The sequence below is a fragment of the Lontra canadensis genome, unplaced genomic scaffold, assembly GCF_010015895.1.
Source record: "Lontra canadensis isolate GAN:19392208 unplaced genomic scaffold, GSC_riverotter_1.0 scaffold24, whole genome shotgun sequence".
In the NCBI taxonomy this organism is placed as follows: Eukaryota; Metazoa; Chordata; class Mammalia; order Carnivora; family Mustelidae; genus Lontra; species Lontra canadensis.
This window is the reverse complement of record NW_022631018.1, coordinates 19,222,300-19,366,478: the sequence shown is the minus strand read 5'-3', so window position 1 is coordinate 19,366,478 and position 144,179 is coordinate 19,222,300. Positions and strand designations below refer to the sequence as shown.

Genomic DNA, 144,179 nt, shown 5'->3' with positions numbered 1-144,179 from the left:
TAGTGGACCCTTGAACAACAAAGATTTGAACAACACGGGTCCATTTACACATGGATTTTTTACAGTATCATACTGTGAATGTATTTTCTCTTTCTTATGCTTTTCTTAATAACATTTTCTTTTCCCTTGCTTCCATTATTGTAAAGTTACAACCTATAATACATATAACTATAATACATATAACCCACACATCATGTGATAATTGTTTATGTTATTGGTAAGGCTTCTGTTAACAGTGGGCTTAATAGTTAAGTTTGGAGAGTTATGCATGGATTTTCAATAGAGTGTGGGGGGGTCAGCAACCCTAACCCTTGCATTGTTCAAGGGTCAGCTATATTTTTTATTGTGAAGAAGTGTGAGGTATAGAGGTTAAGTCATTTGACCAGGATTAGAGAACCGATAAACAGAGGCCAAGATTCAAACCTAGGCATCCTGACTTCCTAATGGCAGCACTCTCCACCCAGCCCTTCTGCTCTGCAGAAGAATGAAGGAATGAAAAGGGCACCATGACTTTGGGTTGCTAGAGAGAAGCCAGATAATCCCTTTGGTTTCGATAAACTAGTGGGTCCTGGATCAGCATCCTTGACATTTCCCAGGAACCTATAGGAAAGGCATATTCTCAGGCCCCATTCCGGTTCTCCGGAAGCTGAAACACTGGGATGAGACCCAGCATACTGCTTCCAGGAGCCCTCTAGTTGGTTCCAAAGTGCACTAAAATCCCAGGAGCGCAGGCCTAGGCTCTCAGCTTTCTTTGTTTCTAAGCTCCACGTGCTTGGGCTCCACAGGTAAATATGGTTTGCAAGTTGTTTCTGACACATGATAAGGCTCTTCAACCCCTCTCTCGCCCAACTTGGGGAGGGAGGTTTAGAAAAGGCCTAGGGAAGGGCCTCATGCCAGGCCCTCAATCTTTTTCTCTGGTAGAAGAGGACAGTGGGACTCTCTGGGGTCTCACCTTCTTCAGTATTCCCTCCAGTAGTTAAAGAAACAAGATGTCTGAAGAAGCAGACATCTAAAAATGGAACTGGTTCTCCTACAGCTACCTCCTGCGGAGGCCTCAGTGTTTGAAAACACTAGGTCACAGGCAGAGGAAAGAGCTTCGGTACTTGGGCATTGGTGGTGGTTATTGGCTTAACCCAACCCTCCTACCCCCCAAAACCCACTGAAAGCAGAGTTGAAGGACCAGGAAAGCTGAAAAGAAATCCAATGAATTCTGTCCCTTGGAGTGTGTGTCTGTGAGGAGTGCGGTGGGCAGAGCTACATCTCAGGCCACCGTAGCCTTAAAAGCTGGGTGGCAAAGGAGATCGATAGTGTCAGAGGACAATTCTGAGGTTTCATAAAGACAGTTACATAAGTAACACAATTTCCCCAAGGATCAGGAGAGGGGAAAGGATGGCCCCTGGTTGGGGATGGGGAACGGGGCTCTAGGATGGACTTTAGCAATGTTCCTTCGTCCCTTCTCCCTGGGCCGGCCCATGATGAACAGCTCCCCGGGGGCCGGAACCGGGGCGAGAGCCCCGGCTTGGCTGGGATGGAGCAGGCTTCATGATTCCGTTCTGCTCTCCGTCGGGGGCAGGTCCACGGCATGAGAGAGAGGAGGGAGAGCGGGGAGAATGTTTTCAGAAACACAAGACTCTCCGCTGATTCTGGAGCCAGATTCACTCAGCCACACTCTGCCCTATCAGTCTCCTGGGCTGGAGGGTCACACCCACAGCCCGTTTATCAGGGCCCAGCAGCGATGACACAGGAGTCCTTGGCCAGGGAGCATCCTGATGGAGGTATCGAAGCCCAGCCCTCCGGCGCGGTGGAGAACAGACCCGCGGAGACCGGAGCTCCAGAAGCACCGGCAGAACTTCCCCGGCCACGGGGAGTTGGGCTCCGGCCCTGCCTGCCTCTCTGCTCAGCAGGGAATGAACTCTGAGCGCAGGCATCCCGGCCTGAGGAAGGAGCGCCTTGTTCCAAGTGCTTATTCTGGCTGAGGAAGCCGAGTTGACAGGTGTAACCGGGCTGTCCCCCAGCGCCCACCCTTTCCCAGCATCCAAGCAGAGGTTTCTCAGTCTGAGTCTTCCCTCCTGGGCATTCTCGTAGGGAGAGAAGACCGCCTTCCAGATTTCTCTGGGGCAAGGAAAGGAAAAGCCAACAGGTCTCTCTCCCTGGGAGATGGGGAGCATGTGCCAGGGTTCCCTGGAAACTGCCAGCTCACCCTGCCTGACAAATTACCTTTCCTGACAAGGGGCCGATTGACTTTCTGAACAGCAGTGCCACCGTCTAAAAGTAAATTGACTCTTTTTGTTGTTTGTTTGTATTTTTCGAACACATCTGTTTATTTTTAAAATTTTTTATTTAAATTCAATTAGCCAACATCCAGTACATCATTCATTTCAGATGTAGAGCTTAATAACTTGCCAGTTGCTATAACATCCAGGGTATCTCATCACCTGCCTCCTTCGCGCCCATCACCCGGTTACCCCATGCTGCACCCACCTCCCCTCCAGCAAGCCTCAGTCTGTGTCCGAGAGCTGGGAGTCTCTGGTGGTTGGTCTCCCTCTCTGATGACTGCCCCGTCACTTTTCCCTCCCTTCCCCGATGATCCTCTGCGCTGCCCCCCATGTTCCCGTGTGATGAAACCCTGTGATAACTTAGGTCTTTCTCTGATTGAGTTATTTTACTCATCGTAATCCCGTCGGGCTCCATCCACGGGAGACGTGAACGGTAGGGATCCTCCCTTCTGAGGCGAAACTGCGTCTTTTTAAGGAGCACAAGGTCCTTCCGAGGTGGGGCCAGATCTCCTCCCCTCTGCAGAAGCAGGAACGTGGAGAGGAAGTGAGGGCTCTGACTCCCTGGACAGGAGCGTAGGTCACCCGCGGCCGTGGGGCTGCCTCGCGTCTACCGGTGCTAAGACCCAGGGGCAAGGGCGGCTTGCTTCTGGGTGAAAAGGAAAACTTAGCCCGTGATATCAAACTATATGATATCAAAACTATCATCACTCTTGGGGTGCCTGGGTGACTCAGTTGGTTAAACACCTGCCTTTGGCTCAGGTCATGATCTCAGTGTACTGAGATCAAGCCCCACATCGGGCTCTCTGGTCAGTGGGAAGCCTGCTTCTCCTTCTGCCCCTCTCCCCTGCTCATACTCTGTCTCTCCCCTTCCCTAAAATAAATAAATAAGTAAAAATCTTTAAAAACAAAAACAATGATCAATCTTAACTGTAGGGAGGACAACTGACCGAACACCCCAGCTGCTGACCCTCCTGATTCCCCACCATGTTCATACTGAGGCCTACAGCTGCTGGTAGCCACTGAAGAAGCACATGAGTGTTGAGATGGGCCGTTCCTGCAACATTTGAATCTCTTGTAATAGGTGGTTCTGGCACAAGGACACCCCATCAGCTTAGCAAAACCTTTCATGGAACTATGTTGCAGTCCAGTTGTCAGATCTGTATCATGGCCTGAGAGCTCTCCTGCACCTCCCCCTTTATCCATCAGAGGCATCGCCACCAATAAATTTCTTATACCTACAATTTGTTCTTGGATCTGCTTCTAAGAGGACCTGAGCTAGCACAATCATTAACAACAGTAATATACTCTCCTCATTAACAAGAATAGATCTATTGCATTCCCTGTGGGGGGTCCTGTACCAAGGTTGAGAGAGAGTGGAGGCAAACAAAGAGGTACACAGTCCACAGACCCTACTGGAATAGGTAACGTGAGTCTTTGTGAACAACAAGAAGTATATGCTTCTAACACAACACCATCATCATTTATATATATGACTGTTTTCCTGTCTGTTTCTCAATGGGACCAGTGTTCCTTAAACTGTGAGTTGAGACATTAGGAAGCTGTAAAACCGTAGCAGTGGGTCACAACCAGCATCATTTAAAATAGAATATATGAGAGGGCAGCATGCATAGATACTGTATTGTGAAATGTGTGTGTGTGTGTGTGTGTGTGTGTGTATACAGACACAAATACACAATTGTGTGGTGGATTTTGATGTAAAATATATTTCTTACATCAAGAAATTTTGAAAGTGGCTAAAGGAAACCATGAGATTCCTGAGAAGAGTGACAGTGTCCTTTTTTAAGATGATATCCCTAGTGCCTAGAGCATTACCTAACTATATGTAGGGACTCAATAAATATTTGTTGACTGTGTGTGCTTTTAATGGCTAATTTTATATGTCAGCTTGACTGGACTAAGGGATGCCAGATGGTGGGTAAAAACATTTCCAGGTACATCTGTGAGGGTGTTTCCAAAAGTTTTTAGCATTTGAATCAGTGGACTGAGTAAAGATCTCCATTGCTAGAGTGGGTGGGCATCATCCAATCCATTAAGAGTTTGAATAAAACTAAAAGGATGGGGGTGGGTTGTGAATTTGGTCTCTGCTTGAGCTGGACATCCATTTTCTCTTGCCCTCAGACACTGGGACTTCTGGTTCTTAGGCCTTCATTCTCAGACCTGGACCTGACCTGGACCTGAACCATCAGCTCCTTTGGTTCACAGGTCTTTGGGTTTGGACTAGGGCTCCCCCAAGGACTTTCCAACTTGTAGATGGCAGACTGTGGGCTTTCTTGGCCTCTGTAATCACATGAACCAGTCCCTCATAATAAATCTCTTATATATTTATTTATATCATGTATATGCTACTGGTGCAGTTGCTCTAGAAAAGCAGAATAAGAAAAAAGAGTCTTTTAACAGAGGAGAGGAAACCCAAGTTCAACCTTGAGGGAAAAAAATTAGAAAAATGGAAAGGAACAGAAAGAAAATTCAAGAGGCATGAGATGAGCAGAGAATCAAAGGTCAGGATGCTCATCATATGTTAGGGAAGTTGAGTAGACCAGTTATGTTGGCTTAATGTCCATTGGCATGGAAAGAAATTCAGGGAGGAAGATGAACTTGGCCATAAGTTGATGTCAAATGGCCAACACACTTCTCTAAGCATGATTTTCTGCAGTGATAAGATAATAATGATAATGAAAAAATCATACGAAGCACTTTCAAAGGCATATTTCAAAGGTCTCAAATCATGTTAATAAGCTGCATTATTCATCTTCTTGATAATTTTATGAGGCAGGTAGGGGAAGCTATCATCTCCATTATATAGGTAGGGAAACCAAAATAGAAGGAGTGAAAGAGTCTTAATTCTACAACCCCGTGGTGAACCAGCTGGAGTTCTTGGTCTGAAATGCAGTATCCATCTCAGCTATCTCTTCTAGAGCCAATATTTGTGTGTCCCAATTCCCATTCTGTGTAAGTTTGTTGATGTTTATCACTTCCAGGAAACTAACTGGATTTCAAACTTTACCTTTTTTCTTGGTAAGATGGACCAGTTATATCTTCTCTTTAAGTGTTAACACAAATGTTCCTCACAATGCCTGAGATGAAATCTTTGTGTCTAAAGGTAACAGAGCCAATGACACATAGGTCTTAAAGTAAATTTCTGGTTTAATGTAGGTTCATTCTGTTTTTCTACTGGAAACTTCTGCCTTCAGGTTCCGTCAGTTCTTCCTCTTTGTGTTATTCTTCCCTCCACCACACACACCAATAAGACATGATATATAATCCCAGATACTGATTACCAAATCTAGTGGAGGCAACCGATGGGTCCCAAACCTCTTCAACTTCTGGTTATTGCCTTTGTTCTTCATGGCCCACTGTAACACACTCATCTCCTGCTCAAGACCTCCCTTGAGACCATTTTACTTGCCCTGAGGGCAGATGCAAAGGCCAGTTATGGTTTCTCCTGATTTGCCCAGACCTCAGTTGATTAGCAGCCTGTGCTTTGACTACTTCAAGGTCACCTGAGCTTGCCAAGAGCCCTGGTCATATTGTACCTCTTCCTGCTTTGCAAGGCCAGTCAATGTTCCTCCCATTGATTGGCTGTAGACCTCTATAGTGTCAGGCTCATTCAGGTTCAAATGTGCAATATCATGATTGGCCATGGCTTGGACTTCATTTCCTAGCTCTCCCTGAGCTAGACTGGCTGTGCTTAATGCCCAAAGCCAGCATAATGTATCAGAAACAAGATAGACTGTGGAATACTACAGACCTGGGCTGCCAGTACTGCTATGCCTACTTTTTGTGACTATGGACTTGGTCTTTCAGTAACCCCTGTGAGTCTCAGTACACTGCTTTAATCTTTGCCTACTGTGCCTAGCAGAGTCCTAGTCACAAAGTACATGCTCAATGAATGCCTGTTGACTTGACTTGACTGAACCTGCCCCTACAACATTTTAGTAAGATTAAACCTTATCCTCCCAAGTGGTATCTAGGTCAGAGGCATCAGTAAGAAAAAGACACTGGCCGTAGGAATTCTTCTTCCAGCTCTCCCAGATGTAAGGAATTCCTCCTACCTCTGGAGTTGAATGAACTTACAGGCTGCTCTGGTATCAGAAAGTGGGTCATACCTCTTAGGGAAACCTCTGAAGATTATATCAGAGCCCTGCTCCTCCCTTACAACACCTACATTGACTGGCATAGGACGAAATGGAAAACTGAAAGAGACACTCATATCTTTAAAGCCTAAGCCCAAATCAGATGGTCCTTAGAGCCATGGGAACATCTGGTATTTAGATGGGGAACAGTGGTTCAATACCAGCAGTGCGAGGCCCTCTGACAACTGTGAGGCTGACAGCACTGACCTTCCCTTCCTTCCTGTTCTCCCACCACTTCACGTATATTCCAAGGTCCAGACATCAGAACAACTTGCAATTTCCTAAAGTGGCTGCCTTTTCTTTCCCTCTAGGTTTTTGTGCATGCTCATGTTCTATCTTCCCAGAATGCCTTCCCTTGCCTGACCTCCTACTACTTAACCTCTGGGCTCAGCGAGGTATCAGTTCCTCTTTTCCTGTGAGTCTTTTTCCTCATCTCCATCCCAGATGATGCTTTCATAGTACCTTTTCCCTATCCTCATATGTCACATGGGATATTGTAATTGTTAATGTTCTTGGCAGTCCCCAGGACGATGGTGACAGTGATAATATAGATGCCATCTATTGAATGCTTACTGTGTTCCATAGTCATACTTTATGTCATTAATTGTCACATCAACCTTGTGAAGTCATATTATTCCCATTTTATAGATGTGGAAATGAAACTCAGAAAGGCTTTATCCAGATTTACGTGGTTAATAAGGGTCAGGGTCAGGATTAGAACACAGGTCCATGGATTCTAAGTCTGATTTTTCATCACTACACCATGATTTTCACCACTACATCATACAGCTCCCAACGGGGCTGTGCACAATTTGTAGGCACGGGTCACACCTTTCTTCTTCGTATCCTGTGTCTAGTACAGTGCCTGGAATGAAGTTAATTCCTTGTAGATGCTGTTAAACAACAAATATTCAACTGAGTTATTTTATTTTGTTTTGTTTTATTTTTCAACAGAGTAATTTTAAAGATCAAATTGGCTTTTTCCAACGATTCATGAATCAGGAAGCATCCCTGGAAATAGGAAGAAGTTCTACAAAGATGTAGAAAAGAAAAGGTTTTTCAAGGCAGAAAGTGGGTGGGAAAAGGAAATTATTAGCAAACGATGCATTGTTTCAGGCAAAGTTGCCTTCCTATGGGAACAGAGTAGTCCATTGGGAGGATTATCTCACTAGTGCTGACCAGGTCATTCCATGTTGACAGATTAAAGGTTACATTTGGGGATAGGGTGGGCGGGGAGGTGGGCTGAAACTGCAATTAGGGTAGGTACTGAGTATCGGTTAGAATACATGAGATTTAGCGCAAGTGACTCCATTTTGGACGTGTTGTTTTCTTTGTAACAGTGCTCAGTGATAGGTTTGATAAATCAGTGAATGAATTGTCACTTTAGTCAGCCTTAACTCAGTCCTGATAATCTCAGTATATATTTCCTGGCCTTGGATAATCATTTGGGAAGATCGGTTAAGTCTGAAGTAAAAAGATACCTCAAGGACAGCAGCAAGAGAATGTTTCGTAATGTGGCTATGACTGTGTTAGCATGATCGGACTGGGCTGAGTTACTGGGATAGATAGTTCTATAAAGGAGGTCAAGCATGCTGTGATGAAATGGATACAGATAAATACTATTTACCCCCCAAAACTCCCACAAAGGGCTTAACAGAATTTAACATTCTGCTGAGGCAGGACCTTGGGCTAATTTCTTGGCCTTATTTGCACAATAAACTGGTGGTCCCCAGCACAAGCTAACAGCAGTGAGGCAGCCTGCTTGGAAAGCAGTTTGGGGCTCAGAACAAGTTTAAATCGGTTTCTCTGTTGGAGAAGGAGGAAAGAGTAAGTCACTTTCTTCAAAGAACCTGAAAAGAGGCCTAGAAAGGCTTTGTCCACATTTATACAGTTATTAAGAGTCAGTGTCAGGATCAGAAGACAGGTCTGATTTTCTCCACTACGTCATGCAGTCATCCGGGTTAAACCATCTCTGGCCACCAGAAGGTTAGTAGCAGGGTCCAGACTAGAATCTACCAGCTCCTCCAAGTTCTCTTTACCTTATACACAATGGGTCTCCTCTGTAGAGAGCAGAACTCAAGGAACATGACCTTTGAGCTTTGTTGAACAGTCAAATAAGAGATTTTTTTTTTCTTTTTTTCCTCGGGGAAATTCCTCCTATATGAGAGAAATACACTTTTGTTTATTCTTCACAGAATTTGAATTTCCCATCCTGGCTGGGTCCCAAACCTCCTTTTAGCACCGTGTTCCATCAAAATTAATTACAACTAGGTCCTTAACAAAACTCACAAAAATGCAGTTTTTCCCACGTGGGCAAAATAAAAGATTATGTACTAAATAAAACTGTCCAATTCTTCTTGAGCAGAAAATACATACTAGTCTCAGAGCGTACCAGTTACTGTGGTGCCTGTCCTCTCTTTCCAATCTTCTCTACAGGCAGGCTGCTTCCCTTGGTGCTTTCTGGCTTTAGATAAATTACGTGTTTCTAGTCATAGCTGAGGCTGTGTGTATTTGTGGCCATGGTCTTTGTTCGAGATGAAATCTTTCTTGGTGTTCTAATCTATTGCCCCCTAAATTTGTCATTATATCTTTCTTAGATTTTCCTTAGTGAATTATACCAATCTTATGTATGGGCTCCAGGATTACAGGCAATTATAAAACTCAAGCTTGGAAATTACTTAGGTAGTTAACTGGCGAATCTGAGAGTGAACTTCTGTAGAAGATAACCAGAATTATTCATCCATTCATTCAACATTTATTGAATATATAGTATTGCTGGGCAGAATGTCAGGAGGCTGAAGATAGAGATAAATAAAACTTAAACTTTTCTCTGCCCTGAAGGGGTTATAGCCTACTGGAGACCTTAGTGAAATTTTCACTTTAAACGTTATTTGGTGGTGACCAGGGGCTGGGGAGTGGGGGAATTGAGGAGATGTTGTTTAAAGGTACAAACCGCTTTGAAGCTGATAGATAAGTCCTGCAGAGCTATTGCCCAGCATAGTGATTACAGACAACAGTGCTGTCTTTTAAACTTCAAAGTTGCTAAGAGTCTAGATCTTAACTGTTATCACCACAAAAAAGAAATAATAATGTGACATGATAGAGGTGTTAACTAATCTAAGGTTGCAATGATATTGCAATATACAAATGCAGCAAATCAATACATTGTATATTTCAAAGTTACACAATGTTATGTATCAATTATATTTCAATTTTTAAAAAGTCATTTGAGTTTCCCAACTCTCAAAGAAAATTGCAGAGGGAAACTGACCCCTGGCAGAGGCTTCAAGGAGAAATAGTTCACAAGACAGACAATGGAGGAAAGGAGATCTTTATTAGTTTGTTGTGTCAGGATGAAGATTAATTCAGAAACCGTAGAAGACATGTTTAAACAAGGCTGAATAATTATTCCCATCACTTGACAAGATGAACGAGGCCAAATTTCCTATAGAGTGAAACAACAAATTACCCAGAATAACCCAGAATAATGGAGATCCTTGCCTACTTAGGAGATGCCTTGGATTTCATTCCCAAACTTTCTCAGATGAGAGGTTATGAGAATAATCAAGGTTGCAGGAAGACATAGAAAGGAAATTAAAAATATAGAGAGAACACTGGAAAATAACAAGAATGGATGGGTGACTTCAGGAGGGGTTGTAAAGGAGGACAGATGGCAGAACAACGAATGAGGGATGGACTCAATGTAAGGTAGGTCTTCGTTTTGCAGCAATTATGTTACCCACCAGGGTGACAGTGATGTAAATAAAAGACTTAAAAAGCTAACTTCTAGATGGATGTCAAGTTTTTGATCAGTGAGTTATTAAGTTTGTTTAAATCTTCTTTTATAGGGTCTAGTTATAATTTGGCCAAGACTAAGCCTGGTGATACCGAATATTGACAGGGTGAAGGTTTGATCGTCACCTTCTTCTACAGCCCCTTTCAAACCTTTGCTCCACTATATCTTTGGGCAAAAAACAAAACCTGCCACCTTGGTGAAAAACCTGGGTCCAAAAAGCTCTCCCTGCCTCCACACCTTCAGCTCTCGGGTTCTGGATCCGACTTCAACACGGCCCTGCTCTTCACAGAGGAAGAGAACCCATGAATCAACCACGGTAAAGCTTCCACTGAAGAAGAAAAAGGAGCAGGTCAAGAGACAGAGAAGTATTTAAGAACTAAGAAGAGAGCCAAAGAAGCCTAAGGAGATGTGGAATTCAAACCACAGATGGTGAACCGGGAGGCTAGGCGCTGGACAGAGGTCTGGGACAGCTGAGAGGAGCCAGGTTCAGGGATTAGAACTGATAGGCGGAGCAGACTGAGAGGAGAAAAGACAGAGGGCAGCGTGTTAAGGGAAGAAGGCAGAGTGGGAAGATTTGGGAGATCAAGTTGTAACAATAATGTTGATAGTCAATGTTTATTGGGGCACGTAGCTGTGCATTTCGAATTCCACTAAACAGTTGGCATGTCTCACCTCCTTGCACAGACTCTATGAGGTGGGTACTGTTATTATCCCCATTTTACCCATGGGCAAACTGTGACACAGACTGGACAGTAGTTTACGCACATTAATGTACTACATCACATTATGGTAATCTGAAGTGGATGAAGCTCAGATTCAAACTTAGATCTCTTTGGTTAGTGTGCCTCTTACTCTAGGTTTGTTTGAGTCAGAGGAAAGTTTTATCTGAATCTCATGTGGAGAGTGTGGTTGAGGGGACTTTTACGAAATCAGGGAAGATATAAAGATACATGTGAGCTGATGGGCAAGGGAGAGCGGAGGGTGAGCAAGGGATGATGCAGATGGTGAGGCTGGTGGATGGAAACTTGCAGCTGATGGGATCACATTTCCCATGGAACAGAAAGGACTTTGCAGACACAGCTGGACAAGTTAACCTGAAACAAGAGAAATTTAAAAAGAGTCACTGGGTTCGATGATTAGGAAATAATTTGGTCTGAAATAGCTGAAAACTTGGATTTCACAGAGGAAGTCAGTTGTTAACTAACAGTCAGTTATTTCTTTTCCGAGTCGTGCACCCTGTCAAGTAGAGTCAGCAACAGCATTGCTTATCATTTCTAATTATTTTCAAGAAATGGGTTATAGTGCTGAAAAAAATTATCAGCACTTTCTCATGTCAAATGTTTACATTGCTCCTTTCATCTGAGGAATTATATTCTTCAGGTAGGGCATGTAAATGGGAATTCTTTTGATTTCAAGGGTCAGAAACCCAACTCGAACTACTATAAATACTATTTACCCCCCCACCAAACTCCCACAAAGGGCTTAACAGAATTTAACATTCTGCTGAGGCAGGACCTTGGGCTAATTTCTTGGCCTTATTTGCACAGTGGTCCCCTTCTCCTACTCAGGTAGGAGAAGATGGCCTTGTCTCACACAGCCTGGCCTCAGGAGACAGACGGATATAACCACATTGGGAAAACTGGAACCCCAAGGGGGACTCTCAGCAGGATTTTCCATCCCTTATCTCTGTCCCTGTCTGCTGCTGACCTCATTCACTCCTACTGCAGGCTACAGGCAGCCCCTGTGTCAATCTCCATCCCTTCTCTACCGGAAAAAAACAAACCAAGAAAAGCCACTTCTCCCAAACTCCCAGGGAAAGGTTCAGAAAGTTCCAACCAGGTCATGTGCCCACACATGGGAGTAACCACTCACCAGGAGGGTAAGGTCAGCTCCCCACGTGGGGCAAGGTGCCAAGGGGGGATTTCAGGCTCCTGAGAAGAAGAAAGGAATGCTATTTCAGAAGAAAGAAGGCCTGATGTTCAGAAACAAAACATAAAAAATCTACGTAAGTGGAGTCAGTTCTTTTACCAACGGGGAAAACCAAGCACAGAGACAGTCGGAAAGAGACTGTGTGAGTGAATCCGAACTAACAGATACAGTTCTGTTACCGATCTTGGTACTAAATTATTCCAGTTACTGTGTTAAAAGTTGGATTTGGGTTTTGTTGTAATCCTTGCTGTTCTCCAATTTTATTTTTTGTTGACAAATAGCAGTATCTGACTGGAAGTGTTGTAGGTGTATCCGTGAGGGGCAGCTTCCTTTCCCCACATTAAATGGTGGGGAAATACTCATAACAAATTTACCTTGGAGCAGCAAGACTGTGCTTGCTTCAGGCCTGTGCTCACCTGGATTATTCACGGTGATCTCAGAGGCCCCGCCTGCACAGTCAGGGTGAGTGAGCTCAGGAATGGGAAGCCTGCACCTTGCACTCTGAGTGAACACTTCATCCTCCATGGTTCACTGAAAGTGTGGACTTGCTTCCTCCCTGGCCCGGAGAGCATGGACACGTAGACACCCTAGACTATCAACATCGTATGTCCAATTTGTATGTCTTGACTTTAACTATTTTAAAGGAATTCGTGTATTTCACACAGCTTAAGGAAATGTTTCTCATTAATGAAAGGAATTTGCCAAAGTAGTTCTTGAATGCTTAAAAGTAAAGCAGAGCATAAGGAAGACCACACAGGCAGAGTTCTCGGAAGGGCACACACACGCAAGAAGGAACAGGGACTTAAAGAATAATGCTCATGTCTGATGACGGTGGACAGGTCTTATCCTGGAATGCCAAAAAGAGCCATTGGGAAAAAAAACTCAACAATTCGGGGCGCCTGGGTGGCTCAGTGGGTTAAAGCCTCTGCCTTCGGCTTAGGTCATGATCCCAGGGTCCTGGGATCGAGTCCTGCATCGGGCTCTCTGCTCAGAAGGGAGCCTGCTTCCTCCTCTCTCTCTGCCTGCCTCTCTGCCTACTTGTGATCTCTGTCTGTCAAATGGATAAATAAAATCTTAAAAAAAAAAACAAACACCTCAACAATTCATTGGTTTATTGTTGAGAAAATTGAAGGGGCTTTACTAGTAACCTCTGGATTAGTAAGAACCACACAAAAAACCATGTTCCTCAATCAACAGAACTGCTTTGAGGACTAAAAATAGTCCTAATGGATGTTTTTCAAGTATTTTGTGTTCTCTTCCACCCAGTGGCTCAGAATCAGAGTCAACTCATGTTCATGAGTGACTGCCCCGTGTCCGGACCCTTTGCCGGAAGCTCCTATTACTTTGGTTCCTGCTTCTCCTCCAGAAAAGTCTAAATGTTCTCATCTCACAGACACTTGGAGAAAAGAAGAGCCTGACTTAAGGCCTCATAAGTGTTGAGTGAGGGGCCGGGCTTTGGTGTTGTACTCTGGGGCTTTTTCTGTCACGATGACATGTGTTCCTTCTGTTGACACTTGTTTCCATTTTATCAGGGTCAATGAGTATTATCAACACTTAGATGTTAAATAGCAATGAAGCGGGGGCCCGGGTGGCTCAGTGGGTTAAGCTTCTGCCTTCGGCTCAGGTCAAGATTCCAGGGTCCTGGGATGGAGCTCCTCATTGGGCTCTCTGCTCCCGGGGAGACTGCCTCTCCCTCTCCTCCTTGGTCATGTTCTCTCTCGCTAACTCTCTCTCTCTCAAATAAATAAATAAAATCTTTTTAGAAAAATAAATACATAGCAATGAGGGTGAGAAGAAAAATATTCTTCTTTGCTGATTTTAATCTTATAAACAAATAATAAGCAGCTGCATGAACATCATAGAGATTAGAGCAACCCATAATTTGGGTGGTCATGAGTCATGACATGATATAAAACCCGTGTCTCTTATGTGTATGTGTTCACTTTTTACAGTGTAAACAAGCTAGCGTGTGACAGAAAGTGTGAAAGGCGAACACGGCAGATTGGAATTACACAGAACATAGGTGTGGGCTGTCCCCAGCTCATGGAGTTTCATCAAAAGCCCTACGGAGCAAGTGTTCAGAGACAACTGTGTCTTGGCAGAAGCAGCCTCACACTGGCCCTATCAGCGAGTCCCGCACCCGTGTGGGACCTGAAGATAAGAAGTTCCCCTGCACAGTCTGTCCCAATCAGTACACTATTTGCTAACTTCACGTGAAATATCCTTTTGGCAAATACAAAGTTTCTCTTGGGAAAACACAGGGTGGATTCATGCTGTTATTTTTACCTAAAATTAAAATAATCAAGTGGATTATTAGAGAACAAAAATCAACCATCCCTAAATACAGCACCCTATTGATAAGGCTAATTTCAGTTCTGTCTAGACTTTTCCCGAGGACCTCCAATTTTTAGAATGCATCATTTTGGTTCCATTGGTCTCTCAGTAAACGACAATTTGCAGAAGTTGGAGTACCTGAGCTCGCATCTCATTTTCTAAGACTATAGCCCTGGGGAGCAGGATTGCACGGTGTCTGTCCCCTTATACACTCCCTGGTGGTGTCTTGGTGTTCAAACAAACACAGTGAGAACAAAGATAGTGCGCTAACAAAGACATTTCTCTGCAGGCCTGGCTCCTCCAGTCGTTTCTGGTACAAAAGGAAGAACCCAGGGACTGCTTCCTGATTACACATTTTCGTTTTCTTAAGCAACTGCAACAGGAAGGCTGGGACGAAGCCTATTTCCTATGACGTGTTATGTTTGTCACTGCCCCCATTACTACTCAGCCACTAGCTTTTACATTTTTAATAAATCCCTCTTTTCTGTAAAAAAAGAAAAGTCATTCCAAAACCTGCACATTCATTGATGCCATTAAAATCCACGAGAAAGGAGGAAGGTATAGGATCTCTCCTACTGTTCTTTGGGCTTTCTTCACTACCGGTCAACCCTTCGAATATTGATTTTCTTGGAACATGAGGGAGGACAGACAGGTGGCTTCATGGGGGTCAGCATGAAGGCCTAAGCAGCAGGACTTGTCATGCTCCTGATCACGTTCTCCTCTCCTCCCCCTCCTCCTTCTCTCCTCTTCCTCTTGTCTTGCCCCTTGCTCATATTGTCCAACCATACCTCCCTCCCTCCATCCTTTCATCTGGACAGGTTTACAATGTCGTGAGGATATTACGATTAAAGAAATAATGTCTGAGTGTTCTGATGACCTCAGAGGTAGGTTCTTTGGATTTTCTAGTTCTCTGATGACTAATTTCCTCTCTGGGAGGGAACCATTCATCAGTCAGGCAAACAAGCTCTCCTCCAGCACGGTAACCATCTGCTGGTAAGAAACTCATGAGGTGCTTTTTCTCAATATTTCAGCAGAGAATCTCTGTTGGCTCCTCCCTGGAAGGAAATAGAAGCAGCTCTTCTCAGGACACCGTCCCTGAGCAAGGAGAGAGCTGGACGAGTGTGAGGAGCTGACCCGGCAGTCAAGGCCTTCTGTAATCTGCCCCAAACTGCCTTTTAGCTTTGTCTTACGACCCCCACAACCCCCTCACATGGGCGTAGCCCTCTCCCGAGGTAAACGGAACTTCCTCTTTTCTTGTAAGTGGGGCCTGGCTCCACACCTTAGCCTGTCCGCCCTTCCACGGTCTGGAACGCATCATCCCGCACCTGAACCATGACGGGAACCCACACAGCGGCTCAGCTGCCTCCTGTGAGGAGAAAACACGTCCGTCCTTCAGAGGTCCAGGCCTAGGCCCAGCCTTCCTCTGCTTCCCTGGAGGAGCTCAGCTTGCCCCGTCCCTCCCTTTCTCCTCTCAACATCTACGAGAGTTGGGCAAGTGTTCGCCTCCACCGCGAAAACACAGCAGCACGGAAGAGGAATGGGATGCTTTTGATCAAACTGAGCAGGCTTCGAAAAAATGGAGTGTGTGTATGTCAGGAAGAAGCTAAAGGCAGACCGCATGACGGAGAGGGTGGGAGCAGAGATGCTGCATATGGAGATAAAGTGAGGGGAGGAAAATAAAATACCGCCTTCTGGTCCTGATCATGTGTCCTACAGAACCCGGTCCCACTGGGCCTCTCACCAGGCTGTGTTAATCTTCCATTCTTTCCATTTTGGCCTTCATCCTGCAACTGTCAGTCTTATAGAGGCTAGAAACTCACCAAGACTCCCCAAATTCCGGTTCAATATTGACAAAACATCTTTTCAATTTGGAGAGACCACCAAACACACACACACAGCCAGACATAAATACACACACACTCTCTACACCCCAAATTCCAAAATGTCCCCCAAGTTGCACTTAAACTCCTAAGTGCTGCTTTGGGCTCCTTCTGTATGTCCTTGACCAAAGGGGGGAAAAAAAAAAAGCTGAATTTGTTTATATTCTTCTCCCTTCCCTTCTCCAGCTTTTTCCTGGAAGTTCTAACTTGGTATGAGAACAGTTTCAGACAGTCTCCATTTCATCCTGCAGTGTGTGTGTACACTGAAGCCTTTCATACAGCAAACAAAATCTCCAAGAGCCTTTATGTTCTCATCAAGTACATACGACCCTTAGAATGTTGTAATAAATGCTCATAAATAAAATGTGAGCATTAAAAAGCAATTATGGATATCTGAGCTTGCTTCTACAATATATAACAAATATGTATTTCTGAAAGATAATGGAAAAATTACAACCTTGTAATACCTTTTCCAGATAAAATCTGAAAGATATTCATTATATATCCATAGCCATACACATGCCAAATTTATGATAATTAACGACTGTTGTTTTGAGATGAAAGAATTTTGAAATAAATAAGGAAAGTATTAGAAGTAAAACATCCTTCTTCCCTTCTCTTCTTTTCTTTCAACAAATAGTATCTGCTACGTATATATTTAATGGTGTAGGGACTAGAAAGATTAAAAAACTGATCTCTGCCTGAAGTTGCTTTTAATCTAGTTGGGGAGATAATGTGTAATGGCAAAGATTATATGAATGATACAGACATTAAAAGATAAATGCATAAAATGACATGAGGCAATATGTGATAATATAGCAAGGAGGGTTGGCAATTAGTGTTATGATTTTGAGGTAGTTTTCTCTGTGGGTTGGGTGTTCCCTGGAGCTGGGTGGTCCTGGAAGGCTTCCCAGAGGAGGAGGAGCTTCAGCTGGGCAGGAAAGAGAAGCATAGGACCCTTCTGATGGAGGAAACTAAGCTAAGCAGAGGGTGAAAAGACTGCATGTTTGATTAAAATATTGTATCATAATGGTATCTTGATAATGTCTAAAACCAGATGCTTAAAGAGAGTAAAGAAATACAGAAAAATATTCACTGTGGTTGGCTTTGAAGAGTGGAATTATTGTTTTCCTGGTGTTTGTGTTTTCCAAATTAAGCATCACTAGTATTTAAAGAATAATATCTAGGGGCGTCTGGGTGGCTCAGTCCTTAAACGGCTGCCTTCGGCTCAGGTCATGATCCCAGGGTCCTGGGATCGAGCCCCGCATCAGGCTCCCTGCTCTGTGGGGAACCTGCTTCTCCCTCCTGACTCCGCAGCTTGTGTTTCCTCTCTTGCTCTCTGTCAAATAAATAAAAATCTTTTAAAAAATAATAAAAAATAAAATAATAAATAATAAAAATCAATAATAATAATTATATAATAAATATAGTATGTTATACATTATATATTATAAAGTATAATAAATATATTATATAAAATATATTTCAAATTAATAAAAATAAAATAATAAATAAAGATAATATCTAATAACACTTTAAAAATTATATCTAATAATATAACAACACTTTAAAAACTAATGAATTGATTTCTTATTGGCATTCTCCTCACAAACCTTGGTGGGAAGACAGGATTATCTCTCCTAGTTTATGTTTACAACAGACCAATAGATTATTGTTTTTGTCTTTCTCCCAGAAATGTGGGGGCAAATTTCCATGATTAACACCTTGTTCAGTATGTGAGGCAGCCTTTGTATTCTGTTCCTTTTATCAAATTAGGCATTATTCCAGTTATCTTCTGTATGATAAAATTATCCCAAAACTTTGCAGGGGAAAAACAATACTTTATTATGCGTACGGATTCTGTGGATCACGTATAAAGACGGGCATATGGGGATGATTTGTCTTTACTCCGTAATGTCGGAGCCCTCGGCTGGAAGAGTAAACTGTATGGGGTAACTTGACGGCCAGACGCTGGAATTATCCGAAGGTTCATTCATCCAGGAGGCAGGAGATGCTGGCTGTTGATGGGAAAATAAACTGAGGCTATCGGTCAGAGTACCTACCTGTGACCTCTCCGTGTCACCTGGGCTTCCTCATAACTTGGAGGCTGTGTTCAAAGGGTGAGTGTCCCAAGAAAGAGAGAGATCCAAGCAGAGTCTGTATCTTTCTGACTAAGCCTTGGAATTCACACGGCCTTACTTCTGACACATTCTGTTTGTCAAGGGAGTCATCAAAAAGTCCACGCTGCCCGCCTCTAGTTTCCAGGGGAGGCGAGACTGACTCTGTCTCTTGATGAGGGGGTGGTGGTGGTGACAAGGTTCCAGAAGAGGATATGGGCCTGGATAAATTTTGGTGAGAATTTTTGGAAAACACAATCTATTACAGCCATTGTCACATTTTCTCCTGCAACAAGTCAGCTGCTCCCCGTTCTTGCTGAAAACGCCAGCTGAGTCACAGATTTTCAGGCCCAGAGCTATTTCAGATGGCAAGAGACTCCTCGGTTGAGTGAAGAAGAGCTTGCCACGAGTTGCTTTCCCACTAGAGAAAGGAAGGTCCCACCTTCATCACTGAAATGGTTCGGTTTATAGCCTGGGAACCATTGTATGTGCTGCATGAGCAAGAAAGCTCTGCCGGGAGAGTCTCACTGAAGCCGACATTCTGTATTTGTAAATAAAGCTCGAAAGTCTTTACTTGAGTGGGAGAGGACAAAACGGACGCAACAGTGGGAACTTGGGAGGAAAAAAAAACAACAGGAGAGAAGGAATACCAGTACATGAGGGAGAAAGGACTGGTGGCAGGAGCTTTTCTAGTATCTTCCATTCACCTTTGCCAAGTGGGAAATCTTGGACGATAGTGGTTGGGTCCTGGTGGACAGAAGAAGAACGACCTCCAAGCGACAACAAAATGAATTAAGCCAACATACTTATCATCAGCTTCCTGCTTTGTCACTAATACACAATGTGATTTATTTCAATTCAAGAAATATGTATTTTACACTTATTATGTGCCTACTTTTGGTCTGTGAAAAGCATAGGTGAAATGAAAAAATAATACCCTGCTCTCACAAAGTTTCCTTATCGGGGTGAGGGAGTCAAAGGAGAACCACATATATACAATACATTTCATTTTTTCACCCTAAAATGTGAATGTGAGTTGTCAGTCAGAGGTGGTGCAGCTTGAACACTGCATGAGATCAGAATAAATAATGCTTACCAAGTTTTCCTGCAGCCACATCTCTAGTACGGATGGAGATGTTTTATCTAGTCTTGTGAAAAAAATGTCTCAAGGAGTCCAGACGAATGTTGTATTTTTTGTTTTATTGATTTTATTTCTTTATTTGAGAAAGACTGAGAGTGAGCACAAGCACCAGGAAGAGAGGGGCAGAGGCACAGGGAGAGGGAGAAGCAGACTCCCCACTGAGCAGGCAACCCCTCACAGGGCTTGAACTCAGGATGCCAGGATCACGACCTGAGCCAAAGGCAGACACTTAACCAGCGAAGACACCCAGGCACCCCAAGAGGAACGTTTTAGAGCAGCGTTTCCTCATTTATCTGACAATAAAAGTCATCCATTAAGTACCTATTTCCCAGTCCTTCTCCTAAACATTCTGATTCTGTCTATCTAGGGTAGGCTTAGGAAACTATATTTTCACAGAGGATTCTTTAAAAGGAAAATTTGGAAAATTGAGATTAAGGAGAAATTGCAATTCACCAAAGAGGAGTGAAAATCCAAAGAACTGTTCCTGCAGGTAAGAGAAAAACAGAAACACAGCTAACGAGGTGATTTGTGCACCTTTCACAAGTTGAATCTGCACTTGATAACACTGCACCATAAAAAAGAAATTAATAAAATAAAATTAATACCAAAGAAATTATTTCAAAATATTCTGTCCACCTACTAAGGTTTTTTTTCAGCAAATGTGAGCCTCTGACTGAAAAGTAGATATAACTTATTATAATTGTGCAAATGAATGCATCTCACTAGCTTTTTGGCCAATAACTATGTTCTGAAAAAAAGGTAAGATTAAAAATATGTAATGCTTTGGTGTACTTTGCTGGCTCAGTCAGTGGGACATCTGACTCTTGATCTTGAGGCAGTGAGGCAAGCCACACATTGGGTACAGGGACCACTTAAAAAAATGAAAGCATGTCATATTTAAAATTAATGAAAATTATCTCAAAGGACGTAAAATTTAAGTTCTACGGATAGTGACCACAAATCACTTTCTTCTCCATTCCTGTTCTTCAAAATAAGCAATTTTCCCTTCAGACACCTTAATTTTCCTTTCCCATTATACCTTGGGAAATGGGACTGTAAATACTGACAATCCTACTGAAGTCCAGTTAAGGCCAAATGTTTATCAACATCCCAAACAAGTCCGACTTTCATATCCCATCTCACACGTTATATAAAGAGGCTTGTATTCCTCACCCCTGGACTTGGGGTTCTTTGGTCTGTTTCAGTGTGAAATGAAAGAATGCACATAAAAGCTCTACCTCTGCGTAGAAGACGCTCGAGACATTTAAATATCCCATTTCATGAATCATCGCCATCACCGTCACGATCATCCTCTCAGTTACACTTGATTGAACGGCTCCTTTGTGCCAAGAATAATGCCAAATGCCCTGGAGGATACAGAGATGAAATAAAATACACTTCCCGTCCCCCCAGGGACGGACACACTAGCTGCGGTGCAAGTAAGAAGGGAATCATCCAGGCTCAGGGAAATTGCAAAGCCGAGGGTTTGCAGAGAGGGCTGGACGACAGGGAGAGACTTCATGGACACGGTGGCTTCGAGAGCTCGCCTACAAAGCCTTTCTATATCCCGTATTCTCAACGGTTTCTCAGCCTCCCCTGGAAGCATCACTCTTCCCCTTCCTTAATGATCTGGTGATGTGAAATGATTCATGTTTAATGCTTTCCTAGGGAACGGACTTTCCCGGGGAGCTCAGTTAGGTCCTGGGAGTGAATCCCGTGGCAGGCACTGAGAAGTGCATGGTGGAGGGACACGCAAAGGCCCTTGGATACCGGGATAACTGGATGTCGGTTCATGCGGATCCTTCAGTGATTTCCAGACGGAAACACTTTAATATCATGTGATTTCCCTGTGCAATACAAAGAGGGAAAATGACTTGATCCATATAATGATTTTCACAATTCAGGCCTCAAAACATGATAATGACAATAACTGACAAAAAGTCTTTTGTTCGTATAGTTCATATAGACATAAAGTCTATATTCAGTATAGAGGAACGGAAAGGAAAAAATATTAAAACATTTAAAATATGAACTTATTTTGCCACAAGTGACCAACATTTTGATAAAACATCCGATTTTTATTTTTTGAATGTTCAGTTATATATGCCCAGGAGAGTTGGAGAGTCCGACAAAGGAAAAACAACGAATCCCCACTGCTCTCCTCCTGCTTCTCCCTGTTCAGAAAATCCCCCTGCTTTCCCCTCTTACAGTCAGTTGTTACACTGTTTACCTCCAGGTCCTAACTTAATGTGTTGTTATTCTTTGTTATGGCTTTTCTGAGTTTTAGGCAATACTGACTAATACGGCCTTTTGCCGTGAAAGCTGAGGATTTTGCACTTTCTCCCTTTCCCCGACAGATAACAACTACCAGCGACCTGGTAATCCTTCCCATCCTCCCAACCTTCCGACGTAGTTCTATCCTAAGTTCGGTTACATTAATTTTTACTGTTATTGAGATCACGCAAACACTAGTCACAGATGAATCTGTCCAGCGTAGCTCTCTTTTCTAAATTGTTTGGTTTTGTTTTAGTTTTCTAATTGATTTTTGCTAACCAGCGGTCTTTTCACGATTGTCTAAGTTTCCCCACACGTCTCTCAGATGTAGCAGATGTCCTGTTGATGGCATCTTCCTGAAAAGGTCTCTCCGAGTGCCTTCTGATCTGCTCCAGTACGCAGTGGCTGTTCGTGCTCGGGGTACTTAGCTGCGGTGCCGGGTTCTGCCTTCACCGTCACAGTGGGGAGCCCCCTCACCTTTTTGTTCTGGGTTGGATTTCGTGTCTCCTGTATCATGTGTCTTCTTTTTTGGTTTCTTATCTTGTTTCAGTAGAGCAAAATCTCCTGTCATGAGAAATGGTGCATAGAAGGTAAACTTCTTGAGATCCTTCCTGTCTCCAAATGGCTTGATTCCCGGGACACTGATTGACAGCTTCGTTGAACATAGAATTCTTGGTTGGAAAAGGCCTTTGTTCAGTATTTTGAAGACATCGCTCCCCTGCTTTTCAACTTCCTGTCTAAATGCAGAGAAGTCCTAAACTGTACTCATTGCTGATTCTTTGGGCGTAGTCCGTGTTTCTCCCCTATCTTTAAATCTTCCATGGTCTCCTCTTTGCCTCCAATATTCTCAAATTTCACAAAGATGTGCCTCATTGTTGACCATTTTTTTAAAGGATTTTATTTACTTAATGAGAGAGTAAGAGAGTGAGAGAGAGAGAGAGCACACTGAGTGGGGGAAGGGGCAGAGGGAAAAAGGACAGGAACGAAGCAGACTCCCAGCCGAGGAGGGAGCTCAAGGTGGGGCTCCATTCCAGTATCTTGAGATCATGACCTGAGCCATGAGGGCAGACACTTAACTGGCTGAGCCACCCAGGTGCCCCAGTGTTGATCATTTTTGCCCAGCACGCTGCATACTTAGACGAGGGCACTTTCAATGTAGAAACTCTAGTATAATGTCTCATAGTTCTTTACATCTTCGCTCTTCTATGATAGCTATCTTGGACCTCCTTCATTATTAGTTCTTTGACTTTTTGCCTACTTTCTGGATAATTTCTTCAATTTTATCTTCTAATTTTTTCTCTTGAGGTTTTTTTTTTTTTATTACTGTTTTCACATCTTTATAAAAGATATTTGTTGTTGTTTTCGACTGGTTCCTTTTTTATAGTCTCCTGTTCCTGTCTTACGGTGGCCATGCCTGGCAGTGTTAGAATTTCTTGTTTTAAGGTTTCTTCTCATTGCATAGTCTTTTCCTTCTACTCCAAGTTTCTATTTCCCTGTTTGTTTTAGATGTTAGAGCATTTTCTTCTTGGCTGGTAATCATTAGTTGTCCATTCTTTTTAAGAGTGGGGCACTAAAAAGATTGTTGGATACTCTGAGCACATGGCTGGGCTTGACTATGACCTTTTCATGGCATGAATTGGTTGAGAAAACTCAGGCATCGGTAACTTCTAGGTCTTTCCTCTTAGAATAATCACATTCTCCAGAGAAAACTCTTCCCGTCTTCTGCCTGGAGAGGGAGAGACTGGCTGCGGGTACCAGAAAAGGGCTGGGGTCTCAGAATCATGTGTGTGTTCATTCTACCTTCAAATTACTATTATACAATTTTTAAAAATATATAGAAAAGTTGAAGGGATGGTGCAATGGCCACCCGTATTCCCTCCACCCAGATGTGACAATGGCAGACGGTCGCATTTCTTTCTGCTCTGCCCCTCTCCGAACCTTTGAAGGTAAGATGCCCTTATCATGACATTGCACTCTTAATTTATTATTCCAGCATAAATTTCCTCAAAATAAGGACCTTTTCTATATAACCACAACAGCATTGTTATAGCTAATAAAATGTAACTTGTCACTTAGTGATCTATCAGTCCTTATTCAAATTTCCCCAACCACATATTTTTTTTTTTTAAAGATTTTATTTATTTATTCGACAGACAGAGATCACAAGTAGGCAGAGAGGCAGGCAGAGAGAGGAAGGGAAGCAGGCTCCCTGCTGAGCAGAGAGCCCGATGCGGGACTCGATCCCAGGACCCCGAGATCATGACCTGAGCCGAAGGCAGAGGCTTAACCCACTGAGCCACCCAGGCGTCCCCCAACCACATATTTTTATTTTTTGCAGACATTCCTGCCTTAAATTACACTAGGTGTTCCCCAGCCCAGGGACTGATCCCCAATCAATCCTCTCCTGATAATAATCCAGTCTTTTTTTTTTTTTTTTTAAAGATTTTTGTTAGAGAGAGAGCACAAGTAGGCAGAGTGGGAGGCAGAGGCAGAGGGAGAAGCAGGCTCCCTGCTGAGCAAGAAGCCCAATGTGGGACTCGATCCCAGGACTCTGGGATCATGACCTGAGCCAAAGGCAGCTGCTCAAGTGACTGAGCCACCCACGAGTCCCTAAATCCAGTCTTGCTAGAGGTATGGGAGGAGTCATCTAGACACATAGAGAGGAGGATGGTCTCTTATTTCTTAATCTGCAACCCCTTCCCCTCTATCGCCACTCGGTGTCATTTCCTGAATGAGCATTTGGGGATTCCATATCACAAACTGGGTCATTTTTTGCCATTTCCTATTGCTAAATTAGGATTTAGTTTTCTCACGTCTGTTGTGTTGAGAATGGTTATATTATTTATTTTTCAACCACAACACATTTGAAAGTAAAATTCTCTCTCTTGCCCACTGGTGCTCTCTCTCTCTCTCAAATAAATCAATACATCTTTTAAAAAAAGGGAAAGTAAAAGTTGATACTATTACTAATTATGCCCGGACTGTTAACAGGGGCAAACTAGGACTGTCCTTGGAAGACGGGCAAATGGTTGCTTTAGGAAGACATTTCCTACCTATCAGCTTTCCAGCTTCAAACCCGTGTTCTTCCCGTCCCTTCATCTGCTCACCCCATTCTTGTGGCTTTATCTGCAAACAAACACCCGCTTTCCTGTTTTTTGTTTTACTTACTTTGTAAGTAAAAGCAATGGTATATGTTTGCTGGCATTATCTCTATCCAAGTTAATTATCTTGAGCTCACTTTGATCACTTTCTACTGGCACCACCTTTTGTTATGTTAATGTTCTTCAATTCCGTGACTGCTCTTTAAAATCCTCACAGGACCTAAAGTGAGGTGTTTTAGATGAGTTTAAGAAACATCTACTTATCTGATTAGAGCTCACCATCACTGTTTATTTCATACATACAATATCAGTAAGTGTCAAGCAGACCAAAAATAGAAGGCATGTGATTATTAAGGTAGTTTTTTATTGGATTCTAAGATTAAGATTTATTGTTCTCTCTACCTGAAATAGCTTCTCCTCACGTCTCTGTGAAAATCCTAGTCATCTGTTATGGTCCACCTCAAATCTTTTTTTTTTTTTTTTTTAAAGATTTTATTTATTTATTTGACAGAGAGACACACAACGAGAGAGGGAACACAAACAGGGGGAGTGGGAGAGGGAGAAGCAGGCTTCCTGCCAAGCAGGGAGCCCCATGCAGGGCTCAATCCCAGGACCCCCAGGGGAGAGGGGAGTCTGCTTTAGGATTTTCTCTCTCTCCCTCTCTCTCTCTGCTCTACTCCTTCAACCCCCAACTCTCTCTTTCAAGAAAGTAAATAAATCTTTTAAAAAACATTGCCCTAGTGCAATGCTTCTTAACCTGTGATCCATGTATACAACTCACTGGTCTGTGAACTTGGGTGGAAAAATATAATTACATCTCTATCTTCACCAACTTTGTACTAAAATTCAAAATACCCTCTTATGAATATAAGGTAAATAATCTTAACAGTAGTAACTATATCTATAACTTTATCACTAATAAAAACTCAGATATTTTCATATCACATTATACATATTCTAAGACTCTTGAAATATTTTTTATACTCATCACTGCTTTGGAATTACTGAAGTTACTAGACCTGCTGCTAAGTATTGTTATTCAATGCATTAAAAAACACATACATTACTATAACACAAATTTTCTTTGTAATATTTTGATGATTATATTTCACTGTAGTTAGTTTCCTTTGTAATATTTTATTTTATTTTATTTTATTTTATTTTATTTTATACCTTCACACATTGTGAGAAGGGATCAATGGGCAACATCAGATCACTGAAGGGCTGCAGTCTGGAAGAAGGTAAGAAGATTGCTAAGTTGTTCTGAGTTTCCTGGAGGCAAACAGCTGTTGCAGAGCCTGTCATATAAGAAAGGCCCAACAGATATTTGTTGAACACATTATTTCTCCACGTTATTCAGGAGTAATTTAAATCTGAAAAATTCTAGCCACCTATAAGTCAAACAGCGTTATGCTAAAAAAATAATTTGGCTCTTTGTAGTGGAAGCGACAGTTGGCAGGGGTGAGTTAATTGCATAAAACCTTCCTGTCCTAGGGTCTCGCTACTCCCAGAAATTTAAATTATAGGGAAGATTGTAATTCGGTATGAGTAGACATGAAGTAATATTTAAGTTAAAACATATTTCTTGGGCCCCTATTTTAAAAAAAAATTGGGTTTTATATATACAACATGTGACCTCTTACGTAAGGAATTTATACACTGAGCGGAGAGGCAGAACGTCATGAGGACAGAGATTGTAGGTGTTTCCGGAGGAGGAGGCTGAGTCATGAAAGGAAACTGTGGGGACTAAGTCTTGAACCTTCAACTGGGTTAGATTATGGAAAGCTTCAAATGCTGGCCCAAGGAGGCAAGACTTTATTCAACAAGGATTTAAGGCCTTTTGGAGATTTTCCCATCAAAACAAGGATATGATGTTGGTAATGTTTTAGGAAGCTTCTTTTGAGACTAGGATTCAGCAGGCCGTGAAGGACACAGCAGTTAGAATTCCCAACATGCTGTCTTCAGTTGCTGATATCCTCTTCCTGAGTGGACTCTTGCCTTTGTAAACACTTGCTAGGTACTTGTACCGGAATCTCAAATTCAATACTATACCTCCAAACAAAACTTGCCTTCGAACCTGCAACTCCTGATTTTCCTATTCATGTAATGACCAACGACAGACCATCTTTAATTTCTTCCTATCACCTACTTCCTGAGTTATCCTTCCTCTGGCTAATTCTATGAACAGCCTATTAAAGTCATGTATTTGCAACATAAACACATAAGATAGAAGATTAAATTTGGGATCATAAAGTAGAACATTATTTAAAGGAAAATATTATATTTTTGTTGCTTGCAGTATAAAAAGAAGTGAACAAGCCAAGACTGCAGGTTTTATTATCAGTGTTCTGTTCAGGTAGATTTGACAAAATGGTTTAAGCTCCCTTTAGATGATAATAAAACAGGTATAAGCAGTTTCGTGCACATAGCTACACACACAGAAGCAGCAACAAACAGAGTGGGGACAAACAGGAAGAAATGTATGCACATGTATTAATATATATTAATATTATATGTACATGTATTAATATCTTAAGTGCTGATTGCCTCATTCATCCTCCTTTTCATCGGCTTTCAGTCCCTTTTACTGTCTATTTGTCTTTCTCAATTCCCTGACCTTTCTTTCACTGATTTCAAGGAACTTTTGTCCTAACTGGCCCTTACCTTGGAATCATCTGATACCCTCGAGCCTCAGGGGTTCCTCTTAAAGATACATAGTATCTCAGCATTGAAAGAGGCAGATAACATTTTGATTAATTCAAGATATGTAAAGGCTTGCTTGTCTAATACCACCAGCTTAACCTCTGGGGCTTCTTGAATATGATTTACATGGGAAAAATGACAAAGGAGATGAGAAGGCCAGAGGGGTTGCCTCCTTTTCTGAGATCTGCAGGTTCTTTCTCTCTCTCTCTCTCTTTTTACGATTTTATTTATCTGTCAGAGAGAGACTGACTACGAGAGAGAGAGAACACAAGTATGGGGAGTGGCAGGCAGAGGGAGAAGCGGGCTCCCTGCTGAGCAAGGAGCCCAAGGCGGCTCTGGATCCCAGGACCATGAGATTGTGACCTGAGCCTAAGGCAGATGCTTAACTGATTGAGCCACCCAGGAGTCGCAGAGAATCTGATCTTTATCAGGGCAGAGACTTGAGCTGTCTGGAGTTTCTGGACAACATATAGGAATGAAGAACTAAAGGAAACTGTTCGTCAGGCAGTTTAGTCCTTGGTGACTTCCAGAATAACGCTAGGACCTGCAGTGCACATGAGCTGTTCTGTGTGATCAGTGATATCCGGGTTTTATTGAGTTGGGAGATTCTGTTACAGTAGAGTTTCCTTGAGCTTAGTACTCTGACTTTTCAGGCCAAATAACTTTGTCCTGTGCATTAACAGAATGTATCATTCCTGGTTTCTACTCACTAGGTGTGAGTTTCTCAGCTGTAACGACCAGAAATGTCTCCAAATACTGCCTTTTTTCCCCCCTCAAAGGGAAAAATTGCCCCCGGCTGAGAACCACTGTGGAATATTGAAGAGGTGGTGGATGATAGTTACTTAACCTGTGTCTTAAAAGATTTTCTATATTCTTTCTTGCCATTCTTTGGCATATGTTACACCTTAAATATGGTTGCATTTATCTATACTAAATTTATTTTGTAATTCAAACTAATTTTCTTGTTAACATTTACCTATTGAGTTATAACAAACTTTCCCCCCTTCTATTTAACAACCACATAGAAAAACATCCAGTTTTTCAAAGGTCAATTGCATAGAACTTCTCTTATTCTATATGAAGTCTTAAAACAAGGAAGAACTAGCACAAATAGAAAGTCAGGTGAAGAAGATAGTTTATGGGGAAGGTGAGTTCTATTTTATCCAGGGAAAATTTGAAGCGATGGTAGACTATCTAAACGTTGTGTCCAGCAACTGCTTGAAGAGAGGCTGGGCTACAGACCTGGGAGTCAACAGTATAGTTATGAATGGAAATTATGAAGTACCCAATTGAAAAATGAAAAAGCACAGAGGACTGAAGACTAAACCTTAACATGAAACTATGGAAATGAAGCTAGCGGGAAGAAAAAAAAGTATATGTATTGATTGAAATAGTGAAAGCTAATGACTGAATAGGTGAATGACAACCCTGCCATGGGGTAGCATAAAGCCCAAAGGTAGGAAAAAGGAAGGAAGGAAGGAAGAAACAAAAGAAAGGGAGAAAGAAAGAAACAGAAAGAGGAGAAGAAAAAGAGGAGGTAAAAGAGAAAGAAAGAAAAATTCTGCCTACAAGTTGTGTATTTCAGAAGATCATTACAGGCACCTCTGGAAAAGTAGTGGGTGGGCTTGTGGTTTGGAGTGAGGAAGCTTGGGAATTAAAAAAGGTGCCCGATAACTTGCCAGCCTCGAGATTAGCATGTATTTTAATCAGACTTCCTTGTCGGTAATCTTCTCAGGATCACTGGGGGCGCACCTTTCTCTATGCTGAATAGAGGAGTTCCTAGAATTAAAGGAAAAGGGTGCTCAGCAAGGTCAAGAATGTCAAACAACCCCCGTCTTTCTATCGTCCCTACCTTCTTTTTAACTTTCTTATCAATCATTTGCTAGTGCTCTTGAGTGAGACAAATGCTGCCTCTTGCAAGGATAGAGATGAAAGAATTTTATTGTTACATACTAAGAGTGGTATCAGCAGATCATTGGAACTGGAAACCTAATTACTGCCAGAAAAATTAGCTTCCGCATCATTTATAGAATTAAAAAAAAATCCAGTTGACTTATATCAAGACTTTTAGAATAGATCAAATCCTTCAGGTCCCTGGGGATACAATTACCAACCAATTCAACTCAAAAGACTCACAAGGAAATTTCATCTCAATTTTAAGCATTCTACTAAAGTGTTTTATTCACCCCCCGCCCCCGCAGCCACACAGGCAATACGTGACCCATGCTCTAATGATATTTGCTTCAAACATTTTTCCCCTCTAAGCATCATGCCTCTATGCCCCCATTTATCAGGCTGCTTTCTGGGGAAGAGTTCTCAATCCCCCGACAGTCAACACAGGAAGCGGAGACCACGGAGACACACTTTCGTACTTCTCTAAGAAGAGCAGCATCCCTCGGTAGAGGTTCACTCGGCGCAGGGTCTGAAACGAGCGCGTCACCGGAGACAGACGAAGGACACGCTAGGCTGGAGGCCAACCTGTTCTCCGAGCAGAAACGGACGCCTCGGGGCGCCCGGGTGGCTCAGTGGGTTAAGCCTCTGCCTTCAGCTCAGGTCATAATCTCAGGGTCCTGGGATCAAGCCCCGCATCGGGCTCTCTGCTCAGCAGGGAGCCTGCCTCCCCCCTGCTCTCTCTCTGCCTGTCTCTCTGCCTACTTGTAATTTCTGTCTGTCAAATAAAATTTTAAAAAAAGAAAGAAAGAAAGAAACGGACGCCTCTTCTCCACGCTCTCTGCCGTCTAAGCGAGTTTGGACACGGGAGGGGCTTGGGAAGAAGCGCGGTCGAGCATGTGGGAATTTCACGCGGAAGCCGCTTCCAGAAGACCTTCCCGGACCCCAGGGGCCCGGGACCCCGGAGTGGGCGCGCGGCCTTTTACCACAGATTACTCCGCGCCGCACGGTAGCAGAGGCGCGTGTACCGGAACGCCTTCCCCGCCTTCGGCGACCTCCAGAGCCTGGGGCTTCTTCCACGAGAGCCCTTCCCGCCCCGCAGCGGGGCACCCCGAGCACGAACCCAGCACGGGTGGACCAAAGCAGGCGACCCCACGCAGCAATCAGGGCGCGGGAGTCGCCCCGCAGCGCCGAGACCGCGGGGGACTCTCCGCTGCAACCAATCAGGGAGAGGACATCGTGGCACACCTCCTTCCGCTGGCCAATCAGCACCTAACCCGACGGCGGGCCCGTCCGCACCGGGAAAAAACACCTCTTCAAATTTTATTAGTTACAGTTTTTCTTCCCGCCGTCCTTCTAGGCCGGCCGTCTCACTAACTGTGCTCAAAAGAGGAGAACTGAATATAACAATCCCAAAGCTAGTCATTCTTGCGGTGAGAAGCGAAATTATAGACCTCTCCATCAAAACTGGGATTCTAGGAGGAGTAGGGGAAAGGGAAAGGAGCATTCCGGAAGACAAACTACAACTCCCAAGGGCCCTTGCGCGGACTCGCCACGCCCTGGACGAGGGGGCGGGCCATCGCAAAGAAGAACGCGGAGGGTCATGGGGCTCCTCCCCGACTTCCTGAACACGAGCCACTGATCCCCCGGACTTTGAGGTGGGCGGGGCGGCCGCAACTCCGGCTCTCGCGCGTTGTGTCCTCCCACCTCTCGCTCCTCCGCCCGAGACGTCGGAGGGGGCGTGGCCCGCGCGGAGGCTGGTGGGGGCGCGGGCGCGGCGGGACGTGGGTGACGCGTCCTCTTCCAGCTCAGCGGTGTGTGAGGTGGCGCGGCCCCGCCGGCGATTGGCTGTTGGGAGACGAGTGCGCCGCGGCCGTTGGTCGCCGGCAGCACGGAGGGAGAGCCGGGGCGGGCGGGGGGGATATGGGTCCGCAGTGGCGGCGGCGGCGGCTGGAGGAGGCGGGCGCGGGCGAGCCGGCGGCTGCGGGAGCAGCGGCAGTCCCCGGAGTCCTCCCGTGAAGCGCCGCGCTCGGCGCCGCCGTGGGCCCCTCGGAGGGGGCGGCCGGTTCGCGGGCCGCTGAGGAGCCGCTCCCGCAGCGCCGCGGCCCTTCGCACTCTCGGTCCCATCCTCTCGCTCCTGCTCCGGCTCCTCCATCTTGGCCTCGGCAGTGGCGGCTGCCGGGAGGATGTGCCGCCTTCTGGCAGGGGGAAGAAGGAGGAGAAGATGAAGAAGTACCGCCGGGCCTTGGCCCTGGTCTCCTGCCTCTCTCTGTGCTCCCTGGTCTGGTGAGTCGCCGCCGCCATCCGGGAGTTTCCCGAGCGGGGAGCAGTGAGCAGCCCGGGTCACACCCCCAGGTCGCCTTGGTCTCGGGGTGCGGGTCTCCCAGGCCCTTACGACACACGGGTTGCCTCGCGGCTCCCGCGCCCACTGCCCCGGCCGCGCACTGTGCGGTTTCCGTGCGGTGTGTCGGCGTTTACGGAGAGTAGCGGGAGGGAAGGGTGCCCGAGTGGGGGGACCACCTGGGTGCCTTTGTGCTCAGCTCCTCTGCCCTTGGAGACGGTGGGGCGTCCGGGCCGGTCTCGGAAGGGCTCGCGGGGTTGCTCGGGTCCACTGCCGGCTGCTCTCTCTCCGCTTGCGGTGGGACCAGGGGAGAGAGGGTCGGGTGCGTGCGGCCCCCGGTGCGATCCTAAAAACGTGATTGTCACGAGGGCCAGAGGACCGCACGCGCCGCGGTGCAGGCCAGGTCCTGCCGTCTCGGGCCTCGAGTGCACCTGGGGCTGCTGCTCTTGGAAACTTGTGGGGGGGCGTTCCGGAGCCCCTTTTCAAGGGGCAGATGATGCGGAGCCGCTGGTGCAGTCGCGCGTCTCAGGTGTGGTGTGTGCGCCAGGTTGTGGTGTGGCGTGCGGGATGTCCCTGAGTGGTGGCAGGGCGAGTCCTGTCTTTCGAAGGCGGGAAGAGTGCTTTGTTCCTGAAGTTTATGGAGTTTCTGCTGATCCCAGGCACGCCTGGGTGGCTTCGAGGCGCAAAGACACCGTGTCAGGAAAAGGATTGCTGTCACTTCACTGGGAAAAGCCGTTTTTCCCCTCCTGGAGGTGTGAGCCCAGCTGACTGGGAAGATGCTTCTTTAGTCAAAGCGATCTGCTGTTTATAAAGTCTACATAAACTTTATTCATTAATGAATAAATGAATTCATTAATGAATAAATTTATTCATTAAGTCCCTTGTTTATTTCCGGAAAACACCAACGACGTGTCCATTTTTTCTGTGCTTAATAGATTCCAAAGGTCCTGAAGTGGCAGAGTTGTTGCTCACATGAAATACTAAGTGACAGGAGAAGGAAAACTCTTGCAGGCTGAGGAATTTCGATCTGAAGACTGATAGACGCTTTCGGGAACAAGACATCTGGCCTTTTGACTTTAATTCCAAACACTTTTAACAGGACAGCTGTCATCCCCCCCCCCCCCCCCCCTTTGTTAGTGTCATGTTGGGTACCAACAAGTGCATGCAGGAGATGAGTCCACTCACTCCATTTTAAATTTAAATTTGTAGGTGAGATACCAAAACCTTGTGTTCATTTCCATCTTTTTCTGGGGGCTGCTTGGTAATTTACAGGCTAATGTATCGTTCTTTTCTTCTTTCTCCTTGATCTTGCCCAACTTTAGACTATGTTATTCTTCACCAGCACTTTCTGAAGTGGCTCATAGGGTGCAGAGGTTACACTTTTCATTCAAGTTTAAAACGCACCGGTACCTCTGCCTTTTTTTTTTTTTTTAATTGAAATATATTTGACATTGTCTAAATGTCATTATGGTATTGTGCGAATTCAAGATGTATAACATGTTGACATGATACATTTATGTACTGTAATGTGATTGCCATTGTAGTGATAGTTACCACTTTTATCATATCACATAATTACTTCTTTTTTTGTGGTCAGAATAATTAAAACCTAGTCTCATAGTAAGTTTAGTCACTGTCATACAATATCATTATCTATATATATAAATGTATATTCCTTAGCAGATCTCCAGGACTTAGTTATCTATAGTGGAAAATCTGTACCTCTAAACATTTTTTTTTTTTTTTTAATTTTAAGTAGATAGTGGAGATGAAATCAAACTACAGTGTGTTTCTTAAACTCACTTGTGAATTTAAAGTAACCATGCTTCTATTACTTTGTGTACTTTCTGGCTGTCTTTTGCTTAAGTTAACTTCAATATGGTTTCTCAGCTTTATTCATTAGCAATAGAAGGTTATGACCTATTAGAAAAAAAAAATCAGTCTGCCTAATATTGAAAGTAGTAGTCCTAAAGTTCTGTAAAGTTTGTTGACTCTCACAGTGAAAAGTGGATGTTGAGAGTTTAAGGAGTAAAAAGTTTAAGAAACTTTAGCTTAAGAAACAGTTGGACTAGTGTATTTTGAGATTGGTTTGTACTGCCAAATTAGGGACTTTTAAATTATTCTTTATTGAAGCCATTAAAGGGCATTGAAAAGAGGGTATTTAGGCTTGAGATTTTCTTGAAAGGGTGATGATGAGATTGGAGAAGAGGAGTGGTACGGGGTAATGATGGTAGAGGTTATGTTATGTCTTTGAGACGCTCTGCACTGATTCATCTGGAGGTCTGATCCTTGTTACAGTCTGGTCTGTATGTCATTTCCCAATATCTCCATTTTCCCTTAGGGTTAGAGTTAACAGATGAGTAGTTAAGCTTCTTTTAGTAGCCATTTTTGTCTTTGACGTTTATAAATTGTCTCTAAATTTTGTGATCCATTTCTTTTTTAAGCTGTATCGTTTTGTAATTTATGAATGCTGTGTGTTCATACCACAGTTCTCTAGTTTCTAAGGTTCACCTCCCTCCCACCAATATTACTGAAATTTTTTATCCCCTTTTTATACTCTCACACTTCTATAGATATTGATTATGTCTCCCCTCTCCTTTTTTCTTTTCAGTCTAGAGTCCTAACCTTAGATTGCTGTCACACAAAAGCAACCCTTCCGTCTTATTAGTCATTTTAGTTGCTATTTTTTACTTTTGCATATATTGTGTGATTTTTTATCAAGTAGTACAGAGTATTTTAAGCATAAACGTACGGTAGCTGCAGCACAGAGTAATAATGATTGTCATATCTATGTGTAGCTTGTGGGTACTTTACACACTTTAATATGTTCAGTCTTCACAGCCCTGTGAGGTAAGTATTATTGTTAACCTTATTCTGCATTTTATAGTTCAGGAAGTAGGTAAATTAACTGATTTGGCAAGGTGAAGCGGCTGTTAAGTTTAGCAGCTTGGATTTGAATCTGTGCAGCCTGATTTGTGGTAGAGCGTCCTGACTGGTATCAAAGACCAGAGGGCCTTTGTTTTAGATACCGCTCCGTCGCTTACTCGATGTGTGTCCTAGGACATAGTATGTAATTTCTTTGAACCTTAGTTCTTGTATCCTAAAAGTAGGAAAACTAATTCATTTATACTTCACAGGGTTGTTAGGAGGATGAAATGAGATAATACATACGACAGGTCTTTATTAAATAGTGAGGGTGTATTATCTACATATTTCATAAAATATATATAGGGTATGTAATCTATTTATTTCATTATAAAATTATTCAACAAGGATTTTTCTCATGCTGATTATGTACCATATGTTGTTGTGGGCATTGAAAACCTAAAAATAGGGTGACCAGCTTATCCTGGTTTTGTCAGTGAAAGTCCCATGTCCCAGGAATCTCCTGTGTTATTTCTTACTGATGCTGTTAACAAGTTGCCAAAAATTTAGTGGCAGCATACATCTGTTACCTTACAGTTCTGGGATCATAAGTCCAAAATAAGCCTTAACAGGGCTAAAGTCAGGATGTCAACAGAGATGGCTCCTTCCTGAGTCTCTTAGGTAAAGAATCTGTTTCTTGACCTTTTCAGCTTCTAGGGCCACCTGCAGTCTGTGACTCCTCTCTCACATCATTCTCACCTCTAGCTCCAGGCTTCACATGTGCTAAATCACTGATCCCCTTGCCTCTTTTTCCACAAGCACTTGTGATTACATTGGGCCCGCCAAGACAGTCCAGGATTATATACCCATCTCAAAATTGCTAATTTATAGGAACGCAAGCTGGTGCAACCACTCTGGAAAACAGCATGGAGGTTCCTCAAAAAGTTGAAAATAGAACTACCCTATGACCCAGCAGTCGCACTACTGGGTATTTACCCTAAAGACATAAACGTAGTGATCCAAAGGGGCACGTGCACCTGAATGTTTATAGCAGCAATGTCCACAATAGCCAAACTATGGAAAGAACCTAGATATCCATCAACAGATGAATGGAGAAAGAAGATGTGGTATATATACACAATGGAATACTATGCAGCCATCAAAAGAAATGAAATCTTGCCATTTGTGACGACGTGGATGGAATAGAGGGTATCATGCTTAGTGAAATAAGTCAGTCGGAGAAAGACAGCTATCATATGATCTCCCTGATATGAGGAAGTGGAGATGCAACATGGAGGGTTTGGGGGGTAGGAAAAAAATAAATGAAACAGGATGGGATCGGGAGGGAGACAAACCATAAGTGACTCTTAATCTCACAAAACAAACTGAGGGTTGCTGGGGGGAGGGGGGTCGGGAGAGGGTTGTGGGGTTATGGACATTGGGGAGGGTATGTGCTATGGTGAGTGCTGTGAAGTGTGTAAACCTGGCGATTCACAGACCTGTACCCCTGGGGATAAAAATACATTGTATGTTTATAAAAAAAAATAAATAAAAAAATTGCTAATTTAATCACAAGATTGGTTTAACATGTAACATATTCAGGGATTAGGACTTGGACATCTCTGGGAGGCATCATGCAGCCTAATATACTACTCTCAGTCCTGGCAAACTGGGAAGAATGACCATCATCTTAAAGAGGAAAAAGATTTGGTCTATGCTTTAAGCAGTGGATATTCAAATTCTTTAGAGTGTGTCCCCCTCAGTAATATGATATGCATGCAACCTTTAATATGTGCCTCATTGTTTATAAGTTGTGCGCATGTGCCAATATGATATTAGTATGATAGTATACTAATAAGTTACATAAATTAGGTGTTTAAAAAGATGAGAGAAATGAACAGTTTAATACTTTCTATTAGTAGAATTTTTTTTGCTCAAATAATAATTTCTGGTGAGAGTTTTGTGATTGACCGATTAGAGTATTTTACATCATGATGTGATTGATGAATAGCTTGTTCTAGTTGGGAGTCTTAGCCTTGCGATTTTCTTGTTGACTTGTGCTTGTGTAGTTATTTTCTTTGCGGTCTTTGCAGGAATTTTTTCAAAGCTACTTCTCCATGTTGTGAGAGTCAGTTTAGTTAAAACTAAATAATATAATCCCTAAGGCTACTTAGTTGGGACACATAAACGCCAGTGCCTCACAATGCCTGGAGGTAAACCCCAGTTTGTGGAACTTCCACATTTTCCCACAGGTTTCTGATTACGTAGTCCCTGGGGTTATTCATGTTTGACCAGCTGACCTTCAGAACAAGTATAAATTCTTATATTAAACTTAGTAAAGCTTAATTAATTTAAAAAAGACTATTTTATAGAGCCATTTTATGTTCACAGTAAAATTGAAATTGAGTGGAAGTTACAGAGATTTCCTATACACTCTGTCCCTACCCTTGTATGGCCCCTTCATTAGTCTACATCCCTTATCAGACTGGTTTATTTCTTTAAGACTAAAAAAAACTATTGTAACCAATAGGATCATCTTGGGGAAGCTCCTATTTAGAGCTAATGAGAAAAATCTGACATTTAAGCAATTCTCATACATTTGACAAATAATTACAAAAAATAATTACAAAGATTTTGAGGAACACCAAGGGTAGAATTCATATTCTAGATACGATTCTATCACTATCTGTATGTCCCTGGACGAGTTATTTCTATGAATCTCAGTACTCATCTGCATAAATGGTTTGCAGGATAGATAGTACAAAATGGAAGAATTTTGTTTCAGGTAGAGGCAAGATTCCTAGAGTATTTGTGGGGAGAGATGGGAAGGGAGGCTAGAGCCAGATTTTGAAGGGACTTGATAATTATGCAGATGAACTCTTTTTAGCCTGGCTGAGAGTTATGAGTCAGGGTAATAGTTTGAGCAAGAGCATGAGATCAGATTGATTTTTTATTTTTTTTATTTAGATCACTATGACCATAGAGTGGATTGGAAGGGACAGACTTCAGGGAGGCTGGAAGCCCTAAAGTGGCAGTCACAGTGGAGAGATTTGATAGATACCTAAATCAAAGTGGTCTGTTTTGTATGCTTTTTTGTCCTTGGTAATTTTTCTTTTTCTTTCTTCCTTTTCTTTTTTTTTTTTTTCTTTTAAAGATTTTATTTATTTGATGAACAGAGATCACAAGTAGGCAGAGAGGCAGACAGAGAGGAGGAAGCAGGCTCCCTGGGACCATGCATGACCTGAGCCGAAGGCAGAGGCTTTAACCCACTGAGCCACGCAGGTGCCCCAGTCCTTAGTAATTTTTCTGAATATGTTAGCTAGTTTTCTTTGACTTCAGAGGTAATATTTCTTGGTTTGTGACTTTATTTCTGTAGCCCTTCTGTTGCTTTTTCTTTGATAATTTTGCTGGTTTCTTGCTCATTTGTCAATATGCATAAGTGAGCAGAAATAAACAAGAAAAATAAGCAGTTTTGTCATTTTTAAGGTAATGATTGGAAATATCCTTGAAAATCCTGTTTTTTGTCTGGAGAAGTTACTTTCTTGGTTGTGTTTCTGTAACTTTTTTTAAGACCATAAGTCTCTTTTCTGAATAAAATAATAAATATTCAAAATAAAATAGTGAAGTCATCCCTCTTCTTTAAATCATTTGATGACTTTTTCTTTTAATAGTCTTTCTTGTCCTGGTGTACAGTTTTTAGCATGGTGACTCTAGGTAATGATACTGTATTGTAGATCTTCAAGTTGCTAAGAGTAGATCTTAAAAATTATCACAAGAAAAAAAATTACAGCTGTGTGGTGATGGATGTACTTTGTGGTAAACATACCACAATACATAATAATATCGAATTATTATTTTGTACATCTGAAACAAACATACTTTATATGCCAGTTGTATCTTAATTTTTTTTTTTTTTTAAGTCTTTCTTGCGGAACTTGATGTGATAAACTTTGGGAAGAAAAGTTTATCTTTGCCCTGGGATAGATATTCCAAAGAAAGTGTATAGTACTTAAAAGAGGTATTAATTAATTAAAAACAGTGTTAGATCTTTTCAGACAAGTTAAATGAAGCCAAATTCCCTAAATAGGAAAAGGTCTGTGGAAGAAGGTGTGACCAGGGAGGTACAACATCTTTGTGTAAAACGCCAATATTTGTGACCAATAAAAAGTGGCACAATGGGATGCCTGGGTGGCTCAGTTGGTTGGACGACTGCCTTCGGCTCAGGTCATGATCCTTGAGTCCCGGGATCGAGTCCCGCATCGGGCTCCCAGCTCCACGGGGAGTCTGCTTCTCTCTCTGACCTTCTCCTCCTCATGCTCTCTCTCACTTTCTCTCTCTCAAATAAATAAATAAAATCTTTAAAAAAAGAAAAAAGTGGCACATTACTTTTTTTTTTTTGGCACATTACTTATTTATAATATCCTTTGAATTATTTTAAAAAGAGTTGGATGTGTTTTATAATATCGTCTTTAGGTTATTAAACATTTGAGGGTATGTCGGAATGGAGGCAGGTAATTGGGTTGGCTGGTAATGGGAAAAAAAAAAGATACTAACACCTAACTTACCTTTGGACATCGGTTATTTCATTTTTCCATTGTTCATGAACTCCTAAATTATTCTTTCACTTGTTTCAACTGTCTGAATAGAGAAATAGGTCAATATGTATAGCTAACATTCTAGTACTTGTAACAAAAGGGAAGAGAAAAATTTATAAAAATTTTAAATACTTTATTATTCTTTCAAGCCATCTACAAGTAGAAACGTATGTATGAAATACTTTAGTTTAGTAGTTTATACATAAATGGGACTCTTTATTTAAAACGTATGTATGTATTGCAGATTGTACTTTAGTGCCAGTTGTATGTTTTGCTTTTAAGGCTGTATTTTAAAGTAGTTTCAAAAAGTAAAATTGTACATGTTGAAGGATAGGAGAAATTGTTTTCAAGTATTTGCAATATAAAAGTGTTAATCCCTTGGGATAAACTTACTTTATAAATGCAGATTTTTTTGACAGCTTGATTTTATTTTAGGACTTTATTTTTGTGATGAATCAGTAGTTAAAATTGTTTTATATTTTACGTAGAAGTAACACCTAGCTTTGTTAGAAAATGTTTTTTGGCTTATAGGTACTAAGCTAATTTTGTGTTTCTTGTTATAGAGTATTTGTAATCTAACACAAGAAAATATGTAAAGTACTTAAAATAATGCCTTGCTCATAGTAAGCATTGTTACAAGAATTCTTTTTATTTCCTCTGGGTGCTTTGCTATAATTAGGAGGGCGTAGGTGGCAGGGTTCAGAAATAGGAATCCATTAATTAATTCAAAATGGTATTTAGTTACCAGCAATGTATTTGTGGTGGTGGGGAATCCTGAAGAAGCAGGACACTTGAGCTCTGCCCTTCTGGTTGTCAAAATACACATACATACTGATGTAGTGGAAAGGGCATAAAACTAACCTAGAGTTCAGTTGTAATCCCCCCCTTTTTTTTTTGCATTATTAACAGTGAGCCTTTACTGAATGCTTATTAATATTCTCAGTGTTTCGTGTCCACCAACTTACTCTCTTTACAACTCTTTTGAGATAGCCCACCATTTTAAAGATGAAAAAAGAGAGGCACAAAAAAGTGAACCAACTTGCTCAAGTTCTCACAGCTAGTAAGCAGTGAGCCAAAACCTAAGTAGGCCGAGTCTGTGCCTGTCTTTTGTTCTTATTTTTTAAATTCAATTTAGTTAACGTACAGTGTATTAATTAATTTCAGGGGTAGAATTTAGTGATTCATCAGTTGCATATAATACCCAGTGCTCATTACATCAAGTGTCCTCCTTAATGCCTCTCATCCATTTACCCCTTTACCCCACCAACCTCCCCTCCAGTAACCCTGTTTGTTTCCTAGAGTTAAGAGTCTTACAGTTTGCCTCACTCTGTATTTTTATCTTATTATTTGTTCCCTTTCCTTATATTCATCTGTTTTGTTTCTTAAATTCCACATATGAGTGAAATTATAGGGTATTTGTCTTTAATGGACTGACTTCGCTTAGCATAATATCCTCAGTTCCATTCATGTTGTTGCAAATGGCAGGATTTCATTCTTTTTGATGGCTGAGTAATATTCTGGTGTGTGTGTGTGTGTGTGTGTGTGTGTGTGTGTGTAGACATACATATATATACACATAGGTAATATACACACCACATCTTCTTTATCCATTCATCTGTCAATGGACATCTGGTGAGCCTGTGTTTTTGTCATTGCTTTATGTGGCCAATAATCTTGTATATGGCTTTAGGCAAATTTCTTTACCTTTTCTTTGTGTGTTAGTTTTCTTATCTGAAAATGGGCAGACTGGATTGCCTCAACTAGGAATGAACATTAGAATTATTCCTGAAGCTTTAAAAAAATACACATGCCTAGAATTCTTACCTTGGGGATTCTGTCTCAGTAGGCTTGGGATAGTCTTATTCATTCTTTATTACTTCTAGATTAGATGAATTCTGAGATTTTTTTTTTTTTGTACTTTTAAATTCTAAGATACCTAATTTGGACATTTGTGAATTTTCAACTCAAAAAGCTGAATTGCTCAGCAGTGCTTAAAGAAGGGAAAAATTAGGCCTGGAGTGGTCAGGAAAGACTTGACTTGAGTTTAGGAGAAAATGATGTGTGGCTTATAATCTTCGCTTCTTGGGAATGTAGATGTTTCATGAACTGAAATAAGGTGTACTGGTGCTGCTGATGTGAATAATGGTCTTGTCCTGGTGTGGGGTGTATGTGTGCATCTGTCTGTAGTGGGTAGATAGTACTTAGTTGTCAAGGAAAAAGAATAAAAGAGATAATGTACTTGATATAGGTGTGAGTGATAGTAAGCAGACAAGCTTGTCTAGAAACTAAAAGCTGTATTTTGGGAATTGTAATGGGTTTTACAAACTAACCTAAGGAATTAGTAAAGATCCAGCAAGAGAAGTGGTGCTCCAAGAATGTTATTTTTGACATCATTGTGCTGGAAATACTTCAGAAGGGACTTGGAGGGATGAATGCTAAGAAAGGAAAAAAAAAAGCAGTTGAAGTAATTGACGTTTATCATAACAAGTATTTGGTAGTAAAAATGAAGAGGGTGCATTGAGCAGAGTTTTGAGGAAGTAAATGATCTGGTTTGGAGATAGATTGGCCATTAACAGAGGAATATAGTAGAAGTAGCATTGGTCTAGGATTCAGAAGAGAACTTGGTTTTAGTTTGCTTCTGACAGGCTCTTGTTCTTCAGAACTCATTCTGTCATCCATGTCAGTGTTGAAAGATACTTACTGAGGCTTCTGTGTGGTATATTCTTTGTAGGATGCTGGTGGATAAAACAAAGTTAGTTAGCTGCTTTCTTGGAGTATATTGGTTGAGAGAATAAATGCTAGGATCTAAAGTTACAAATCTGTGCAAATCAAGTTCAAAAAGAGAAGAAAAGGTCTTTGTTTTTTAACTGGGGCACCTCGATGAATTGGACATGTTCAAAAAGAAATGGAAGAGTTGCTGAGGATTTGAATAGGAGGAGCCGTTGAGAGAGTGGAATGACCCACGTGGGATGATCCAAGTGGAGACATGATATAGGAACTGAAAAAGGCAGACTTTGGGCACCTGGGTGGCTCAGTGGGTTCAGTGTCTCCCTTTGGCTCAGTCATGACCCCAGGGTCCTGGGATCTAGTTCTGCGTCGAGCTCTGTGCTCAGTGGAAAGTCTGCTGCTCTCCCTCCTTGTGCGCTCGTGCGCTCTCTGTCAAATGAATAAATCTTTTAAAAAATTTTTAAAATGCAGACTTCAGTGCATTTAAGAATTGGGCTGCAGTTGTCCTCATAGAAGGGATTATTTTTGAAACAGAAGTTTGACTGAACATGGAGCTTCTGCAGAGACTAGACTAAAGAAGGATGCCAAGCAAAGTAAAGCTCTGAAGGGAAGGAGAGTGGTTTGAAATGAAAGATGGGAAGAGGTTTAAGGATGTCATTTGAATGGCAGCAATATAAAATGTCTCAGATAAGGTTGAAAAGTTTGAAAACTGAGAAAAGGGTCTTTTTTTCAAGAGGGAAGTACTTGGTAAAAGCTTATGGGAGTGGAAACAGATTATACTTGAAGAGCTGGTAGGCATGAATTCTTACATATTTGTTTGGCAGTGAGATAGAAGAGGCTGGAGTAATCCCACCCTTATATGTATGCTTCAACCCATTCTACACAGTGCCATGATTTATCTTACTAACACACAATTTTGATTATGTCAGTCTCTTGCTAAAACATCTTTCAAAGGCTCCTGTCTTCCTGAAGAGAAAAATTTAAACCCTCACCTTAAAGGCCTGAAGTCTGGCCCAAACCTACTTTTGTAGGTATAGCACGACTAACCTATTAGCCTGGTAGTATTTTATTTGGGGACTCTCTTTGTAGTTTTGGGTTGAAAATTAAGATTGCGACGTATTGTGACTTGGGTTTTTTAGGCTAAATATACCTGATGCAGTTTCTTAAAATATATCATTATCAAGTAAGTATATGATTATCTTCAGAAGCTTTGAGAACAGTTATATTGGCTGAATTTCTAATGGTATGTTTAGATGTAAAATCAGAACAAACCATATTGTTTAATAAGTGCTACCCCATGCTAGATCCTTGAAATTATAGGCAAATTTAGTGAAACAATCCTCTAATAGATTTTGGTCTATGGAATAATTAAGCTAAGAGAATATAAGAACAGTCCTATAGGAGAGTGAAGATTAAAGATCAGAACTTTTGAAATTCAAAGGTTTGATTAGACGCAAACACCTGAATACAGAGTTTTCTTCAGCCGAGCTCTGTAGTTCCATGTGATTTGATTGGAAACTGCTTTGGTGGCCAAATAGAATAAAAACTGGGAGGAGAAATGAACAGTGTCACCTCTTGTGATCAGCAGCTAGACCTCACAGAGAGAAGCAACCTTAAAGGAGTCCCCAAGCTGGTAATAGTTTAAGGCGGCTCTCTGTCTTTTACTACATTGTGATTGAAAGAAAGTAAAGTGCTTATGAAGCAAAAGCACTAGAGGCCTAGTGATCTTTTGGTCTTTTTTTTGTGTTTCAATCAAACTGGCTTCTGTAATACCCATTTCCTACAAATTTCCATGTACTTCATAGAATTTCTTCTAATTTTTTCAGATTTCTGAATAGTAATGTTAAAAAAACCCATAATTTTTACTGTTACCTCAAAGTTAAGTTCTACTTTCCCACCTTTATGTTTTCCTGGATTGCCTATTTGTTTGTTTATGAAGGGGAATATACGCAGGGCATTACTTGAACCACGCTGCTGTAATTGAATGGCTTACACTATGTTCCCATACTATGGATTAGATGTGCCCTTGTGTTTAAGAAGCAATTCTTCATTACCCAGTTCGGTTCTTTCTTTTACCATAAATTCTGTGATAACTGGGCTCTCTCCCTTTTCTAAGTTCTTATCTGTAAGAACTTGAAATTTAAAGTTCTTATTCTTATCTAAGCTGTTCCAATCCGTAGTCAAAGGAAGATCTTAGGAGATCACTGTGCTGAGAACAGGGCAGCAAGTTCTGTGCCTTAGAGGTGCTCAGTGTTGTGTGAGGAACAGAAATATAAACAGTTAATTTCAGTTCAGAATTGTAGTAAGTGCTTAGATATGCCAGAGGGTTGTGGCCAAACCCCAGGTTGTGGAAATCAGGAATGTGTCCTAGTCACTAACTTGTTCCTGCCCCCCCGGGGGGGGGATTCCGTCAGGTTTTGGATGGTGAGGAGTGGGAGCAGGGGCAGAACCGTCGGTCTTGGAAGACGGAGAAGCATGAGCCAGACACTTGGAAGCATGAGGCAGCCAGATGTGTTCAGGGAACAGCTACAAGTAGTTCCGTATTACTGAAGCTTGAAGTGGGAGGCAGGGAGTGGCAGAAAATATAAAGCTGAAGACTTAGGCAATAGAGGAATTTTAGATATTTTAAAATATGCAAGGAATCTTGAATTTTGTCATGGAGAGTTGATAAGAGGTCCTAAGCAGGAGAACAGCATTCTGACAATTAGTGTTAGGTTCTTGGCCGTGTGAAGGGTTGATTTGCAGAGATGGTAAGATGGGAATTAGGGAACTCTGTTAGAAGTTTGCTCTAAGTAAGAGATGAGGGCTTGAGCTGAGGCAGTCATAACAGGATGGAGAAATGGATTACAGAAATTTGAGGTAAAGTAAACTATAGATAGTAGAGGGAGGATGAAGGGAAAGGAGTAGCATAGATGTTTTTTAGGTTTCTGGCTTGAGGACTGGGTGGATAGCAGTATCACTTGATGAGATCAAGGATACAGGAAGAGGAGATTTGGCAAAGGAAGATTTTTGTGTTCAAGTTTGGATTTAGTTGTTTTGGAGGTATCTTGGAACATGAAGGGAGAGAGATTCAACTTTTAAATGAGGTGTACAAGGAAGACTGAGAACAGAATCCTGGAAGCACCGGGACTTAATCTGCTGTAGTTAGCAGAAGCAGCATATCAAAGGAGACTCAGAAGACTTGGAGGGAGGTGAGAAACAGACTTGTATAATTTGACAAACCAAAGGAGAAGAAGGTTTCAAGTAGAAGCAGTAGTCAAAGGTGCCACACACAGCAGAGAAATTAAAAAAAAAAAAAGAAAAAAAAGTAGATCCTGCTACTACCATACTGATTTCAGTAGTTTAATGAGGGCAAAAATTAGAAATCAGCAGGCTGAGGGCTAATAGAAGGAGAAGAAACTGAGACTACAAGTATATACTAATCTGGAATTTGGTAAGTAAAAAAGGTAGAAAGGCAATAGCTGATAACAGTAGTTAACATTTGAGTTCATATTTTATGTCAGATTGATAAGCACAGCACATGCATCATTTTATTTTCCTCATAATAACTCTATTTTGTTTGTTTATTTGAGAGAGAGCAAGCAAGCGAGCTTGCGAGTCAGTGCGCATGCGTGCAGGAGCCAGGGGAGGGGGCAGAGGGGGAGAGAAACTTTCAAGCAGGCTGCACGCTCAGTGAGAAGCTGGATGCCAGGCTCCATCCGAGATCATGATCTGATCTGGTATCCCGAGTAAGAAGCTTAGGGGCGCCTGGGTGGCTCAATGGGTTAAAGCCTCTGCCTTTGGCTCAGGTCATGATTGCAGGGTCCTGGGATCCAGCCCCGCAAAGGGCTCTCTGCTCAGCGGGGAGCCTGCTTCCCCCGCCCATCGCCAACCCCCTGCCTCTCTGCCTACTTGTGATCTCTGTCTGATAAATAAATAAAAATCTTAAAAAAAAAAAGAGTGAGAAGCTGAACTAGCCAAGCCACCCACGTGCCCCATAGTAACTTCCTTTGAGTATGGATATTGAGGCACACAGGTTTTGTAGTTTACCCAAGAACATACAACTAATGAATGGAGGACCTGGGAATAACACTTGGGGATCTTGACTCTGAACTCCATGTCTTGTCACTGTGCTGCAAAATTTCTTATTTCTGTTGTTGCCACTATCTAAATCTGAGGTAAATGTTGTTCCTCTTTTGTGGTAGTTCTTAGTATTTGTTATGCTATAACTAGCCTTGACTAATACCATCAATTACTGACTGAAGAGATCAATGTTATTTTCTCACTTTTCATTTATCTGTTGACCAGAGAATATTAAATATGAAGTACAGCAACAAAGAAAGATTGTAGGCTTTGGAGGGAGATAATCTAGTCTTGTAATCACAAATTGAATGACTTTGGACACGTTAATTTCTGAGTTTAGCTTCTTTATCTGTAAAATTTTATCTAAAAGTCTGAATAAAAAAATAAAAACATAACATTTTCCCCCCAAGACATCAGGTGCTGAGGATGGCATTGCTCGTACTTGATGCAGAGTTTTGCATGGGTCCCCTTTTTCTCTCCATTTTACATGATGACTCTTTTATCTTCTATCTTTAGTTTCACTTCTCTTTCCCCATTTTAGGCAGTTACACAGAGTATATCAGAGCCTGTCCAGTCAGCCTTCATGTGTTTATTTGATGTGTTTTCTTCCCAGATAATCTTGTTTTGCTTATATGTTATAAAAGTTTACATAAGTTGTCTAACACTACTAATCTCGTTCTTTCTACTTCTTTTCATTTAACACTTTTACTTTTAATTGCTTTAGTCATCATTAAAATGAATTGTAAGTTAACGATGTGGCAGATGCCCTTATTAGGAAGGACTCATAGTATCATTTATTCCTTGAACAGTTTGTGTGTGGCTGCTTCTGAAGAGAGACTATATGTTAATAAATGCATTTGGGTATATTCTGTTCCATTTGCTTGCCTGTTGCTTTGCCGGTACTGTAGCCTAATTAAAGTGCTTTTGTAATAAATTTATCTGGCAAGGTGAACCACATGCCTTTGCTTTTTTTGGTGGTGGTTGTTAATTTAGTTATTCTTGGACCACTTTTTTTCTATATCATATTAGAACAATAGGATCCTTCAGGTATTTTGATAAGAGTTATATTTGAGTGATGAATTGCTATTTTTACATTGCTGTCACCAGCATTCCATCTATGAACATACTAGATTTTTGTGTGTTTATTTCTTTATTGTATGATCATTACCAGAGCTAAAATTGTTTATCTGTAAATCATTGTCTATTATTTTTCTTAGGTTAATTTCTAATTTGTTTTATAATTTTTGTTATTGCTGTAGCTTATTTTCTTTTTGGTTATTGCTGAGAGAAAAAATATAAACTTTTCTGTTTCTTAAATTTTTAAGTTGAGATAATTTACATACAGTGAAATGCACATGTATTAGCTCTGTATGTAGTTGGATCAATTTTGACAAATACATGTATTTGTGTAATCTACCCTCCCTCCCCTATCAAGGTATAGAACATTTGTATTACCCCAGAATTTCCTCATGTCCTTTTCTAGTGAATCCCCTGAAGCAACCTGTGATTCGATTTCTATCACTGTGGATTAGTTTTGCTAATTCTGGAGCTGCATCTAATGGAGTTACACAGTATGTTCTTGTGTCTAGCTTCTTTTATTCTGTGTAATGTTTCCAAGATTTATACATGTTGTTTCATTAGTTAGTAATTCATTTATTTTTATTCGGAGTAGTTAGTACATTCTGTGAATATACTATAGTTTCTTTATTTTACTGCTGTTGGACGTCTAGGCTGCTTCTAGTTTTTGGCTATTAGAAATAAAAGGGGCCATTTTCCTGCAAGCCTTTTTGTGGACATTGTTTTCATTTCTCCTAAGAATTACCTAAAAGTGGAATTGCAAGTGCTGAAACAGATGGGTATCGTATGCTTCTGGATATAATACACTGAGGAAGACACAACATCACTTATGAAGGATTCTGGCCAGGAATATATAAACTGAATCTGGTCATGAAGAAACATCAGACAAACCTCAAATAAGAACCATATTATTTAAAAATTAAAGGACTGTGTTCCTCAAAAATAGCAGTGCCATGTAAGGTAAAGGCCAAAATCTATTCCAGGTTAAAGGAGGCTGAAGATGCATGATAAATGCAGGAGATGATTCTGGACTCCGTTCTGAACTTGGGAGTAGTGGAAGGAATGCTCTTAAGGATATGATGGGATTAACTGACAAAATCGCAATATGGGTGATAGATTAAAGTATTATGTCAGTGTAACTGAAGTTATAACTGCTCTGTGGTTATGTAAGCAAATATCCTTATTCTGTGGAAATACATACTAAGGTAGTTAGAGATCAATTATGTAGATCAGGATAAAGAGTGAGAAGGAAGATGTGAGAGTGTGCTGTGAGCAAATGACAAGTGATGGAAGAAATGAGGTAAAATGTTAACAGGTTGATACGGTTTGTGTATGTTCTTTGTACTATGCTGGCAATTCTTATGAAACTTTGAAATTATTCCCAAATAAAAAGTAGAAAAAAAACCCCCAAAACAACCTGGCTTGGACTTTTCCATCCTCTATATGAGGGAAATCGACTCAAATTTCTTTAATTTTCATTAGTTTTATACTTTTTGCCAGTTTTGCTGTTTTTCTAGAGAAATCCATTTCTTCTGATTTTTCAAATATATTGGTATTTGTAGTTTGTAATATTTTATAATTTTAAAAATCTGTTTTATCTGTGGTTGTTTCATGTTTTTATACCATATTTTATTAATTCACATCACCACATATCACCAACTCTTCTTGATTGAGTTTGCCAGAGGTTTATCTTTCTAACATTTTCTTCAAAGAATCACATTTTGGTTTTCTCAATCTTTGCCTTTTTTGTTCTTTATTTCAGCGATTTCTGTCTTTATAGCCCCCCCCCCTTTTAAAAATTTACACTGTTTACTCTTTGAGTTGAAAGATCCAGCTTTTTTGGGGGGAGAGGTTGTCTTCCCATGTGTATAGAAGCATAGTTTTCCTGCTATTGTCTTATCTGCATCCCACCAATTTTGACCGCTAGTCCTCCACTATAATATTTCATGATGTTCCTTATTGTTTCCTCTTTAATGGCAGTACTATTCTGCTGCATAATTTTTGTTTCCAGTCTTAGAATGTTGTTGGCTTTTTGTTACTTCAAAAATTTCACATGTAGGGACGCCTGGGTGGCTCAGTTGGTTAAGCGGCTGCCTTCGGCTCAGGTGGTGATCCCAATGTCCTGGGATCGAGTTCCGCATCCGGCTCCTTGCTCAGCAGGGAACCTGCTTCTCCCTCCGCCTCTGCCTGCCTCTCTGTCTGCCTGTGCTCACTCGTTCTCTCTCCCTCTGTCCCTGACAAATAAATAAATAAAATCTTAAAAAAAAAAATTCACATGTAGCTTTCATTGTTTTATATATCTTGAAGTGATACTGTTGGGTGGATATATATTTATAATATCTTTTTACTAAAATAAATCTCTTGGTGACATAATGCTTATCAATTTAATTTTTATCTACTTAATTAAAATTGCTACTTTTTTCATGTTTTCTCAATGTATCTTTACTCAGATTTTTAATGAATTGAAAATTACGCCTAACATTTTCTAACAGGCCTCTGTATCTAACATAGTATCTGGAAAGTATTGATAGTCTTAAGTGCTTATATAGTTTCTTTAGTATAATGAGAGGGAAACAGCATTAACTCATTTGAAAGTTTGACAGACTCTGGTTTTGCCCTCTCCCTGCAGTTATTAAGCTTGGCACATTTGCATATTAACATATTCTTTATTGTACATTAATCTTGGAATTTATTATTGCATTATTTTGCTAAATTTCTTTGATAAGATTATAAATAGTAATTGTTTGAGGTAGCCAGGTCAGTATTTCTGAGCTAGCAGTTGTAAAACACTCATTCTAAGCCTTTGGTATTAAAAAATGGTGTTTCCTCAATCACTTGGACATTAAAGAATACTGTTTTAGTGAAATCTTTTTTTGTCACTTCAAGGCTTAATTCAGTTGCTGTTTCCTCTAGAAGAAAACTTCCTGAATCCTTCTGTTCGCTTCAGTAAGCGGTAATTGATACACCTTTTACTTAACATTTAAATCTTAACCACTGTTCTTTGAAATACATAGTTGTAACATACCCTTTAAAACATCACGGTGCCTAATAGTATTAGACTGTAGGTTCCCACTGCAAGAAAAACCTCCATCACTATACATTCAAGTTGAAAATCTTCCTTCAAGAAAAAACTATGTAGTGTCATCTGGATGCAAACATTCGTTCCTTCCACATTATGGTACTTTTTTAAAAAATCTGGTAACCATCAAGACCATATCTAAAAGAGCTTTTGTAGAAATTATAGGCAAATAACAAATAGTCTATTAATACATGGTAAGCCTATTCTAGGGAGGGTAAACAAAGGTTAAACATTAATGATACACATGAAATTAAAATGGAGTACTCAACAGTTGCTACTATTTCTATAGCTTTTAAGCTCTATACAGTTTAAGGAGCACTGGGTGTGGTGCTTAAACAATGAATCTTGGAACACTGAAAAAATAAAAAAATAAAAAAAATTTATCCATATACTTTTTGTCTGTTTTAAAGAATTCTATTCTGGCAACTATACCCAGGCAGGTATTACAATAGTATATGTACAAAGTAAATACGACATTGAATTATTGTTTTCTTTCTATTTTAAGAATGGACAGAATTCTAAAATTTTCTTACGGGAATTTAAAGACATGCCGAAAACTAGAAGGAAGAGTGTGATAAGCATGCACCTGTTGCCTCGCTGCAATAATGATTAGCCTTTCATCAGTCTTATTTCTCTCTGCCCCACTTCTTAAAACAGCTTTATCAGGGGCACAATTGGCATGCAAAAAACTACATAAATTGTACAGTTTGATACATCTTGGTGTATGTATACATCCATGAAGCTATCACAAGCAATTAGTAAACACATCCCCTTTACCCTCAGGGATTTTCTCATGCCCTTTTGTAATCCCTTCCTCCTGGCTTCCTCCTCCAGGTAACCACTGATTTATATTCTGTAGCTATAGTTTAGTTTGCATTTTTTGTATTTTGTAAACAGAATCATAAACTACATTTTTTTCTTTCTTTTTTTTTTTTTTGGTCTGGCTTCTTGCACAGAAGAATTATTTTGAGGGTGTTGTGTGTGCCAAATTCATTCCTGTTTGTTGCTGAATAGTATTACATTGCATGTCTGTAGTGCAGATTGTTTATCTATGTACCTGTTCATGGACATTTGAGAGTTTTTTCCATTTTATTTATTTATTTATTTGACAGAGAGGGACAGTGAGAGAGGGAACACAAGCCAGGAGAGTGGGAGAGGGAGAAGCAGGCTTCTCGCTGAACAGGGAGCCTGATGCGGGACTCGATCCCAGGATCCTGGGGTCATGACCCGAGCCGAAGGCAGACGCCCAACGACTGAGCCACCCAGGCGCCCCCATTTTTTTACTATTACAAATAGAGCTGCTGTGTCCTTTTGTGTTTTCCTTTCTCTTGAGTGAATACTTAAGGGTGGAATGGCTGGATTATATATAAGTGTATGTTTGGCTTTGAAAGCAATGCCAAATTGTTTTCCAAAGTGATTGTACCATTTTGTATTCCCATGAGCAGTATATGAAAGTTTCAGTCCTTCCACATCCTTTGCAACACTTACTGTGGCCAGTCTTTAAAATTTTAGCCATTTAATAGGTACGTAGTGGTTTCTCATTATGGTTTCGATTTGCATTTCTCCATGACTGAGGATATTGAGCATCTTTCACTTTTATTTGCTTTCCCCATATTTTCTTTGGTGATACGATGGTGAAAATCTTTTGCCTGTTTTTTTAAAAATTAGGTTGTTCTTTTGGGGGGGGTAGATTGTATTTATTTGCCAGAGAGCACTCGAATGCACACTCACACAAACTGGGGAGATGCAGTCAGAGGGAGAAGCAGGCTCCCCACCGAGCAAAAAGCCTGATGTAGGACTCGATCCTGGGACCCCTGGATCATGACCTGAGTCGAAGGGAGTTGCTTAACTGACTGAGCCACCCAGGCAACCCGAAAATTGGATTGTTTGTTTATTGAGTTTTGAGAGTTCTTTACACTGGTTACAAATCCTTTACCAAATATATGCTTTGCACATATTTCCTCCTGGTCTGTAACTTGCCTTCTCATTTTAATAAGTGTATTTTGTGGAACAGAAGTTTTTAATTTTGAAGTTCAGTTTCTCAAAATTTTCTTTAATGGATTATGCTTATTTTAAAAAGAAACTTGTGTTTTGGATTGATTTTGACAATATGCAAAGGTAGTACAACGAGTTAACCATATACCCTTCACCAAGTCTCCTTGAATGCTAACATCTCACATAACTGTGGTATATTTGTCAAAACGAAGAAATTAACATTGGTAACAGAACATGGGCCATGCTTTTTATGTCATATATGAAAACTGCCTAGCAGTTTTTGTCGGGGGGAGGATCAGGTGGTGGAATAATATTAAACTAAGACGTCCTATAATTGTACTTACAAATACTTCAGTAAAAGTTAAGAGTGAACTCATTTTTTAAGGCAGTTGTGTGGAGTTATTTCCATGTGCAGGATGCCAACCTAACTACCCACTAATTTAAATTCTGTTCATGTCAAGGTCGGAACCCAACATTTAACAACATAATCAAGCAAACTTAACCTAGAAATCACTTGCAAGTAGAAGGAACTCCTCAATGGTTTTTTTGTTTTGTTTTGTTTTTATGTAACTATTTGTTCAAGGTTGTAGAAGTTACAGGATAGGATAAAATTTAAGTGTCAGAGACGGTCTGTAATACTTTTATATGGGATCAGCTGTGGGGAAGAAGATGAATGAACGTTGTGCTAGTTCAAAAGTAAAAATTAACGTTATGTATCTTATTCTCACTGAACCATGTTCTCAGGCAAAATATCTATTTTTATTCCTTCTCCTAGAATCTGAATTTTTTTTGTTTTAGTAAGCATAGTGCATAATATTGTGTTTACTCTGTGCTGTCCCCGTTACAAGTGCTTTAAGCTATCTTACTGAATTCTCATAACAGTCCTAGGAAATAGATATTTCCATTATGAGAAAATAGGTGCAGAGAAAATATTTATGAGAAAATAGGTGCAAAAATAAATGTTTGTTCAGTGAACTTGCCCAAGATCCTACAGGCTATGCAGCTATAGTCCGCATTCTTTTAACCATCGTGCTAGGCCAACTAACAAATTGTCACGGTTGAATTATCTTGTAATACGATGTACTTCTGCAAATCCTTGCCAAATACCTCTATTATTTTGACCTCCTGAAGGAATGGAAAGAGTTCCACTATTATGTCCTTTTTATGAGGTTTTATCTTTTTTCCTCTATTAAGAGTTATATTGAGTATCAAACTCAGCATCACTGATCATGCCTTGAAACGTCTTGCCTGTAAATTATAGTAGTGATTATAATTTTGCACCATAACATAGCTGGTGTAGTGGAGATGGATTGAGCTGTCTACCTGTAAAGGTTATAACTTTTTAAATCACTTTATCAGAAAATACTTTAATGAAAAAACAAACAAACAATGAAAGATAGCCGTGCACACACTAGGCACTAAGCATATTCTTGTAGTGTTATCCCAACTTAAGTTTTATTTTTATTACTTTTTACCCCTCAACAGACCCTAATAATTACTGCTAAAGGCCAGAGCTTTTGAATTTGTTGATGTTCAAAGGTCTTGAGGAAGTTATGTGGCAATTTCAGCTCCTAGATAAATTTTTTAAAATTAGATCATTCTTACTATATATCAGCTGAAATTTGACCTCATTTTTATTTTTTCATGAAATTTGTTGATTTAATGTTGATGCAAGTTTCTCTTACTGTTTAAAATTTTGTAGAATAGTGCTGATATAACAGGGACCCCTGTTCGCAAAATTTTTTATGTACAGATCCTTGTATAAATAAAACTGATTTGTCATATTTCTTAGACAGTCATTGAGAAGCTGTTTGGATGGTCGTGTGTGTGTGTGTGTGTGTGTGTGTGTGTGTGTGTGTGTGTGTTGAGGGGGAAGGGTCTCTATTCAGGAAAACCTAAAGCTAGAGAACAGAAAGCTAGATTGATGGTATTTTTACCCCTCCCACTCTTACCCTCAAAATTTCTTCCCAGAAAACTATTTTGTTTTCTATAAGAATATTTTACATATGCAGTATATATATATATGAACATATTCATGGGTGTCTTTTTAGTTGAAAATGGTTTTTTAAAAGTTTGGAAGAAGAAATCCCTTGATAATTTCTTGGCTAATCGCCATGGTCCTCTGCTAGGTTTTCTGAATACTTTGATTTGTTGTATCATTTAGATTAGAACATCAGCTACATTTAAAATGAAATCACAATTTGATTGGCAGAACATTCACAGCACTAACGTCTTGATGAGATAACAAGTTGGTAAAGTTACCAAAAAAATTCCTTTTCCAAATTTGGGTAAGAAAAATTTAAAATTTAGGATCTGCTTTTGAAGATACTTTTTCAGCATGTAGACTCTACTTCGGTTCATTTTGTTACAGATTTACAGTTTTTAACCCTTCAAACATTTTTCTTGCTCAAAATGTCAGGTGGTCATTTTTTGTTGAAAAAAAAAAAACATGCAGACGCACACACACACACAAAACACACACACTTTGTAACTACTGGTGCTTGTGACTGCTAAGGCTTTCAGACTAGATGTTAGTAATTATTTTTGGTAAGCACAGTACTAGCTTGTATGATATTCTTGTTTCACTAAAGTGTGTAAAGTTCGTATTCTAAATGGTGCCCAGATGTCCTTTTTTTTTTTTTTTTTTTTAAGATTTTATTTATTTATTTGACAGAGATCAGAAGTAGGCAGAGAGACAGGCGGGGGGCGGGGAAACAGGCTCCCCACTGAGCAGAGAACCGGATAAGGGGCTGGATCCCAGGACCCTGAGATCATGACCTGAGCCGAAGGCAGAGGCTTTAACCCACTGAGCCACCCAGGTGCCCCCAGATGTGCTTTTTGTAAGACCTTTAATTACATCTACTCTAAAAGTTGATGACCTTTTTTTATGAATGGTGAATCCATGCCACCTTGGTAGGGAGGAGCTGACAAAAAGGGAAAATATCCTTTTAGTTTCCAGATTCTCTTTTTTGAGTTTATGTGTGTGACCTGGTGGTACAGGGGTGAGTTGGGGGAGTGGTAGTGGTGAGGTGACAGTAGTGATGGGAGGGGAGTAAAAAAATGATTGAATTTCCTTCTGGTTATGTGCTAGCAAACAGTATGCCAGCTTATATTTGCAAGTTTTGGCTTTGTGGGGTGGGGTTAAAGTGGTTAGGAATTGGTTCTCAAAGAAATTTACTTTTTAAATGTAAGTGAGGATATACACAGAATCAATTTAAATAGAAAGTAACAGAGTGAATCACTCTGTTTTTATGATATTAAATCACTGTTTTTATGATATTAAAAACAAGGATCATGATTATGATTTTGAATTGTGGGGGAATGTCAAAGGCTCACAGATTGCCATTGATCTTGATGTTATTTCTGGTGCTGAACTTCCTAAGTCTAGAAACTAATTTCTTCAGGCTTGGCAACTTTCATAGTGCAATTTTAGGAAGTTTCTCTAATAGCATGGAATTAGACCTATTTAATCATGCAACAGAAGTGCCTTCAGCCAATATGATGTGATCCACTTGTTCTTAAAGTGGGGGTTCCATATCTGATTCACCTGGGGGATGTGTTGAAAGTAAGGACTCCCATTATAGATATCCCTTCTTATTCAGCAGAGTTAGAGTGCTTTTAGGGTATTTTATACTTTGGTAGTTTAAAATTTCTTGACAGTTATGAATTGGTGATAATTTTTATCTATTTTAGATTTAGGTTAGAAAGTTTAAGGTTATCTCTTATAGTTTTACTAACATCTGTATTAAGTAGAGACTGATATGTTAGAGGCATTTAATTATAGTGTTGATAAAGCTATAATTAAGAAGAGGAATAGGGAATGGGGCCTCTGGGTGGCTTAGTGGGTTAAAGCCTCTGCCTTCGGCTCAGGTCATGATCCCAGGGTCCTGGGATCAAGCCCCACATCGGGTTCTCTGCTCGGTGGGGAGTCTTCTTCCCCCTCTCTCACTTCCTGTCTCTCTGCCTACTTGTGATCTCTGTCTGTCAAGTAAATAAATAAAATCTTAAAAAAAAAAAAGAGGAATAGGGAAGAACGTACTATATACTGATAATGTATTATATACTAATAGCAGATGTATTAGGGTTCTGCAGAGAAACAGAACTTCTGTGTGTGTGTGTGTGTGTGTGTGTGTGTGTGTGTGTGATTTGTTTGTTTGTTTGTTTTTTAAATGAGGCTTTGGGTCACACAATTATGGAAGCTGAGAGGTTCCATGGTCTGAAGTCTGAAAGCTGGAGACCAAGGAAAACCAGTGATACAATTCAGGTTGAGTCTGAAGGGCTAATAAACAGGGGTGCTGGAGATAAAAATCCCAGTTCAAGGGTCAGAGAAGAGATGTCTTAGCAATGAGGCAGGAAGACAAACTTAAAAAGGGCAAATTCTTCCTTCATTTGCCCTTTGTTCTATTTAGGCCCTCAAAGGGTTGGATGGTGCCTACCCAAATGGGGAAGGGCAGTCTACTGAGTCCACTGATGCTAATGCTAATCTCATTTCCAAAAATCTCAGAACTTTGAGTAATAGGATTTGATTATATGATATTAAAAACAAGGATCATGAGATTTAATGTTGGTCTTCATGCTAACTGTGGATATTAGGACTTACACATACACAGATACACATAGTTCCTGAGGATAAAACTAATACATGCTTGTGGTAGAATGTTTAGAAAGTATCTTTAAAAAAAAAAAAAGTAGTCATGTTTTACTACATGGCTCAGCTATGAATAGCACTTATAGAAGTCAATAATTATATAAAAAATGAATGCTGATCTAACCCAAATTATGACAGAATTATGTTACCAGCATATAGTGAAGAGAATCCGATCGTCTACACTAGACTATATAAAACTGACATTAAAGCAATTATTTTAGAGACAAAGTATATAAAATTAATCAGCTAAGAGATGAAAGTGGTTTCTTTCAAACCAAAATACATTAATGTTTGAGCTATATGACTTTCATATGGATGTACTATTTTGATAAAATTAAAACTAAAAAAAGAAAGGGGGAGAAAAATAAAGGTACGTAATAATTTACACATACTTAGTAGGCTACCATGTATGTACATGTGTACTAAAGGTATTTGTGTGTGTACATAACTTTCTTTGAAAGAATTTTTTTTTTTAAAAAGCACTACCTTGATGGATCCAAAGAGGAAAACTGGGTGGTAGAGTCACAAGAAAAATACAAGAGCATTTCTACTAAATAGTACTCAATATCTTTTGAATTTTGAACCACAAAAACATATTGCTTTACAAAACTTCATACTGATACATCATTATTTGTTACGTATTTCTCTATTAATAGACTTTTACATTGTTTCTCAGCTGTGTGTGTATTTGTGTGTGTGTGTAGGTACTTCGGACAACCAAAGTTTCAGGTATCTAAAACTGTGGGTATTAGCGTTTTGGTGGTTACACCCCCTTATTTTCTTAATCCTTTTCTTTACTTTTTCTTTTTTTTTTTTTTTTTAAGATTTTATTTATTTGACAGACAGAGATCACAAGTAGGCAGAGACAGGCATAGAGAGAGAGGGGGAAGCAGGCTCCCTGCTGAGCAGAGAGCCCAATGTGGGGCTCCATCCCAGGAGCCTGGGATCATGACCTGAGCCAAAGGCAGAGGCTTTAACCCACTGAGCCACCCAGGCGCCCCTACTTTTCCTTTTCTGTACTACTTTTCTCCTGGAACTAATATTTGACTTAATAAGTTTGCTTATTTTTTAATTTAATTATGAGCTGTCTGCCAGTTAAATAAATTTGTACTTAATATTTTCAAAGACCAGACTCTTAATCTCAGGAAACAAATTGAGGGTTCCTGGAGGAGGAGGGTGGTAGGGATGGGGTGTCTGGGTGATGGACATTGAGAAGGGTATGTGCTATGGTGAGTGCTGTGAATTGTGTAAGACTGATGATTCACAGACCTATGCCCCTGAAACAAGTAATATGTTATATGTTAACTAAAATAATAATAATAATAATAATAATATTTTCAAAGACCTAACAGATGTGCTGTCACTGTCATCCTTTGAAAGAAGGTCCTACTAGAATTTCTGATAACCTCCAAGTTAGACTGGTTGCTTTCTATTCTCTACGTATAGCTGTCATCATAGGATTGTCATCCTATTTCCAGTCATCTTGGGGATTCCCCTTCCCTCTCTCATCTCAGTACAACCATATTGTTGTAATTATTGTGGTTTCATAGACATGTAGTTCCCTCACATTAATCTCTTCTTTATTTTTCTTAATGTTCATATAAATTTTAGCCTACCTACTTAAAAATATTCTTTATGTCTTCACTATGTGGTTTTCAAGTCTTCTGTATATATTAGCTTGAATTGTGTAATTTGACTTTTCCATGTTAAAGAATTGTTAAATATTGGTGATTTCAAACAGTTCTACCTAATAGAGCATTTCTTGCTCAGTTTATATTTTAGTTTTTATTGTTTCTTTTGCAAACGGGGACTTCTGTTTCATCTTGTAACTGATGGTGAAGGTTTCAGTAGAGTTGATTTGAATCTTAATATTACGCCTAGGAATACAATTTTTATATCCAAGACTTTTAAAAGTAGGTGGTTCTTTTAAATTTTCCACCTATGTAAAGTCATTATCTGCAGTTAATGGTAATTTTCTGTCTCCTCCATTTTTTTTTAACCTTTTATCATATTATGTAATACTAACAATAATGGACATTCTTATCTTGTTTCAGATCTAAATAGGATTATTTTTAGATTACTTCACTAAGTTTGGTACTGACTTTTAGGCTTGTGTATTATGTATATATATGTTTCCATGGTAAACATCTGCTTATTCCTATTTTAAGGAAATCTTGATGGATTTGTAAGTTTATCAGATGTCTTTCAGTGACTGTGGAATAACCTTATTTTCCTTGATATTATTGTATGACAGACTAAAAAGATTTTATTATATTGAGCCACTTTTGAATATCAGAGCTAAACTCTACTTGATCATAACAGTAGTGTATTATTTCTTTGGTGCGTTCCTAAAGACTTTCTTTTTTATTGTCTTAGAATTTTTGTGTCTGATTAACCTGTAATATTCATTTGTGTTCGCTCTTCTCTTAATTTTGGATATCACTGCTTTGATCCCCATGTCAGAATTATTTGGAAGCTTAACTCTGATGCTTTGAAATAGTTTAGGCAGCTTTAGAGTTCTGTGTTCTTAAATATTAGTAAAATTTTGAATATTATTGGCATCTGGTGCTTTCTGAGGAGGTTAAACTCCTTGAAAACTTCCTTCTTTGGAATTACCAGATAGTCTTTGTGAAATCTTTGTTGTCTTGCCTTCATGAAATTCATAGTGCCTTACTTGGAATGCTGATAACATAGTTTGTGGGATTTTTTTTTTTAGGGCATTAAATAAAAATACTTGTCTTAAAGTACATTTGTCTTCATTAAATTGTTAAGTTCTTGAGGGCATTAAGGTAGGAGCCATCTGTTTATTTATTGCCTCAAATTCTAGCCCATAGTAGGGAATGTGTTGGCTTAACAATTTTTCCTTCTTCCTTTCTTTTGGTGATGGTGAATGTTTTACAGGCTTCCCAGTTGGCGTGTATGTTGTAAGGAGAGTTCTTCAGCTTCATCATATTACTCTCAAGATGACAATTGTGCCCTAGAAAATGAAGATATACAATTCCAGAAAAAGGTACCTTAAATAAAGTTGACAATGTAATTTGTGTGTCAGCTTTTTAAGATTTCCTCAAAAGGTTTGGAATAAAAGTAATTCAAAAGTACTATGACATAGTTTTGGTGATTTGTAATCTCCTTTCTATAATCTGAAGAATCACTCAGGTAATCTGGAAGTAAGCGTCCTTGATACACTTGTATGCTTGTTCTTGGAATGTCATAACATCCATAGTCCTAGAGTGGGAAGAAAAATAGTAGCTATTCAGAGAACTGAAAACCAGTGGTTCACTTTTTAATACGCTAAATAGTTAAAAAGTTTCAAAAGAAACTCCCGTCTTAAAAGTAAAAAGTTAGAACTGAGGATTCTAGGGACACTCTGCAGCCAGTGGCTGTGTAGTTTTTTAATGTAATTGGGTGGACTGAATAGACAGAGCCCAGAAAGCCAGACCAGATAGTCCTTAATTCACGTATTATTTTATCATTTTAAATGTCTGGCTGACTCAATCAGTAGAGCATGCGACTCTTGATCTCAGGGTCATGAGTTCAAGCTACACATTGGGCATGGAGTCTTCTTTTTAAAAAAAAAAAAAAAAAGGTAAAATAAATAAATAAAAAATAAAAGGTGACTGTTGACTCGATTTGGCGCCCCCCATCAATATATATATTTTATTTTTTTTTAAAGATTTTATTTGTTTATTTGATGGAGAGAGAAGGAGACAGTGAGAGAGGGAACACAAGCAGGGGGAGTGGGAGAGGGAGAAGCAGGTTCTTCTCAGAGCAGGGAGCCCAATGCGGGGCTTGATCCCACGACCCTGGGATCATGACCTGAGCTGAAGGCAGATGCTTAACAACCGAGCCACCCAGGCGCCCCCAATATATGTATTTTAAAATACACTTGTCCCTTGAATGATACGGGTTTGAACTGTGTGGGTATATTAATACGCAGGTTTTTTATGGTACAAAACTGTAAATGTATTTTCTCTTACGATTTTCATAACACTTCTCGAGTTTAATGTAAAAATACAGTGTAATAGGGGTGCCTGGGTGGCTCAGTGGGTTAAAGCCTCTGCCTTTGACTTTGGTCATGGTCCTGGGGTCCTGGGATCCAGACCCCCCTCGGGCTCTCTGCTCAGTGGGGAACCTGCTTCCTCCTCTCTCTCTGCCTACTTGTGATCTCTGTCAAATAAATAAAATCTTAAAAAAAAAGAATACAGTGTAATAATATATACAACATACAAAATATGTGTCAACTGACTGCTTATTATTGGTACAGCTTCCGGTTAACAATAGGCTATTAGTCGTTTTGGGGGAGTCCAGTTATATGGAGATTTTTGCCTCTCCTAGGGCTTGGTACCCCTAACCCCTGCACTGTTCAAGGATCAACTACATAGAAGTAATTTATTCTGACTATAAAATATTCATATTTATATTCTGTTCCCCTCCCCAGAGGAACCACAATTTATTGTTTCTTGTGAAAACATTGAGACTGGTTTTTTTGTAGTTATCCATATATATGGCACACAAATTAGTATTTTATTTTCCATAAAATGTCAAATTATAAATACTCTACAAATGACTTCCCCACTGTCCCAGTAATATCTCATAGACATCTGTAAACATCTTTTCATGTTGTTGTATTCTTGTGATGGCTACATTTTTATTCTATCATATAAATTATATATTTATTGACAGACTTTTGTATTGTTTCCCAGCCGTGTGTATGCATGTGGGCTTGTGTGTGAACATAAGTTTATAATTACATACTTGGAGTTGTTGGCATGATACTTATTCAAATATTGGAGTCATGTAGGATTTATTTCTGGGATGGAGCATTTAAAATTTTGAAGACTGTTGCTGAATATCTCTTTAAAAAGAATACACTTTTATACTTTTACCCCCAGTCTGTAAAACTTTGATCTAATCTCCGATGAGAAATTTGAAGACTAAATGTGAGAATGAATATAAGCAAAGCATTTGGTTGGGGGAAACCTATTCTTTCTGCACAAATTTAGGTATCTGTTATATGTTATAAAGGCTTAGATAAAGAATATGAATATTGCTTTTATGAAACATATGCTAGAAGATATATTTAAACTTGAAGGTATCTGGAATCTTGAAAGTCAGTGTCAAAAGAGAGATGGTAAAAGAACTATATGTACATTAATTTATTAGATACTTCCTGAAATCCTACTGTGTCCCTAACACATTGCTGTATGGTAGGACTAAAGTGCTTATTAAGTGCTTATTAAGAAATCAGATAAGGCTCTTGAACTCATTTAGTGTGGTGGCAAGGAAGGGAATGCAGGAAGATGGACAATAAGCATGTAAACAAACAAAAGTAATTAACAGTTGAATATGTTATAAAGTATATAATACTGCTTAGGACTATTTTGTGAAACAATTTTATCAGTTACCCTTTTTTCTTTGTTGCAATATAGGATGAAAGAGAGGGACCTCTCAATGCCGAATTACCAGAAAAAGTGGGTTCGAACTTACCTATTCCTCCAGAAGAACATAAATTAAAAGATGACTACATTGTGGATGTACAGGTAAGCTATGCTGCTTTGATTTTTAATGAGAAGTCTTTTAAAAACTGCTTCACAAGATAGAAAACTTCTGTTTGGTCACCATATTGTATATTGTTACTTTTTCTTTTTGAACTGTTGTGCAGTTGTCTTTAATACTGTTCACCTGCTGAGACTACTGGTTTTGAGAAAATGCAAAATTACAGATTTAGTAATAAATGTGACCATTTTTTTTGTAGTCAGAGTTTGGGTGCAAGTTCTTATATCTTCTTAGATTCCATTTTGGCTCACTATAATAGATCTTTTTCTCCAGATTTTTCGATGTCAGGAAATTTTTTCTAATTTACAACAAAAGACAGTATTCGTAGGTGAAACAAAGTATTCTGATACCAAACTTTAGTCACTCAGTGTGGAATATGAATTAATAACAGGTTAAAATATATTCTATATATTTCTTACTACATTCTGAATATTATTTTCCATTTTGTACATCAGATTTTTTGAAAGATGTTAAAACCAGACCAGAATATAAGCTCACCAGAATGCTGAAGCATCTGGAACCCACTGACTATCAGGAGCAGCTGAGGGAACTGGGGATGCTTGAGCTGGAGGAAGAAGAACCAAGGAAAAACTGAGTCTCTCAAAATATTAACAAAAACAAACTTCAGCTCAAAATGAGGAAGAATTCTTTGTTTTAAATACAGCCAGAGCTGTTTTATGACTTAATTGGGCTATCTGAGTATAAATAGTGAATTTCATTTTATTGGATCCTGGGAGATGTTTGTCACGTGTTTGTATATAAGAGTAAGAAAGTGTTTTCGGTGGCCCTTCTAGTTCTAGGACAATCCTGCCATTGTCCATTCTCTAGGATTTTTGTTCCGGTATACTCTTGCTCAAATACTCTGAAGTGCTTACTGCGCCGTACAGGTCTGTGCTGTTGAGTATAGTAGCCACTAGCTACATTTGGCTGTTGAGCGCTGGAAATGTACTTAGTCCAAATTGAGGCTCGCTGTAAGTATTAAATATATACTGGATTTTGAAGACTTAGTTAAAAAAAAAAAAGTAAAATGTCTCATTAATTTTTTAAATATTGAATATATATTAAAATGATAAAATTTGAATAATAGAATACTCCTTTTCTCAAGGCCTCCACCATAAAATGCAAACTATTTTCATTCCTCTGTGAATTTTTCATTTCAGTGTAAATAATTTCCCAAATGAATCATACTCTCACTTTAGTTTTCTTTCTGCTCCCAACTGGGTCTTTTTTTTTCTTAAAAGTCCTAGGTCTTCTAGTCCATAATAGTCTTTAGTTTCTCTTTTCCTTGAACCAAGCCTGAGTACCTCTCTCTTGATACACACTTAATAAGCGTTAAGTGTCTACTGTGTGCTAGGGAACATGAACATCAAGAGAACATAGTTCTTACGCAGGACATTTATAGTCTACTTGGAAAAGAGAAGGAGACCTAAACAAAGCAATTGAGGTGTTACAGATGCTGTATTAAGTCTGTACAGAGAACAGCAGAGGCATAGAGGAAGAGGGATGGCTAATTCCATTTAGGGTTGGTTGTGGGGGAGAATGTTCTGATAGACGTTTCAAATATGAGTTGTAATCGGTAGATGTCAGGTTTTGTTTTGGAGGAGTGAATGGCCCAGAGCATCCAAGGACTGAAGAAGCATCAGTGAGAATCATTTGGTGCATTGTAATGTTACTTGTACATGCCCTTGTTGTTGTTTATTGATGCACATTATCTTTTCAACTGCTCTGGGCAATAAGTATGTGTTGTACTGTTTTGTATATTTAAATATGATTTCTGTGTTGCTACTAGCATTAAAGAGGGAAATATATATGGTCCTTATAGAAAATAGGAAAGAAGAAAAGCAAGCTCCTTTGTCCTAGTTTGTGAAATGCCATAAAAAATGTCGAGCTTGTATTTTAATATGAAATGTTTCCCTTGAGGGGTAAGGTTGGAAGATAGGATTTTTATAAAACTACATTCTTGATACCATCACTTTTGAGGCATACATTTTTAAAATCCTGTATAGCTAAAGAGAATAATTTATTAATCTCAACATTTAATTTAACTTTTTTTTTTTTTTTAAACAGAATATGGAGTCAAATAAGTTAAGTCCATCTGTGATTGAGACACTCCCTACAATTGATCTACATGAAGATTCTTCCAGTGTAGTTGTGGGCAGTGAAAACATTGAAAATATTTCCAGCTCATCTACCTCAGAGATCACTCCAATCTCAAAGCTTGAGTAAGTTATTACAAAGAAAAAAAGAGAATCTCATTAGGTAGTGATCTAGAAAAAAGTCTTTATAAGATAAGGGAGCTTGGAGAAGGTTGTTGAGGGAAATTGGAAGGGGAGGTGAACCATGAGAGACTATGGACTCTGAAAAACAATCTGAGGGTTTTGAAGGGGCCGGGGGTGTGGGAGGTTGGGGGAGCCAGGTGGTGGGTATTAGAGAGGGCACGGATTGCATGGAGCACTGGGTGCGGTGCAAAAACAGTGAATACTGTTACGCTGAAAAGAAATAAAAAATTTAAAAAAAAGAAAAAGTAAGGCAGCTTGAAACTCAGATTTGAAGTTTAAGCTATATAGCAGACTTAAGTTACGATGCCTATGTTTTGTGTTTTTACTTTATTTTAATGTAATGATCTTTTGAGGTAATGAGTATTTATTCTTCTTTCAAACTCACTGAAGTTAATTAGCTCTCAGCCATGAAATCTCTACATCACATAAAGTGAGGTTCTACTTGTTCAAGTAACTACTTACTTGAATAATTTTTAGTTTTTAAAACTTCTAAAATACTTACTCCAGGAAGAATTTAAGGCTAGTTACTACATACCTGAACAGTACATCTCACTTTCCCATTATACTGAACATGACTGCCTAGCGAATTGGAAGTGAGTAAGGGAGAATATTAGAGTATGTATTTTTAAAAAATTCTCAAATTGCCTTGAGAACTTAGTGAAATGTTTTGAGATACTAGATTATTTTTTTAAATTTAATTTTGTTTTCACTGTTCCAAGAGTCATTGTTTATGCACTACACCCAGTGCTCCATGCAATACGTGCCCTCCTTAATACCCACCACCAGGCTCACTCATCTCCCCACCCAGCTCCCCTCCAAAACCCTCAGCTTGTTTCTCAGAGTCCATAGTCTTCTCATGGTTTGTCTCCCCCTCCTATTTCCCCCAATTCACTTTTCCTTTCCTGCTCCCGTTGTCCTTCATGTTATTCCTTATGCTCCACAAGTAAGTAAAACCATATGATAATCGACTCTCTCTGCTTGGCTTATTTCACTCAGTATAATCTCCTCCAGTCCCATCCATGTTGATACAAAAGTTGGGTATTCATTCTTTCTGATGGAGGCGTAATATTCCATTGTCTATATGGACCATATCTTATTTTTTTAAAAGATTTTATTTATTTATTTGACAGACAGAGATCACAAGTAGGCAGAGAGAGAGAGAGAGGAAGAGAAGCAGGCCTTCCGCTGAGCGGAGATCCCGATGCGGGGCTCGATCGCATGACCCTCAGGCAGAGGCTTTAACCCACTGAGCCACCCAGGCGCCCCGGACCATATCTTCTTTATCCATTTGTCTGTTGAAGGGCATCTTGGCTCTTTACACAGTTTGGCAACTGTGGCCATTGCTGCTATGTACATTGGGGTACAGATGGCCCTTTTCACTACATTTGTATCTTTGGGGTAAATACCCAGTAGTGCAATTGAGGTGATAGAGCAAATCAATAAGAGAAAAGAACCACATGGTCCTCTCAACTGATGCAGAAAAAGCATTTGACAAGATACAGCATCCGTTCATGATTGAAACTCTTCAAAGTATAGGGATAGAGGGAACATTCTTCAACTCCCTAAAATCTATTAAAAACCCATAGGGAGTATCATTCTCAGTGGGGAAAAGCTGACATCCTTCCCTTTGAGATTAGGAACAGGACAAGGATGCCCGCTCTCACCACTATTCAGCAAAGTGCCAGAAGTCCTAGCAACAGCAATCAGACAACAAAAAGAAATAAAAGGTACTCAGATTGGCAAAGAAGTTGAACTCTCTCTTCGAAGATGACATGATACTTTATATAGAAAACCCAAAAGACTCCACCCTCAAACTACTAGAACTCATACAGCAATTCAGTAATGTGGCAGGATATGAAATCAGTGCACAGAAATCAGTTGCTTTCTTATACAGTGAACACATAGAAAGGAAAATTAGAGGATCGATTCTATTTACTATGGCACCAAGAACCATAAGATACCTGGGAATAAACCTAACCAAAGAAGTGGAGGATCTCTACTCGAGGAACTACAGAACACTCATGAAAGAAATTGAAGAAGACACAAAAAGGTGGAAAAGCATTCCATGCTCATGGATCAGAAGAATAGACATTGTTAAAATGTCTTTACTGCCCAGAGCAATCTATACTTTCAGGGCCATCGCAATCCGCAATCAAAATTCCACTGGCATTTTTTAGAGTGCTGGAACAAACAATCCTAAAATGTGTATGGAACCAGAAAAGACTCCGAATTGCTAAGGAAATGTTGAAAAAGAAAAACAAAATTGGGGTATCACCTTGCCTGATTTCAAGCTTTACTACAAAGCTGTGATCACCAAGACAGCATGATACTGGCACAAAAACAGACACATCTATGTAGACCAATGGAACAGAGTAGAGAGTCCCGCAACTCCTTGGTCAAATAATCTTCGACAAAGCAGGAAAAAAGTAGATTATTTTTTGATACTATAGGCAACAACTCTAATACTGGTAGACTATACTAACAGAAAGGAAACATTGGAGAAGATGCAGTTAAAATAAATTTTAAGGGCATCTGGGTGGCTCAGTCGGTTAAGCATCTACCTCTTGATTTCAGCTCAGGTCATGATCTCAAGAGTCGTGAGATTGAACCCCAAGTTGGGCTCCACACTTGGGTTCTCTCTCCCTCTCCCTCTCCCCTCGTGTCCCTGCTTACATGTGCTGGTGTGCTCTCCTTCTCTTTCTCTGTTAAATAAATATATAAATAAATTTAAAATCTTACTTTTTATGAGACCAAATACTAAGCTATGATATTTTGTTTTAAAATTTGGTAATTACCTATTTAACAACCAAAGCCATTAACAGATCAAGAGTTAGCAGTTCACTTTACATGACCTAAAATAAGTAAATTCTTGAAAATAACCTGTAAAACTATAAAGCATTCTTCTCTGGTTTAGATTATGTTTTGAAAATCATTAATACAATTTTTTTTAAATTAAAAAAAAATTTTTTTATAAACATATAATGTATTTTTATCCCCAGGGGTACAGGTCTGTGAATCACCAGGTTTACACACTTCACAGCACTCACCATAGCACATACCCTCCCCAATGTCCATAACCCCAACCACCCTCTCCCTCCCCCCCTCCCCCCAGCAACCCTCAGTTTGTTTTGTGAGATTGAGAGTCACTTATGGTTTGTCTCCCTCCCAATCCCATCTTGTTTCATTTATTCTTCTCCTACCCCCCCATACCCCCCATGTTGCATCTCCACTTCCTCATATCAGGGAGATCATATGATAGTTGTCTTTATCATATCATATGATAGAGTTGTCTTTCTCCGATTAACTTATTTTGCTCACTAATACAGTTTTTAAGTTGCCACATTTATGTTCATTGAATTGCTAGATTGTCTTCTTTTTGTTTCTGTTTTTAGTGAAATAGAAAAATCTGGTACTATTCCTATAGCCAAACCAAGTGAAACTGAGCAGTCTGAGACTGATTGTGATATTGGTGAGGTCCTTGAAGCGAATGCTCCCGTTGACCAGCCTGCCTTTGTTGGTCCACCTGAAAGGTGGGTGTGAGCTGTTACTTGCCTCTTGTGTAATTCCGTAATAATAGCAGTGTCATGTTTGAATGGATTTTTGTGTGTGCTTAATTCTACTTTATGATTGGGAGAAAGCTAATCCCTTTGTGCTCTTTTCTTGGTTTATTTTGTATGTGAAAATTTTAACAGTTTAGATTACATAAACTTGCCATTCAGCTTATTTTTTTTAAAATGTCTTTTTGGTTTCAAATAGCCTTGTTGGTCAGCATATAGAAAATGTGTCATCTTCACATGGCAAAGGAAAAATAACAAAATCAGAATTTGAATCAAAAGTTTCAACAAGTGATCAGGCTGATGGTGATCCAAAATCTGCACTGAATGCTTCAGATAATTTAAAAAATGAGGTAGGTATATAACTTGCACTGTTTCCTACTTTATTATATACATCTTTATCATTAGCTAATCTTGAAGTTTGCTAACCATATTTGCCACGAAATCAGGGATTGAGTAATTAATGAGGACTATGGAATTGAGGTGAGCTGCGGTCCCTGAGAGCCAGTGGGTACTTCCTGCGTACTCTCGCCAGTATATCATTTATATATAGTGGTTCCACGTATGAGCTGTCTTGTATATAATTAAGTCGTTTTCTCTTACCGTCAGCTGTTTGATGGCAGATACATAAAGTCCTCACTTAAGCAGTTTCTTGGAGAGCTTTATGGAAGAAGCTATGATTATTAAATTCAGGTATCTTCAGAATATAAGTTTAATTCCATATGCAATGTTAAATTTAGGCTCTTGACCCAGAATTATTTTAAAGAGACATTTTTACATTTTGTTAGTTGTGTGCAGAATGCAGCTTACATTGAATAGTATGAGTTTTACAATTACACTATCCCCATGTGGCAGTTTTACTTTCCTTCCTCCTCTTGAGTTCTGCTTTGACTTCATATAGAGGCCAAAGCAGAGTTTCTTGAAGAAATGATGATAGAGAAGTCTAGGCCTACTTCAGTAAGAAATAACTGGGTAATAGAGATGAAGTCCACTCCATGAACTTAATAAAAGTAAAACGTGCAAAACCAAAGAGTAGTTCGAAGTACTGACTACCATGTCCATATTTGTTCCTTTTTAATTTGGATCTTCTGTTCTCTACCTTCTCTTTCATGTATTTTCAGTGAATCTATACTTACAACTAACTAAACTTCCTTCTAGAGACTTTACTATCACTGTACCAGCTGTTTTTATGATGCTTCTTATGTAGGAGCTCAACATTTTGTAGCCTACCATCTTGAAGGAACTAATTTTCCCAATGAAACCAAATCAAGCATATTTTATAGTTCAGTTGTCCATAAATAAAATTAAACAAACATTACAAAAATATCTTCTTTGGAGGTATTTAAGTATCAGATGTAAGATTTAAGCACGGCAGCCAGTTTTGTCCCAGTTTTGCTTGTTCTCCTTAACCGTTAGAAGACTGAAACTACTCTTCGTTACCTAGGATATAAAAATGGTTTGTGAGTTTGTGCTAATAGGCAAAATGGTGTAATTTTTAACTGTATTAATATCCTGGAAAAATTATCAGATAATGAGCACTTTATGAGATACCTAGTAGTTTTGTGTGTTGCCTAGTTCAGGATGATTCTTCCCAGTTAAGTTTGTGTAACTGGAGAGATTTTTTTTCCTGATGCAAGATCTTTGTGTCATTGCTGTTATCTCAAGAATCTGGAAGACAGGGGCGCCTGGGTGGCTCAGTGGGTTAAGCCTCTGCCTTCGGCTCAAGTCATGATCTCAGCGTCCTGGGATTGAGCCCCAAAGCTCCAAATCGGGCTCTCTGCTCAGCAGGGAGCCTGCTTCCCTCTCTCTCTCTGCCTGCCTCTCTGCCTGCTTGTGATCTCTCTCTCTGTCAAATAAATAAATACAATCTTTAAAAAAAAAAAAAGGAATCTGGAAGACAGTCTTTGCCATACCGAGAGACAGTGCTTTACTAAGTGTTTTTATTGTATTGTTTAGTTCTCTTGTTTGTTGTTAAGAGGTGATGATGAATGCTTTGTTTGTGCCTCAAAAGCGTATGTATGTCCCTCTACTTTGTGTTGTATTTCTTTTAGTATTTGGGCTTTGTTTTTAAGTACTGAGGTAGGTTAATTTTTATATGTATGTGCCTTTTGCTTATCGTCTCACTGCATTCAAACTAGGTTTTTATTTAATCTTTTAATTAATGGTAATACTAGCTCTTTAATCTTACTTTTGCTGTGTATTTATTTTAGTAGCCACATACTTTTTTTAGTCAGTCAGCTTGTTCTGCAAAACACTTCGAGACGGAGATTATATGGGAGCCCGTTTGCTGTCTTCCCAGGGGAAGAATATGGGGCTTTGCATTTGTGTAATTCTTATAAACTAGTGTGTTAGTCTAATTCTTATATACTAGGCTCAGTCCTTAAGATTGTGCTTTCATGTAGCAAGTATTAGTATTAGCTCTCAAACATGTGCCCTTCTGTGTATAGCATGTGTATATTATATGAGACTTACAGAGTAAGTTGTCTAAATAGATGTTGTGCACTTCTCAGGGAACATATTAATAAGTATGTTATGCATTGTTCTAAGAATACAGAAATAAATAATGGAATGAGCATCTTTACATATATTATTCAGCTTATGGAAAAAATAACAAATTAAATTGTGTGCCTTTCCCCGGTTATATTTCTTCTCTTCAGATAGAACACCTATGTCAAATTCAGCGTGTGTGTGTGTGTGTGTGTGTGTGTGTGTGTGTGTGTGTGTTTAAGAATGTGTTTTTAAACTTTTTTCCAAAACTGCATGATTAGAAACAGTACATACTATTATTTGGCATATTTTGAAGCAATATAAAATGGTATCGTTCCTGCCTTAAATATCATTTTACTCACCATTGTTTTTGAGATCTGTCTATTCATTGTTTGCAATGTTGTATTTCACTACCACAGTTTATGTGGTCTTTAATTAGTGGATATTTAGGTTGTTTCTAATTTTTTATATTACAATCAATGCTGCAGTAAGCATTCTGATGCATATTTTCTTAGGTACATGTGCATGTTTTCACTCATATTGCATGTCTTAATATTGCTAATTTTTTTTTTAAGTTTAGTTATTTAAGTAATCCCTACACCTGATTTGGGGCTTGAACTCAGGACCCCAAGATTGGGAGTTGCATGTTTTTCTGACTGAGCCAGCCAGGCACCCTTAATTTTGCTAAATTTTGGACCCCCTTCAGCAGTCTAATAGATGTCCCATGGTTCCACAGACATGCCACACTTAAAACTCCATCAGATAGGTATAATTTATTCAGTATCTCTGGTTTTCATTTGCATTCTCCCGATTATTACTGAGATTGAGCATTTTGTATTTTCTCTTTGCTGAATTTATTGTTCATCTCCTCCATTATTGACTATAGGCGGTCTGCAGTTGGTAGTAGTCCTTTATTGGTAGCATACATTGCCACTACTTTCAGCTTGTGGCTTATTGGACCATGCAGTTTATGATCTTTTAATGCATTTAATTTTAAATTTTAATCCAGCCAAAAGTATCAGCCTTTTTTAAAATGATCTATTCTTTCTTTACCTTGTTAAATCCTTTTATATATGAACATTTTTGTATACTTTCTTTAAAAAGCTTTTTCTTTAGACTCTTTGTGTTTATGTTTTTAAATCTACCTTAAATTCTTATGGAATGGTAATGCATGTCAATGATGTTTTAGAAACTATATGCTACATCTAAAATTAGTTAGCTTTTTTCAATGCATATATTACTTTAACTTAAATTTTAAGATGGATGCATTACAAGTACAGTATTTATTTGTACAGTTCTGTGTGTAATTGTTTGCTTAGGATATAATTTTTTTTATAAGCTATACTTAAATTGCTAATGTGAAGGAATACATCTTGTGGTGCTTAGGTAGAAGATTTCAATTTTTTCAAGAGAAACTCAACTTCTAAGTAAACCAAAACTTTTTACATTTCATTTTTTTTAAAAAATATTCTCTATCAGCTATAAAACTGAACTTTAATTTCACATAAACATTTATATATACTTTTATAATTTATTAATCTGTTTTCTCCGTATTCTTCACATTTCTTTCAGAGTTCTGATTATACAAAACCAGGAGAAATTGACCATACATCTGTAACAAGTCCCAAAGACCCAGAAGATATACCAACATTTGATGAATGGAAGAAGAAAGTTATGGAAGTAGAAAAAGAGAAAAGTATGGAAGCACTTGTGATTCTTATTTATTTATTTATTTTAGGGCGAGGTTTAAATAATGCATTTCTCTCCTTAATTGGTAAAATAAAATAAAACTTTTGAGAACTTTTTAAAGGTGAAAGTTACTAAGATGTGTAATTATCAACATACGCCATTTACCTGTGTATAATTACGTAGTTTTAATCTTAATTAAAATCCATTCTTGTAAATTATTAAATGAGGAAAAAATAAGATAAATTAGGCAGAGCAGTACTTTTCATTTCAGTTTATAAGAGGAAAATTGCACAGAAACTGTTGTTTTTCATTTTTGTGAGGGCTTGTCTGGGATATGAATGAAACTTTTGAGTCATAAAGCTTTAAACTGTAAATAGAGTTGGATTGAGGTATTACAGTTTCTTATTGTAAAGAAAGTCTCAGAATTAAAATTTCTTAATGTTAGAAGGATAGCATTTATCCTTAATAAAATATTGTATGCACAGTATTTTGATTTTCATGGATAAGCTTCATTTTGAGTATTATTTAGATATAAATCAAGTAATGCAGATTTTTGTAGTTAATTTGGTTTGGGGGATATAGTTTAAAGCCAATGAGGTAAAGCATTTTGAATTTCTTAATTAAAAAAAAATACTCTCTTAAGCATTAAAACCTGTTCTTCAGTATTATTGTTTTTGGATCATTGTTTGCTGGGAGTATTTTAAATCATAATCATCATATATATATGTTTATAATAAGGTTTGTCTGCAGGTCAATCAATGCATCCATCTTCTAATGGAGGTCTACATGCAACAAAAAAAGTGCAGAAAAATCGAAATAATTATGCCTCAGTAGAATGTGGTGCCAAAATTTTGGCAGCTAATCCAGAAGCCAAGGTACTCAACTATAAAATTCTTCTATACTTGTAGGATACTCGTAACTTTATTAAATAAAGGCATCAGTTTGCTGAGAACTACATTTTCAACATGAGCTATTTTTCTGATTCTCTGATAAATATAGGATTATGCTTTAAAGACATTATCTTGTATGAATTCTTAGTTATATTGGTTGATACATTGCACCTTTTCTGTTTCTTTGAAAGACTTTGTTTTTTTATAGCTGTTAAGGTTCACAACAAAATTGAGAGAAAGGTACAGGGATTTCTTTCATTTCCCTTAGCCCCACACACTTATCCTCCTCCATTATCAACATACTTCCCACCAGAGTGATGTGTTTGCTGCAGTTGATTAACTTACACTGACACATTATCGCCACCTGAGATTGACGCTTATCATACAGTCTGTGGGTTTAAACAAATGTGTAATGTCATGTCTCAGTCATTATAGCATCACACAGAGTATTTTTACTGCCCTAAAATCCTCTGTGCGCCACCTGTTTACCCTTCATCCCTCCCCTCAACCGCCAGTCCTTTTACTGTCTCACAGATTTGTCTTTTCCAGAATGTCATGTAGTTGGATTCATACTGTATGTAGCCTTTTCAGATTAGCGTCTTTCGTGTAGTGATATGCATGTAAGTTTTATCCTGGCTTGATAGCTCATTTCTTTCTAGCGCTGAGTACTGTTCTTTTATCTGGATGTGCCATAGTTTATCTCTTCATCCACTGAAGGGCGCTCATCCTGTCTTTTAACTTAAAACGTGTTTGAAGTTTTAAAAAGAAAATAGCTAGTAGAAAATCGTTTTTCCCTTATAGTAACAGACATTTAACTTCAAGTGTTTTGTTACAAGGCTTTCTTAACACTGTAGACATAATCGTAAATTCTAGTCATTTTTATGCCTTCTTCTCAAATGAGTATTTTAGAATCTTAGTATTTTAAGATCTAAAAATACAGAAATCCTAGAAATCTTTAGAGTTGAAATATTTTTCCTTAAGTAATTCATTCCCTTCCCCCTTTTTAAAATAGAGCACATCTGCTATTCTTATAGAAAATATGGATCTTTATATGTTGAATCCTTGCAGCACTAAGATTTGGTAAGTAACATAATATTTAATAACATGCATTCTGTGTGTGTACATATTATGTGAAGCTTTTATGTTAGGATTAGATCCTCTGGTCACTTAAAAAGCATTTATGATTGATAGGTGCTGGTACTGTAATTACCTTAGGTCCTGGGTTACAGAATTGAATACAAAATACCTTTGCCTTTAAAAAGGTCATAGCCACAGACAAAAAATAGGTCTATCCAAATAATTATGAAATAGTATAACAAGTATTGCTGTAAGGTTATGATAGGAACAGAGATGGTATGTAACTGTGAGAGGACGAGAGAGGTCTTCCTAGAAGAGCTAATTCCTGAGCTGAATCTTGAAGGATTCATAGGAAGTCACATATGAGGGAGAGGTATTCAGGAATTGTAAGAATAAGAGAACAGTGCTAAAAGGAGTGTATTTCTTTCTTTTTTTTTTTTTAATATTTTTGTTTCTTTATTTGAAAGACAGAGATCACAAGTAGGCAGAGAGGCAGGCAGAGAGAGAGGGGGAAGCAGGCTCCCTGCTGTGCAGAGAGCCTGATGCGGGACTCGATCCCAGGACCCTGAGATCATGATTTGAGCTGAAGGCAGAAGCTTAACGCACTGAGCCACCCAGGTGCCCCAAAAGGAGTGTATTTCTTACGGGCAGCTATAAGTAAAAGCAACCTGAAGAAGTTAATTTAATCATGATAAGAATAAAAGTATACCTAGAGTAATTGTGGACGAGGAGACCGGAGATTTAGTTTACCAATAGCCAGACCATCGAATTCTGTGTATACTTAGCTTAAAATTTTTTGAAGTTTGTTAGAGACCATGGAGGGAAGTGTTTAAGTAAGGAAGTGACACGATTTCACTGGTGTTTTAAGAAGGCTGGTTCTCAAAGGATGGCCTACAGCAGAATGCATTTGGGAGCAGGGACACCAGTTAGGAACCTGTATTGGCAGTGTAGGTACAGAAGAGAGGGAGATCCGAAAGAGACTGTAGCAGATAAAGTTGGCAGTCTTGTTTAGTAATTGGATGTGGAGAGAGTTATCTCGGAAATCTCCCAGGGTTTTGACTCCTACTTGGATCTATGACTCTGCCCTTAACTAAGTAGGAATATAGGCAAAGGAACAGATTTATGGAGGAAAATAATGTGTGATATACCAACAGTTTTATTAGATTATTTGACTTAATTGCTCAAAAGCAGCTGTTCAAAAAAGAATAGAGACAAGTCACTGCCATCATATTGATTTACTAAAAATACATATATTGATTTTTTCTTTTTTAAATTTGAGGAGAAACTCTTTAAACTTTAAAGATAATGCTTATTTTCTGTTCTTGGCCTTCACTTCTTGTGGTACATTTACACCACAAATTATTTAAGGGTATTAAGGATGATTTAAAAGTTTTTTTTTTCCCTGTGTCATAAATTGGATTTGAAGAAATGATCACCTGAGATTATAATTCAAGTATTGTTTTGAGGTTTTTGTTTTTATTTGTAGGAGCATCTGTAGTCAGTAATAGCTCAAGTTTTTATGTTCCATAATTTTGTGTTTCAAACAGAAACATGCTGGGATCAAGTTGTATGAAGGAGTCATAGCTACCTATTTGTATTTTAATGTTTCTGCCAAACTAGTATATGTGTTTACTGTATATTTTGTTTTTGCTCATTTATATATATGTATCTTTTCACTGTATAATTGAACTTCAGGGCACTTTTAACTGATATCACCTGATTTAAGTAGGTTAATTCTCCTAAGGTGTATTAAGACTACACAGTCTTACTGTAGTTTTATAAGTCTTAATATCTGGTGGAATAAGTTTATACCTCATCTTCCTCAAAACTTTCTTCGCTATTCTTGTTTTTATTTAAATTCAAGTTAGCTAACATGTAATAGTATTGGTTTCAGGAGTAGACTTTAGTGATTCATCACTTATATACAACACCCAGTGCTCATCACAGGTCCCCCTTGATGCCAATCACCCATTGATCCCATCTCCCCAAAGCACCTCCCCTTGAGCAACCTGTTTGTTCTTTATAGTTAAGAGTTGCTTGTAGTTCTCCTCCCTCTGTTTTTTTATCTCATTTTACTTTCCCTTCCCCTGTGTTCATTTGTTTTGTTTCTTAAATTCCATATATGAGTGAAATCATATGGTATTTGTCTTTCTCTAGCTGACTTATTTTGCACTTTAGTTCTATCCATGTTGTTGCAAATGGCAAGATTTCATCCTTTTTGATGGCTCAGTAATATTCCATTGTATATATTATACCACATCTTCTTTATCCATTCATCAGTTGAATGGAATGGGCTCTTTCCATAGTTTGGCTGTTGTTGATAATGCTGAATTGAGATGCATATACCCCTTTGAATCTGTATTTTTGTGCATCGCTGGGTCATAAGGTAGTTCTGTTTTCAGCTTTGTAGAATAAGTTTGGAAGTTTTCCTTCCATTTCTCTTTATTTTGGAATAGTTTCAGAAGAATTGATATTAATTCTTCTTTAAATGGTTGGTAGAATTCCCCTTGGGAATCCATCTGGCCCTGGACTCTTATTTGTTGGTTAATTTGTGATTATTGATTCAGTTTCTTTGCTGGTTATGTGTCTGTTCAAGTTTTCTATTTCTTCTGGTTCAGTTTTGGTGATTTATATGTTTCAGGAATCTGTGCATTTCCTCCAGATTGCCCAGTTTGTTGGAATGTAATTGCTTATAATACACTCTCCTGTAATTGTGTTTCTGCAGGGTTGGTTGTGATCTGTCCTCTTTCATTCCTCATTTTATTTATTTGGGTCCTTTCTCTTTTCTTTTTGATAAGTCAGGCTAAGGGTTTATCAATTCTGTTAATTTTTCTAAGAACCAGCTCCTACTTTCATTCATTTGTTCCACTATTTTTAAAAATTTCTGTATCATTTATTTCTGCTTTAATCTTTAATTATTTTCCTTCTTCTGGCTTTAGGCTTTATTTGCTCTTCTTTTTCCAGCTCTTTTTGGTATAATGTTAGATTGTGTATTTGAGACTTTTCTGGCTTCTTGTGGAAGGCCTGTATTGCTAGATACTTCTCTTTCATGACTGACTACCTTTGCTGCATCTCAAAGGTGGAAATGAAAACTGTTGTGTTTTCATTTCCATTTGCTTCCATATATTTTTAAAATTTTTTCTTTAATTTCCTGGTTAACCCATTCATTCTTTAGTAGGTTATTATTTAACCTCCATTTATTGGTGGTCTTTTCCAAATTTCTTCTTGTACTTGACTCTCAGTTTCGTAGTGCCATGGTCTGAAGATACGCATGGTGTGATATCAGTCTTTATGTACTTGTTGAGACCTGATTTGTGACCCAGCATGTGATGTATTCTGGGGAGTGACCCATGTGCACTTGAGAAGAGTTGTGTATTCTGCTACATTAGCACTAAATGTTCTGAATGTTCTGTTAAGTCCATCTGATCCACTCTGTCATTCAAAGCCATTGTTTCCTCATTGATCTTCTGCTTAGATGATCTGTCCATTGCTGTAAGTGGGGGTGTTCCAATTCCCCTGCTAATATTGTTGTATTGTCAGTGAGTTTAAGTTTGTCATTAATTGATTTATGTACTTGGCTTCTCCCACGGTGGGGGCATAAATATTTATAAGTTTTAAATCTTCTACTTGAATAGATCTCTTAATGATATAGTGCCCTTCTGCATTTCTTATTACACTCTTTGGTTTAAAATCTAGTTTATCTTATGGCTACTCCAGTTTTCTTTGACATCTGTTAGCATGATAGATGGTTCTCCACCCCTCACTTTTAATCTGGAGGTATCTTTGGGTGTAACATGAGTCTCTTGTAAGCAGCATATCAGTGGGTCTTCAGTTTTTGGGTTTTTTTTTTAAACCATTCAGATAGCCTGTGTCTTTTGATTGGAGCATTGAGTCCATTTATATTCAGAGTGATAATTGATATGAGTTTAATGCCATTGTATTACCTATAATGTCGCTGTTCCTGTAGATTATCTTTGTTCCTTTATAGTCTTTGTTGCTTTTGGTCTCTCTTTCCTGCTCAGATGGTCCCCTTTAATATTTCCTGTAGAGCTAGTTTAGTGTTCATGAACTCCTTTAATTTTTGCTGTCTTGAAAACTCTTTATCTCTGCTGCTATTCTGAATGTTAGCCTTACTGGATAGATAGAGTATTCTTGGTGGTTTTGGGGTGTTGAATTTAGTGTGTTGAATATATGCCACTTTCTTCTGGCCTGCCAAGTTTCTTTGGGCAGGTCTGCTGCTAACCTTATGTGTCTACCTTTGTAGGTTAAGGCCTTTTGTCCCTAGGTGCTGTCAGAATTCTCTCTTTGTCTTTGTATTTCGCAAGTTTTACTGTGATATGTCTTGGTGTTGACCTGTTTCTGTTAATTTTCAGGGGAGTTCTCTTTGAGCCTTGGACTTGAATACATTTCCTTCCCCAGATTAGGAAAATTTGGGGCTATAATTTCTTCGATAAACTTTCTGCTCCTTTTTCCTGCTCTTCTTCTTCTGGGACTCCTGTGATAAGGGTATTATTGTGCTTTATGGAAATCACTAAGTTCCCTAAGTCTGTATTCATGATCTACTAGTTTTCTTTCCTTCTTTTTTTCATACTCATTATTTGCCATAGTTTTGTCTTGTATATCACCTATTTATTCCTCTGTTTTCCATCCTCATTGTGATTACATTCAGTCAGTCTTGTAGCATCTCAGTTGTAGCATTTTTTTTTTTTTTTCTGCCTGACTAGTGTTTAGGGTTTTTATCTCTGCAGCAAGTTTTCTCTGGTGTCTTCTATGCTTTTTCAAGCCCATCTAGTCTTTTTTAAAATTAATTTATTTGAGTAAAAAAGAGAGAGAGAGAGAGAAGGCACATGGAAGTGAGGGGAGGGACCAAGGAAGAAAGAGAAGTCTTAAGCAGACTCCTAGTTAGCATGGAGCCCAGCACAGGGTTTGATCCCAGGGCCCTGAGACCATGATCTGGGCTGAAATCAGGAGCCGGCTGCTTACCCGACAGAGCCACCCAGGGTCCCAACAAAATGTCATTTTTACAAACACATTTTTGATTGCAACAGATCAATCGCTGCCAGGAATGAATTTAACAAGATACGTAATACGTGCACGGAAATTTTTAAAAATGATCTTACTGAAAGACATTAAAAGACAGAAAAGGACACGTCCTGTTTATACTTAAGAAAACTCAATATATAAGGCATCTGATTCAGTAAAATTCCAAACAAAATTCGTCATGACATTTAGGGAATTCAGCAGGATAAGGTGAAATTAATAAGAAAAAAGCAGAAGCAGAAGAGTAGCCAAGATGGTCCTGAAGAATATGATGCACACACTTGCCCTACCTGATGCTCAGATCCAGACAGCTAAAGAAAGTGCGATGTTACTGCACATAGTGATGAACTGATCAGTGTGACAGAATAGGGAGTACGGAAACAAACCCCTGCTCATAAGGAGACTTTCTGATAAAGGTACAGTGTAAATCAGGGGTAAAGTGTGGAATTACAGAATAAACGATGTAGTTGAACTTACCTGTCTCAAAAAAAAAAAAAAGAAGATGTCAGGTTTTTAAATTCTAGAGAAAATTAACCTTTCACCTTTAGGTTTTTAGTCCCAATGGAATTTTTTTTAACGTGGTGTGTAGAATGGGTTCATTCTTCCCTCTCCATTTTTCTGTTTAGATAATTTTTTTTTTTAAATCAGGCTTATCTAAACAAACAGATCAAAGTGTACCTAGTTAAAAGGTCCGGGCACTCACCCCTGCAAGCAGGAAGGACCTCTGCAGAGCAGGACAGACTTGTGGGAAAGAGCAGCCAAACCCAGCAGCAGAAACACTTCCTGAAGTGCCAGACCCTGGACCGTGCGCGACCCCTTCTCAGTAATAGCATGACTCTCAGGAGCAGGAAACATGACAAGCTCTCATAATATGCAAAAGACAGAAACCTAGACAAAATGACAAGACAGAGGAATTTTCCCCAAAGGAGTGTCAAGAAGAAATCACAGCCAGGAATTTGCTCAAAACAGTTAACAAGGAGTGTATGTGAACAAGAACTTAGAACAACAGTCAGAAGAATACTAGCTGGGCTGGGGGTGCCTGCGTGGCTCAGTCAGGTAATTGGCCAGCTCTTGATTTTGGGCTCTGTGCCCAGCTGAGGTGTCTGCCTGGAGATTGTGTCTCTTCTCCCTCTGCCCCCCCCCCCCCCGCGGCCCCCTGCTCACACTCATGTGCATGCTTTCTCTCAAATAATTAAAAAAAAAAATTACGATTTATTGTATATAGATGTCCAGTTTTTTATATATGGACCTTATATGCAGCTATCCTTTTATATTCTCTTTTTTAATAATATGCAGATTTTTCCTTGGGATTTCTGTGTAGAAAATTATATCATCCCTACAAATTTTTCTTTTTAAAAATTTTTTTTAATCCTTTTCATCGATTTTACTTTCTTTTTGTCATTATGTGCTGGCAAAGTCCTTGTTATTCCTTATTTTGAAGGCATTGCTTCTAACCTTGTACCATTAGGTATCTTCTAAGTTTGGAATTCAGTTATAAAACCATCTGGACCTGTGGGTAGATACTAATTTTCTTTTAAGGGTGTAATTTAAAAGCTAAGTAAATGTTCACATGGTTCAAATCCAAAAAGGGGTGAGGGAATTACAGTGAGAGATATTCTTCTAATCTCTGTCATCTCTCTTCTTATTCAGTGTTTAATTTTTAGATATCTTTTCAGTTTCTTTATGTAAATGCAAATGTAGATTTTTATTGATCTTCCTCTTTTCACAGAACTTAGTATATTATACACTATTTTTCACCTTGAATTAAATTTTAACTTATCAATATCTGGTCATCTTTCTTTCTTTCTTTTTTTAAAGATTTTTATTTATTTATTTGACACAGAAAAAGAGGGAGAGAGCAAGCAAGCAGGGGGAGTGGCAGGCAGGGGAGAAGTAGGCTCCTCACTGAGCAAGGAGCCCGATGTGGTGCTCCTGGGATCATGATCTGGTCATCTTTCTATTTTGCTCATAGAAAACGTTTTCATTCTTTTTGATAGCTGTATAAAATTTCATTATATGGTTTTACCAATATTCAGCTAGTCTTCTGATGGTAAATATTTGGTATTTTAATCTTTTACTGTGGCAGACAGTGTTACTATAAATAAGCTTGGGCATGTACCATTTTGTACTGGTGTGAGTAGATGGGAATAGTTACAAGACTATTTAGGTTTACTAATTGTTCTTGAATTAGTTTTGGTAAATTATATTTTTCTAGGAATTTGTCTTTAATCCATTTTCAAAGTTTTTGTAATAAAGTTGTTGGTAGTATTTTGTTTTAGTGATTTTTAAAAAAAATTCCTAATATTTTAATTTATGTCTTCTCTCCACAGACCAGTCTGACTTTATTTCTATCATGTCTTTTTGTTTTGTTTTGTTTTGTGGATTTCTGCTTGAAACTTTATTATATTTTCTTTATGTTTAGTCTATTGAACTTAATTTTTTTGTTCAGATATACACATTAAGGTTGTAAATTCTCCTCCTAATTGTATCAACTAAATTTTGATACATGGTGTTTTATCACACTACTCTTGTATTTATATCTCTGATCTTTTAAAATTCCTGAACTATAAATAATTAAAAGCAGCGTATTGAAACTGGATTTGTCACCTTTTTATGTAGTTCTGCTAATTTGCATTGAATAGTCTCTGCTTCTGAGAAAACATAAAAAATGCAAAAAAAATGAAAGAGCATTTTAAAATCAACTAATTGAGGATGGGCGCCTGGGTGGGTTAAGCCTCTGCCTTCAGCTTAGGTCGTGATCTCAGGGTTCTGGGATCGAGCCCCACATCGGGCTCTCTGCTCAGCAGGGAGCCTGCTTCCCCCTCTCTCTCTGCCTGCCTCTCTGCCTACTTGTTATCTTTCTCTCTGTCAAATAAATAAATAAAATCTTAAAAAAAATAACTAAGGAATAATTACATACCTGCTTATATTTTATGTATTATGAGGCTATTTATTAGGTGCATACAAGTTTTAGACTTGTTAAATCTTCTTGGTGAATTCCCTTTTTTCCTGTGTTTTTTAGTTTAAATTCAATTAGCAAACATGTAGTACATCATTAGTTTCAGATGTAGAGTTCAATAATTCATCAGTTGCATATAATATCCAGTGCTCATCACATTGAATTCACTTTTTATACCTGGTAATACATTTGTTGGAAAGCTTATTTTTTCTGTTACATAGCTCATGTCTTAGAAATGGAAAACATTGTATGCAGAAGAAAGAGGGGGGAGAATTAGCGTTTTATTTTCTTCTTAATGCTCTATTAGATTTATTTTCTTCACTGTAAATAACAATTTCAAAGTCTGAGTTTGATTTTCTTTAGTTTCCTCTCCCAAAGGTGTTTTGGTGGTATGGGAAATGAGTAAGCTTTGGAGCCAGATAGATAGAACACTTAAAGGACCCAAATGCTCTCAGTCCTGTTCCTTTGTCTTCCCTAAGGGTGTTTTCCCTGCCTGTGTTGCAGAAGTGATACAGTCCTACCACATTCTCATTCCATCCTGTAAGGTGGGAAAAAGCAAATGAAGTAGCAGCTCCCTTTTAAGGGCTTGACCTGGAAGTTGCACTTGATACTTAACGCTCACAGCCCTTCTTCACCCTGAACTAATGAACAGAGCCAAGACTGAGAAGCGTAGTCTCTGATGTGTGGCCATAAGCTCAGCTGCATTTGGTGGGTGGGAGGGGGAGGGGGGTCTCTTATTAAAAGGCAGAAGAGAAGAATGTGAAGTAACCAATTAGTGTTTATTGTTTTATACAGTGGAGATAATGTTCTTTGGATTTTGGTTGTAAGAATGAAATCAAAGAGTGGATGTAAATCATCTAACATAGTATTTGACTCAAGAGTAAGCATTCAGCAAATGTTAGTTTGCTTCTCCTTATGAGCTTTTCTCTAAAACCTGATTGTTTTTGCCATCTGCTAGAACTTGGTTCTTTTGCTGTCATAAACTTAAGCACAATATGTTAATTTTAGTGCTTTTGATTTATTTCATTGTCAATATATTGGTAACTACTTTCTGAAAGTATTGATTAGAGTACTAGATGTCATGAGTATTTCTTTTTCCCAAATGCCACGCTGTGTGCAGTTTTATTTTACACACATGGTACCGTATTTGTAGTTCTTCCTAAGAAGCAGTGTTTTATGGCATTTTTCTATGTCTATAAATACAGGTCTCTGGCATTATTTTTATAGAATAGCTTTATTGAAGCGTAACTGACATAAAAATATAAATGTACATGTAAAATAAACAGCATGTCAGGATGTACAGTTTGATAATTTTTGACATTTAATCTATTTTCATAGATTATAATCTATGAAACTATCGCCACAATAAAGATAGTGAACATATCCCCTTCCTAAAATGTTTTCTCATCCTCCTTTGTAACTTTTCCTTCCTAACTCCTACCCCTATAGCAATTAAAGGTCTGTTTTCTATCACTATAAATTACTTTACATTTTCTAGATCTTTATGTAAATGGAATATATCGTTTTTTTTAAAGATTTTTAAGATTTTATTTATTTATTTGAGAGAGAGAGAGCATGAGCAGGGAGGAGGGGCAGAGGGAGGGGGACAAGCAGGACCTCCAGAGCATGACCTGAGCTGAAAGCAGATGCTTAACAGACTGAGCCACCCAGGTGCCCCAGAATGTATAGTTTCTAGTAAAATTTTTAATGCCTGTTGGTATTTCACTCTTTGGGAGGCCTGTACTTGAGTCCTCTATGCTAAACATGTAGGTTGGCTTTTTCCCCATGCTCTTATAAACTGCCTTGCTATGTATTTTATAGTGTATATACAAGGGTGAATGTTTGGAGCTCTATGTCCTTAGGATAAATTTCTAAAAGTGTATTGCTAAATCAGAGACTCTGGTACCCTTTGAGACCATGTATATGCCCAGCTGCCCTCTAGACTAGTTACTTTACACTTTTGCTTGCTTTCCTTAGTGAAGTCATTCCTTCTCCAAGAATGCTCTTTGTCATTAAAAAAAGAACCTTTTAAAAAATATCGTAGGACAAAAGCAGTGTCTTGTGTTATTTATAGTTACCGCCCCCCACCACTAGTGATATGCTTGGGAAACAGTGAGTAACTTAATGGAAGTCTAGTTTATGCAAACTGTTTATGTTTAATATGAACTATTATTTTGGTTGGCTTACCTCAATAATTGTCTTGTGTTCTTTGAAAGGTTTGTTATTGAACTTTGTGAACCGATTCAAGTAAAACAGCTTGATATTGCAAACTACGAATTATTTTCTTCAACTCCTAAAGACTTCCTCGTTTCTATCAGTGACAGGTAAATTCTAAAGCTGCTTTCTACAAGTTTATGTTGGATCTCCAGAATAAAGATTTTAAAATGGGTCACTTTAAAACTTTATTTTTTAATTTTAATGTATCAGTTTGTAAGAATAGTAATAATACTGTTGTATTAGGCACTTGCTAATCAACTTACTTTCATTAACTCATACAGTGCTTATAATCATGCGATATTATTCTTTTATAAGGTGAGGAAACAGATAAGGAAAGGTTAAATAGGTTGCCCAGGTCACATGACTTGTGAATTGGAGAATCAGGATTCAAACCTAGATCTGTCCTTATTTTTAATTATTATGCTCTGTTGCTGCCAAACATTTTTTTAAAAAGGTACTAAAAACTTTGATGAATCCTTCATTTTATATATCATGAGGTATATTTTTGTTACAGTGAATTTTAAAACATTTGTTATGTGTGTGATTAAAGAATTAACATAAGGAATTTGGTAAAGAATCACAATCCATTTAAAGATAACTTATAAGCATTTTAATATATTTCTTCCGGTGTTTTATATGTACTTGTATATTTACTAATTCTATTTTAAAAATCAGCTTATATCCTGATAATATCCTTTTCTCTTTTAAACACACCATTTAAAATTTTTTGAGTATAGTTAATGTATGATGTTATCTTAGTTTCAGGTGCACAACAAACTGGTTCAGTTATTCTGTACATTAAATATGCCATTTTTAATGAATAGTTTATATTTTTCCTGCACTGGCAGTATTTACTCATTCGATAAATACTTTGAGTGTCTCTGAAATGGCATGTAGTATGCTGTTATTTATTTAGCTATTCCTCTGTTGTCGATCATTAATGGTTTTCCATTCTCTTCTCCTGCCTCACACTCTGCACTGCATATATACAGTTATCGAAATTAATTCTCAAGACCTCTTGAATTCCATCCATTTTTCACCTAATAACCTTGCTCGGATCACTTCTTTTTCTCTACACTGTAATTTTCTTATATGTCAAATGGACATACCCAGTTTTGACAAGTGAAGTATTTTTTAGTTTTAAGAGTACTCCATTACTTTGAGGGATTTTTAAAACCCTGTAGTAAATAAAAATGATACTAGAAGGCTTTTATGTTCAATTTTCCTTTAAAGAGGGGGAATAGCTATGTATGATCTGTAAAATCTAGTGTAATGGTAAAGGATTTTTTCTGTTTCCCTTTCCACTGGCACTTTTCTTTATATTTTTTATCATCACACACTTGTTAGTACGTGAAAAGTAGTACCTCCCTCCAAAACAATTTCTTGGCTACTCTCTGTTCTAAAACCTCCAGTTTACTTGGAAACCTAAGAAGCTCTTTTGGTCCTACTTTTTGTCTTATTCTTTTCTTGTTTTCTCTTTGATAATGGTGTGAGTTTTGAAAGATATTCTTTACCTGTGAAGAAAAACCTGTCACAGTTTAGTTGGAAAACAAAGTGCATCTCTTCAATATTTTACTCCTATTTAAACTATGTTAAGTGAATGTGTGCACTTGGAGAGGAAAAAAATAAACAAGATATATTTTGAAGATGTGTTGGAACTTCTCAATATGTGGTCTATGATTTTTTAAAAAGAATGTTTATATTTATATTTCCTAGATATCCCACAAATAAGTGGATTAAGCTGGGTACTTTTCATGGTAGAGATGAGAGGAATGTCCAGAGTTTCCCTTTAGATGAACAGATGTATGCAAAATATGTGAAGGTAATGTTTATACCTACCAGACTGTGTTTTATAATGAAAACATACCTATTCATACCTTTTTATACCTTACCCTACCTTTTTAGAAATCCTAAAACTTAGGAAATTTAATGCAATATTCTTTTTGATAAAATAATTCTGACCTGCATTTATTATTTTACAAAAAAAATATGAATACATTCCCTTTTGTTTAACCCGACACTTATGCTATTTTTTTGATATTTGCAGCTCTGATGAATTTCAGATAATGTCTTAAAATTTTTTGAATCTTTATGTAAAATGTCATCTTCATCTCTCTGTATTTCAAAACCCAAATACTGAAGTCTTTGAAGCAGGTCTGATTTTTTTTTTACTAGAATCTGATTCTTAGATCATTTTAATTTTAATATCCAGTTATTTGTTTTATATCTTTTGCCTTGTCTATTGTATATTCAAGTGAGATATTGTCCAAATACCAATTTCAAATAAACTTTTAAACACTTATATTCAGTATTCCTGCTGCTTTCTCCACCAATGCGAGCTGGAATTATCTACCAAAGTAGAATTATCACTCTTGAATTGGATTTTAGACAAAATCCAGGACTTCCTATTCCTCTGCTCCCCTCTTTTTTTCTTTAAAATAATAGCACACCTTCAAATACCACTGTTTATAATACGACCTTTTGGAATGATAGCAGCTCTAATTTCTGTCTTTTCTTCTTTAAATATGAGAACTTAAGCTACCTGATCATCCTCTGGGATTTTACTGTCTGTGTCTTTTTTAAGCATGTATTAAATTGGCTTCTATGAATGGGTAAACTTGTAGTATTCCTAGTCTCAATATAGAAATGCTAAATTCTGTTTTTAAGAATACAGTTGATATTCTCTGTTAATGGTTCAACAGTATTCAGAAAATAAAGGTATATTTTCCGTTTCTTTTAAACAATTGTTTAATGACCTTTTTATATAGCAGTTTCTACACTGTGATAAGGAAAATTTTTTTAAATTATTTGGCAGGTGATACAATTGTATTTAATTTTACAATTAAGGCAACCCACATGGTAATGAAATATTTCCAAGAATCATTGTTTATACCATCTACTTTACTAATAATGGCAGAACATAATTTATTGGTGGTATAAAAAGTGCCATTTCCTACTTGGTTCTTTTTATGGTGAGACACCATAAAGCATCTTGATGATGACTTTTCTAAAAAGTTCTTTTTTGGTAGCATTAGTTCTAAAAAAACATTTTTTCTAAAATGTTTTTCTAAAAAACAATTCTAAAAAAAAATTTGATTCTAATCCTAATGTCAATAAATATATACGTTTACCTGGGTTTCCCTAATGTCAATAAATATATGCGTTTACCTGGGTTTCCTTATCCCAAAACTAAACCCAGATGTGGGGTCTACTTTTTAATAGCCTATATTTTAAAAGTGGATTGATACGTATCTTTTAATTCTGTAAGTTATACTTGAAATAACATAACATCCAAAAAATTCATGCTTTCCCTAAAAAATTTATGTACAATATGGTATAAGAGTAAACATTATATTGTTATGCTAATCTTTTTATCAGTATGTATGTACATGTGTATATCCACATATGTACCTATATATATAGATATATACATGAAGCATCTGTACTATTTGAATTAATAAAAGACACAGGTTGTTTCTAGATATTCTTTATTACTTTTAGGATGTTTTTGTTTCTGACAGATAAATAAAACAGCAGCAGTGAATTTTAGATTATTCAACTTAACCTTAAAGTTAATTTCATTACAGGTGGATTATACTTTCTAGATTTGGTGGTAAAAATTTAAATCATTGATTTGATTTCTGCAAAGAAATAAGAGTACTACAATGTTATCCATCACAGTACATTGCTTTCTATAATTATACAATATAATTTACAAATATTAAATGTTGCTTATAGCATGTTATTCAGATTTGGAACTGATTTCTTTTTCTTTTCCTTCCTCTTGCTTCAGATGTTCATCAAATACATAAAGGTTAGCAACCTTCTCTTTTGCAATATTGAATAACAGGGCATGGCATGTTACTGCATGACAAAAAAGCAAAACTTTATAGTTACTGATTTTTGGGGAAGTGAGGATTTTATTTTTAGAAATGTTATAATGAAAGAAACTCTGTATGTTGTTAGATAATCTCACATACATTGTGCTTTTTATTCTTTAGGTAGAGTTGGTATCACATTTTGGATCAGAGCACTTTTGTCCATTAAGCCTTATAAGGTAATACAGAACAACAGACATTTATCAAGTGTTTTTTTTTTTTTTAAGTGATACACAAAAATCCCAACATATTTAAAGTGAAGAAGTAGTTTCCTATTATGTGACGTTAATACTATAGAAATAGAAGCTTGTAAACCTTTCTTGTTCTGGAATGCATTTTAGAAAAATGTAAAAATTTACTCTAAGAAAAAACCATCATGTGTGTCTGGTCTAGCTTGCTTGGTATTTTGCTATGATGATAATATACGGAAAATTCCTGGACTGGCAGAACTGGCCATCACATTTTTAAATGCCTTGAATAGATAAAATTTTAATGGAAACAGTGGATGGATGAGTACAGGTTGAGAAACAGTCATTATTTTGGAGTCCAAAAGCTAATGGCCCTCAAAGAATGACCAAAGTTAATGTATTTTGTCATTTATTATGAAGAGATGACTCTTAACTCGGTTTTGTTTTGAAAGTCTCTGATGGAGTTGTTGTTAACAGGGTGTTTGGCACTAGCATGGTTGAAGAATATGAAGAGATTGCGGATTCCCAGTATCAGTCAGAGCGTCAGGAGTTATATGATGAGGACTACGGTAAGTGACTTTAAGACACGTGACCATTACGTATATTTTTTGCTTTTTAAAGTCTCATAGCCTGAAGGGATAGGAGAGGATTTTATGACCCCCTCCATTTATACTTTATCAAGCAGGTCCTGATTTTAGGCGATCTTAAATCATAGCCCGAAAAATGGAATTTTTACCTTCTTTAATTTTCCTGTGACTGAAATGAAGACATTGACCAGGGGTTGGTAAAGTACATGGAAAAGTTAATAGAGTCTCACAAATGTGATTAAAATTTTGGTAAGCAGTGGAATAATTTTCCTTGGCTTATCAGTTTGATAAATGGCTTCTGAATCTCATATTCTTTTTGTGAACATATTTTAGATGTATAGTGAATATTTATTATAAAATATGCTTTAAGTGCCAGCTGACTTAGACAGGACATAATTTGAGCTTTTAAAGATATTATTGGAGATAGTTCCCAGGGTAATTACTTTCATTTTCTCTTTAAACAGATTATCCACTGGATTATAATACTGGGGAGGATAAATCCTCAAAAAATCTTCTTGGTTCTGCTACAAGTGAGTATTTGGGGATTTTCTTAGACGCTATCAAAATATTTCCCAACTTTTTTTTCCCCTGACATACGTGGATATTTTGTTGTGGTATATAGTTTAGGAAGCCCCTTTCCCCTCAAGTATTGAACTTGAGTTGAAATCAAAGATAATGGCTCTGAAATGTATTTCTATAGGGATGAAATAAGAAGGGTGGATGAAAAGAAAGGAAAAAATGCAAGCACAAGTTTGTTTTCTTACCTTAAGTGCTTATATTTTAAAGCAAATTCCTTAGGAGAATGGACTATGAATTTACTTGGGGAAAGAATTAATAAAGAGGTCCAGACTATATGAGTAGAAGTATCTGGATAGTCATGCTAGATGGGAAAGGAATTCGAATGGTAGTTCAGAGGTAGTAGGCATCAGTGAAATCCTAGCAAACAAGGAATCATTGACCTATGACTGTGGTTAGTTTCCTAATTAATTACAAACATAAAGGCTCTTCTTTTCCATAATAATAATGATTCTCAAGCAGTAACAATCATCATCATAATAATAAAATAATAATAATATACTCTTTGTAAACTAAAGAAATAATGACTAAGATACTAGTTCAGTTTTTGTCGTGCCAGCCTATTATCTGAACCTAGTGGTAAGCTGGCTAAGGAGACTCTTGGAAAGACCATTACCAACTGACACTTTTATTTTTATTTTTATAATTCAGGTAGGTACATTTTAATGGTTGTTATTTTTGGTTATTTGTAAAGAACATAAAATACTGGAAGGAGTTTTGTTTTTATTTGGAGATTAATGGTTGACTATAATAAAAGTAAATCTTCGTGAGATCGATGACTAATTTCTTGTGCCTTTTCCTTCCTTCTTGTAGTAAGTTGAGTTGCTTCAATCCCAGTTTCTTGTGTATATTGTCTCTTTATATCTTTTTAGGTTTTAGTATATATATTTTGGTAGATATTTTGTATAGCTATGGTATATGGAACTAGGTGTTGCCTCTGGTTATTTCCATCTTTTCATTTTTCTGTTCCCTTCTTCCCCTTGTCCTCTCCATAGAAAACTAGTCTTCACTGGGCTTTTTAAGGCATAGGAAGAAGAATGCTAAAAATACCTGTAGAAGAGGAACCCTTTATGTAATATTTAACTTTGTTGCATATTAGCTCAGTATACTTTGTTTCACTCTGTTGCTAGTCAGCTGACTTTCTGTAGATTAGTGATCACTTTTAAGTAGCATTCTTAGCTATCTAGTTGATGACAGCATTAAAAGTAGGTTCTTCATATAAGCATCGTTAATTTTATGGAGTCAGAAAATAGCCCCAGACTGTTAGGGAAGAGAATGCCTTACTATATAGTTTTGGGCAGAGGAAAATCCTGTTGACATCCTTGGTTTCTTTTTCTGTATTCGTATGGGATGAACTCCTAGACAAAACTCAGTTTACATAGAGAGCATTTCCCTGTTGGTAATCACTTCATTGACCAAGGTATTATTTGTATTAATTAGATAAAGAATCTTCTTTATATCCTACTTTGGGATCTTTTTCCTCAGAGATACGTTTCTTGGTAACATATCATTTATTTTTCTTCTTATGGTTCTCTCTATTTACCTTTCAGTGTTCCATTGTTGAAAGAATTTGTTTAGTGAGAGGGAGAGAGGGTGGGAAGATGTCAGCTAAGCCAACACCATAGAAAATAGGGTTTAAAAAGATCTCCATCTCTTTAAGTTTCAGAAAAAAGAGCCAGTAGTAGCTGGCAGTGATAAGACTTTGGTGTCATGAAGGTTATGGACACAACCTAACAGAGCTGTGTTCTATACTTGTCCTTATGGAGAGTCTGGGACTATTTCTGAGCCTGACTTTGGTACCACCTGCAAGGTGGTATAACATTTAAGCAGTAAATAACAGTTGAATCAGGTGAAAGAGCTACTCTCTGGCACTGAAATATCTGAATTTGATTGTCATCACACTTCATGAATCAGCTTGAAATTGGCCAATTTTGAATCTGATGTACCTTTTAAATTTAGACAGTGGCTCCGAAACAGAATTCTGTGGGTTTAATTTCTTTTCTTTCTTTTCTTTCTTTTTTTTTTTTTTTTTTTTTATAACCTGGGGTAGAGGGAGAGGAGAATCTTAAGCAGATTCCATGCCCAGCACAGAGCCTAACACATTAGGGGCTCGATCTCACAACCCTGAGCCAATATCGAGAGTCAGACACTGAATTGACTGGGCCACCCTGGTGCCTCCCCCATCCTTCCCCCCCCCCCCCCCCCCGCCGTGGCTTTAATATTAACATAAACTCCTTTTTCCTTTTGGTATTAAGCAGTTAGTAGTGACAGGAAATATATATCACCAGAGTACATTGATTCTATTGGAACTTGGTTGTCAAAGAGCATACATACTTAATATTTGGACATTCTTGACATTATATAATTTTCTTAGCTACCAAAAAGGGAGAAACCTCTCCGTCAGAGAAAGCAGCATTCTTGACTTTGTATATGTGCCAGTTATGGCAGCTCTTCTGCTTGATTCTTTTATTTACATTCTTTTTTTTTTTTTTTAAAGATTTATTTATTTGTCAGAGAGAGAGAGAGAGCGAGCACAGGCAGACAGAATGGCAGGCAGAGGCAGAGGGAGAAGCAGGCTCCCCGCCAAGCAAGGAGCCCGATGTGGGACTCGATCCCAGGACCCTGGGATCATGACCTGAGCCGAAGGCAGCTGCTTAACCAACTGAGCCACCCAGGTGTCCCTTGTATTTACATTCTTGAACCAGAACATTTGTATATTTTACATGAACAAAAAATTCTTAGTATCATTCTGCTTTCCTTGTACTTTGTCATGTGGATTTTCCAGACCTTTCTCTACTTTGATACTCTTGCAAGTCTACCTTTACTCCTAAATACGGTCTGCATTTTGTAGAATTGCTTAAAGGCCAGGTTTCTGTGTATATGTTTAAGACAAAGTACAGTTTTTGTGTTCTTTTACATGAAAGTATTTTTTATGAATGTATATATTTTAAAGACCTAGCAGGAGAAGGGAGGGTGAGGGTGGGCATGCAGCAGAGGTATCTAAATACACATGGGAGGAAATAGTTACTTTGTTGGCTTGTCTTTTTATGTTGTAGCATAGGTAGTTTGTTTTCCATATCGAAAGGAGCCTTAGTGTGCTGGAGACTGAGTAGTATATGTTGATGGTCCCTGGGGAGAATTTCATTCCCGAAAGAATGAGATTGGATGACTAGTGCCCTGCTCAAAGATAAAGGAGTTGACTACTCTGTAAGAAATTAAGGACAAATGTTGAGTTTGGTACTATATACCACATTATTACCTTAGCCTATTCAGAAGGTTTTTTTAGTGGCCACATTATGACAAGCTGTCGTGTGTTTGTATGCGAATTGGGAATGGTCAGAAGAGAATATTCACAAAGCTGCTCTCTCTCAAAAGACAGAATAAGACTACCTTTGGCAGTGCTCTGAACAGAAGCAAAATTGTTTTTTAGATGGACTGAGAATGTAGAAATTTGCCAAATTTTGCTTTTGTTACCAAGTAGCCCCCTGAAATTATGATAAGTAGTATTTTTAATGAAGGATGGTATAAATCTTCTTTATGTTTAGGTTAAAAAATAATACTCTAAAGCTGCTTTCTTTACACAGATCCACAGATATATTCTGTTCTTGAATTCTTTAACAGTAAATGCCCCAGAATTTAAATGCCAAAAATTTGTTATGTGATTAAGAGTGCTCTTTGAAGCACAAAGGACTTTAGAGTGTAGATTGGATTCCAGAATTTGGATTCTCTGAAGCAGTCCATTTGACAGAACGTTAGCTGTCAGGCTAAGTAGAAGATCAGATACTATTGCGGCATTGGTTGACATTAAGGTGAACTTTTGTGGAAATAAAAGAGTCTCCATTGCTCCTTTATCTTGGTTTGTGTGGAAATACGGTGCTTCCGTTCTTTTTTTTAATCTCATGCTTTAGAATCACCGCTGCTTTGTTTACTAGTTTGGCCAAAGGAAGGGCAAGGTTACCTAAAATCCTACCCATTTACTATGAAGCAAGTGTGAAGTTTTTGTGTGTTATACCAGTGATTGGAACAAAATATCATTCCTGTGCTTTGTAAAGATAGAAATTTATGACTCCCAGTTATCACTTTGAATGGTCTAAAATTTCTTACTATTTTCTCCTGCCATAAAACATGTGGATCAGCTCCAGGTGACAGTGCTTGGCTTCATCTCCGTTTTCCGGATAGGGTGTTCGCTTTTCCTCCCTTAGATCCTTTCCTACTTTTCACATCTATGATTTTCACTGGAAGTGTGATGAAAACCCTGTGGGTCTCTTAGGAAAGGAAAACAAGACGGATATAACTGATGAGACTTAGTATGTAGCTTTTGCCAGAGGTTAATATTTTAATAGGAGAAAAATCTGATAAAATAGATGAATTAACTTCTAGCAGAATGGTAGAGTTTAGACTGAGGATGGAAATTAATTAACTTCTAGCAGAATGGTAGAGTTTAGACTGAGGATGGAAATTAATTTCCCTTAAAATTATCTCATAGACGGAAGCAACCTATTCTCAGCACCAGCTTTTTATGGAGTTGGGCATTTTGTGACACTCATGTGTCTTTGGCTATTTATTCAGAAGTTAAAGTTTTTACTACTTTACTCATCATCCAAGTATGCGCTTTAGAAAGAGAGGCAGAATTCGCAGGTATGCCGATAGCTTTCCCTACAGCATTGAGAGTTTTAGGGCTTTGACTTAACCTGCCCATGCCCATACCCACCCAAATCACAAAAGATTTTGTGTCCTGTGTTATCCATTAGCATCATTAAAAATTATCAAAGAAATTTGATTCTTTGTGTATCAAGTTGGGATTTAACCATATTATCAATAAATAAAATATGTTCATAGTTGAAAATAAAATTTTCCTGCTCTCCTTTGGGTAGTAATCTTCCCATTTTATTTATATCTATAAAAGTCACCTGTTTAGGAAAAACTACTTCAAGCTTGTTTTTGTTTTAAACTGTAGGAACTTGTTAAAGAGAAACAAGCTTTTCTGTAAAATACTAATTTTGGTTGTCACATTTTTTTTCCCTGCTCCAATAGAGGCTTTATGTTGAACTTTATTTGAATTATTATGTAATATGCTGAAGATAGTGTCTTAGCAAAAGGTTTGGGGAGGTTAACCAAAAAAGTATAATTAAGTTTTAAATTCCTTCTGAATGTAAAAATTCAGTTTTATGTTTTATACTTTTTGGCTAAAATTTGTGTCCTATATTGGACTTACGTAGTAAGATGAACAAAAAGGTAATTAGTCCCAAAAAATGCAAAAAGACCATTATAAATGGTTTCTGGACTATCTGATATTAAGCTGTATAAGAATTTTTAGGTGTATTGGTATTTTTTCTGATTGAATTTTGTTTTAGATGCCATTCTAAATATGGTGAATATTGCCGCTAATATTCTGGGAGCAAAAACTGAAGACCTGACAGAAGGTACCTAATCATTTTATGGGACTTTTAAATATCTGATACTCCAAGGGTCATTCTAGTTAGGAAAATTAATTAATAAGCCAAGGAACTTAATTTTTCATTTAGAAATCTACAAGTGAATCAAAGAGACTTACCAATCTTCTGTCAAACAATCCTTGTTTATTTGAATTTCACAAGTTCTCTCTTATAATACAATCCTGACTATATAAAATTCATGAATTTCTTTTTTGACTCTTCCTGCTGTAGAAGTAATAATTTTATCCCTTACCTCTTTCCTGAAGCTTTCTTGTAGTACTTCATGCATGCTTTTATCAAATAACTACTCAATTTAAAAAGTGATTTTTTCTTTTCCTCTACAGAATGCCAGATAAGAGTATTGATAGCAAGGATAAGCCATCTTGCCTTTTTTGTTCTTAGAAAATACTTAGTTCTAAGTGTAAACTTAAAATGACCCATACATTTCTTCTCATCCTCTTTAGTAACTCCTTTAGGTGTCTAGAAGGCATGTTAATCATATAAGATTACACAAAATTTATAGTCATTTGACTTGCTTAAATTGTCTGAGAAGTTGAGAAAGAATATGCATTATTTGTAGTTCTGATTTTGTATGATCATTTCTTTCTAAAAGAACTTTGATGGAAGAAAATAAAGTCTGCAGTAGCAAACCTGTTTGACTTATTTTCCTCCCCCAGAAACTAAAGTTCTTTATTTGTTATAGTGAAATATCTTCATGGTATAGTTTTTTAAAATTAAACTCAACGTGGGTATCTTTCTTAAAATAGGAAATAAAAGTATATCTGAGAATGCCACTGCCACAGCTGCATCTAAAATGCCTGACTTAGCTCCTGTTTCAACTCCTGTTCCATCACCTGCGTAAGTTCTATTGCGATATTAGAGTTCTTTTAAAATGGAGAGCTAAGCGTACTAGTACACAGAAGGGTACTTGGATTTATGTGTGAAATGATTATCTGTAGAAAGCTCTGAGTCATGGGACAGGCATTCCACAGCCGCTTAAAATATCTCTAAGTTGCTTTTTGGGTACCAGGAATGCACTTCACTCCAGACCAAATGTTTGTTGTTTTGATATTATATATAATTTCTATTATTCACAACACTGAATCCTTTTCTTATTGCAAATAATTGGCTTAATTCTGTAGGTATAGGTTTGAGGACAAATTTTAAAAGCTTGCATTTATTAAATTCAAATTTAAAAGCATTGATTAAGTACCTGTGGTGTGCCTTGAAAGCTATAAAGGGTGCCTGAAATTCCTAGAGCAGTGATTCTTAAATTATTTGTTTGTCTCACAGCAAACTCTTAAGAGTGTTTACTTTCTTAAATTGAACTAGATAGAGGTCTTCTCCCGGATTGCAGTGGGGCACTTTGGACAAGAATGTCTGTCATGTAGTTAACATAAAATATCCCCATTTTTTTTAGTCTTTTCTACTAGAGAGGATTAAGGTTTTTGCTCTGTGAACTTCTTATCTATAACAGATAAGCTCATAGACTGGATAATTGGGTATGTTTATTATAAGTTTATGTGTGTTTCATTAGATGTGCCCTGTAAAATTTTGAAAGCTTTTCCTCTTAGAACTCTGCTTAACAGGATGGGATATTTGAACAGGAGATGTATAATGAAACGTGCAGTGGGTATGGTTTGAATTATAATTCCTAAATACCATTCTATTTAAAAAATGAGATTTTTTGTGGTTTGAAGGGCACAGTGACAAATTTGTATTCTGTGTTTATTCGGAAAGTGATTAAACATATTTATTGGGTGACTAGAGAGAAAATACAACAGTCTATGTCATTGATTCCTAGAAATCTATTTAGGTTAGGGACATTCTTGGTATTGTTTCTAATTATGTGGAGCGTGTCTGCTAGTCCCAGTTTTAGCACTAGGCTTCTTCAGTTAGCAGCACATATATATCTTATTTTTCAGAACTAAAGGAAACTGATTTCACTTCGTATATGTGTATGCATGCACACAGACACACACACATATATACACACTCCCCTCTATATGTACATATGAATATTTGTTGAAAGATACCACATCAGGCTAATGTAGGAGTTTTTACTTTTCTCTATTAGTTTGATTTTAATAGATTTTTTTAAATGTAATTGCTTACTTTTTAATTTAATGTTTCTTTATATTTGTTTTAAATCTTTTTGATGACTGTATGGCAGTCCTTTGAAGAAGATAAATGAAAATGAAAGAATCCGTGATAGGGTGTCACTGTTAAAGTTACTATGAAAAGACTTACTTCTTTTCCCACCTTTGAGTTTTTTAAAATATAGCTCTGATTAGGATATATATAGATGGTATGTAACTTAATTTGTACCAAATTAATTCATTTTAGTTTTTCTCCCTCCATTTCTTCAGACACTGCTCCTTTTTACTGTCATTATTTCTGTTGTAGATAGTAAGCAATAAAGATGTAAGAGATGTCATTAGAGACCATGTATATCATCTATTTAGAGAAGCATAGTCTAATTATGTTTTAGTTTTGTGCAGTTGTTATCAGCAAGGTGATCTAGCTTTTAGATACTATTTTATTGCTACCTTTGTTACTCTGATATTAGTTTTTATTCAAAGACATTTCCTGGAATTCTTAGTAATTTGTCAGAGTAGGAAAATTATATATGAAGATGTTTCTTTTTTTGGTATTCAAATGACTTTATTTTTTCAGTTTGTACCTTTTGTGCTATAAGGGCTGCACCTGGAAATTTATTTTTATCTTGGAATAAACTACAGACATTATAGTTTACAGCACTATTTCTACCAGCTCCATCCCCCATACTTTCCTACCTTCTATATGGACTCTAGATCCTAGAGATGGGATTAAGTTACAGATGGGGCAGTATTTATTACTAGTCAGCACTTTCATTAGAGTTCTTAAGTATTTGGCTTTAAATAATAGAAAATTAGCCCAGATGATCTTAAGATTACTTTGGGGAGGGAGAGATGCAGATAATTGTGTGTGTATGTGTAATGCTATGCTGGAATTCCTCCAGTCATCCACAGAAGAATTTTCTAGCTACCTTTTGAAAGTATGATATTCAAATACAAAATGCATTCATATATTAAGAATCCCAGATTCTAGTTCCTAGAATCCACGTATAAGCAATTCTGAAATAGGCATTTTAAAAAGCAAATTTGGTTTAGTAAATACGGTGATTTGGGTTTTCTGGCTTATCACTTAATGAATGGCCTTTCTGTTACCATTTCTGAAGAGTACTTATTTGTTATAAACAAAATGACTTGAAGGGGAATATTTCATCCAAAAAAAAATTTTAGTTTCTTCTGTATTTCTAGCCTTCCTTTTTTTGGATGTATGATACATTGATTTTTTAGCCTAATTTTAACTTTAGACTTCTAATTAAAGTGATATATAATTATGATTATGTATTTCTAGGTATGTGACCACTGAAGGACACATACAGGATACAGAGCTAACATCACCAGATACTCCAAAAGAGAGTCCAATCGTACAACTGGTTCAAGAGGAAGAAGAGGAGGCAAGTCCATCTACGGTGACCCTTCTGGGTAGTGGTGAACAGGAGGATGAATCATCACCCTGGTTTGAGTCAGAGACACAAATATTTTGCAGTGAACTGACCACAATTTGCTGTATTTCTAGTTTTTCAGAATACATATATGAATGGTGTTCAGTTAGAGTTGCTCTTTATCGGCAACGTAGCAGAACCACTGTGAGTAAAGAAAAAGATCATCTTGTGTTGCCTCAGCTGCCGTTACCACTTCCTGCAGAATCAGTGGATGTTTCAGTATTGCAACCCCCGAGTGGAGATTTGGACAGCAAGAGAAAGGAAAAAGAGGCTGAAACTATCGTTCTAGGTGACCTAAGTAGTATGCATCAAGGTGATTTGATTAATCACAGTGCAGATGCAATAGAACTTGAACCAAGCCATCCTCAAACTCTTTCTCAGTCTCTTCTCTTAGATGTTACTCCAGAAATCCATTCATTATCTAAAACAGAAGTATCTGAGCCTTTTAAATATGAGGCAGGACCTACACCATCTCAGGTGATCCCTCAGGAGACTTCTGTTGAGGGTGATAATGAGACAGAAAAAAAGTCTGAGAGTTTTAGTTCTATGGAGAAGCCATCTGTCATCTATGAAACAGATAAACTTAATGAAGTAATGGATAATATTGCAAAAGAAGATACAAGCTCCATGCACATTGTCACAAAGCTATCTGAAACAATAGTGCCACCTGTAAAGACAGCTACTATACCAGACGGCGAAGATGGGGAAGCCAGAATGCACACAGCTGACACACCAAAGCAAGTCTTGACTCCTGTTCCGGATTCTTCTTCATTACCTGAAGTAAAAGAAGAAGAACAGTCTCCGGAAGATGCCCTTTTAAGAGGGCTACAGAGGACAGCTACAGACTTCTATGCTGAATTGCAAAATTCGACAGATCTAGGATACACTAATGGAAATCTTGTACATGGGTCAAACCAAAAGGAGTCAGTATTTATGAGACTTAATAATCGTATAAAAGCCTTAGAAGTTAACATGTCTCTCAGTGGCCGCTATCTGGAGGAGCTTAGCCAAAGGTAAGCCTTATTATCAGTTAGCACAGTCTGCTTGGCAAGATGAGTAGCAAAGGATGATTTCTGAAAAGAGGAGTCGAGGATTAATTATCTTACGATATAGTAGTAGTCAGTACCGTTCAGCTGCGGAGAGTGTTACTTGAATGTCGATCAATGACTTAAAGAACTGATTTTCTTTTTTAGAAGTACTGAGTGATGTAATACCTTTATATATTAGGGTGACAACACGTTTTAATTATCTTCAGTCAGTTTCTCCTTTCTTCTATTGTAACTTTCGCCCCTTCTACTGTTTGGTTCCCATAGTACTCATGTGAAAATTATATAACATTTACCTATACTGTGTATGTAATATCTATAAAAACATTAGCTATTGAAGCTCTTAGTGGAACTAGACAAAATATCAAGAGTTTAAATCCGTGAAGACTAGAGTGGACTGAATTGGATGATTAGGCAACATCCGCAGTCTTAGAGAAGTCCGAGAATCCTAGTTCTAGTTGTGAGAATTCATGCTCTTGTGCTTATAAGTGCCCGCAGGCTTGTGCAATGATTAGGGACCCCAGGCACAGTTCTCCATTTTTTTTATACCTCTTTAGTCTTTTTTATCCCTTAAGTGTCCAGTGTCCTCAGGGCTTCTCCTCTAACATTTTGCAACCACCTAGGCACTAAAGTGTCTAGAATGTCTGAAACACCACCTTCCCCTTCTTCTTTTAAATGAAAATGCTACTAATGAGATGGCACTAAGGTCACCATTATATTATAATGGGTTTCCTCCTAACCCATACAGACAATTTAGTGGCAAATTGTGCGTGCATGTACGTGCGTGCCCACTTAAATACCTCCTACCTGGGGCACCTGGCCAGCTCAGCTTGTTAGGTGTCTGCCTTCAGCTTAAGTCATGATCTTAGGTCCTGGGATCTAGCCCCGCATCAGGCTCCCTGCTCAGTGGGAAGTCTGCTTCTCTCTCCCTCTCCCTCTTCCCTTCCCCTGCCCCACACATGTGCTGTGATTTCTCTCAAATAAATAAAATCTTAAAAAAAAAAAAGTACCTCCTACCTGTTTCTGTCTACCCTAACTGCCCCCACAAAGGAATCACAGAAATCACTAATTTTTTTTTATGTTTAACTGAGATATAATTGACATTAATTTCAGGTATGCAACATAATGGTTTAATATTTGTATATATTGTGAAATGATTACCACAGTAAGTCTAGTTAACATTCATTACTACAGAGTTACAAGATGTTTTCCTTGTGACAAGAACTTTCAAGATGTACTCTCCTAGCAACTCAAATACTGAGTATTATTAACTGTAGTTACCATGCTGTACATTACATCCCCTTTACTTACACATTTTATAACTGGAAATCTGTACCTTTGACCCCGTTTGCCCATTTCTCCCATCCCCTACCTCTGATAACCACCAATTTGTTCTCTGTATTTATGAGTTTGAGGGTATTATTCTCATTATTATTTGTATTTCCACGTGTAAATGAGATTGTATGATATTTGTCTCTTTCTGACTTATTTCAGTTAGCATAATGCTCTCAAGGTCCATCCATCCATTTTGTTGTTGGCAAATGGCAAGATTTCCTTTTTTGTGGTTGTATAATACTCCATCGTATACAGATACCGCATTTACTTTATCCATTTATCCTTTGATGAGCACTTAGGCTGCTTCCATGCTTGGCTGTTGTACATAATGCTTCAGTAAACATGGGGATACATATATCTCTTCAACTTAGTGTTTTTTCATTTTCTTCAGATAAATACTCAGAAGTCAAGTTACTGGATCATAAATTAGTTTTAATTTTTGAGGAACCTGTTTATGTTTTCCGGAGTGACTGCGTCAATTTGCATTTCTACCAACAAGGGTTCCCTTTCCTCTACATCCTTGCCGACATGTGCTACGTCTTCTCTTTTTTGGCAATAGCTGTTCTGACAGATGGGAGGTGATCTCATTATGGTTTTGATTTGCATTTCCATGATGATTAGTGATGTTGAGCACCTTTTCATGTACCTGTTGGCCATCCATATAACTTTGTGGAAGAGGTCTGTTTAGGTCCTCTGCCACTGGATTCTTTAATTTTTTATTACTGGGTGTTACACGTTCTTTATGTATTTTGGATATTAACTCAATCAGATATGGGATTTGCAAAGTTTTTCTCCCATTTGGCAAGTTGCGTTTTTATTTCTAATGGTCTCCTTTGCTATGCAGAAACTTTTTCGTTTGATATGTACTTGTTTATTTTTGCTTTTGTTGTCAAATCCAAAAAATCATCACCAAGGTCAGTGTCAAGATGCTTACCACCTGTTTCTCTTTACATTCAAGTGTTTAATCCATTTTGAGTTACTTTTTGTGTATGGTGTTAGATAGTTGTCCACTGTCATTCCTTTGCCTGTGGCTGTCCGGTTTTCCCAACACCATTTATTGAAGAGATTGTTCTTTCCCCATTTTATATTCTTGGCTCCTTTGTCATAAATTGATTGATCACATATGTGACTGATCTTACAGAGTAGTGAGATATGGAGAATTGATGTTAAGGTAGGAGATACCTAAGGGATCTCTTTATTTTACCTTTGTAAGTGTTCCAGGCCTCAGTAAGAGTCATTTTCAAAAAAGTATATTTATCTCACATACTGAAATCAGAAGTGTGTTTCCAGTAATAAGTTAATGAATAAGATATTAAAGCTATTTAATAAATCCTTTCTTGCTCCACAGGTACCGAAAACAAATGGAAGAAATGCAGAAGGCTTTTAATAAAACAATAGTAAAACTTCAGAATACTTCAAGAATAGCAGAGGAGCAGGTTGGTCATCTTCAACTCTTACTTACTTTTTATATAAATTTCTTTTGAATTTTATAGGCTCTTGCTGGTAAGAAGGATAAGTAGTGTTGGTTCATTCTTTCCCCTGATAGTTGATGATATAAGCCTATTATGTGATGTCATATTTGGGAAATTACCTAGCCATTAGCATCTGTTTTTCCTCCAGAGAAAATTTCTTGAGCATTATTCCTGTTACATTTCCAAGTCTGTGTGTGTATATGTGGTAGAAGTGCAGTGGCCTTTTTTTTAAGCAGCTTTGTTAAACTCAAATATTTTGTGGTTTTCTACATAGCTAATCTAATTGATTGCAGATAAGAACGGTTCTGTTTCTTCTTTTAATTCCTTATACCTTTTCATTTCTTCTTTTTTTCCTCTGTTATCTGTGATGCAGTATGATTGGTAATATCGGCCATTACTGTCTTGTTGATTTTAAGGAAGCAATTTCAGTATCACACAATTTCAGTATTGTAGTATCCAGATGTTTATTAAAAGTTTTTACAGTGTGTTACTATGATGAAGAAATTTTATACTTTTCTAAAAGTTTATCTGGGACTAGGGGATGATGGGATGAAGCGAGGAGGCCTGAGGTTTCAGAGTTAAGTGCATTTTACTACTAGTTAAAACTCTAAACTATAACACAATCCAATTGTGGTTCCATACAAATTTCCTCTTTAGTGTCTTTTTTTTTTTTAATTGAAGTTTGAGAGTTACTTAAAATGTATTCAAAATACAAGTCCTTTATTAGAGATGTACTTTGCAAATTTTTCTCCCAGTTTGTTACTCGTTTTATCATTCTCTTAAGTGTCTTTTGAAGAGCAGAAGTTTTTAATTTGTTAAAACCTATCTACCTGTTTTCTCTTTGCTCTATAAAATCTTCCCCTTACCCGGAGTCACAAAGAATTTTTCCTCAGTTTTCTTCTAAACGTTTTACGTATAAATATAAATCAATTCAACATATATGTGTGTGTGTGTGTGTGTGTGTGTGTGTGTATGGGTGCGTTTCAGGACTTCTTTTTTATTCTGTTCATCTTTTTTTATGCTGATACGAGACTGTTGCGGTTATTGTAACTTTATAGGAACTGTTGAAGTCACGTAGTGTGAATCTTCCAGCTTTGTTCATCTCTTTCAGAACTGTTCTGGCTAATACGGATTTTAGAATCAGCTTGTCAGTATCTACAAAAAACAACCTGTTTGCATCTTGATTAGATTTTGTTGAATTTATACATCAGTTTGGAGAATTGACATCTTAACAATATTATCTTCTGACCCATGAACACAGTAGTTATTTAGTACTCCATTAATTTTAATGGTTAAAATGATTTCCCCTCTATATTTTATGATGTCAAAGACTTACTTACTTTTAAAATAATTTATATATTATTAACAGTATTGGAAATAAATCTTGATTAGAAGTGTTAACTTACTAAATTTCATAGTTTTTTCTTTAAATGTTTGTAATTATCTGGAATTTATCAGTATTTGTCAAATGTGAGTCAGAAAAAACAGTTTTATGAGTCAGGTTCAGCATTTTAAACATATGAAGTAGGCTAGAAATTACCACAGTGTATTACAGTAAGGGAAGTAAGTGAAACTTTTTGTTATATTTTTATGAATCCATCTCTCCCAGCCCACCCACCCCTGGCCCCCTCTTCCCCCGGCACACACACAGAGTTGAGATTTAAAACTTAACTTATTTATTTTAAGGTTTTTATTTATTAACTGAGAGAAAGCACAAGCTAGGGGAGTGGCAGGCAGGAGAGGAAGAAGCAGGCTTCCCACTGAGTGGGGAGCCTGATGGGGGTCTTGATCCCAGGACTTTGGGATCATGACCTGAGCCAAAGGCAGGTGCTTAACAACTGAGCCACCCAGGCACCCCTAAAACTTACATAAATCTAAATTTGGAACTTAGGTCTAGAGTGATAAATGGTTATATAACTATTTCATACATGATCCTAAATAGAGTCTTAGATTTTCTTTACATTCTGCCTTCTTCTCATCCTCCCCAAATTCAGTAGTAAGTTGAAATTTTCAGTATAGTCTCCCTAATATGGGTTCCTGATGAGGAATATGATGCATAATTTCCTAAAGTATGCATGCAAATATTGCACATAAAAACATGTTTGTTCATTATAAAAGTTTTAAAAATCTAGAGCTAGAGAGATGGGTGTTTTTGATTAATTTATTTTCATTGATGATACTCTAGCATTGACTAGATGAACTGTTGTAGGGTTTTGACTATGTGACATCCTACGTTCCATCCTAGTGTGCAACAGAATAGAACTTGGAAATTTTTTGGTATGAGCCTGCTTCATATCCAAAAACATTTTTCAAAAAATTTTCAACATGTTTTTGTGCTGACTGCTTCGGCTTAAAAATACTTATTTGATAGGGGCGCCTGGGCGGCTCAGTGAGTTAAAGCCTCTGCCTTCGGCTCAGGTCATGATCCCAGGGTCTGGGGATCGAGCCCTGCATCAGGCTTTCTGCCTGACTCTCTGCCTGCTTGTGATCTCTCTCTCTGTCAAATAAATAATAAAATCTTTAAAAAAAAAAAATACGTATTTGACAAAGTGATTATTTTGCATACAGCTGGTTTACGTATATGGAGCTGATATTAACTTGAAAAGTAATTTGTTATTACACAGTAATCCAAATGGTAGCAATAAATAGCAAAATGGTTTTTTGGAGGGCTAAGGAGAGGGAGGGTTCAACATTTTTTGTTTTTTGTTTTTTTAATTTCTGGTCACACTTTATAGTATTGATTCATTAAAAACTTGTATTAATATATTTTCTTTTCTTGAGGAACTTAGTAATTTTATTGGAAGTTATACAGTGTATATAATGTACAGATAAAACTTTCATACACACAAAAATAATACTTCTTCCTTTATCATAGGATCAGCGGCAAACTGAAGCCATCCAGTTACTACAGGCACAGCTGACCAACATAACACAGCTTGTTTCAAACTTATCAACAACAGTGGCAGAATTAAAACGCGAGGTATTGTTATTGCTAGTTTTGTAAGACACACTGCATATATAGAGGTTGTTATAAAGGCAGGCTTGTTAAGAATGTGGTATCTAAGAACTTCAACCAAACAAAATGGTCAGTTTATAGAGCGCTTCTTCAGAATACCAGAATGTGGCATTTTGAAGTTTTGGAAATACACAAATTATGATAATTTTTGGAAAAGGCATTTGTAGTTTAGGTCTTAACCTAAAATATGGTTACAAAGCAGTTCTAACTTTTTTTGCCTTTTGCAAACCACTGATATATCATTTTCAGTTTATAAAGGTTTATTGAGTTGCTTAATAAAGCAAAAATTTTATCGACTTAGTATTTCTTGAGCATCCATTGTATGTGGGTGTGAGCGGTATAGTCCTTGGAGTGTACAGCAGTGAGTGTCCTTGGCACTGCGCAGAGCCTCTCTTCTGGGGGAGGGGGAATACTTAAGTAAATATATGTGAGGGACAGTGGAATGCAGAATGAAATGTGTGTGTATGGAGTGGTGTGGTAAGGGTTGCTCCTTTAGCTACGGTGGTTTTGGAAGGCATATCTGAGGCAGTGGCATTAGAACTTGAGTGCTCAACGTGGGGCCTCGGGTCAGAACAAACCTTTTACTAGCCACACTAGGGCAAAAGACCCACGATTGGAAACAATGTGATATGTTTAGTCGGCCTGGCTGGAGCAGAATGAGGGAAAGGAAGGTAAGAAGTACCTTCAGGGTATGGTGGGGCTCATGGAGGCCTTTGTACGCAGTTTAGAGTTTGAACTTTATTCTAATCATTGCAACTTATTGGAAAGAATTAAGAAGTGATGGGGGTCATCTTATTGAGGATACGTTGAGAAACTCGCTATTTGTTGACCCGGGTGAGGTGATACTGATTTGGACTAGGGTTTTAGAAGTGCAGAACATTGTGAAGTTGTTGAATTCAGGAAATATTTAAGAGAAGGACAGGCCTTGGTCAAAGATTGGATGTGTGGGATGGGGAACTAAGGATGACCCCATGTTTTTTGCTTAAATAACTGGGCGTTTAGACTAGGTAGGAGCAAGATTTTTTTTTTTCTCCCAAGTAGGAGATAGTACAGATGGAAAAACACAGCAAATGTAGCAAAATATTAACTATTGGTGAACATAGTTGAAAGGCATGAATATATTCATTGCTATTTTTAAAAGTTTTCCATAGGTTTGAAAATGTTTAAAGATTTGTGGGAGGCGGGGGGAGAAGACAAAGTAAGACATTACCTCAGTAGTACATTTTCTAAGAGCATGCCATGCATTTTTTGGTTTTGAAACACATTAAAAAATGTTTAAAATGATTTGTTCTTTGAATTTTATATCCCATGGTATTTTTCCTTAATAAAATTTTTAAATAATAATCTAATAACAAAATATTATAGTACAATATTTAATATTACTATAATATATAAAATATATAATAACTAAATCCTTTTTCTCCTCTCAGGTTTCAGATCGACAAAGCTATCTTGTCATATCTTTGGTTCTCTGTGTTGTCTTGGGACTAATGCTTTGTATGCAGCGTTGTCGAAACACCTCTCAATTTGATGGAGATTATATTTCGAAACTTCCTAAAAGTAATCAATATCCAAGCCCTAAAAGGTAATGTCACCATTTTATTTCACATTTTTTTACTATGTGTTTTTTATATTTTAGAGAAATTTTACTGAATAAGGGAATACTGAGATAATTTTTTTTCCCCATATGATATCTTAAAATTGCAGTGTTAAAACAACATTGGAATTAGCAAGATAGTCCTGTATCTGGAAGGTTCTATAGACTGGAATAAAGAAAACATTAATAAGAAGTGCATAAACCATTGAAATATTTTGGTTGTGAAGGATGCTTGAATGTGGAATTCAAAGGGAGAGGATAATAGGTATTTTAATATAGCACCTTTTAGAGAATGATCCTTAATTTTTTTTTACATGTAATAGCAGTAACTGAGTTTTACATTAGAGATTGGTATTCCGTGGCATGATCAGTTCTCAGTAGCTTCCATCAGGCCCCAGCTGCAGAGTAAATTGTATGTAGTTTACTCATTTGCCCAGTGTTGATTTTCTTCATGTTTTAGGTGTTTCTCGTCTTATGATGATATGAATTTGAAAAGGAGAACTTCATTCCCACTCATCAGATCCAAGTCTCTACAGTTAACTGGCAAAGAAGGTAGATTTATATATGTTTTTATATATGTTTATATATAAACGTGAATCTAGCTCACTTCTGCATAAGTATAATGTCAGTGCTCTGTTCAGAACCATCTGCAACAGAATAATGGGCATAAGTAACCTTTGTGTTTGTGCTGCGTCAAAGCCACCTTCTCACTTGCACACTTTCTATCTCTATTCCTAAAAGCCCCGAGGGTGGGGAAAGGAGGCTTAGTTTAATTAGCCACTGATAGCTTTGTTTGCACATGCTCCTGTTTAGAAGTATTTCTTTTTAGAAAGGGATGTTTGAGAAAGTTCAACAGATTTGGAAAACCTGAATGTGCTCCCATAGCATCCTGTGCTTATCTGCCTCCTCTTCTTGTACAGGTAGGACCCCTTTTGTCTCTAGTTGAGGACTGTGAGGCACTTTCCGGGGAAAAAAAAATTTAGTTTATCTCTTTTTTATAGGCCAGGGTCTATAAAAGCGTTCCATTGTCTAACACTCAATGAATACTTAAATTTAAATGAATGAATTTGTACTGAGTGGCTATTTTTCTATATCAGTTCTTTCATAATTAGCACTTCCTAAGAGACTTAGCTTTATAGCAGTATTAAAATAACCAAGTTAATTGTATATTTCAATTAGGATTGCTTTCTTAATAATTACTAGCTTCTTTCCTTAGGATTTAGTAACAGCAGCATGTTTCAATTGATTAAATCGTTTGAATAATCATTGCTGAGCATTGCTGATATACTATGATCACAAAGTTCACAGATAAAACCTTATTATATGTGTGTTTGCTTAACACTAGTAAATCTCTTCTTCCTGTTTTTTTCTTTCTTCTTTTGTTCTTTTGGATGATTTTCTTTTATAACTTACATTTTTAATTTAAGTGTTAGGTATTAAAAAAATGTAACTGTTATGTGTAAAGCTTGATGAATTTTCATAAACCAAATGAACACACCTGTGTGACCAACACACCCAGACTGAGAGAACATTATCCAGCATCCCAGCAACTTCTTGTGCTCTTTTAGTCACTGTCCATCCCATCCCAGGGTAGCCACCGTTTTGATCTCTGACTTTTGATGTAGTGATGTTGCATATCTTTTCATGTGCTTCGGGACATTTGTAAATCATCTTTGGAGAAATGTCCTTTTAAATTTAAATTTAAATTAATTTAAAAGATTTTTTCTTTAATTTTTTTGTTGTTAATTTCTCCAATGTCATGAAGTTTCCTCATGTTTTCTTGTAGGAATTTTACAGTTTTACATCTTATATTTAGGTCTTTAATCCATTTTAAGTTAACTTATGTATATTGTGGAAAATAGGGTTTAACTTCATTCTTTTACATGTCAGTATCCAGTTTTCCCAGGACTATTTGTTGAAGAAACTGTTTTTCCTCATTGGCTGGTCTTATTTGACTGTATGTTTGAGTTTATGTCTGGGTCCTTTATTATTTTGGTCTGTTTACCAGTCTTTATGCCAGTATTACACTGTTTGTTTTGTTTTATTTTGTTTAAAGATTTGTTTATTTGAGAGACAGAAAATGATGGGGATGGGGGACAGAAGGATAGAGAGAGAAAATCTTAAGCAGACTTTGTGCTCAGTGTAGAGCCGCATGCGGGGCTCGATCTTAGAACTCTAAGATAACGACCTGAGCTGAAACCAAGAGCTGGACACAAACCGACTGTGCCATCTAGGCACTCCGGTACCACACTGTTTTATTTTGTTCTGTTTTTAAGATTAATTTATTTAAGAGAGAGAGAGAGAGAGAGAGAGTGGCAGGGAGGGATAAAGGAATAGGGAAGGAGAGTCTTAAGCAGACTCCATGCTGAGCGTAGAGCCTGACACCAGGTTTGATCTCATGACACTGAGCGGAAACCCAAGAGTTCTGTGGTCTGTTTACCAGACGTAGGTAGTACTTGTGCTACCCAAATATCCCAGTACAGCACTGTTTTGATGACTGTAGCTTTGTGACATGTTCTGAAATCAGGAAGTATGAATCCTTATACTTTATTCTTTTTAAAAATAGTTTGGCCTATTTGAGGTCATTTGAGAAGTGATAAAAATTTTAGGATTTTTTTTTTTCTACTTCAGCAAAAAAATATTGTTGGAATTTTGATAGGGATTGTGCTGAATCTGTATTATCATTTGACAGTATGGACATCTTAACAATATTAAATGTTCCACTCATGAACGTGAGATGTTTTCTCATTTGTGTCGTCTTTTTTATTTTTATTTTTTTAAAGATTTTATTTATTTATTTGACAGAGGGAGACACAGCAAGAGAGGGAACACAAGCAGGGGGAGGGGGAAAGGGAGAGGGAGAAGCCCACTTCCCACTGAGCGGGGAGCCTGATGTGGGGCTCGATCCCAGGACCCTGGGATCGTGACCTGAATTGAAGGCAGTTGCTTAATGACTGAGCCACCCAGGTACCCCTGTGTCTTCTGTTTTAAATTTGTTTGTATATTCTTTAATTTTTTCTGTCAGTATTTTGTAGTTTTCCTTATACTTTCTTAGGCATATCCCTAAGTATTTTATTCTTTTTGATACTATTGTAAATGGAATTGTTTTCTTAATTTCCTTTTTGGATTGTTCAGTGTTAAAAGTATAGAAGTGCAGCCGGTTTTTTTGTGCTTTTGATTTTGTGTCCTGCAACTTTGCTGAATCCATCAGCAGTTTTTTAATGCAATTCTTAGGATTTTCTATGTATGAGATCATGTCATCTCTGAACAGAGATGATTTTACTTCCTTTTGTCCAGTGTGGGGTGGGTGGGGAGAGGGAGAGAGAATCCCAAGCAGCTCCACACCTAGCCCAGAGCCCAGCAACCCTGAGATCATGACCTGAGCCAAAATCAAGAGTACAAGGCTTAACTGACTGAGTCACCCAGGCAACCCCCCCTTTTGTCCGATTTGGATGCCTTTTATTTCCTTTCTTGCCTAATTGCTCTGGCTAGGACTTCCAGTACTAAGTTGAATAGAAGAGAGCTGGCATCCTTGTCTTGTTCCTGATCTTAGAGGAAAAGCTTTCAGTCTTTCATCATTATTATGTCAGCTATAGGCTTTTTCATAAATGGCCTTTAATATGTTGAGGTTTCCTTTTGTTCTTAATTTATTGAGTATTGTTACCATGAAAGGTGTTGAATCCTGTCCTCTGCTTTTTCTACATCAGTTGGGATGATCATGTACATGGCTTCTGTCCTTCATTCTTTTATTTATTTTTTATTTTTTTAAAGATTTCATTTATTTATTTGACAGAGAGAGATCACAAGTTAGGCAGAGAGGCAGGCGGAGTCGGGGGTGGGGGGGAAGCAGGCTTCCTGCGGAGCAGAGAGCCCCATTTGGGGCTCGATCTCAGGACCTTGAGATCATGACCTGAGCTGAAGGCAGAGGCTTAGCCCACTGAGCCACCCAGGCGCACCTGTCCTTCACTCTTTTAATGTGTATTACATTGATTGATGTTCATATGTTGAATCATTCTTGTTATGCAAGAAATAAATCTCCGTTTATGTATTATCCTTTTAATGTGCTATCCAATTTCCTTTGCTTATATTTCATTGAAGATTTTTGTATCAGTATTCATTAGGGATATTGGTCTGTAGTTTTTCTGTAGTGCCTTTGTCTGGCTTTGGTATATAGAATGAGTTTGGAATAGTTCCCCCTCTGGATTTTTGGAAGAGTTCCAAGAATTGGTGTTAGTTCTTCTTTAAATGTTTGGTAGAATTCTTTAATGGAACTATCTAGTTGGGGGCTTTTCTTTGTTGGAAGGTTTTGATTATTGATTCAGTCTCCTTACTTGTTATTGGTCTGTTGATATTTTCTCTTTCTTCATGATTTATTCTTGATGCGTGTTGCTAGGAATTTATCTATTTCTTCTAGGTTTCCAATTTTTTGGAGTACAGTTGTTCATAGTCTCTTACAATCATTTTTCTGTGGCTTGGTTGTAATGCTCCATGTCTTATTATTATATATCCTAGGATTTTGTACAAAGTTGATACGGATTAATACAAAATTGACAAATTACATAACCTCTTGCCTGCTTAAGTATTTAAGATAATAATGGGGCTTATATCCATGTTTTAACTTAACATTAATTCATTTTAAGTCTTATTCTCTTAGTATCCTTCTCTCTCTTCATCAGATTTATACTTTGATTTGCAGCTCTCACTTTTGTTGACAAAACAGGTGGACCAAAATTGTTTTGATTTTTTTGTAACACATTTTTACTGTGAAATACAAGGGAAACAAAAAACAAAAATGTGCATAAACTAGAATGTACACTTGCAAAGTAAGTATAAAGTGAATGCCTGTGTAGCTAATATTCAGATCAAGGAGTAGAACAAGATGGGCATTCTTGGTATTGCTTCTCCTAGAAATAGCTATCTTGAATTTTGAAATAATCATACGCTTGATTTTCTTAATAGTTTTACCATCAGTGTTCGGATTCCTCACAGTGTAATATAAGTTTTGCCTGATTTTGACCTTTTGATAAATTGAATCATACCACATGTAAAATAAACATTTTTGTCTTTAGCGTTCTGTTGGGAGATTCATATACACGATTGCATCCCATTTCCATATTGTATACTATTTCAGTAGCTAATTCACAGTGAATTTATCCATTCTACTATTGCTTAGCTTGGGGCTATTGCAGTTAATGCTGCTGTAAACATGCATTTGTATACTGGAACATAGTTGTATGAATTTCTCTAGGCAGACTACCTAGGTGTAATACTGCTGGATTATAGAGAATGCTGCTCTACCAGTCATCAGGGCAGGCTTTTCCAGACTGGCCGTAAAACAGTTTGTGCTTCCACCAGTGCTGTGGGCATTTCCATTATTCTGCATTCTTGCCAACAAACACTTAGGATTCTTAGGTTTTAAAGTGTTCATTAGCTTCAGTGAAGTTCATTAGCCTCAGTGAAGTTCATTAACCTCAGTGAAGTTGTGATTTGCATTTACCTGATTACTAATGAAGTTGAACATCTTTATTTATGCCTTTTAGTTATTTGACTTTCCTGGGCAATTTTAAGGTTTTGCCTGGTCTTCTTTTGGGTTGTTTATATCTTTTGTAGTGGTATATAATTATTTTTAAGATTTTGATTCTAGTCATTGATAAGTATGTTGCAGATATCTTATTTTGCTTAGAAAGTTGCGTTTTATATGGATTTTTTTTTTAAATAAGAGAAGCTTCTCTTAATGTTAGTGTAATCAAATGTATACATTTTCCCCCATTATGGTTCGCTTTTTATCTCCTGTTGAAACAGAATTTTTTGCCCTAAGTTTATGGATGATATTCTCTTATAATTTCTTTTAAATATTTACTTCAGTTTTTATTGTTAGGTCTTTAATCTACCTGGAATTTATTTATTTATTTATTTATTATGTTTGGTGTTAGGTAGGAATTCCAGTGTATAATTTTTTTTTATAAAGATTTTATTTATTTATTTGACAGAGAGAGATCACAAGTAGACAGAGAGGCAGGCAGAGAGAGAGAGAGAAGCAGGCTCCCCGCTGAGCAGAGAGCCCGATGCAGGACTCGATCCCAGGACCCTGAGATCACGACCCGAGCCGAAGGCAGCGGCTTAACCCACTGAGCCACCCAGGCACCCCTCCAGTGTATAATTTTATATGAATTTTCAAGTGTTTCAGATTTCTTGGCCATTGTTGGCTCTTTATCGTTCCATATAGATTTGGATCCTCTATTAAATGTTTCATCGCAAACAAAATTTGATGGAGATTACATAGATTGCATATCAATTTGGGAAGGATATAGCATATCCCTTTTTACTCCAAAAGGGTCAAACTTCTGGGATCTTCATTCCTAGAATATTTTTTGATGCTGTTGTAAATTGTATCATGGGCATGCATGTGTGTATTTGTGTGTTTACTGATGGTATGTAAAAATGCAATAGATTTTGGTGCTGTTGAGGTTAACTCTGTGCTTACTGATTGCTTTCTGGATCTGTCCATTTCTGATAGAGGGGCATCATAAGCGTCCAGCCATATAATGGATTCATGTGTTCCTTCCTTCTTGCAGTATTGTTAGTTTTTGCCTTACATATTTTGACACGCTGTTGTGAGGCACATACGCATTAAGGATTGTTATCCTTAATGTAAGATTGTAAGTCTTCTTGGAGTATTGACCTCTTATCATTATGAAATGGTCCTCTTTATCCCTGGTAACTTCATTGTTCTGAAATCTGCTCTGTCTGAAATTAATATACTGAATCCTGTTTTCTTTTGATTTGTGTTAGCATATCTTTCTTTATCCTGTACTTTTCGTCTGTATCTATATTTAAAGTGTGTTTCTTGTGAAAATAATCCCATTTACAGTGTACCAAAAATAATAAAATACCTGGGATAAACCTAACCAAGGAGGTGCAAGACCTGTATTCTAAAAACTATAAAACACTAATAAAAGAAATCAAAGGTGACACAAATGGAGAGATGGTCCCTGCTCATGGGTTGGAAGAACCAATATTGTTAAAAGTCCATACTACCCAAAGCAATCTATAGACTTAATGCAATCCTGATCAAAATACCAACATTTTCCACAAAACTGGAACAAATAAGACTAAAATTTGCATGGAACCAAAAGATCCCAAATAGCCAAAGTAATCTTGAAAAAGAACAAAGCTGAAGATATCACAATCCCAGATTTCAAGATATACTACGAAGCCATAGTAATCAAAACAATATGATACTAGCACAAAAATAGGTAAGTGGAACAGAGTAGAGAGCTAAGAAATAAACCCATGCCTGTATGATCAGTTAATATATGACAAAGGAGGCAGGAATATACAGTGGGAAAGACACAGTCTTTTCAACAGATGGTGCTGGGAAAACCAGAAAACTACTGGCAAAAGAATGAAACTGGACTGCTTTGTTACATCATATACAAAAAAAAAACCCTGAAAACGGATTAAAGATCTGAATGTGAGATCTGAAACTGTAAAGCTCCTAGAAGAAAACATAGGCAGTAATTTCTTTGACTTTGACCATAGAAACGTTTTTCTATATATGTCTCCTTAGGCAAGGGAAACAAAAGCAAAATAAAACTATTGGGACTATGCCAAAATAAAAAGCTTTTGTATAGTAATGGAAACCATCAACAAAATGACAAGGCAGCCTACTGAGTGTGAGAAGATATTTGCAAATGATATATCGGATAAGAGATTAATATCCAAAATATATAATTTACACAACTCAACACCAAAGAAATCCCCAAATAATCCAATTAAAAGTGGGCAGAGGCCCTGAATAGATATTTTTCCAGTGAAGACATACAGATAACCAACAGATACATGAAAACATGCTTAACATCACTAATCATCAGGGAAATGCAAATCAAAACCATAATGAGATAACCACCTCAGAATGGCTAAAATAAAAAACATAAGAAACAATAAGTGTTAGTGAAGATAGGAAGAAAAAGGAACCTCATGCCTGTTGGCGGGAATGCAAACTGGTATAACCATTGGGGAAAACGGTATGGAGTTTCCTCAAAAAAATTAAAAATAGAATTACTAGATGATCCAGTAATTCCATTACTGGCTGTTTACCCAAAGAAAATGAAAACACCAGGGGCGCCTGGGTGGCTCAGTGGGTTAAAGCCTCTGCCTTCGGCTCGGGTCATGATCCCGGGGTCCTGGGGTCGAGCCCCTCATTGGGCTCTCTGCTTGTCAGGGAGCCTGCTTCCCAACTCCTCTCTCTCTGCCTGCCTCTCTGCCTGCTTGTGATCTCTGTTTGTCAAATAAATAAATAAAAATCTTAAAAAAGAAAAAAGAAAAGAAAATGAAAACACTAATTCGAAAAGATCTATGCACCTCTTTGTTTATTGCAGCATTATTTACAGTTGTCTAGTTACGGAACTGTCCACCCATAGATGAATGGATTAAGATGTGGTGTGTGTGTGTATGTGTGTGTGTATATATATATATGCATACACAATGGAACATTACTCAGTCTTAAGAAAGAATGAGATCTTGTCATTTGCAACAGCATGAATGGAGCTATAGAAAGTATAATGCTAAGTGAAATAAATCAGAGAAAGACAAATGCTGTTATGATTTCACTCATATGTGGAATTTAAGAAACAGGAAAACAAAGAGACAGACTCTTAGATATACAGAATGAACTGATGGTTGCAAGAGGGGAGATGGTTGGGGGATGAGTGAGTGAAATAGGTAGAGGGGATTAAGAGTACACTTATCATTTTCAACCTTACTAGTAACCAAAGAATACAAAGGAACCAGATACCTCTTTCCATCTATTGATAGGGAAAAACTGTATTCTAAGATGGCTCACCAAACCAGCAAGGGAATTCCAGTCCCTGTCTCAAAGCCCTTCCAGGTTCTTCCTTCCTATCCCGTTTCCCGTGTGCCAAAAGTACCAGGTATGCAGAAGCAGAAGGGTATAAATTCCCCTCCCTGCTTGTGCTCGGGACTCAGACCTTTGGAAAACAACGTCATCTGAGCCCTCCGGTGTTAAATAAACCTCCGATCCTCAAAAAAAAACAACAACAAAAAAACTACACTTATCATGATGAGCACTGAGGGACTAATGTATAGAACTGTTGAATCATTATACTATATAACTGTATAAATTTTTTTAAACATTAAAGCCAGTTTCTTGTAAATAACATACAGTTGAGTCACGTGTTTTGTTCCAGTCTTAAAATCTTTGAATTGGTGTATTTAGACCATTTATGTTTAAAGCGATTATTGATACAGTTCGAGTAATATTTACTGTTTGTTATTGTTAGTTATCTTTGTTCCATTTTCGTCTTTCATACTTTTTTCTGCCTTTTTTGTACTTCAAGTTCAGCATTGTATATAATTCCATATTTTCTCCTTTCATAGCATGTATTCTTCTTTCACTTTCTCTTGTGGTTGCCCTGGACTTTGCAATATACATTTACAACTAATCCAAATCCACTTTCAGATAACACTGTACCACTTCATGGGTAGTACAACTATTTTGTAATAACAAGATATTTCTTTTTCTTTTTTCCTTTTGTCAAAATACTGCTAATTTCTCCCATCCATTCCTTATATCATTGCTGTCATTCACTTGCACATAAGCATATATATGTATGTGTATGTATGTGTGTGTGTATACACACACACACACACACACACACACACACACACACACATATATATATATTCCTTTTCTTTATGTAGATTTTAGTTTCAGACCTGTGTTTTTTTCCAGTTTTCAAAAAAAACACTTTTTAACATTTCTTGCAAGGTTTCCTGGCATAATTTCCCTCAGTTTTTTGCTTGTCCAAGAAGGATAATTTTTGTAGGATATAGAATTCTAGATTAGTGTGTTTTTTCTCTCAATAGTTTAAATATTTCACTCCACCCTCCTGTTGCATGATTTCTGAGAAGTCAGATATAACTTGTCTTTGTTTTTCTTTAGGTAAGGTGTGTTTTTCTTCTTTTTCAGAGTTTCTCTGTATCTTTGAACTTTTTGGAGTTCGTATATGATATGCCTAGGTGTAGCATTTTCGGCATTTATCCTGTTTTGTGTTGTCTGAGCTTCCTAGTTCTATGGTTTGGTGTCTGACATTAATTTGGGGAAATTCTCATTCATTATTACTTGAAATATTTCTTTTGTTCCTTTCTCTCATTCTTTCCTTCTGGTATTCTCATTACTCATATATTATACATTTTACAGTTGACCTGCACTTTTTTGGATATTCTGTTCTGTGGTTTTTTCTTTTTTCGCTTTTCTCTTTAATTTTAGAAGTTCCATTGTCATGTCATAAAGCTCAGTGTTTCTTGCTCAACTGTGTCTAGTCTACCAGTGGACTCATCAAAGGCATTCTTCATTTTTGTTACTGTGTTTGCTCTAGTGCTTCTTTTTTACCCTTCTTTAGAACTTTTCTGCCTACATTATCCATCTATTCTTGCATGTTGTCTACTTTTTTACATTAAAGCCCTTAGCTTATTAGTCATAATTTTAAAAAATTCCTGGTCTGATAATTCCACCATTCTTGTCATCTAACTCTGGTTCTCATGCTTGTTTATTCTCTTCGAACTGTGTTCTTTGCTTTCTTAAGAAATGCCTTGTAATTTTTTTTTTTTTTTTGAAAGGTGGGACATGATGTACTTGGTAAAAGGAACTGTGGTAAACAGACCTTTCATAATGTGGTGGTGAGCTATGGTGGTAGAAGAAACGTTCTGGACTCCTATTATTAGGTCTAAATCTTTTGGTGGGTCTTTGTCCCTGGACTGTTCACTTCATTAGTGCTTCTCGGGTTTCCCCATTCCCTTAGACAGGTCAGGTGCTGATAAAACACCGGCAGGTTCAGCTCTACTAAAATAGTTCTCCTAACGTCGGTCCTTGTTAGGAACAGAATACTCTGCAATATTTCAAAGAGCTTCTGGAGGTTAAACTCACAGAAGTGTAGAAGCTCCACTCTGACGGGTATCCTCCTTGGACTTTCTAACTTAAGGATTTATCCACACTGAGCATCCATCAATATATCAATTAATGTAGTTCAAGTTTTCCTACACGGGCACTGGTTGCCACAGAGGTTTCTGTGTATTTGCCTGTCTCTGAGTTTTGGGACCGTCATTTGTCGTGTGACCTCACTTTTCCGAAGATAGATGAAGAGTTGATTTTTCAGTTTGTTTAGCTTTTTACTTGTTGTTAGGACAGAATGGCAGCTTCCATGAATACAGGCACACTTTTTGAGACTAAAGACAACTTTGTTTCTTCCTTTCATCCTTAACAGATTTTATTTCCTTTGTTTCCCTAGCTGCTGTGGCTAGCATTTTAGCAGTGTTGAATAGAAGTAGCTGATAGGGACCTTTGTCTTGTTCCCATTCTTAAAGGAAAACTCTTAGTGTTAAGTATTATATTTGTCATAGATGTTCTGTAGATACCCATTACCTAAGGAAGTTCCTCTCAGTTTGCTAATAATTCCTCTTCCCCGTGAATCTGTTTTATCTTACCAGATACTTTTTTAGCTTTTTTTAAGATGATCATTTCAGATCTGTTATTAAAATGAATTATACTATATAATCAGTTTTCTAGAGTCACATTTTTATTTCATAATAAATACAAGTTGGTCATGATATTTATGTGTGTGTGTTGTGTTTATATTATTATTTTCACATAATTCTGTTTGATACTCTGGGGATTTTGCTACCTGTTCATGAATAAGGCTGGCATGTAGGGTTTTTTTTTTTTTTTTTTTTTTTTTGGCATGTAGTTTTTTATTTCTCACACTGTTGGGTTTGGGTGTGTAAGGTGTATAAAATCAGATGGGCAGTGCTCTCTTATTTTTAGTTCTCAGGAAGAGTTAAAGATAATAATTACTTCTTTTTTGAATTTTTATTCACATAGGTCCAGAATTGTCCTTGTAAGAGGAGTTTTTGTTATAGGAACTTGATTTTTTTGTCACTTTAAATTAAAAATTTCCGTGACTTTTTCCATGTCATCTCAATGTTAAAATTTATTAGTGTAAAGATACTCACTTTTATCTGTTAACATTTTATTTTTCCTCCCTTTTCCAAAGAGATTTTTTTGTTAGAGCTGAGAAGAGATTTTTTTTCTATTATTAGAAGTTGTGCATTATTTTTGACATTTTCTCATACTTTAGAATTTACAAATACTTCTCAAAATCTGCAGTTAATCAGTACTTTTTCCTCTTCTTGGACAGTATCAAGATCTTTTATCCCCAACTTGACTCACATGCTACTCTTTTGTGTATTTAAATTCTATTTTTTTCTTAGTTGTAATTCAACAAGGAATACTATGATTATTTTTCACACTTAACGTTCATTTACATTTATCCACATGTATACCGATTCTTAATTCTTCAGGTGTGCTTTCTGAGAATTTCCATTTGCCGTTGCTTCCCTTCATACCGAAACATTATCTTTTTTTCTTTATTCCTGTTTAAATTTGTTGGGTTCTTTGAGTCTCTCAGTTGGTATCTTTTGTCAAGATTAGAAAATTCTTAACAACCATTATTTTTCCCCCAAAACATTCCCTCTACCTCGTTCTCTTTTAGAATCCACATTTAATTCAGTATGTTACCATCCTTTTCACTTTAGCTCCCTAAACTCTACTTATTTCCATTCTTTTTGCCTTTCTGTGTTATATTTGGGTGATTTCTTCTGAACTGTTTTTCAGACCACACATTCTTGGCTATCTGTAGTCTGCTATTAAATTCTTTCGAGTTTTTAATGTCATTTATTACATTTTTCCATTTCTAGTAGTTGCTTCAGTATTTTTTTAAACATCTGGGTCCCTTTTTTTTATTTTTCCTGCAGATATTTTCAAGCTGGTTTTTTTATTTAGACATAGTAAGTATACCTGTCTTTATAATCTTATCTTTGATAATTCTAGTATCTTAAGTCTTTGTGAATCTGTTCATTAATTTTATCTGTAGGCTCTTGCTCAAGATGCCTCTGGTCTTTCTGGGCTTGGTTACCTTTGTGTGTTGGTCCTTCTCTTTGAAAAATAATTTGTTGGGATAATTAGAGAGCTAGAAGGTAGGTCCTTCTGCCAGAGAAAATTTGTGTTTGCTTTGTATTCAAGAATATTTTATGTTAGTGGCATGAGGTTAGTTGGACCACCAGATGATGGGAATTCGTACCGTAAGTCCCTGCATTGCATGGGTTAATTCTTTCTCTGAGGGTAGTTCTTTAGAGTCCTAGCTTACAGGGGGATGAGTGAGGGTGTCTTATTAGACTGCTACTGTGGGTGGGTCTGGAGATTTTATTTCTGAGTCATTCTCTTGATACCATCAGAGCTAAAATTTACATACTCATGCATTGGCAAATGCTGTCAGGACAAGAATGACTTTTGTGTTCCACTTCACTGTCTGGCTTCCTACTTTTATTTCAGATTTGGTCTAGAGATTACCTACTTAATCTTGGCTACTCTTCAGTGCTTTTAGTGATTTTTTAAAAAATTTTAATTAACACATAGTGTATTATTAGTTTCGGAGGTAGAGTTCAGAGGTAGAGGTGATTCATCAGTCTTATATAATACCCGTTGCTCATTATGTCACGTGCCCTCCTTAAAGTCCCATCACCCAGTTACACCATCCCCCCCATCGCTACCCGTCCAGCAACCCTCATTTTGTTTCCTATGATTGAGTCTCTTATGGTTTGTCTCCCTCTCTGGCTTCTTCTTGTTTTATTTTTACCCTCCTTCCCTATGCGTCTCTGTTTTGTTTATTAAATTCTGCATATGAGTAAGATCATATAATAGTCTTTCTCTGATGGACTTACTTCGCGTAGCGTAATACCCTGTAGTTCCATCCACATGGTTGCAAATGGCAAGATTTTTTTTAAATTTTTTTAAAAGACTTTATTTACTTAATTTGACAGAGATCACAAGTAGGCAGAGAGGCAGACAGAGAAAGAGAGAGAGAGAGGAGGAAGCAGGCTCCCTGCTAAGCAGAAAGCCCGATGTGGGGCTCGATCCCAGGACCCCGGGACCATGACCTGAGCCGAAGGCAGGGGCTCTAACCCACTGAGCCACCCAGGCGCCCCAAGATTTCATTTTTTGATGGCTGAGTAATCCATTGTGTGTGTACACACATGCACACACACACACACACACACACACATACATTCTTTGTGCATTCATCTGTTGGTGGACATCTGGGCTCCTTCCATAGTTTGGCTATTGTGGACATTACTGATATAAACATTCAGGTGCACGTGCCCCTTTGGATCACTACATTTGTATCTTTAGGGTAAATACCCAGTAGTGCGATTGCTAGGGCAAAAACTTGTTTTCAAGTTTTTGAGGAGCCTCCATACTGGTTTCCAGAGTGGCTGCACCAGCTTGCATTCCCGCCAATGATGTAAGAAGTTCCCTTTTCTCCACATCCTTGCCACCATCTGTTGTTTCCTGACTTGTTAAATCCATATTTAGTTGCTTTCGTAGAGAGGGTGGTCTGAGTAACAGTTAACAACCATTTCTAAAAGTGCCATTTTTTTTTTTTTTAGATCAGTTTGAGTGAGATTAGTAACTGATAGAAATGGCAATTAGAGGAATGTTTAGATATTTTGATATACTTGATGACTTTCTCAACAGATTTCTAGGACATAATGTAAAAAATTATAATTGGTTGAATCATGTTATTAGTAAATTTGCAGTATATGAAGTTTTAGAGTGAATTTTACAGCTTATAAATTTCTGGCTCTGTCAGACCACATGTTGTTTACTTTTAATGGGTTCAGTAGGACTGAAATTCCATTTATCTTGTCAGTCAAATGTCTTTCTTGTCAAGACATTTATCTTGTCAGTGTGGAAGTAGTATGCAGCTGTCTTTAATGTGCTTAAAGGAATGAAATCTTAGAAACCTAAAGCAAATATTTCTAATTTACTCATCATTCATTATTGCTTTGTCATTTATATTGCATGTTCAAGCTATTTTTAGATTTTGGCATTCAGAGTTTTGATCACAGTAAAATACAATTAGAAAAAACTTCTTAAATTTCTTTTTTAGTGTGTGTGTTCCTTTAACTGGCTTTTGTGCCTGGTCGCCGCTTGTTGCACATAATTAACCCACATTCGTGACACAGCGTGGCTTAGTGTTTTAGGGAAATACTCAGATGATGTATGGGTTTGTTACTAGCTTACCTGGTGATGTTACCTTCTTATTAGGTAAAGGGTAGGGCTGGGCCCTGAGGGGGTCCTTACTGTGTTGGCTGATGGCTAGCTGTCCATTAGAAGCTTAAGGAAATTACTTGAAGGAGACTGATCAAACCGATAAAAATAGTACCATCTTCCATCTTGTCGCTTTTCAGTAATTTAAAATGCATAAATATATGCTTAATGCGGTATAATTATAAACTCATTGGTTAGGAAAATAATCACTAAGGGACAATATATAATATTTTTAGTGTTTATCTTAGCATGATATACTATATATCTGCTTTTTATTTTCTCTTACTTACAGTAGACCCAAATGATTTGTACATCGTAGAACCCCTCAAGTTCTCTCCAGAAAAAAAGGTAATATTTTGATTCTTTTTAAGTGTATTGGTATGTTATGACATAGTAGACAAAGAACTGGGTAGAAAGGTTTGATTATCTTTAAGTGGTCCTTAAATTTACTGTATATTTCCAGTCATAATAATGATACAAGTCAATGTTACAGAGGTCAGCAAACGACGACTTACAGGTTGTATCTGGCCTGTGTGGCCTGTTCTGTCTGAGCCTGGAGCCATCTTAAAGGGTTGTAAAATAAAAAAGAATATGCAAGAGATACAGTATGTGACCTGTAAAGCCTAAAATATTTACTGCCTGGCCCTTTACAGAAAAGATTTGCTGATGCCTGGCTAGTAGTCCTTATTTATTGTCAGTGCGTGTTAGGCACAGTGTGTGCGTGCGCCATTCTTGCATTGCTCACAGCAGCCTGGAGACGGTAGTATCCCCGAGTTGAAATGAGAACACCGAAATTTAGAGGGTTTATGTTGTCTTTGAATGATCCATTAAGTCAATGGTAAAACTCAAAATATACTTGGGCTTTTTGGTTATAAAGTCTGCATTTTCTGTTTTGCCTCTCAAAATAAGTTGTACTCAGTTTGATTAGAGGTAATAATCTCTAGGTGCAAGAACTTGGACTTTTAGAGCCAAATAGTCCAGGGTTCAGTCCCAACCTGGCCCCTTACTGTGTTGTAACTTGGGTGGGGAGCCAAACCTCAGGACCTTGGTTTTCTCATTTGGTAACCAGGGATAAATACTCACTTCTCAGTAAGTCAGATACACATGAAAGCAACTAGGATTCTACCTGGTGCTTAGTAAGTACTCAGATGTCAGTTATCATCCCCTAAATCTATTTTCAGAGGTGGCAGCTAAGCTGAGTAAGGAGTTGCGATTGAGCAGCATTTACAAAATGGGAAGATACTGTTAATATCTATCCAGAACATAACGGTATGTTTGAACATAAACTGTTTTACTTTTCACCAGGAGTTGGCAGTTTCCTGCATTAGCTCAGCTCTCTAGATGGTTTGATGAGGTAACTCTTGGAGGTCTCATAACTGCCTTGTTTTAAAATTTGTGTTGCAGAAGAAACGCTGCAAGTATAAAACTGAAAAAATTGAAACCATAAAGCCAGCAGATCCATTGCACCCTATAGCCAATGGAGACCTAAAAGGAAGGAAGCCCTTTGTGAACCAGAGAGACTTTTCTAATATGGGAGAAGTTTATCACTCTTCGTACAAGGGTCCTCCGTCTGAAGGAAGCTCAGAAACATCATCACAGTCAGAGGAGTCTTACTTCTGTGGCATTTCAGCTTGCACAAGTCTGTGCAACGGACAGTCCCAAAAGACAAAAACTGAGAAGAGGGCTTTAAAACGAAGGCGATCTAAAGTCCAAGACCAAGGAAGATTGATAAAAACTCTAATACAGACTAAGTCAGGATCATTACCGAGCCTGCATGACATAATCAAAGGAAACAAAGAGATCACCGTGGGAACATTTGGTGTCACAGCGGTCTCGGGACACATCTAAAATGAACAGAACTTTTCATACTGGAGACTTTTTGTTGTTGTTCTTTGAAGAACAGTCTGTGGTATTCGAAGTGTTTGGGGGAGGGAGAAAATACTAATGGGAAAAGTATTCAGAAATTATGGTTTCTGCCTTTTTACAAACGTAGGTGGGATTGTGTCAATCTTGGTTAATGAGCTGCAGTTTTACAAGGCTGATCACTTCCTACAAGGACAATGGTAGACATTTTATAAAGATGTTTTTTCACAGATTAATTACTGGGACAAACGTAATTTGGAAGCCCAGTTCCTTTGGGTGGGATAGGAATGAAAGCCTAAACCTCTTCCTTTAGCTTTGTTCCTATTTCTTGCACCTTCCCATATTTATGTGCCTTTTGTCTATTTATAATGCCACTGGAAGAGGAGGGAGAACTTTTTCTGTCATTTGATTTCTTTTATAACTTTGTTAGTTTTTTGAAGCTGCAAACACTACAAGGCTTTAAGGTGATCTGCACCTGAAGTTCCGTAATGTGGTTCAGACAGTGTAAAGGTCCCGCAGACTTGCCAAATAGACTTCTTGTAGCAAACTCACTTGAAACAGAAACTTGCTGGAATTCTCGTCTGTTCTTTTAGGTAAGCAGAGATACTGATATTTTCATTCAACTTAACTCACACTCGTTTTTCTCTAGTTACTAACTCAATGAGAAAAAAGCCTACAAGATTTTTTCTTACAAATGACTGGTATTTGCAAATAGATTTTTTATGAATTCACCTTTTAAGCACATTTAACCACTTGTAAGGGTTTGCGTTAGCTACATTACATCTTAAACATTCACAGTAAGCACTAATCCTCTGGACTTTCAGGTAGTTCTTTCCTGTTTCTACAAATAGAACTTTTGGAGCTTCGTCGAATGAGTCCAGGTCTCGTGGTAAAATCACTGCCTATGTACCTATGCCCGGATCCAGCGAGTGAATTTGTCAAGCCTTGTCTAATTGGTCAAGTCCTAAGGGATCGTTAGTCCTGATGTTTGCTTTGTATTGGCTACAAATGTGCAGAGGCATACCTGTGGTGTCAGTGTGTCTGTCTCCACTTTGTCTTTTGTTTCCTTTAGAAATAATTGGCAGCGACTGTATTTGAATAAAACGATTTCTTAGTGTGTGTTTTACAGTAATGAGTGAAAGTGGGAAGTTTCTTCTCGAAAGGGAGAGAATTGACCATTTCGTGTTGTAAGATTTAAGTTATAACTTATTGAGCACTTTTAGTAATAACTGTTTTTAAACTTGTCTGATACCTCTCGGGTGGGGTATTGTTTGTAATGTGACCTATTTAAAGCCTTTTTTGTTTGTTTAAGTTGCTGCTTTTAGGTTAACAGTATGTTTTAGATGATTTAAATTTTTCTTCCAGTCTGTACAATTAGCCATTCAGAGCAGGAGGGCCTGATTGTATAGAAACTTGTTGAAAAGAGGTCCAGGTGAGATTGGAGGGAGAGCGGAAAGTTACACAATGTGCATGCAGCACCCAGGGTTGTGGAAAGATGACTTTCAGTTTGTAACTACGGAGCTGTAGTGCCATTAGAAACTGTGAATTTCCAAATAAATCTGAACACTTGTCTTTATTAATTACGGGCTCTTCTGTTCTTTGGAGGAGAAACTTAACAAATACATGGCTCAGAACATAGACTGAAGGTTCTGCCACTTTGGAAACTAAACACAGCAACATCTCCGTACATGATTGATCACATTTCAGCCAGCTCTAAACCGACTGAGCTTAAAATAAACATTTTGTTCCACGTCCAATCATAATTTTACTATTTCAAACACTAACATGAGAGTTTTGATCTTTATTTAGTACAATACGTGTATGTGTTTTCCTCTTAGCAGGTGCCATCTTGAGGACTACTAATTTCTAAGTTTTTCCATATCTAAATAGAGTGTAATACTTGATAATTTACTTTTCAACTTTCACTTATCTAACCAGAGCATAACATTTTACACTTTGGGGTTTGTTTTTCCTCTCTGAGATTATACTTACATGAGGAGAAAAAAAAAGGTCTTGCCAGTTGTAGACTTGTGCCAGGTAAGAAGCAAAGCTATGTACACGAGCTAGGCTTTCAGTGTTGCTCGATAGTTAGCTTCATTTTATTTTTTCTAACGTTAAGCATTAGACAGCATAAAATAAAAGGAAACTGGGGGATCGTAGCAAAGATGCCAAGTAAAGCAGTTTTTTTTTTTTAAGATTTTATTTATTTATTTGACAGAGATCACAAGTAGAGAGGCAGGCAGAGGGGAGGGGGAAGCAGGTTCCCTGCTGAGCAGAGAGCTCGATCCGAGGACACTTGGATCATGACCTGAGCCAGAGGCAGAGGCTTAACCCACTAAGTGACCCAGGCACCCCTGGAGTTAACTTTTTTAAAGATTTTATTTATTTGACAGAGAAAGAGAGAAAGCACAGCAGGGAGAGTGGCAGGCAGAGGGAGAAGCAGGCTTCCTGCTGAGCAGAGAGCCCAATGTGGGGGTCTATCCCAGGATTCTGGGATCATGACCTAAGCTGAAGACAGACGCTTAACTGACTGAGCCACCCAGGCACTCCTAGAATTACTAACTTTTTTAGGAGTGATACTAACTAGTATTGTGACTACATAAGTCAATGATCTTATTCTTAGAAAACACGTGCTTCCATGACCAGACCAGGTGGGATTTATTCCTTGGATGCAAGGATAGTTCAACATTGGCAAATCAATCAATGAGATAGAGCACATTATTAAAAGATAAGAACCATATGATCTCTCAATTGATGTTCAAAAAGCTTTTGACAAAATACAGCATCCTTTTTTGATTAAAACTCTTCAAAGTATAAGGATAGAGGGAACCTACTTCAATATCATAAAAGCCATCTATGAAAAGCCCACAGTCAGTATCATTCTCATTGGGGAAGAACTGAGAGCTTTTCCCTTAAAGTCAGGAACATGACAGCGATGCCCACTCTACCCACTACTGTTCAACATTGTACTAGAAGTCCTAACCTCAGCAATCAGACAACAGGAAGAAATAAAAGGCATCCAAATTGGCAAAGAAGTCAAACTCTTGCTCTTCCCAGATGACATGATACTTTATGTGGAAAACCCAAAGAATTCCAGCCCAAAAGCAAAAACTCATACAGCAATTCAGCAACATGGCAGGATACAAAAATGAAAGCACAGAAATCAGTTGCATTCAATATACTAATGGTATGACTGAAGAAAGAGAAATTAAGGAATTGATCCCATTTACAACTGCATCCAAAACCATAAGATACCTAGGAATAAACCTAACCAAAAAGGTAAAGTATCACTACTCTAGAAGGTACAGAACACTCATGAAAGAAATTGAGGAAGATACAAAGAGACAGAAAAACATTCCATGCTTGTGGATTGGAAGAATAAACATTGTGAAAATGTCTATGCTGCCCAGAGCAATCTACACATTCAATGCAATCCCTACCAAAATACCATTGGAATTTTTCAAAACGATCCTAAAATTTATATGGAACCAGAAAAGACCCCTATTAGCCAGAGGAATGTTGAAAAAGAAAACCAAAGCTGGTGCCATCGCAATTCCAGACTTCAAGCTCTATTACAAAGCTGCAATCATCAAGACAGTATGGCGCTGGCACAAAATCAGACACGGAGGTAAATGGAACAGAACAGAGTACCCAGGAATGGACCCTCAACTCTATGGTCAACTAATCTTTGACAAAGCAAGAAAGAATATACAATGGAAAAAGGACATTGTCTTCAACAGATGGTGTTGGGAAAACTGTACAGCCACGTAGAGAAGAATGAAACTGGACCATTCATTTCCTTACACCACACACAAAAATAGACACAAAATGGATGAAAGAACTCAATGTGAGACAGGAATCCATCAAAATCCTAAAAGTGAACCAGGCAGCAACCTCTGTGACTGGCCACAGCAATTTCTTGCAGGACACGTCTCCAAAGACAAGGGAAACAAGGGCAAAAATGGACTATCGGGACTTCATCAAGATAAAAAGCATTCACCCAGCAAAGGAAGCACTTGATGAAACCAAAAGACAACTGACAGAATGAGAGAAGATATTTGCAAATGACGTCAGATAAAGGGCTAGTATCCAAGATCTATAAAGAACTTAATCAAACTGAACACCCAAGACAAATAATCCAGTCGAGAAATAAGCAGAAGACATGAACAGACACTTCTTCAAAGAAGACATCCAGATGGCTAACAGACACATGAAAAAATGCTCCACATCACTTGCCATCAGGGAAATACAAATCAAAACTACAATGAGATACCACCTCACACCAGTTAGAATGGCTAATGTGAACAAGACAGAACAACAAATGTTGGTGAGGATGTGGAGAAAGGGGAAACCTCTTAACTGTTGGTAGGAATGCAAGCTGGTACAGCCACTCTAAAACAGTATAGAGGTTCCTCAAGAAGTTAAAAACAGAGCTACCCTACAACCCAGCAATTGTACTACTGGGTATTTATCTCAAAGATACAGATGTAGTGAAAAGAAGGGGCACTTGTACTCCAATGTTCATAGCAGCAATGTCCAAAATAGCCAAACTGTGGAAGGAGCCAAGACGTTCTTCAGCAGACGAATGGATAAAGATGATGTGGTTCATACACACGATGGAACATTACTCAGCCATCGGAAAGGATGAATACCCACCATTTGCATTGACATGGATGGGACTGGAGGGATTCTGCTGAGTGAAATAGTCAAGTAGTGAAAGACAATTATCATATGGTTTTACTTGTATGTGTAATATAAGGAATAGTGCAAAGGACCATAGGGGGAGGGAGGGAAACCTGAATGGGAAGAAATCAGAGAGGGAGACAAACCATGAGAGCCTCTGGACTTAAGGAAACAAACTGAGGGTTACAGAAGGGATGGGGTTGGGGGGATGGGTTAATGGGCGATGGGCATTAAGGAGGACATGTGATCTGATGAGCACTGGGTGTTATACAACTAATGAGGCATTGAACACTACATCAAAAACTGATGATGTTCTACTAGATGTTGGCTAATTGAATTGAAATTGGAAATAAAACACATGCTTGAGTATTTAGGGGTAAAGGGTCTTAATGTCCCAACTAACTTTCAAATGGTTCACCTAAAACAATGTGTGTATTATGCATGGATGTATGCAAACAGACACACACAGAAGAAAAAAAACTAAAAATATTAATGCTTAATCTGGGTAAAGGTTGTACAGATATTCAACTGAAATTTTTCAAACTAAAAAGCTGGGGATGGGTGCCAGGGTGGCTCAGTGGGTTAAGCCTCTGCCTTTGGCTCAGGTCATGATCCCAGGGTGCTGGGATTGAGCCCGCACTGGGCTCTCTGTTCAGCGAGGAGCCTGCTTCCCCCCGCTCTCTGCCTGCCTCTCTGCCTGCTTGTGATCTCTCTCTGTCAAATAAATAAGATTTAAAAAAAAAAAAAAGTTAACTCCATAGTCTGATACACAGTCCATGGTCAGATTTCTCCAGTTGTCCCCACGAGTACTTTTTTTTTTTTGGTCCAATGTCTAGTCAAGGCTCATTTGGTTGTATTGTCTATTTAGGTTCTTTAAATACATGTTGCTGTATTGCTTTGCATGTCTTCCTCGTACAAGGGCCCATGTGTGTTTTCTCTGAATCATTCCAATTTTAGTGTATGGGCTACCAAAGTGAGCGCTGACAGTTTTTCTAGTGATGTGTTAATATTGTCATTACATTTTATCCCAACCCACAAGTATCCATTTATATAACATGAAGACATTAAAAAAATTTATCTTATAGGAGTATGTATTCATGACCTCTACGTTATACTCCACTTTATTACTTTCAAAATTAATCTTTAGAATATTTGTTTACAACAGAGTTCATCACTTGCAGTTGTAAGGTCATTCACCCTAGACCACCAACTTTGTGTTGCCTTTTTTTATAAAGCACCTATTAAAATTAACCCAAATGCCTAATGTTATAATATGCAAAGCGATAAGTCTATCTGAGCAAAGAAGCATTTGTTATTTTTATTATTTTTCCCCTTTTTTATTGAAGTAGAGTTGACATACAATGTTTTATCAGTTCCAGGTGTGCAGCACAGTGATTGGACAAACCTATATATTAGGCTACGTTCACCACACACGGAGTCTGTCACCATCCAACGCTATTACAATACCATTGCCGTGGACTGTATTCCCTATTCTGTACTTTATTTCACTGTGACTTACTCCGTAACTGGAGGCCTGTACCTTCTGCTCCCTTTCACCCATTTTGCCTGTCCCTCACTCCCTTCCCCTCTGGAACCATCAGTTTGTTTTCTTTCTTTATTTGTCTTTATTTATGGATTTCTCTTACTTGTTTTTGTTTTTTAGATATTTGTTTTGTTTTTTAGAAATAAGTCTTTGACTTAACTTCATTCAGTATAATATCTCTAAGTACCCATCCATGTTGTGGCAAATAGCAAGATCTCATTATTTTTTTTATGGCTAATACTACATTCTGTGTGTGCATGTGTGTGTGTGTGTCTGTGTGTGTGTGTCACAGCTTCTTCATCTATATTGATGGACACTTAGGTTGCTTGCATATCTTTGTGTAAATAATGTGATTAATATAGGGATACATACGTCTTTTCCAATTAGCGTTTTTGTTTTCTTCGGGTAAATACGGCATTTGTAATTTTTAAATGAATAAGGGATAAAGAGCAAGTTTTAAACCCAGGATGGTTTAATAAGTTCTCAGGTAGGTGGCATACCATACAATTTAAGAGCAAATGTTTTTAAATCAGACTGCCTGGTTTCATATTTGCCCTCCATCTCTTACGATGACATTGGACAAATCACAATCAGTCAAAATCTCGATTAAGCGTCAGATTTCTCACCTGTAAACAGGTATAATAACACCTACTTCAGAGACTCATTCTGAGGATCAAGTGTACTATTACATGTAAAACTATCATGTACCTAGCATATACTGCGCTCAGTGTTAGCTGTTAATGTCTGGACGCTTAGAGTTGGATCTCATCCCTCATGTCTGAGCATCTTGGACCAGCAGGTCACGAAAGGAGCTCATGCTTGGTGTAAGACTATCAGCTCTGGCTTCAGTGTCTGTACCACCATTAGCAAGGTCAGCAGGGAGCCTTAAGTTCAATGTGCTCAGAGTAAGACCCTCAGTGCTTTCATCACGAGGGTCACTAAGCCACTCCAGACTCTGCAGGACTCCTGGAAAGATCTTGTCACCTGTTTCTACCCTTCAGTACAAAGCCTTGCCACAACTTTCTTCCTCAAAACCATTAAGGCAGGGTCATAGGGAAGCTCTATTTTTAATTTCTTGAGGAATCTCCACACTGTTCTCCAAAGTGGTTGCACCAACTTGCATTCCCACCAACAGTGTAAGAGGATTCCCCTTTCTCCACATCTCTTCCAACACATGTTGTTTCCTGTCTTGCTAATTTTGGCCATTCTAAGTGGTGTAAGGTGATATCTCAATGTGGTTTTAATTTGAATCTCCCTGATGGCTAGTGATGATGAACATTATTTCATGTGTCTGTCAGCCATTTGTATGTCTTCATTGGAGAAGTGTCTGTTCATATCTTCTGCCCATTTTTTTGATATGATTGTCTGTTTTGTGTGTGTTGAGTTTGAGTTCTTTATAGATCCTGGATATCAGCCTTTTGTCTGTACTGTCATTTGCAAATATCTTCTCCCATTCCGTGGGTTGCCTCTTTGTTTTGTTGACTGTTTCCTTTGCTGTGCAGAAGCTTTTGATTTTGATGAAGTCCCAAAAGTTCATTTTTGCTTATGTTTCCTTTGCCTTTGGAGACATATCTTGAAAGAAGTTGCCGTGGCTGATATCGAAGAGGTTACTGCCTATATTCTCCTCTAGGATTCTGATGGATTCCTGTCTCACATTGAGGTCTTTTGTCCATTTTGAGTTGATCTTATATTCTCCTCTAGGGTTCTGATGGATTCCTGTCTCACGTTGAGATCTTTTATCCATTTTGAGTTGATCTTTGTGTACGGTGTAAGAGAATGGTCGAGTTTCATTCTTCTACATATAGCTGTCCAGTTTTCCCAGCACCATTTATTGAAGAGACTGTCTTTTTTCCACTGTATATTTTTTCCTGTTTTGTCAAAGATTATTTGACCTTAGAGTTGAGGGTCCATATCTGGGCTCTCTACTCTGTTCCAGATGTAGTGAAAAGAAGGGCCATCTGTACCCCAATGTTTATAGCAGCAATGCCCACGGTCGCCAAACTGTGGAAAGAACCAAGATGCCCTTCAACGGACGAATGGATAAGGAAGATGCGGTCCATATACACTATGGAGTATGATGCCTCCATCAGAAAGGATGAATACCCAACTTTTGTAGCAACATGGATGGGACTGGAAGAGATTATGCTGAGTGAAATAAGTCAAGCAGAGAGAGTCAAGTATCATATGGTTTCACTTATTTGTGGAGCATAAGGAATAACATGGAGGACATAGGGAGATGGAGAGGAGAAGGGAGTTGAGGGAAATTGGAAGGGGAGGTGAACCATGAGAGACTATGGACTCTGAAAAACAACCTGAGGGTTTTGAAGGGGTGGGGAGTGGGAGGTTGGGGGAACCAGGTGATGGGTATTGGAGAGGGCACAGATTGCATGGAGCACTGGGTGTGGTGCAAAAACAATGAATACTGTTATGCTGAAAATAAATTTAAAAAATTTAAAAAAACTCTTAAAACTCAAGAATAAAAAATAACTAAGCCGATTAAAAAAAAATTAAGGCAAATTTCATATGCCCTTGACTCCTGTTAATTTTATCACTGCCAGAAGCTTCATGTGGCTTTCACAGTCTTCCTTCTGGAATATTCTTCCATATTTCCTCGCCAATTCCTCATCACTTCTGTCATGCCCTCTGGAATTCAAAATCAATCATCAATAAAATTCCTTAAATCTTTAACTTGTTTCAACCTTCCTTTCACTTACTTGTTCTAGTCAAAACTACTTCCCTCGAATCCTTTCCAGGAGGTCAACTTTCTCCCCCCTTCACACAGCACAGCCTAGAGAGAGACTAGATAGATGGTTAGTCCCCTGGATCTCCATGCTCTAAAATTCACTTTCTGAATCTGATATCATCAAACCATACCATCCACTATTTATCCTTGTTACAAATGTTCCTCTTGCCCTCTCTCATCTTCATTCCTGGGGTCCCTGTCATTCCAGTACTGCCTCTGTCACAATTCTTGAGGATTTCAATGTCCACCTTACATTATTTTTTTCTAGTTTCTCAGGTCTTTGCCTTCTTTCTCCAAAGATCTTGCTCTCCAGCTTATATCCACCACTTATTTCCAATCAGCCTCTTATTTCCAATTAAATCCTAGTTTCTGTCATTGCAAAGGTCCATAATCTTTAATACCAATTTCAAGCATCTAGCTTGTGACCAACATCTCCTACTCTCCTAGCTCATTTCCCCTCACATCCGAACTCTAACAATTCTTTGCAGTCCCACAGGAGTCCCACCAATCCAACCCCTGGAGATGACTGCCACGTGTGGTCCATATTTTGTCTCTGAAAAGATGCATCCTCAGCCATAAACCCTGGGAATGCAGCTCAGTCCCAACAGGTTGCAGCCTCTTTGCTCATACCATCAGAGTCCTTAGCAAACCAGTCTCTCAACTTTTTAATATTCTGGGTGGGACTCAGTCACCAGTCTTTTGTGCTCCTTCTTCCCCCAACTTCAGAAGCACATATTCCCGAGGGAGGTGACCTTGTTCCTAGAACAGAAATAAGTCTTGGTCAGTGCAAGTCAGTCATGTAAATCCATTCACCTCACTGGTGACTGGTTTAGGTATAGAAATTCTGGCGAGTGGCAAATGAAGAGAAGTCTGCCACGAGAGGGTCTTCTTTGCTGTTAAAAATCAAGTTGTAGTAAGAGAAGGATGTTTTCCCTCCGGACAGTTTCTTGTCTGGACAGTATATGTACACTTACCACACACAATGGCAGCCTGTCTAAGGGAAGTCTGACAAGGCGAAGAGGGTAGAGTAGAAAAGAAGTTGCTCGTGACCTCACTCTAAACCACTGAACCAACCAGTCCTGGAGCCACCCTATCCTATCCTGGGACTCCCTATTAAATGAGATAATAAATCCTTCTCATGTTTAAGCCATTCTCAGCGGGTTTTTGTGGTACATATGTGTGTCACGCCCAAAGCGTCCCATCTGATAGAAGTTGCTCTTACTAAGTGCCAAAACCACGCTAAAGCACTGTATACATAGCCTCTTATTTAACGATCTATGTAAGTACTGTTATCGTGCCAGTTTTAAAATGAGTATACTGAGGCACATTGACGTCACAAAGGTAGTAAGTGGAAGAGCAGGGGTTTAAGCCTGTCTAGCTGCAGGACTTCAGTGTCTAGGCTCTAAACCAGCGCGCTGTAATGCCTCCTAGTGGACACTTCGGGAACACGACCTGAGAATGCCAAGAGCCCTCTGAGGAACTCACAGAACCACTTTCTGGCATTAGGCTGTCGGACCTGCCCTGTAAAGTCCCTATTTTGCAGTCGCAGCCTGAGACCAAAGACTCAAAAACGCATTAACTATATCTATTTGGGACAGAATGTTGCATTTAGTGTCTGTCCTCTCAGTGTTACTTAAAATTTTTTTAATGATAACTAAACTAGTTATCATAAAAGTTTCAAGGTTATGTTTTGCAATAGTTCTTGGGGCGGTGGGGAAAAAGTCAATAATACCCTTTGAAAAAATTATAGTACCAAATTTCTTAATGGAAAAGTGGTAAAAATTTTTTATTTATTGTAACAGTATAAGGTGACAGACATTAATTTGACTTTTTGTGGTGATCAATTGCAAGCATACAAACGTCAAATCATTACACCATATACCTGAAGCTAATAGAATGTTATATATGTCAATTATACCTCATTTTAAAAATTATTTTGATTTACTCCAAGGAATTGGGAGCCTGAAGTAAGTTCTTTAAGAGAAAGGTCCAATTTAGAAAAAGATATGCCAAGAATATGTTAGCATGTAGTTATCAGGTAAGAATATATGAATCTTTCTTTCAAAGAGGTGTTTTGTTCAGTGAGGTAAGCTAAATATTTTATGAACACAATTGATGAGGCAGGGACTGCCACAGCCCTTAACCTTAAGGGGTCAGGAGGTCTACACAGTCCAATTCCAAGAACCAGGCAGCAAGGAGGAGAAGTGAATAGTATTTATATCAGTGGTAAAGAAAGTCTGCTTTCTCCAAGAGCAGACCATCAGTATTCTTATTTATTGGGGTTTAAGGAACTTTAAAAGAGGAAGTATAAAAATGACTCAAAATCCCCACATGAAAAAGAACACTGAAGGGCAATGAAATGCTAATGTACATCATCACATCAAAGAGGCCCTGCTTTAAAAATCTTAACGACCAGCAGAGAACGGAAGCTGTGGCTCTCCTTTTTCCCCAAGACTCCCCCCACCCCCAGAACACCCTCCGCATGTACTGTATGAGCCCCACCCAGGCTTCATTAGCTCTGATCATGTTGTCTCTTATGTCCCAGCACCACTGAGCTCACTGAATCCCTCAGAAATTCCTCAAGTATGTACCAAGGCCATATGGCCTATCCAAGGCTCACTCTGTCACATTGCTGATTCCCCTGATTATAGTTCTATTAATTAAATAACACTAGGCATTCTAGAGTGTTTATTATGTTCACTACAGCACAGATCAGATTAGAGCTATTTCCTCTGCTTATTTGATTGTACGGATTAGTGAGCCTCCTTGGATGTTATTAGCAGCGAGAGACCAAGTCTTTAGTCAATCCTACAGTGACGAAATTAATTCACAAACTGTTATTTATGACAAATTGTCAACCCATCTTCCAAAAGTGCTGTGGTTGGTACTTCCATTCTGCAGTATTTTTTTTTTAATTAATGTATAATGTATTATTTGCTTCAGGGGTACAGGTCTGTGAATCATCAGTCTTACACAATTCACAGCACTCACCATAGCACATACCCTCCCCAGTGTCCATCACCCAGCCACCCTATCCCTCCCACCCCCTCTACCACCAAGCAACCCTCAGTTTGTTTCCTGAGATTAAAAGTCTCTTATGGTTTGGCTCCCTCCATGGTTCCATTTTGTTTCATTTTTTTTTCCTCCCTACCCCCAAACCCTCCACTCTGCCTCCCAAATTCCTCATATGAGAGAGATCATATGATAATTGTCTTTCTCTGATTAACTTATTTCACTTAGCATAATTAGCCTCTAAATCTATCCACAACATTGCAAATGACAAGATTTCATTTTTTGATGGCTGCATAGTATTCCATCATATATTGTATATATTCCATTGTGTGTGTGTATATATCACATCTTGGTATATATATACCACAATGGAATGTATTCCTGTGTGTGTGTGTGTGTGTGTGTGTGTGTGTATCACATCTTCTTTATCCATTCATCCGTTGATGGACATCTAGTTTCTTTCCATAGTTTGGCTATTGTGGACATTGCTGCTATAAACGTTGGGGTGCATGTACCCCTTCATATACACTACATTTGTATCTTTGGGGTAAATACCCAGTAGTGCAGTTTCTGGGTCGTAGGGAAGCTCTGTTTTCAACTTCTTGAGGAAACTCCATACTGTTTTCCAGAGTGACTGTACCAGCTTGCATTCCCACCAACAGTGTAGGAGGGTTCCCCTTTCTCCACATCCTTGCCAACATCTGTTGTTTCCTGACTTGTTAATTTTAGCCATTCTGAATGGTGTGAGGTGGTATCTCATTGTGGTTTTGATTTGTATTTCCCTGATGCCGAGTGATGTGGAGCACTTTTTCATGTGTCTGTTGGCCATTTAGATGTCTTCTTTGCAGAAATGTCTGTTCATGTCTTCTGCACATTTCTTGATTGGATTGTTTGTTCTGTGGGTGTTGAGTTTGATAAGTTCTTTATAAATTTTGCATACTAGCCCTTTATCTGATATGTCATTTGCAAATATCTTCTCCCACCCTGTTGGTTGTCTTTTGGTTTTGTTGAGAGTTTCCCTTCCTGTGCAAAAGCTTTTGATCTTGATGAAGTCCCAATAGTTCATTTTTGCCCTTGCTTCCCTTGCCTTTGACGATGTTTCTAGGAAGAAGTTGATGTGGCTGAGGTCGAAGAGGTTGCTGCCTGTGTTTTCCTCAAGGATTTTGATGGATTCCTGTCTCACATTGAGGTCTTTCATCCATTTTGAGTCTATTTTTGTGTGTGGTGTAAGGAAATGGTCCAGTTTCATTTTTCTGCATGTGGCTGTCCAATTTTCCCAACACCGTTTATTGAAGAGACTGTCTTTTTTCCATTGGACATTTTTTCCTGCTTTGTCGAAGATTAGTTGACCATAGAGTTGAGGTCCCATTTCTGGGCTCTCTATTCTGTTCCATTGATCTATGTGTCTCTTTTTGTGCCAGTACCATACTATTTTGATGATCACAGATTTGTAGTACAGTTTGAAGTCTGGAATTCTGATGCCGCCAACTTTGGTTTCCTTTAGTCTCCAAGTATTTGAGTTCTTTCCAACTTTCCTCTTGTGGTTGAGTTCTAGATTCAAAGCATTGTGGTCTGAAAAGATGCAGGGAATGATCCCAATCTCTTAGTACCAGCTGAGATATGATTTGTGACCCAGGATGTGGTCTATTCTGGAGAATGTTCCATGTGCACTAGAGAAGAATATGTAGTCTATTGCTTTGGGATGGAATGTTCTGAATATATCTGTGATGTCCGTCAGATCCAGTGTGTCATGTAAAGCCTTTATTTCCTTGTTGATCTTTTGCTTAGATGATCTGTCCATTTCAGTGAGGGGAGTGTTAAAGTCCCCTACTATTATTGATGTGTTTCTTTGATTTTGTTATTAATTAGTTTATATAGTTGTCTGTTCCCAGGTTAGGGGCATAGATATTTATAATTGTTAGATCTTCTTATTAGAGGGGCCCTTTAAGTATGATAGAGTATCCTAATTCACTTCTTATTATAGTCATTGGCTTAAAATCTAATTTGTCTGATAAAAGGATTGCCACCCCAGCTTTCTTTTGATGTCCATTAACATGGTAAATTGTTTTCCACCCCCCTTATTTTAAATCTGGAGGTGTCTTTGGGTCTAAAAATGAATTTTTTGCAGACAGAATATCAATGGGTCTTGTTCTTTTCCATTGTGATACCCTGTGTCTTTTGATTGGGGCATTTAGCCCATTTACATTCAGGGTAACTATCAAAGATGAATTTAGTGCCATTGTATTGCCTATAAGGTGACTGTTACTGTATATTGTCTCTGTTTCTTTCTGGTCTGTTTCTTCTAGACTCTCTCTTTGCTTAGAGGCCCCCTTTCAGTATTTCCTGTAGGGCTGTTTTGGTGTTTGCAAATTCTTTTAGTGTTTGTTTGTCCTGGAAGCTTTTTATCTCTCCTTCTATTTTCAATGATAACATAGCTGGATATAGTATTCCTGGCTCCATATTTTTCTCATTTAGTGCTCTGAATATATCATGCCAGTTCTTTCTGGCCTGCCAGGTCTCTGTGGATAAGTCTGCTGCCAATCTAATATTTCTACCATTGTATGTTACAGACTTCTTGTCCCAAGCTGCTTTCAGGATTTTCTCTTAGTGACTGAGACTTACAATTTGTACTATTAGATGATGGAGTGTTGACCTATTTTTATTGATTTTGAGGGGGGTTCTCTGTGCCTTCTGGATTTTGATGCTTGTTTCCTTCACCAAATTTGGGAAATTCTCTGCTATAACTTGTTCCAATATACCTTCTGCCCCTCTCCCTCTTTCTTCTTCTGGGATCCCAATTATTCTAATATTTGTTTCGCCTTATGGTATCACTTATCTCTTGAATTCTCCCTTCATGGTCCAGTAGTTCTTTGTCTCTCTTTTTCTCAGCTTCTTTATTCTCCATCATTTGGTCTTCTATATTACTAATTCTCTCTTCTGCCTCATTTATCCTAGCAGTAAGAGCCTCCATGTTTGATTGCACTTCATTAATAGCTTTTTTGATTTCAACTTGGTTAGATTTTAGTTTTCTTATTTCTCCAGATAGGGATTCTCTAGTATCTTCTATGCTTTTTTCAAGCCCAGCTAGCACCTTGATAATTGTCATTCCGAATTCTATTTCTGACATCTTACTAATGTCCATATTGATTAGGTCCCCAGCAGTCAGTATTGTTTCTTGTTCTTTTTTTTTTTTTTTTGAGATGAGTTTTTCCACCTTGTCATTTTATCCAGATAAGAGTAGATGAATGAGAGAACAAAATGCTAAAAGGGTAACAATGGCTCCAGAAAAATATACACTAACCAAATCAGGAGAAACCTAAAAACCACAGGGGCAGGGGGAAGAAAGGAGGAAAAAAAATACATACATACATACATATATATATATATATATATATATATATACACACACATATATATACACACACACACACACCCATATATAATTTATATATGTACATATATATTTATATTTATATATACACATATATATTTATATTTATATATACACATATATATGACTGGTGAATAGAACAGAGCCACACACTTGATTTTGGATGTATTTTAGTCTCTTGCAAGAAACTCCTTCCCAAAATTTTATTTATTTACTTATTTATTTATTTAAAAAGATTTTATTTATTTATTTGACAGACAGAGATCACAAGTGGCAGAGAAGCAGGCAGAGAGAGAGGAGGAAGCAGGCTCGCTGCTGAGCAGGATCCCAGGACCCTGGGATCATGACCCGAGCTGAAGGCAGAGGCTTAACCCACTGAGCCACCCAGGCGCCCTATGACAATGAAAATTTAAAAAGATTTTTAAAAAGGTGTGGATAAGAATAAATAATTAAAAAACATTAAAATAAGAAAGAGGAAAAATTTTAAAAAATAGAGTAAGAAAATTTTTTTTTTAAATTTAACTTTGAGAGACTAAAGAATCATGGGGAAAAAGCCATGAATTCTATGTGCTGCTTTCCCGTGGCTCATTGATCAGTGAACTTGGTCTTGGCCGGGTGTTCTTGCTGATCTTCTGCGGGAGGGGCCTGTTGCCGTAATTCTCAATTGTCTTTGCTGGAGGCAGAACCACACCGCCCTTGCCAGGGTCTGGGGCTAAGCAATCGGCTCGGGTTCGCGCTCGGAGCTTTTGTTCCCTGAGCGCTTTCCGTACCGCTTGGGAGGACGGGAATGAAGATGGCGGCCGCTCAGTCACTGGCCGGAGGAGCCGAGAGCTGGGGCTCCATTCCTCAGTGCGACCTCAAGAAAAGCCATCAGTCCCTCCCGTATCCCTGATCTCTGGCCGCGATCCGGGCTCACCGGCCTGTGACCGAGGTTTTCTGTTTCTGGTGCGTGGCCCCGTGTGGAATCTCCAAACCCAGCAGATTCCTGCCACGCTCCTGTGCCGCTCTTCCGGAGAAGGAAGGCGAGTCTCCCTGGAGCTGCCACTTGTGGGTTCCCTGATCGAAGAGCAGTGGCCTGACTGTGCCTTGGATCATGGTTTAAGGTAACCTCGAGCTGAGAGCCTCCTGCTAGGCTCTGTCTGTCCCCCTGGCTTCCTGGGGGACACTTAGAACCCGCATCTTCCTGTGACCCCGAGGGTCCTGAGACCACACTGTCGCTGCGAGGGCTCCACCCCCTGCTTAGCCTCTGGAGCGACGTCCCTCCTGGAGCAGACTTGTAAAAGTTCTGATTTCAGGCCCCGCTGCTCTACCACTTGCCAGTAAGTGGTTGATGGAGTCTCCCTCCCCCCGCGGTGTATCTTCCCATATATCACCTTGGATTCACTTCTTCGCACGTCCTACCTTCCAGAAAGTGGTTGCTTTTCTGTTCATAAATTGCTGCTATTTTTCTCTTCGATCTCCTGTTGAGTTTGTAGGTGTTCTGAATGGCTTGATAACTATCTAGCTGAACTCCTGGGACCTGAGGATATTTAGGTCGCCTGCTCCTCCGCCATCTTGCTCCCCCTCCTCCTCCATTCTGCAGTATGTGTGACAGAGGAGTCACGTAACTAAAAGACAATGAAATTTAAGGAAATGATTCCTTGTTCTCAAGATTTCTACTGAAGGACATTAATTGCTAATATATTTCATACCTCCTATAAGAGGAATGACAGATGAACAAACTTGCACTAGTCATGAGGTGAACTGATTTCCCCCAAATCTATCATTTGCTGACTTTCCTCCTATGTTTTATAGATCCCAGCGCTCTTTTTCTGGGGGATGTAACTGTTCCCTGTTAGTAACTCATTTATAACCCCGAATTCAAAGGGCTCTAATAGAAGATCTTTGCCTGACCCATTTCAAAACTTTCCCTGAGTAGCACAACCCAGTCCTTTAAAATAACAGTCCAATAAAACATTCGCACATACAGAGACCTCGTGGTGGCCATGGTGATGGGGGACCAGCATGTTCAGTCTAGCAGTCACTAGGCGGTGTCAAGTGTTGTTCCATTTTCTTCAAGGTGTAGCCTGAGAAGAAGAGCAGGTCAGATCTATGTGGCCTCCTGCCTGGGTCTGTTTCTGCTCCCACCTCCCAAGGCACAGTTTAGACAAGTTCATATACCCTTGTACACGCACACGCACTCACCCACATGCTCATTCATGTACACGTGCCTTCCAAAAAAACCAACCCATACTTTTCAAAGACTGCCAAATGCACATTTAGAAAACAAGTTCTAACCATCATCCTCTCTCCACTCATACACTACTGTACATTAATCATAATATTATAATGACCACTGGTTTATGTCAACTCCTCCTTACTACAACTGTGAAATTCCTGAGAAATTGAAGTCCTAGAATAAGGCCAAAAGATGTGCATGGTTCACCCAAAACTCATAGCTAATGTATTCCCAATTAAAATCTCTGTTGGAAACATCTTCATCTGGGTTACTTTGCAGTCGCAAAGCTTCCCCAAGAACAAACTGCAGGTTCCCCAGGCAGAGCTATTTTAAGTGTTACATTACATGGAAAAAACAGAGTTCCTAGTCTCAGGAACTTCATGGTCTATGAGCAGAGTAGACAAAGGAGGGCAAACTTATGGCCATCAATATAATATCACAGTTAGCACTCTAGCAGTGCTATGATGAGCATTTGTAGAAACAAGGAGGGTTTAATTCTGCCTGAGCAAGGTGCATTTCACAGGGAAATTGTCTTTTAAGCTGTGCTGTGAAGGTGAATCAGACTTTACCAGGCAAGGGAAGCAGAGGCGATGGACATTGTCAGGAATGTTAGGAGTTAGGACTGGGCATCAGGAGGGTATTTCTTCCAGAAAGATCCCTAAAAAGCCCAGAGTGCAATGAGCATCATAGCCACAGCAGCTCATTGACCAGATGGATTTTGGTTTCTTTCCCAGGGTAAAGGTCACCAGATATTTTTAAAATTAAATGTAATTTTTTTCAATGTTCTAAGATTCATTGTTTATGCACCACACCCAGTGCTCCATGCAATATGTGCCCTTAATACCCACCACCAGGCTCACCCATCTCCCACCCACCTCTCCTCCAAACCCTCAGTTTGTTTCTCAGAGTCCACAGTCTCTCATGGTTTGTGTCCCCCTCTGATTTCCCCCAACTCACTTCTCCCCTCCTCCTCATGTCCTCCATATTATTCCTTATGCTCCACAAGTAAGTGAAACCATAGGATAATTGACGCTCTCTGCTTGACTTATTTCTCTTAGCATAATCTCCTCTAGTCCCATCCGTGTTGCTACAAAAGTTGGGTATTCATCCTTTCTGATGGAGGCATAATACTCCATAGTGTATATGGACCACATCTTCCTTATCCATTCGTCCATTGAAGGGCATCTTGGCTCTTACCACAGTCTGGTGACTGTAGCTATTGCTTTTATGAACATTGGGGTACAGATGGCCCTTCTGTTCATTACATCTGTATCTTTGGGGTAAATACCCAGACATGCAATTGCAGGGTCAGAGGGTAGCTCTGTTTTTAACTTTTTGAGGAATCTCTGTACTGTTTTCCAAAATGGCTGCACCAACTTGCATTCCCACCAACAGTATAATAGGGTTCCCCTTTCTCCACATCCTCTCCAACACATGTTGTTTACTGTCTTGTTAATCTTGGCCATCCTAACTGGTATAAGGTGGTATCTCAGTGTGGTTTTGATTTGAGTCTCCCTGATGGCTAATGATGATGAACATTTTTTCATGGGTCTGTTAGCCATTTGTATGTCTTCTTTGGAGAAGTATCTGCTCATATCTTCTGCCTATTTTTTGACGTGATTATCTGTGTTTTGAGTGTTGAGTTTGAGTTCTTTATAGATCGTGGATATCAGCCCTTTGCCTGTAGTGTCATTTGCGAATATCTTCTCCCATTCCATGGGTTGCTTCTTCATTTTGTTGACTGTTTCCTTTGCTGGGTCACTAGATTTTTGTATCTCCTCTTGGCTTTCTCTTATCATATGACGAGGCCATGACTAACCACCATCATAAGCTTTCTGCTCTTGGAGGTTAATTAGTAGGTGTGGGGCTTCCAAAGTATCATTCTAGCCCTTGTTGTGACTGTAGACTTATATTTGAGAGGATGGTTGACTGGGTTGAAGGAAGGAGACTTGGGCTGTGATTATGGATCCCTGTGGGTCCTTATTGGTTCTGTTCTGGGCAAATCAATGAATTAACTTCTCTTTCTAAAAGTTTTGGGTGCTGTAGGAATTTTAAATCCTTTTAAGGCAAGGGATGGAGGAAAGTGAGTAATTTCTCATTTTCCTCATTGCCTTTCTCCATAGA

The 144,179-nt window shown here is 38.2% G+C and overlaps 1 protein-coding gene across 5 annotated transcripts; it reads left to right on the top strand.

Annotated features, from left to right (window-relative positions):
• The first annotated feature begins 31,706 nt into the window (after nucleotides 1-31,706).
• Nucleotides 31,707-126,045, top strand: SUCO (SUN domain containing ossification factor). 5 transcript variants are annotated; one of them, XR_004383298.1, is made up of 24 exons: nucleotides 31,707-31,881; nucleotides 59,886-59,994; nucleotides 62,414-62,524; nucleotides 64,608-64,762; nucleotides 68,212-68,349; nucleotides 68,576-68,726; nucleotides 72,433-72,556; nucleotides 73,288-73,424; nucleotides 74,452-74,519; nucleotides 84,732-84,839; nucleotides 86,449-86,554; nucleotides 88,526-88,546; nucleotides 88,734-88,789; nucleotides 89,276-89,367; nucleotides 89,850-89,915; nucleotides 95,316-95,384; nucleotides 96,164-96,254; nucleotides 98,799-99,962; nucleotides 102,679-102,766; nucleotides 105,678-105,782; nucleotides 107,249-107,403; nucleotides 107,876-107,967; nucleotides 108,245-108,335; nucleotides 122,895-122,950. XR_004383298.1 is itself a non-coding variant. In XM_032862974.1 (24 exons), exons 1-24 carry the CDS (start codon nucleotides 31,820-31,822, stop codon nucleotides 124,448-124,450), a joined length of 3,756 nt encoding a protein of 1,251 aa, XP_032718865.1. In that variant the 5' UTR covers nucleotides 31,707-31,819; the 3' UTR covers nucleotides 124,451-126,045. The 5 variants fall into 5 exon arrangements, 4 of the variants coding, with proteins under 4 accessions (XP_032718865.1, XP_032718864.1, XP_032718866.1 ...); XM_032862974.1 differs by lacking the exon at nucleotides 108,245-108,335 and adding an exon at nucleotides 124,007-126,045 and having other exon boundaries at nucleotides 73,300-73,424; XM_032862973.1 differs by lacking the exon at nucleotides 108,245-108,335 and adding an exon at nucleotides 124,007-126,045 and having other exon boundaries at nucleotides 122,898-122,950.
• Nucleotides 126,046-144,179: the final 18,134 nt, after the last annotated feature.

Excerpts from the sequence above, each read along its gene's own strand:
- SUCO (XM_032862973.1), top strand. The coding sequence starts at position 31,820 with ATGAAGAAGTACCGCCGGGCCTTGGCCCTGGTCTCCTGCCTCTCTCTG. Across the intron at positions 105,783-107,248 it reads TGGCAGAATTAAAACGCGAG|GTTTCAGATCGACAAAGCTA; the intron begins GTATTGTTATTG and ends TTCTCCTCTCAG. Across the intron at positions 122,951-124,006 it reads AGTTCTCTCCAGAAAAAAAG|AAGAAACGCTGCAAGTATAA; the intron begins GTAATATTTTGA and ends TTTGTGTTGCAG.